The sequence below is a fragment of the Metopolophium dirhodum genome, chromosome 3, assembly GCF_019925205.1.
Source record: "Metopolophium dirhodum isolate CAU chromosome 3, ASM1992520v1, whole genome shotgun sequence".
NCBI lineage: Eukaryota > Metazoa > Arthropoda > Insecta > Hemiptera > Aphididae > Metopolophium > Metopolophium dirhodum.
The window spans coordinates 13,592,826-13,719,883 of NC_083562.1; the positions used below are offsets into that span (position 1 = coordinate 13,592,826).

A 127,058-nucleotide genomic window follows, 5' to 3' on the forward strand; every position below is an offset into this window, starting at 1 on the left:
TATGCAAAGGCAAACGACGACTAAATTGAGTATTGATACATAAAATCGAATGGCATTTATTTTGACATACAACACGTTTATAGCGATAACAAAAAAATAATATAATGATTTGTAAAGGTGCGTAGGTATACAATTAATACATAATACATTAATCAATAATAACAGGCATATTATATTCTATATGATTACGTTTCAGTACAGAATAAGACAAGTAGGTATAATTAGTGAAAGTAGGTATATTAATTGGCTAGAATGCTTTGGCGAACTAAACAAAATTAAATTAAGAAAGTTATGAATTGTTAATGATTGTAAACGCGATGGACATTATTTATATTGACAAAACAAGGTTGTAGGGACTAAGGGAATTTGGAGTGAATGGCACGTAAGTTTAAATCATTTTTATGAACTGAAATCGACAAATTTTACTTAAATTTTTTTCTTTTAATAAATAAAGAAGTAAAGTTTATAAAAAAAGCAAAAAATGCCAACGGCACGTAGTGTTCCCAAGCGGTCACCCATCCAAGTACTAACTACGCCCCCGACGTTGCTTAACTTCAGTGATCGGACGAGAACTGGTGTATTCAACGTGGTATGGTCGTTGGCGCATGCAAATTGAAAAATTAAAATATTTAAATAAACTATCTAACAAAATGTTATTCATGTTTTTATATTATATTACAATAATATAAGTTAATTATAAGTAAATAATGGATTATTAGGTTTAAAATATGATTCTAATATGTTCTAAAAAATCCAAAAATATTTTCATAGTGATCCTTAAACTATAGTAATATATAATATATTGCTTTACTGCTCTAGTTATATGCTTTTTTTCTTCAAATAGTATAAATATATATTATAATATCAATAACTGAATTACCAGTTATAACAGTGCCGCAACAACCGCGGGGGCAGCCGGGGCAATGCCCCTGTAGAGGGCTGCTAATCGTTGGCTCAAGGGGCCCTGACGGCGCACAGCATCTACTTTAAATTTTTAAATAATTGCATTGTAATCTAATGTTTAAATCAAATAAAATATATTAAATAAAAATATCTATTTTTATAATTTATCATGCTATCTAATTTGTTGTCGAAGAACAAGGGGCCCCTATTTATCCATAATAATACCTATATTTATCTTTAAAATTATATTTTTATAGTGTTTTATTGTTTTATTGTTATTGAGTTACTTTTATGTGTGGAAAGCTTTAATTAATATGTATAATAAAAAAAAGAACACTAAAAGTGTAGTTATATTTTAATAACAATACACTGGTCAGTAGGCCTTCACATACAATTTTTTAGGTTTTTAAAAAAAAAATCACCATCATTATTTATTTTTGTATGGGTAACCTATAAACAAATATTGTATACATATACCTCAGGGTCCAATACATTGACTTTGTCCGGGGCCCCAAGAATCCTAATTGTTTTACTGGCCGTAGACAGGGCCGTATATACTTAACCAAAACTCGTTTGTCAGAATTTAAATAAGAAGGGAGGTCAATTAAAAAAAAATAAAATTTGGAAGTGACTCTGCTGAACAGTAGGGTACAAGTGGGTGACTGTTATGGATAGTATTACATTTGAATTCAATGATATAATATCATTGTATACGAAAAACGATTCCAAGTGGAGACGATTTGACAGCCTAGGATATTGTATACTATACTTATATTGATATTATTAAATATTATTAATACCGTAGCCGGTTAAGTTGAGTTATTATTATTTGTTTATTATCATATTTGTATATAATAATACATTTTAGACGTTTCAATTACCCACGAATAATATTTTTAAAATAGGTACCTATATAAATTACAAGTTACAACGAATTATGAACGATATTTCAAAAATGAATTGCCGAAAATCATTAGTTTTTAACTGAAAACGACAGAGAAGTCTGAATTTGGCGGTCAGTCTTATTTTTAAGTTATATTATAGCTAATTAAGCTTTTTGGTATTTTCATATAATATATCCGGTGTAGTCACTCGCACACTGCGCTTGCTCGAACAATTAAAATCAAAAACATCCCTCGACTTGTTATGTAAATCCACCATGGGTAGGTGTCAGAATTATTTTTGCATCATCAATTTTAAAACGTTGATTTACCTAGATTAAAAAAAAAATTAATTTGTTATACTTAAGCTCGGTAAACTTTAAGCGTTGTACGGGTGCGTAAAACACCGAAAATCGTGAATTTCGTAAGGCTGTACCATAAATACCAATGGCTTCCCTGTAGTAGAGTTTTGGACAAGTTCCTACATAGGTAACTTATAATAATTCATATTGTAAATTAATTAGGTACCAAAAATATATAACTTCTCAAACACTGTGTCTATTGACACTGCCGGGAGAATGTATTAGAATGTCTATAAACTTACGGACCAGTTTGTATAGTTAAATTTGGCATGCGAACTATAATTGAAATAGAAAACCAGAATAGGTGCATTGCAGATGACAAAGATTTCTGTAAAAGAACATACGATTTATCAATATACCGTATAGGTACTGATAATACTGATAGTACTAGATAATACTATAATATATAAGTTCTATGGATTTATCATAATAAACAATATATTTTATAATATCTATGGCAATCGTCAACTGTCGAAATTCGTCGGCGACGGTTAACAATTCTAATAATTTCAGCAAATACTATTGTATTATAAATATAATATATTGTATATTTTGATTTCAGTGAACAAAAAAATAATAAGCCACTAATATAAACGGACAGTTCGTTAAACCGTACATATTATAATGTAAGTTTTAATACAAACTCCCAAATTTCATTATGATCAGGTTATTTTCATGAAGTATTTCGATACTTTCAAGTTTCAGTTCATGGGAGTGAGATGATTAGATGGAGATGGATGAAGATAGCTGTTTCTTCGGCGATGGCGGCACTCTAGCTACGTTTCACCGGAAGAGTCGATGCTTACGCGTAAGTTTGTTTTCATATTATTACCTACTACCTATTTTACATTTACTTTTTAGACTTAAATTAAATATTTATTGCCACGGACAATCTGTTAACTACGTGACGTAGAAGCATTTATAAGTTTAATCCCAATAGCGCAATGTATAAAATACGCGAGACCGTCTTCGTTTCACCACGCCAAGTTTAATACGCACCTTTTTGCATGTTATACTATACGCCGGGTATCACCTTAGGTTTGCGCAAAGTATTTGAAACAATATAATGTTATTAATCTTTATATTTTATATTTTTATATACATAAATACATTATACACCTCATATATTTTATTAGCATACTTACACTTTTTTTAGTGTAGTTTATACCCTAGATGGCTATAGATATAGGTATTAAATGTCTTGCAATTATATATTTTACTATAATTATTAATTTCTTTATGATATAATATAACAATACACTCTAAATTAAATAAGTTGTTATCAAGACAGACAGTCTTAAAACAAACTCTTTTCTGGACGTTTTCAAAACGTATTATGCTTAAAAAAAATTGCACAGTTCTCGTAGCAGTCAGTTGCTAGATCAACCCGTGTGACATCAAATAAGGAATTATTCTTGTTTTTTTAAATAGTTTTTTCGAAAAATATATGTAACATGTATAGCTCATACAATTATGAATTTATAGTTAACGGAAATGCGGATGTTTATACTTCATAGATATTTTTTTAGTTAATAATCGTGTAAATAATTTGATTAAACAATAAGGTACTTGTACCTACTCATCACTAGTATCAATTTTATTATATTACGTGTAAAATCACCAACACAAGGTGCAGACTGCACTTAAAAAATTAAAAACATAAAATAAAATACAAAATAATGTTGTAGTAGAAGCTGGAAGCTGGAAACTGTAGTTTATTTTAATTTATAATCCAATTAATGTAACCGAGAATGTAACTATTAAATTCATCATTGAATGATTATTCAGAGATCACTTTGGGATAAATGTAAATTAAATTAAAAATAATTAAAAAACATTTTGTGAAAGGAACAAGATTACTGTTAATATTTAAGTCTTAATAATTATTAACAAATAAATAAAAATAATAGATTTTTTAATAGCTTTTTACTATTAACATTCAGTGTAAATATAGTTTCTGATTGACTTACCAATATGTAATAAACCTATATGTAATAAACTAATTATTCATATCAAATAATCCTAACAATTTAATGCAAGGATTCACATAAATTGATCTTACAGCAGCCTTAAAACACTAAAAATACATTTGTACATCATTTACAAAATTTTAGTTCCCAATTATGGTGTAGGTATTAATACAAACAATAAATTGCAATTCGAAAACACAATTTCGTATACTTATTATTATTTACTAAATACCTACAATTAAATTAAACTTAAAATAAACATATGATTACATACTGAGTGCCTATAATATAATATTATATATGAAAATTGAATCTTTATTACGAATACTTATCGTTTACACAGACCACAAGAAAAAATAATTAAAAATATAAAAAAAAAAACACACATCATTGTAAAAATATAGTTGGTATTATAGTATTTGATGAATTTACTGTATACGTTTATGGCTTTGTGTTAACTCTAAAATCCAGTAATCACATTTTTATTTAATAATTCATAAAATACAATATGCTCTTATAAAAAAATTCTTGTGCTTCTGATATCTATTCACCACCTTAATCAATAATTAAATTGATAAACTAAAATAATAATTTAAATAATACCTATATCATATTATTATAATTCAAATTCAAAATTATAAACTATTTTGGTTTATTGTCTTATCAAATTTCAATGAACAAATTGGTCCTTAACACAGAACTCTTTGATATAAAAAGTTGCATTATATTATATCCGTGGATTCATCATATTGACGTACCTAGTAAAATATCTATCATTTATTTATTTAATCTATGGCAAATCTCAAAGTCGTTGCAGAAGACACAGTCGATTAAAAATTCTAAAATTTCAATAAGCAAAGAAGATATGAGCAAAAAACTTACTGCGTTTCGTATAATTTTATTTTTCATAAATCACAATATTCTAAGTTCTGGCTGTATTCTGGAGCGTTTCCTCTTGGGCGTCGCAGTTCACACACGTCACGGATTCCGCCGAAGGAGTCGATAATTAAAGTAAGTTTGTTTTTATATTCTTTTGGGGCTTAAATTTACTTTTAAGACTTAAAACAAATATTTAATGTCACGAACAATGTGCTATCCAAGTGTTGTAGGCGCATATTTTAGTTCCGGACTAGAAATGTATAAAATACGCGAGATATAAACGCCGTCGTCGTTTTTCCAGTCCCTGTTTGTAGAATAATTATAATTAATAGGTGCATACCTATACAGGGTATTTAATATAAATATATAAATATTTTGGTTTAATTTATAGAAATATATGTTATGACTTATAACTGATAATAGTCATAAGATACAATTTTAATTAATAACTGGTAATTTTTTTTCCAAATACAACGTTATAAGTTATAGGTAACTATTAATTTAGTGTCACATACTTAACTTCTATTGTTCACCTAATATCTATATTCTATATCATAGGGATTAGGGATATATAACCATGTACACATAAAAGTATATTCACGGAATGGTCAACTGCCTATCCTGACGTGTGCGCACTTATGAATAATATACCTACTAATATACTCGTATAGGTATATAAATATACCTATATAAATAGTGTAATACTACATACACGAATGTGTTACCTATTATGTCCCTAAAAGTTCAACAGTTATTATTATATTTATTTAATTTTTAAATATAGGTAGGTACATTACAAGACTAATTAAAATCACATTTTTTTTTTTTTTTTTTGAACACAATGTTTTAAAAATTATTAATTAATATATAATTTATTGGTATAGTACTAAATAAATTAATGAAATAAAACAAACACAACTACTATAATTATTAGTAAAAATAATATATCCACATATAAATTATTAAAATACAAGACGAACAAACGAAAAACGATTCTGAGCAAGGATATCGTTAACTAATAAATAATATTGAGATTAAAGTAATTTATTTTTTCGGTAGAAAATCGGTATAAATATGAATTATAAATATTTTTTTATTTTCATACCATGACGCGTGTGTGAAAAATTGTTTATATTAAGTGTTTAAGATGTTAGATTTCGGTTCGGCTGATTGTCCACCCCCTCACTCTTCCGCATCAATGCATCAGAAATGATTATTTATTATATTTAAATATAAACTGCATTTTCTGAATTTTCTAAAACATTGCTTTCCAAGCAAAGTATTCGTTTCATATATTATCAACGAATTGAAAAATGAAATTAGAACATTTATATGGGATAAAGTCAATTTTATAAAAACTTATTAGAAAAAAATTAAATACAATTAAATAAAGGTAATTATTTTTCTTATATTTCTATTTTTTTACGTACCCATTATGTTCGATACTATAACTTCAGTCTTCAGTTATAGAAAACAACACTTGCCAATATGGAATTACTGTCGAATTTTTTTATTTTAAAATTTTAAATAGCATCTGATCGACTGATGTGCTATAATGAAACTCAAAATATAACGAATACACTACCTATACACTGATCTAAATTCTATTTTATATTCGTTTAAATTGAACTTTTAATTTTTCTGGCCATTTTATTATGCTTTGTAATATAAGTGCATTAATTCGTATTTTTAAGGCATTTTTCTTATTTTTAATGCATTTAAATCCACGTCCTATTTATAATTTAACGTTATTTTGTATATACCAATCGATTAGTGTACACAATAAAAAATATAATATTATTGATGGGTTAATAGGTTGATAACTATTATGTAGGTAGGTACAGTTTTGTACGTTCAATGTATGGTTCTTAATTCATAAAGTAGCTAAATGAGTCAAATGATTTTGTCAAGGGGTGGGGGGGAGGATATGGGTGATTTTTTAACATGCACTATTTCAAGGCTCTTAACCTAAGGTGCGCACCACTCTAAGGAGGAGTGACACTATTTCGTAAGGGGGGGGGGGGGGGACGTGAAAATGTTTAAAAAAAAAACAAGAATTTATTTAGTTATTTTGTTATTTAGGTAATACATATTAATTAATAGGTATTTCTTAAATTTTTTTTATTATTTTATTTGAAACATTATTTTTAAATATTGGGATCAATAAAACTATTTTTATATAATAACTATCTTATTACTAAGTTTGTTTTTATATTATTTTGGTCTTACATTTACTTTTTAGACTTGAATTAAATATTTATTGTCGCGGTAAATCTGTTAACTAAGTAACGTAGAAGCATATACGTTTACTACTGCCTACCAAAGGCCCAATGTATAATAATAATAAATTATACGCCAGTCCGAACAATCCAAACGCTGTCTTACTCGTAGTCGAGTTCTAGTTGATAACTGACTTGTGAATAAATGTAATTTTTGTTAGGTATAAAAATAAAACTAATAAATCCTTAAATACAAACTCTGTGTAATAAAAATTAATATTAGGTATTTATTGGTAGGTTTATATAATATCTGTAGACTGTAACTAGGTCAATAGAATATTGTAGAACATTTTACTGCATAAGATGCGTGTTATTTCAGAAATGGTATTCGTCAGTGAACATTTTCAAACTGGGAATAATATGATATCATAAGCAGATTGAAATGTGTGAACGTTTCAGTGCTTCGAAGACTTAGTTTCGTAGCAGATTTTGATTCCGTCACAGGGTATGTGTTTTCTTATTTCTCAGTAGATTTTTTTTTTATTATTGTTAATTGATCAAAGGATGTATTGCCCGAAATTTTTCAATATTTGTATTGTAATTTTACTGGTATAACACTATTCCGGCTATCAATAAAGTCGTGTTAAAAATTAGAAAATTGGGAGGTATTTTTAAGTAATTCTTTCGAGTAGGGAATTCGCTCAATGATATTTAAATATTTTCACCGATAATCAAGTACGATGACTTGTAGGTAACTAGAGACTGAGTGAATAGGAATTAGGAAGTGTGTGATATGGCGAAGATAAGGAAATGGGTCAACAGGATTTCAGAATGTTTGGTATATGAAAGGGAAAGATGAAAATGAAATGTTAGGTTAGGGTAGGTAAGTGGTGTGAGAGTAGCAGATATGAGAATTATAAGTAAGGTGTTAAGGTACAAAAGAGGATAGAATAAGAAATTAATTAATTAAGGGTAGTGTAGGGTAGTGTACATATTGTAGTGAAAACAAGAGAGAATAGGTTTAGGTGGCTCGGTTTAGTGGCTATAGAAGTTAATTTAGGTGGGAAATGAGGGACGAGAAGACTGAAGAAGAGATGGATAGACAGAATACCGATCATATGGAGGTGTGGAATGAGAGTGGCTGAACCTGTATATAGCTGTGAGAGACGGGGGCAGAAAAAGTGTAAAGGTAGAATAGTTATGTTAACAATGCCGAATACGTAGGAAAAGATCTTGAATTGCAAAGGCCACTAGCTTCAACTAACTATAGGTTTACCTAACTGACCTTCTTATGACTCATTAGGACACTTTTCAGAATAAAAAGATCCTGAGTTGCTGCAGGTTGCCGAACTTAAGTGTTTGATTATCAAGTTGATCCTCTCATTGTTGACACCATGGATAGTCCACGCCTATGTTAAATACATTTGAGGCCGCGTTCCCGGAGGGGAAGGCAATTGAGGCTCCTTTATATTGATAGTCGATACTCGATATGAGTATACTTTATTTGGCCTCAATTGTTCCCCTCGAAGGACGAAGACCGCTGATATTATGTCCTATCCATATCTTTATTATCTATGATGGAGCCATACCCAGCTCACTCGTGTAAACTGGTTGCTGGTTGGGATGTCAGCGCACTATTTGTTTTCCATCTTTGACCCACGCGTAGCATACCAAATGTACGATTAAGAAAACACTAAAATGATTGTGCGTGGGTCGGAGAGAGAAATAAATGGTGCGCTAAAAATCTGACATCCTCTTAAGTGTTAAATATTTGCCTGCATGTATGCACTAAAAACAGGCAAATATATGCACTGAAATATTCAAAAAATATTAAAAATAATAAAATATTCAAAAAAATACTGAATGAAAACGTTTTTATTAAAATTTTTTTAAATAAATAAATAATAATTCAAATTGGTTTACGAAAAAAATTCTTTATTTACACACTTGGTAGGTAGGTATGTAGGTAGGTAACGGATGAACCGAAAATATAAAAACATTTTAAGAAAATAAGCATAAATACGAAGAAATCATGAAAACATGCAATTATATTAACTAACCAGAAAAAAACGCATATTGGTAACGGTGTTGTAATAATAGGGATCTCCCCCAAAAAATACGTACTAATAGTTCAAACAAATCATAAAAGCCAACTGTAATAAATATTAATTTATGAAAAAGTATATTAAAAAGCATTATTATTATAAATGAAACAAAACTATCAACTATGGACCGTGACATAATATAGGTATTTCTATATTTTTAGCTCCATAATTTCTGTTTAAATATTAGGAAAATGTATTAAGTACCGTAAAAGTGCTAAATTTGAATTATTACTTAAAATATTATATTCATAACAAATTATAATAGAAGGTTAGGTACTGTTATTCCACATACCTATATTATAGTTTAATTTAACTACAACATTCTAATAGAGTCTGATAAAATTTGGTTCCACGACTTTGATCATACAAACTTTAAATACTAAACTATGGGTCTGAAATTTAGTTTATATAGATTTAAATAATCCAAAACATATAATATTGCTTCAAAATATAAAAATAAAGTGTCTTGTATTGTAGTAGGTAGGTAACTATCAAAAAAAAAAACTAAAAAAAATCATACTTGAAATCTATGTATAATATACGTATATTGTAATAAACGTTCAAATGTTTACTATACTAGTACATTATAAAAAATTAACTTAAGTTCAATATAATACATTATAACAGGTGTTAAAATAAACATTTTATACCACAAATTTTGTTAATTCACACAGTCTCTCTTCAATTTTAAATTTTTCTTCAAATTATCTACAAAACATAAATGTTTAGTAAATTGGAAGACTTGATTAAGTATTTAATCATTTATATAAAAGAGATGTGCCGGGTCGCCACATTACTATATCGAGGGGCCATGGTGCAAGTGTCGTCCATAAATATCATAACATATATTATATTAGTTACAAACTCTTGAATTAAGAGTTATGTTTGAGAATTTAATTAATTTCCTAAAAGGAAATGCCTCAAGGTTGCCTTAGTAGATCGAGGGACCGTTGTTAAAGTGCCGTCCACCAATAAAGTACCGGGAAAAAAAAGGAATAATTCAAATATAGAAGGTACTTATATCATATACTTTTATCAAAGTATGATTGTGTTAGTCACAGTCTTGTAAATGATATTGTCTTATGTTTTCCCAATCTAATTATACAAAATAATTAAAATTAATGAAATCACAAATATTAGTACAATAGAGAGACTGTGCATTGATTTACAAATTTGTCTTAAATTTACTTTTTGCATAGAGAATATGAAGGTGGGCTGGGCTCTTAATATCAGAGTATGGGGGACAGGTCTGGGATTTCATATTATCATTAATAGAGACTCGTTAATCGCTTTTATGTGCTTCGAATTGTTTACACGAGTGAGCTGGGTATGGCTCCATCATAGATAATATAGATTTAACATAATGGATAGGACATAATAGTCTTACCAGCGGTCTTCGAAGGGAACTAAGGTGTCAACAATCAAAGGATCAACTTGATAATCAATCACTTATAAGTTCGGCAACCTGCAACTCAGGATCATTTTATTCAAAGTGTCCTAATACTATAAGAAGGCTAGTTTGGTAAACCTAAGATTAGTTGAAGCTATGGTGATGATAGACGACTACAATCACTAGTCGAGAGCTTTGCGATGATCTTTTCCTACTAACTATAAAGGTATTCGATATTGTAAACATAACAATGAAAGAAAATATTTAAATATTATTAATTTGGTTATGTTAGGTTAGGTTAGGATATGACAGTAAATTAGACGTTAACTAATTATTATAGTTTTTAACACGGTCTTAAAGACTGTCAGCTAGAGTTGTACCAGTATAGTTATTAAAAACTTAAATACAGTCAACATTAAATAACACAACAAATTATAAAATGTATTTTAAAATATAACAAAATATAATTTTTTTAGGATTTTATAAGGTTTTCAATACTTATGAGTTTGTTATTTAATATTGACTGTAGACCCAGCCAAACACAATATTATTTTAAATTAAACATTATTTTATGTCCTTCATAAATTACAATCACATAATAGAGTCCTTGCAGGACCTTTTTCTGATTTAATTTTTTTGCATCCTTTATAAATAAATTACATTCGATTTTATACATTTTCTAATACATATATTACGGTGGTACACCTCTGATCATAATAACTGTTCGTATTATTATAATGTAAACAATACCTAGTTATTGGATTGTAGTTAATATGTATTGCAGTATTTAGCTTCCAACGTATTCTTTTGTTTAGTGTTATTTCACACAGATTTCTCAAACAATTTTTTTTTCAATTCATTGAACTTTAGTAGATTTTTTTGTATAAATATTTTTCAAGATTAACCGGGTATACCTGGGAGTACGCTGAGTACCCATGTAATCCTAAAGCGCGTTCCTAAAGTAAAATTTTTTCCACATTTTAAGTTTCGGGAGATTTTAGTTTGAAGTTTGTAATGTGTATTCATACAGTTTTTTTCCAAATTTTTTTTGTGTTTTTTAAAAATCTATTTGCCTGCAGGCGCCATCACCCCCCTTCAATTTTTTTTTTTAGTACTGTAACTCTTGTTGAATATTTTGTATTGACTTGAAAATGGATAACTTGGAGCCCCATGAATAATCATTCTTTAATGAACTAAATATTTTGAATAGTTTATTCTAAATTTGTTTCCAAATTTTTTTTTGTTTTTTAAAATCGATTTTCCTGCGGGCGCCAACACCTCTTTTCAATTTTTATTTTTATGATTTTAACTCTAGCCAAATTTTTTAAACATTGACAATCTGGTGCCCCATGAAAAATCATTCTTTAATGAACTAAATATTTTAAAAAGTTTTTTCTGTTTAAGATTTGGTTAGGACATTTTAGTTTGAACTTCGTAATGTGTGTTTCTAATGTAAATTTTTTTCCAAATTTTTTTTTGTTTTTTAAAATCTATTTGCCTGCGGGCGCCAACCCCTCCCTTCAATTTTTTTTTTAGTACTGTAACTCTAGTTGAATATTTTGTATTGACTTGAAAATTGATAACTTGGTGCCCCATGAATAATAATTCTTTAATGAACTTAATATTTTGAAGTTTTTTTCTAAATTTTTTTCCAAATTTTTTTTTGTTTTCTAAAGTCAATTTGCCTGCGGGCGCCAACACCTCCCTTCAATTTTTTTTTTAGTACTGTCACTCTAGTTGAATATTTTGTATTGACTTGAAAATTGATAGCTTGGTGCCCCATGAATAATCATTCTTCAATGAACTAAATATTTTGAATAGTATTTTCTGTTTAAGATTTGGTTAGGACATTTTAGTTTGAACTTCGTAATGTGTGTTTCTAATGTAAATTTTTTTCCAAATTTTTTTTTGTTTTCTAAAATCTATTTGCCTGCGGGCGCCAACCCCTCCCTTCAATTTTTTTTTTTTAGTACTGTCACTACAGTTGAATATTTTGTATTGACTTTAAGGACATTTTAGTTTGAACTTCGTAATGTGTGTTTCTAATGTAAATTTTTTTCCAAATTTTTTTTTGTTTTTTAAAATCTATTTGCCTGCGGGCGCCAACCCCTCCCTTCAATTTTTTTTTTAGTACTGTAACTCTAGTTGAATATTTTGTATTGACTTGATAATTGTTAACTTGGTGCCCCATGAATAATCATTCTTTAATGAACTAAATATTTGAATAGTTTTTTCTTATTTTTTTTCCAAATTTAATTTTGTTTTCTAAAATCGATTTGCCTGCAGGCGCCAACACCTCCCTTCAATTTTTTTTTATAATTTAACTTTAGCCGAATATTTTAAACATTGATAACCTGGTGTCATACTATCCTTCTTTAATGAACTAAATATTTTAAATAGTTTTTTCTGTTTAAGTATCGGGACATTTTAGTTTGAACTTTGAAAAGCGTATTCATACATTCAAATTTTTTCCAAATTTTATTTTTGTTTTCTAAAATCTATTTGCCTGCGGGTACCAACACCTTCCTTCAATTTTTTTTTTTTAGTACTATAACTCTAGTTGAATATTTTGTATTGACTTGAAAATTGATAGCTTGGTGCCCCATGAATAATCATTCTTCAATGAACTAAATATTTTGAATAGTTTTTTCTGTTTAAGATTTGGTTAGGACATTTTAGTTTGAACTTCGTAATGTGTGTTTCTAATGTAAATTTTTTTCCAAATTTTTTTTTGTTTTCTAAAATCTATTTACCTGCGGGCGCCAACCCCTCCTACAATTTTTTTTTTTAGTACTGTAACTCTAGTTGAATATTTTGTATTGACTTGAAAATTGATAACTTGGTGCCCCATGAATAATAATTCTTTAATGAACTTAATATTTTGAAGTTTTTTCTAAATTTTTTTCCAATTTTTTTTTTTTGTTTTTTAAAATCGATTTGCCTTCGGGCGCCAACACTTCCTTTCAATTTTTTTTTTTAGTACTGTCACTCTAGTTGAATATTTTGTATTGACTTGAAAATTGATAGCTTGGTGCCCCATGAATAATCATTCTTCAATGAACTAAATATTTTGAATAGTATTTTCTGTTTAAGATTTGGTTAGGACATTTTAGTTTGAACTTCGTAATGTGTGTTTCTAATGTAAATTTTTTTCCAAATTTTTTTTTTGTTTTCTAAAATCTATTTACCTGCGGGTGCCAACCCCTCCCTTCAATTTTTTTTAGTACTGTAACTCTAGTTGAATATTTTGTATTGACTTGAAAATTGATAACTTGGTGCCCCATGAATAATAATTCTTTAGTGAACTTAATATTTTGAAGTTTTTTCTAAATTTTTTTCCAAATTTTTTTTTGTTTTCTAAAGTCAATTTGCCTGCGGGCGCCAACACCTCCCTTCAATTTTTTTTTTAGTACTGTCACTCTAGTTGAATATTTTGTATTGACTTGAAAATTGATAGCTTGGTGCCCCATGAATAATCATTCTTCAATGAACTAAATATTTTGAATAGTATTTTCTGTTTAAGATTTGGTTAGGACATTTTAGTTTGAACTTCGTAATGTGTGTTTCTAATGTAAATTTTTTTCCAAATTTTTTTTTGTTTTCTAAAATCTATTTGCCTGCGGGCGCCAACCCCTCCCTTCAATTTTTTTTTTAGTACTGTAACTCTAGTTGAATATTTTGTATTGACTTGATAATTGTTAACTTGGTGCCCCATGAATAATCATTCTTTAATGAACTAAATATTTGAATAGTTTTTTCTTATTTTTTTTCCAAATTTAATTTTGTTTTCTAAAATCGATTTGCCTGCGGGCGCCAACACCTCCCTTCAATTTTTTTTTATAATTTAACTTTAGCCGAATATTTTAAACATTGATAACCTGGTGTCATACTATCCTTCTTTAATGAACTAAATATTTTAAATAGTTTTTTCTGTTTAAGTATCGGGACATTTTAGTTTGAACTTTGAAAAGCGTATTCATACATTCAAATTTTTTCCAAATTTTATTTTTGTTTTCTAAAATCTATTTGCCTGCGGGTACCAACACCTTCCTTCAATTTTTTTTTTTTAGTACTATAACTCTAGTTGAATATTTTGTATTGACTTGAAAATTGATAGCTTGGTGCCCCATGAATAATCATTCTTCAATGAACTAAATATTTTGAATAGTTTTTTCTGTTTAAGATTTGGTTAGGACATTTTAGTTTGAACTTCGTAATGTGTGTTTCTAATGTAAATTTTTTTCCAAATTTTTTTTTGTTTTCTAAAATCTATTTACCTGCGGGCGCCAACCCCTCCTACAATTTTTTTTTTTAGTACTGTAACTCTAGTTGAATATTTTGTATTGACTTGAAAATTGATAACTTGGTGCCCCATGAATAATAATTCTTTAATGAACTTAATATTTTGAAGTTTTTTCTAAATTTTTTTCCAATTTTTTTTTTTTGTTTTTTAAAATCGATTTGCCTTCGGGCGCCAACACTTCCTTTCAATTTTTTTTTTTAGTACTGTCACTCTAGTTGAATATTTTGTATTGACTTGAAAATTGATAGCTTGGTGCCCCATGAATAATCATTCTTCAATGAACTAAATATTTTGAATAGTATTTTCTGTTTAAGATTTGGTTAGGACATTTTAGTTTGAACTTCGTAATGTGTGTTTCTAATGTAAATTTTTTTCCAAATTTTTTTTTGTTTTCTAAAATCTATTTACCTGCGGGTGCCAACCCCTCCCTTCAATTTTTTTTAGTACTGTAACTCTAGTTGAATATTTTGTATTGACTTGAAAATTGATAACTTGGTGCCCCATGAATAATAATTCTTTAGTGAACTTAATATTTTGAAGTTTTTTCTAAATTTTTTTCCAAATTTTTTTTTGTTTTCTAAAGTCAATTTGCCTGCGGGCGCCAACACCTCCCTTCAATTTTTTTTTTAGTACTGTCACTCTAGTTGAATATTTTGTATTGACTTGAAAATTGATAGCTTGGTGCCCCATGAATAATCATTCTTCAATGAACTAAATATTTTGAATAGTATTTTCTGTTTAAGATTTGGTTAGGACATTTTAGTTTGAACTTCGTAATGTGTGTTTCTAATGTAAATTTTTTTCCAAATTTTTTTTTGTTTTCTAAAATCTATTTGCCTGCGGGCGCCAACCCCTCCCTTCAATTTTTTTTTTTTTAGTACTGTCACTACAGTTGAATATTTTGTATTGACTTTAAGGACATTTTAGTTTGAACTTCGTAATGTGTGTTTCTAATGTAAATTTTTTTCCAAATTTTTTTTTGTTTTTTAAAATCTATTTGCCTGCGGGCGCCAACCCCTCCCTTCAATTTTTTTTTTAGTACTGTAACTCTAGTTGAATATTTTGTATTGACTTGATAATTGTTAACTTGGTGCCCCATGAATAATCATTCTTTAATAAACTAAATATTTTGAATAATTTTTTCTGTTTAAGATTTTGGAGATTTTAGTTTTATGTTTGTAATGTGTATTCCCACAATATAATTTATATAAATTTTTTTTGTATTCTAAAATGCATTTGCCGGCGGGCGCCAACACCTTCCTTCAATATTTTTTTATAATTTAACTTTAGCCGAATATTTTAAACATTGATAACCTGGTGCCTTACTATCCTTCTTTAATGAACTAAATATTTTAAATAGTTTTTTCTGTTTAAGTATCGGGACATTTTAGTTTGAACTTTGAAAAGTGTATTCATACAGTCAAATTTTTTCCAAATTTTATTTTTGTTTTCTAAAATCTATTTGCCTGCGGGTACCAACACCTCCCTTCAATTTTTTTTTTTTAGTACTATAACTCTAGTTGAATATTTTGTATTGACTTGAAAATTGATAGCTTGGTGCCCCATGAATAATCATTCTTCAATGAACTAAATATTTTGAATAGTTTTTTCTGTTTAAGATTTGGTTAGGACATTTTAGTTTGAACTTCGTAATGTGTGTTTCTAATGTAAATTTTTTTCCAAATTTTTTTTTCGTTTTCTAAAATCTATTTACCTGCGGGCGCCAACCCCTCCTTTCAATTTTTTTTTTTAGTACTGTAACTCTAGTTGAATATTTTGTATTGACTTGAAAATTGATAACTTGGTGCCCCATGAATAATAATTCTTTAATGAACTTAATATTTTGAAGTTTTTTCTAAATTTTTTTCCAATTTTTTTTTTTTGTTTTTTAAAATCGATTTGCCTTCGGGCGCCAACACCTCCCTTCAATTTTTTTTTTTAGTACTGTAACTCTAGTTGAATATTTTGTATTGACTTGAAAATTGATAACTTGGTGCCCCATGAATAATCCTTCTTTAATAAACTAAATATTTTGAATAATTTTTTCTGTTTAAGATTTTGGAGATTTTAGTTTTATGTTTGTGATGTGTATTCCCATAATATAATTTATATAAATTTTTTTTATTCTAAAACGCATTTGCCTGCGGGCGCCAACACCTCCCTTCAATTTCAACGACCTGTAACATGCACAAAAGATCCTTGTAGATTTAAAACCACTAAAGTGTGCATATATTGGGTATATTAAAATCTGAAAAGAAATTACCAAGCAGGAAAGTTGTCTAAGCAATTGTAACATTGAATGAATAACGGAGTAGAGTCTTTGGGAGCATAGTAATTTTTTTTCTGAAAAACAGAATTGAACAAACTCAACTTTTTATGGGACTTGTAAACACACAAATTACTACTTACTGTATCTATAGTCTCAAGTCTCATAAAAGCTCTAGATGCAATATTAAACGAGCCGTTTGCTATCGCTGCCAATGCTATGATCGAATATACTTGTTCTATGTTTAACATGTCTTCATAGTTGCGAAGTGTTAACAATGTCTGAAGGGCTAAATGGAAGTCCCCTAAAATCATAAAGTAGTTAAGTATTTTTCAGAATATAACAAATAAATGAATTGAAGTATTTATTACCGTTATACAATTGTTGTTGGGCAAGTATTAAAAAATGTATAGATTCGACTATACGCCAACTGTTTTCTATAATTTCAACACGAGATTTAAACGACTTAACTCCAAAATTGTCCATTGAAATTTCTTCGACTAAATATTGATTAAAACTTGTACATTAAAAATATGGTAATATTATAATTAAATGGAAATGAACTAATTACTATCTAACTCGGCGGATCAAATGTTCTTCTCTTTGTACTCTTCGATTAATAGCGCGCCGGCAGTAGCCAATTGTCTTATAATGTTTGGCTGTATATCAGATTTTATTTCTTGACAAACAGTCTGAAATTAAAAAAATTTGTGTAATAATATTGAGCATTGAGGTAACGGACTATTCTTAGTTATATCATTACAGCAAATACTTATTGGGCAGCTTCAGTGTATCGTTCTCCGTTTATGCACTTTGAAACCATTGTCAATACATCTTTGACATTGTCTAACCATTGATCACGATCGGTATCATTCATACATTTCATAAGTTCACTTAATTTGCTCGTATCAAATTCAACACTCGTCAATGCCCGTTTTGAAAACTAAAACAATCAAATTTATACTCATATCAAAGCCACATAATATTAATATTGAATAATCAACATTACATTTTGATCTATAGATTCATCTTCAGCCATCCCACTGTTGATAAAAAACACAGAAATTGTTTCCAATAATGGATGGTTTCCTGGCAGACTTTTAGCAAGGGATGCTAATTACTCATAATCCTTGAGTATTATGTAACATTCGACCAGCTTTTCTGGGTTATCGGCTTTTTTATAGTATTCAACAGCCAAGTCCCTAAAAATATTGAACACGTTAGTAAGCAATTATAATACTATTATATTGTACAGATATTTTTTTTCGATAGTACTGACCATTGCTTATTGTCTAGGTAATGATCGCCAATCCCTTGCCATGCTAAATTCATTGTGAGACCGGAAATACCCAGAAGCGAAGAACTTGATTTCAACAGCTCAACAACTTTAAACCAATTGCCTAGTTTCTGGTATAGAATCACAGCCAAATCTCTACACAGGAGGAACAAAATTGATGACTAGTTATTAAAAACTAACATAGAAATAATGGTCTAAGGCTGATAACAAAAATTATAAAATGCATACTTTCGATCAGCTTCAATATATAGTTGTTCAGCTTTCACATAATCTCCAAAATATACAGCTACTTCAGCTTTTTTTAAAAGGATATCATTTATGTTAGCTAATTGTTTTACTAATTTGATGCCATGATAGTCTTTACATTGAACAAATGCAGTTTCACTTGTTGAAAGGTCTAAAGTTTGCAATGACGCTTCAGCTAATAATCTCCTAAAAAAAACCGTGTAAATTATGAAAAATTATAAATAAAAATTATATTATATTTATACTTTTGTATCAAATTCTTAAAAATAACTCTTAACTAAGTATACATTTTAAAATATATTTTGTATTTTTTTTTATTTTAGAACTTAGAACAGACCCAAAGTTATCTTAACTTTTAATTTATATTAAAACACATACTGACAAATAAGTTATTACATCTTAGCATAGATTAAATTAAATATTTCTTGCAAGTATAACAATTTAAAATTAATACAATATTGAACTTAAAACCAATGCAGAAATCTAATAAGATGGTGTTGTTTTGTTGATTGTGATGAATGAAAGTGGAATAATTAATTAATAATTATAAGTACTTACGATAGTCTGGGATGTGGATTATCATTAATAAATTTAATTGCTTCTCCTATGCTGACTTTCTCCAAAAGTTGTCTTGTGTCTCGCAATGATTTTGTTTCCAATGTTTGGATAACATAATCGAGAGAAGGATTTTCTGGAGACTGAATAATTTCGTCTAACAGAACTGCTTGGATTTCTAAATTCTTAAAAAATATATATTCATAAAATAAAGTATAATATAGTTTACAGTTTTCAATAATTTCAAAACTTTACACAGGGGTGTTTTCCAACCAATAGAAAACTAATTTTACAGTTTAGATATATCAATTTAATTCTTAGATTTAATATTTTTAAACTGTATGTGATTAAAATTGTATTTATTCTTGTAATTATAAATAAATCAAAATAAATAACCATAAACTATACAAATAGGTATAAATCTCCCATAAGATTCTTGGAGTTTAGACTATTCAATTACTATTTTTAAGTAAAAATGTGATTTTTCATTTAACTTACTTCAAAAGAAGCAATATAAGCAGAAGTACTAATTGGTTCTTCAGGGTTAAACCCTCTAATGACATACATTCTAGTTTTCTCCATTATTGCTAAGAGCTCAGGATCGTCTGAAGCCCACTTCATAGTCCACACATCTCGTCTTTGGAATGAATTCGAAGCTTCGGAATCAGTTGATCCCTTCACAACATTATCTTCTGAGCCATCTACAAGTGTTAGCACTCCAGTTGAATCGATGACAGCCAATCTCCTAGATAAAAAAAAATATATGTTTTTAATAAATAAATATAGTTGATATATTTTAACAATATTCAGATAACAAATTTATAAAAAAATAAACATTACTTAGAATTTGAATTTAATGCCAATTTATAAGGTTTAGAGGACAACATTTTCCTTTCCACTAAAGCCACCTGTGGTAATGAGTATTTTTGTAAAGCACAACTCTCTCTACCAATCAACAAATATTGTTCACTTGCTGTAATACAAGTTATACGATCCTTGGTCTCCTAAATACCATATTTTAAACATTTAATATTTGATTTAAGCATCTTTACAAGTGATTTACTTTCTGAAATGATGAGCTTTTGAATTCCCTAGATTCTTGAGTGAGTTCATCAACTCCAGAAGGAGTATCATCAATGTGAAACATTTTCACTTTTTTGCGCTTAACTGTATCTATATAATAAATTAACAAGATTTACATAATAAACTAAGCAATACAATAAAATATGTTATTTATATACAATGGGTAGAAAATTAATTGATAATTTACTATTCGTTATGGATGAAGAATGTGATTTAGGAACAGAGTATTGCCAAGTCATGAAGCTTGTGTGTGAAGAAACAATTACAAGGGTCCCATTCATTGTAATCCATATTGGTTCAAAATTAATGTGTTTGACTACAAAATAAATAACACAAAATTGAATAGGTTTATTTTTCAAATAACAAGTTTCATAAAAATAAAAATCTTACTATCAACTGTAGTGTTTATATTATTGCAAATAATGAGGGTGTAAGGTTTGGATTCATCGTTATTATTTCGTACAGCAAGAACACAATGATCTTTGTAAGCATCCATACATAGCAATGAATCAAATTTTGTGTGGTAAAACTAAAATATTCAGGGAAAATAACTTGTGTTTGAACTAAATAATAATATTTTCTATTACATATTTGAATAAGTACCCACTTCATTTTTTTTTTATATTCCAAAATGTAATCTCTGTGACTTCTGTAAACTTCTGTAATCTTCATGATTTCTATATGCATAGATAATTGTGCTGGCAAAGTAACACCAAGGGTAATCATATCGTACATTTGCAAAGTAAACAAAACTGTCAATAGCTAAGGTGATGCGCAACGATGTGCTTTCCCAACAGCAGGATGACACCATGCAACCAGGAATTCTAAGGGTTCTCAAATGCTGAAAAAAATAAAATAATATTAAACTTCATGTCACCATTATTATAAAATATAAAACTTACTTCTCCAAAAGGTGAATAAAGTTGAAGGACATTGGATTCTTTAACATCTCCGTCAACTATTAATGTACCGACCAACGCCAGAACACTGCCATTATGATTCCATTAAATAGCCACAATCAACATATCGCATTCAAAAACTACTGGATCTATAGTACAAAACTGTTATAAGTCATGTGTAAAATAAATAATTGTTTTTAACAATATTACTCATATCATATTGGTCTCTCATCAGTTGCACGTGTCCCGTTTTATATGCAATAGCCAATTGTGGGCAGTCGTTTATATTTCTGTTGAGCCAATGACAGGCAGTAATTGGCACATTATTAAGAGATACAGGTAGACACACCATACCCAATTTGGACTGAAAAAAAACCAGTAATTATATTAGTCCATTATAAAAGAAATATACATACTATGAAGTTGCCATCACTGTCAAACAAATGAACTTCGCCGGTTTTTATGGTAAACAGAAGGAATTTTGAATTTGGGGACCACTGGACACCTGTCAACATGAGTTTTTTCAATTCTTTGCCCCAAATGCGACTACCTTCAACCGAACCGACAATAACAGCTCCTAAAATGAAATTGTACATAATATATAATTATGTATTAACTATACAAAATGAATGGTTAAATTGAGAAATATATATTTACCATCCTCATAGACAATACAAATTTTATCACCCTCTCCATTCCATGCCATACCTTTAACGACTGATTTGTTACGATTATTAATCATTTCTTCTTGCCACGTTCCCTGGGGGTTGGTCAAAACACATGTGTCAGTGTTATAACTATAGTCTATAAGTATATAACTAAAGATACTTGTACCATATTGTATTACTAATGTTTATAGACACCTTATACAAAGTCCAAACTATAATCAGCCCATTTTCATCACTTGAAGTCAGCTTGTTGTGTTTTTCGTTCCACACAATAGTCAAGACATTACCGGAATGACCTTCTAGAGTTTTGTTTATTGATAGATTGGCCTGGCCCGCCAATCCTCTTGGCTAACCATCCGCCGGCGTGCCGGAATCGATTTTCAACACTTTCAAACGACCATCGTCTCCACCAACTGCTATGCAATCCTGACTCGAATTCCATTCGAGACAGTTGATTTTCGTGTTGTTTGGTATAGCGATCTAAACATGACAATCGTATCATCATAATAATAACGGCCTTTTTACAATTAATATAACCCACCTTTTTGCTCAAGTATAGGAACATGGCGAAGAATTTTCTTACAACGAAAGGTCTAGTTTACCAAGTCCGAACTTGCATATCAATTGTCTCCCATAACTATAGTCCCGTAGACGTTTGCAATCCCCTTAATAGGCGGTCGGTCGGGTGACAGTTGGCGGACCTTATCTTCTATAATTTAGGTTGCATAAAAGATCTTTAAACGTTTAACGGACCGTTAGCTGTTTTAATGCCTAGCTAAACAACAAATTTCGTTGCATAAACGTTCTTTAAAATATATTTAAGAGTCCTTTAAATTTTAATTTAATAGTCCACTAATCAATCAGTAATCACCCGGACCCGATAGCATTGATTAAATATACATATTGTATTATTGTATATTATACATAATGTATATTTAATCAATGCTAAAACTATTCGCGGGCCGGGCTTTCTAAAAATATTACCGGGCCGGATAGGGCCGGGCTTCCTCGCCTATAAGACTATTCACAAACCGGGCAGGGCTTTCTAAAAATTTTACCGAGCTGGTTCAGGCCGGGCTTACTCAGTATTTTAACTACCTGTTTAATGTAGCCGCAATTTACAAGCGCCCAGTTAAAACATCATATTATAAATAATACGGGCTGGTTCAGGCCGGGCTTACTCACAACAAACTATTCCCGGGCCGGTAAGTCACAAAATATTACCGGGCTGTAAATTATCAGCCCGTGCAGACCTCTACAGAGTACATACGTACAGTAGGTACGTATAGATACCTATACACATTGACCATAGTGTATGAATATTTATTATATAAAATGTATTATTACAAGAGTTAGGTACCTACCGTATAGTTTTGATTAAGGTATCTGGTTTAGTTGTCAATTTCCTCATATGGCTGTTTTTGAAACCAACTATGTAAGTAACAAATTTGTAACAAAACTATGTAGTTATGTGTAGAGTTCAGATATTTTGAACTTAGAACATCGCATAAAACTTATCATTGATATCTAATTATAAAACCATTCGATATTGCACAGAGCAGTTATATTAAATTGTATTTTGCTTAAGTTTGTTGCACTGTTTTTCAATTTTTAGTTTTTTAACAAGTTGTTTATATATTTCTTGTAAATTGTAAACATTATAGGTAAATTTACTTAAACCAATGACGAATATGCAACGTGTAGTTTACTAGTTTCTATTAATAAGTTTGTTTCGAATGAATAATACAATTTCTTTTACGCATATTACTATGTAATAAATAGGTAGTTAATAGCCACAAGATAATTATTTGATTATTTTAAAATAAAGTCGTACTTTGATATTTTTAGGACATTTTGCAAAAATTGTTTATTATATTATCTACATTTGAAGGTCATAAACATCCTATCCGGCTATCTCTAATATAATCTTAGTTTACAACATTATTCAGTAACCCCTAACAGTTATACCGTCACCAATAACGATCACAACAATTATGAAGGTACATACAATAATTATTCATATTTTTTATTTATTTAAATGATAGGCTAATCTTCTTCCTGGAAAAAATTAATTTATCAAAAACTTTTAATTAACTTAAAATTAAATATTATTTCTGAATATTAAAAAACACATACACTCCCAATTCCCATATAATAATATATTTTAATATTTTACAAGAAATATTAAGTTATTTCTTTTAATGTGTACATAATAATATTGTAGTAAATTAAAAACTTTAATTTGTCTGTGGTAAACAATAACAAATGGTAAAGTTGGCTGCCTAATATAATATATTTACAACACATATAAAAAAATATAGTTAAAAATAATTTTTCTTATTAACATTTTGAACAATTTGTAATACATTTATGATAACTGTATAAAACTGAATGGTTTTAAAGACGTTCACACAGAATCCGGTACAGAAATAGAAATATTACTAAATAAATATACAAAGGAAAATTTGAGCAATAATATTAAAAGTAATTACAAAAAAAAATAAATAAAAAATATATATTTTCTTATTAGAGATATTCCGAGTACTCAGCAGTTACTCGATGGCCGACTTCCTAATATCATATTATTTATTATTAAATAATAATTTTAGTAACCGTCCAATACCTGGTTATCCAATGTATAACAAAAACATTTTTTCCCTATACTCAATACAGTTTTTAAACATTATTACTTGGACAATACTTAGTACACAATTATTAATAAATTATCTACTGGGAACATCTCTAAATTGCACTACTACTTTATTATCAAAAGTTAAAACATTGTATTGTAGTTTCATTCAGTCAATTATCAGTCATATACCCTGTTGGCTGTTGAATAAATAATACTATTAAAAAAATACCCTTTTTATAATCAACTCATGATATGTGATAATGAAAAATTATTTTTTGAAGTAGATGTTCGCATTATTTTGTCAGCTGGTGTTACACGATTTCTTGGACCTGGTTCAGGAGTATACGTAAAAGTCAATCCTGTAGCGTAGATAATGCCATCATTTCTTACTAATGACACTGGTACTTGTGTTAGCTGTTTCACCCATGACCAGTCTCTTCTAAATGAAGAGATATCTGGCACAACTGCAATCATACTCTCTTGGCAACGAAACATAGTTTCAGATTCAACATTTCCAAACCATACTTGTAGATGTGGTGTGAAATTTTCTCCACTCAGTTCTAACATGGCCACATCACCACCACCATTAGTGTTAAGACCGTGCACTACTGGTACAGGTGTTATAGGTGAATTTACAGGACCCATTCCTTCATAAAATTTGTATTCTGCTTTATCTGTACTGATGATAGTCCAACAAGCTCCATCATTGATCATTTCTTTATTTGGCCCTTTTGGACATGGTGTGGCATTAAAATTTGTTATACGTTCTTGAGATAAACATAAATACATGTGATTAGTGTCTTTCATGTAAAATGCACATTTGTGCAATTGTGACACCGGATCATCAGCTTCTAGCAATGCTGTTTGTTTATCAACTTTTCTGATGACTAGTCGGGGTAAAGCCATCCCAGTAACACTGCACACTAATTTCACCGTACTACCATAGTGAATGTAACCATCTCGAACATTGAACATGTCACTTTCGCTTTCATCATCATCCAATAAGTAAATGATAAAAGCTCCCCACTGTGTTGAACTGGCATGGAAGGTTTCGTCTTCAACGTGTAAATATCGAGTGCTCACTGTTTGTGATCTAAGCCTATTGAACAATGCCACTTTTGTACCACTAGCAATACATAAATCAGCGTTTTTTAAGGATTGTTTTTTTTTTGAAGGTTTAGATATTACTTTGATTCGTTTGCTGTGGAAAGTTCCAATGTCATAGCCATTGTTATAGAACATTCGTACCATAAGCATAAAGTGCTTGCGTTTGTCAGAATCAGATATAAATAATGTTTTAGCGGCACAATACTTTTTAATGTTATTGAGATCAAGTGGTTGCAAATCTTGATCCGCACTACCAATACCAATAAACGCACTCATTTGAGAATTAGTTTCAGTCACTCCTTCCCTAAGCAGCTGTTGTTGACGTAACTTCCAACCTTCGCCATGAAGATATACACATGGAGGTGGACAGAAAAAACGTTTTTCAGTGCCATAAGACTTTTGGGCAACTTTAGCATGAAGAATGACTAAAACCAAGTCATTGCGATCAAGTAAATATCTTTCCATAGCATCTTTTGTCAGCTTCTTTTCAGGCCGAATCTGCGTGGTTAGTTCTAAACCATAATGATGAGGCATTGTCGTAGAGAACAAATCCACTGTTGTAAATATAGTTCAAATTCTATTCATAAATCTGAAAAAAAATTGAATACAAATCTGTGAAACATAATTTTACAATTATTATCACTAAAACATATAAAAGAAATATAGTTAGTTACCTAATATTTTGACATAAATTAAATAAAATAAAAAATGTTTTATAATCAATAAAAAAAAATGGGCGCTAAAAAATTGTTCAATATTACTATTAATCAATCGTTTTCACACAATACCTAAATAGTATACATGAATTTTTAAAATTGAATCGGCCTAATAAATTAATCGCATTTAATAACTTAAATAGCTTAAAAACATGTTTTAGTTTCTGAAACATATTCCCCAGTGTTTGCTGTTTACAACTCACCAATTATTTATTTACTCAAATTTATATTTTATATTCGATAAGTATACAACAGCATTAAACTATTAAAACTAAAAATTGCACGACAAGTATATTTTTAAGCATAGGTATACATACCAATGAAATCAATTACTACAATCTTCATATCTCAATCGTTGACTCGAACATCAAAGTAAAAGTATTCCATTCATATTTCATAAGCATGTAGAATATTGGAATGAAACGTTTCGAACAGTTGATAGCTTAGTGTTGGATTTATTTGAATATTGTTCAGCAACCTAAAACGACACTGTCGATTAACTTTTAAAGCGAGTTTGATAGAAGTAAGAAAAGTATTAACAAATAACGAGTTCGTTAAATTCGTTGGAAAATATATACCTAAACGGTATAAATAACATATGCAGACATACAGTAATAGTGTAATAAGTAATAACTAACTAGTTACTAATAAGTAATAAGTAGTTACTGACGACTGAGTGAGGATTGATTGATCAACAATATTGTAATCAGGAAGATTGAAAACACAATCACAATATGATAACAACATAAACTAAAAAGAAATAATCGAATTCGCGGTTTTTTACCGACGCCGATAGATAATATTCTGAAGAATTCTTCAATATTCAATTCCTTTTTATGGGCCCAACTGGTAATTAAACTTTAAAGAGCCTTGATAAAAAAATAATCTGTAAAATTAAGAAATAAGTATTAACTATATAGGTTAGGTTAGGATAGTGTCAATTATGGAGATGTATCTCGATTGATCCATCTTACATGATGTGAAAAATTAGAATAGTTTGTAAAATGGCCAATCGAGTTAATCGTTGCGACTTATTGTTGGAAATAGAGTAATCTATACTCTATTTGACTGAAAAACAAACATTTTTAAATCATTATAGTAAATAATATGTATATTAATTGTATGTAAAATTATTATATTATTTCCTCCAAATAGTATTAAATCAGTTAATAGTCATCGTAGTTCTCGTCCCAGGAGCACCCGTTTTCTCGAGCGTAATTTAAGCAGTTCAAATGACCGTTCCTCGCGGCATTCGTGCACGTCTCCTTGTCCCATGGGCACCCATTTTCCCGTGCGTAGGCCAGGCACTCCAGGTGACCGTTCCTCGCGGCTTCGCTGCACGTCATCTCGTCCCAGGGGCAGCCGTTTTCCCGTGCGTAAACTAGGCAGTCTAGGTGACCGTTCATCGCGGCTTCGCTGCACGTCGTCGTATCCCAGGTGCACCCGTTCTCCGAGGCGTATCTTAGACACTCCAGATTGCCCGATTGCGCAGCTAAGTCGCACGCTGTATGTCGCCGTTTACCGACGTACCATAGTGGGATAATGTCCCAAGGGACGCCGACCTCATGAGCAAGTTTCAGACGATCCGTGTGCCCGTGCAACGCTGCTTTTTCACAAATGTTTTTAAACCTCTGGTCATTTATGGAAGATTGTGATCTGCTGAACATGGTCTGCCTATCGTAGCTCTCGTTTAGGTTTTTGTCGATTTTTAAAATTTCGAACAGCGGCTCTCAACAATTTTGGATATCGACGTCCGGTGATTCCAGCTAATCAAACTTGATACGCTTGATCATGTTACAAGCGTAGTACTCCGTTTTCAACAGACTAGGTAGTTCGTACATTTCTCCGTTAGGTCCGACGAGTACGAAATACGGAAATAACGGAATAACCATTTGAAAACGGTTAAGCAGTTTTCCTAAACAGCCGGAAATTACTGATTTGTATGTGTGAAAAAATTACTGAACTGCGTTATAACTTATAACTGCTCCAATTTTCGCACTAGACACTCAACATTTTCATGATATTAAAATATGGTACAACCCTTGACGTATACAAAATTACTTCATTTTTGGTTAGGTTTTCAGGTTTGGGATATTTCCTCGATAGGGAACTTGGGGGTGAAATTCGACGGGTCAACTTGGAAGGGACTAGGGAGTTGTAAGGGGGTATTATAAAGGCCCTTGTGGAGTTTCAGCCTATTCGGACTTTGTTTGCCCACACAACAGCCGCTATACCGCTATGGCCCCAGTTCAGTAAATTAGACCAACCCATAGGCCATAGTACAGTACTTTTGAGCATTTACACTAGACCATAATATAATTAGTAATTACTATTCATTGATTTGTATTTTGTTTGATACTATTGCTACTGAAAATTGTAATAACTATTTCAAATGTTTTTTTGAGATAAACGATAATAATATAAATAAAAAAAGTTAATTTGTACTAATCTGTATTTCTACTAATTAGATACTTATAGTATAGCATATTATATTGACCCTTAGATTGGCAAGTGCGTGTCACATCAACCATTTATCGGAAGGTAACACCTGTTACCCCACTACCAACAATAGTATAAAACCCCAAAAGTAAGGACCAGTGGGCAATTAAGTAAAGACCAAAGACATGGAATTATTACAATATATTATCAACATTTTTGACTTATTAGCCAAATCAAAATTTCCAGAAATGATGAAATATTAACATAAATAACATGATAGTTTTTTTTTGAGATTTAAGATGAATTATGGATAGAACTTTCTATTTAGCTACGTTTTCAGCAGCATCAAACAGTAGAATAGCACGGCACCATAAGCAACGTGTAGACGCAGACTATATCCAAACGAGTAATTGACGCTCGATGCTGCAGGGGAAACATACCTTTTACAACTTTGTAGATTAAATATAAGTACTGAAATATTTCAGTAGTTAATTGAACAATAAATGTATAAAATATCTAAGTATGTAGTAGGTTAATTCTCTAGTTTTTAATTTTATGTATACTTCAATATTTGGTTATTATATAGTAAATAGTTACTTTTTTAGATAGAAATTGTACGTACACTGATGTGTAGAGGTATGTAATTATAATTTTAAATATAAAATTTAAAACATACACAGTAAAGTATGAGAAAAAAATATACAAACAATTTATTACTTAAAAATGTAGTTTAACAAAAAAATTTAATGAATGTGTAAATTTTTAAATAGGTATAAACTTAATAGTATATTACTTTGAACTATTCAATATTATGTAAAAAAAAAACATTCAAATTTTGGGTAACTTAAAAATATAAATTATATTAGATCCGGATCATCATCAGTCTGTCATGATAACCGGTATGCCTCGGGCGACTAAAGCAGCATAGTTGAAAAAACTTCTTGTAGTTTTCCTGGCAATTGCTAATGAACGCAAGAGTTCTCGTTCCATGGGGTAATCCTGTTGATCTAAAAATTCTTTAGGCCATTTCTCTGAAACATTATCCATATTAACACATTTAAATATTTCTTCAAAAAATACAGGGACAAACACAGTTATTATTCATACATTATTATTATACTAACTTAATAATATTATAATTTATATACATTAATTTGAAAAATATCAAATAATTAATTATTGTATAATATTTTTAATTCACCTTGAAGGTTAATGGGATTTCCAGGAAGCCAAACATTAAGCATGGCTCTGGCTGAGTTGTCAGCATCTAAACTTGTTACATTCCACAACATACCAATGACACAGGGACTAAATAAAAAGATAGTTTTAAAAATTAAAAAGTATTAGTAGTTAAGAAATTAATTACCAGCCAGCTTTTAAATATCCATAAGAAGCACCCACAAAATTAGACCTTCCTCCTTTGTCAGTGTGTTTGGCACTTGAACAACCAAACAACATTGGTATACATTGTAGATCTAATTTGTCTAAATCTAAACTATGCAAGTATTGTGTTCCATTACCGTGGCCACAATACCTAAATAGGGTTAATAATGTTAGGTCAGCAAATCAAAAAAAAAATCATAATAATATGATCACTTACAATAGTATATCATTTTTTTTAAGTAACAAACTGAACTGTTCTGAAGTAGGCTCTTGACTTTGAATGCCGTCCCATTTCACATTTCTTTCTTTAAGGAAACTCGACATTCTTTTTTCTGCATTAGACAATGATTTATCAGGGTTTAAAATGTAGTATCCTTGATTTTTAATTTTCCTGAAATTAATTGCAGTTAGAATAATTAGAAAATAAATATTTTTTCATTATATTACATTAACCCGTTTTGAATAGAATCCTTGTGTTTGTGATATAATCTGTGCACAATATGTACAGATGACACACGGGAGACTGGATGTCTTCTCAAACATGGTATCGTTTCCCATGGCAAGCATTCTAAATGCTATTAAACAATAAAATTAGAAAATATAAATTTTTTTGTTATCACACTGTTACACTAATAACATACCTCATCTAATATGAGCAAAACAGAATGTCTCTTTTTTAACATTAAATGTGAACCATTTAATTTATATTTATTAATAGCAGATTCAAATTTATTCAATTCCTCTGTTGAACAGTCTACTTCTTTAAGAATGCTGTTTATTTCATCATTAGTCAATTGAACAACTGCATTTGTTATCTGATACAAAATCATTCTGCCTCGGTCACTTATAGTCATATTTTCTTCTCTGAAAATATTATATTATATAATATATAAATTAATTGTATAATATACACAAATTATAATTTTTCAATCGACAAGATACAATTACTAACTCTATGACATTATCAATGACACTATAAACTTCTGCTGAAAGTTTCTCATCAATATAATTGCCTAATAACATACAAATCCAATGTTTTATCCAACTAGTATGAATTTCCTGTGAAATGTTCTATTGGAAACAATAATTTTAATAACAATTCAATTATTAATAATTTATAAGTATATATTTATTTTAGAGACTCATTCGGAGATAATTCAATAGTTTTGTATTTACTTTAATTGACTGGGAAGCGGAATCCCTTAAATTCCGAATAGCAGATGGATCCTTATTTTGTCTGTCATTTGTGTCTTCTAAGCTTTTTTTCAGAACTTCAAAGATAGTCTTTTGTCCTAAACTGGTTTTGGGCTTATCCACTTTTACAGTCAAAGGTTTACTTAAAAGGTCATAAATAATTATTAATTATCAATAATAATAATAAATAGGTATCATAAAAATGTCAAATAAATTAAAAAATATATCATACATATTCTTGTGTTTTTGACCACACTGATATCTAGATATAAATAGTTCAGAAACATCTGTAGGTTTATCTGTAGGCCTAGGAGTTACTACATCTTTGGGATTATAGTTTTTAGTAATTTGTATTAATGTCCATTCAGATGGCATTTCTTTTAAACGTTCAACAAGACCATTGTATCTTTTGGTCACATATTCTGAGTTCAAGGATAAACAATCATTGAGTTCTTTTTTACTTGCAGTACTAGAATAAAAATAAATGTATGTACTTATTGGTGATAAACTCAATGAATAATTAAATAATTCATAAACAGGTTCATAATTATTAATTGAATCACATGAGAAAATATTTTAAAAGTTTTGAATAAAAATAAATTGAACAATGTCAATGATCTTACTCTGGATTCATTATCAATGATAGTTTTGAACGAATTCCGCCTCCATGAGCTTCAGAAAGGTAATAAGCAACAGAATCATACTCTTTTAAACGATAGCTGATGTAAGCGGCAGCTTTATTTGTATCTGTAAAAAATTTAAAAATTAATATACATTTCTAATTTACAATATACAATGTGAAGTTATAATTATATACAGTATAACTTAATTAATCCAGACATCCATTTAATAATACTTATTATTAATATTATCAGAAAAATCATCGGAATAACCAGTAATTTTATATTTTGTAAGTCCTAATATTGTGTTTAACCGTTCAGCCGCCAGTTGGGGGAAGGGGGTATTAATACATTAACCTCACAGCAGGGCCTAAAATTGTGTGCAGTAACACACACTATGTGCAGTAGCTAATATTAAATGTGCAGTAGCAAATTTAAAAGTGTGCAGTACTTTATACATTTTTATTTGATTAATATTCAATATTGATTATTGAAAATTACTAATTAGCATATTGTATTCGTTTAAAATCCTATTATTATAAAAATACATTAATGAACATTGTTCTGACTGTGACTTAAGTGTATTGTGTTCTAACGTCTTGCAAAGTTTTATTATTTATATTATCATTTTGGTCTTATTGTCTATACTTCAAATTATGTACCGTGGCTCATTTTATAGATTATTTTGTTTTATCCAGATTCCAAACTTTTATTAATTCGGACATTCTAGAACCACAATTAGTCTGGATTAATGAGGTTGTAGTGTGTTATAAAATTATATCGACAAATATTTTAAATTCTATAAGACACATAAATTATTTAATAATATAATTGAAAAATCATACACATATTTGTATTTAAACAAAAACATTATGGTATGTTTTCCCTACAGCAGACATTGGAATGGAAAACCTGTCATCACTATACATCTAGACGCCAACCATGTCTACGCTAGTAGTTTGATCTACTGCCTGGACCCTGCATGTAAAACGTACCTTTAGAATATCTAAAAAAGTAGAATTCTGTAGATCACTCCCCACTCACTGAAATAATGGTATAAAAAATTGCTTTTAATGTGACACCATTTTATAGGTGGATAAAATCAAATATTAATAGTGGATTATAGGTAGGTACAAATTTACAATGATTTTCTTTAGAACTTGCCTTTGACAATTCGATTCAAAATAAATAAGTATTTGAGTTTTTTTTTAAATAGATAATTTGTTTAAGAACCAGCAGGTGTATCTTTATAGGGAGCGAAAAACCGAGAAACGCTTAGCTAAATTTGATATTACCTATAATGTGCACACTTACTGGACAAGTACCGATTGATATACAGTGAAACTTCCATATTACGAAGTCTCACAGAGCATAAAAAAATTCGTATTATAGAGAATTTCGTTAATTAATAGAGTTGAATATATCTGGTTCTAATTTGGGTTGGTTCTCCAAAATATTTCGTTAAACAGAAATGTATGTTAAATGGAAGTTTCACTGTAGTAGATATTTACTACCTTGCCATACAAATAAATAATTATAAAGCTTACTACCTAACAGCTAACACCTAAAATAATACGCAATAGATACTGCGATTGATGCTCACTCTCGTAAACAGGAAATGGTGGCAAAGGCATTTGTTTAATTTGCGACAAACACTCTTCGATCTCATTGAGGACGGACCGGCACACTGCGTCCGGATCCATGGCGGTGAGGACGAATAATTATTGTTATCGACCCACTGACTAATGAGACGAATATTCTTCACATTTATTATTTCTTCCGGTGACTGACGTGCGATCTTCTTCCGGACAAACGACGTGAAAAATCGAAATCGACGACGTTCGACAGACACAAACCGAAACGACGAACAACGATACTCTAATGCCGTACCGAATACATTGAACAGTGCTTAATTTTATTGTTTTCACTTTTCAATTTTGTGTATTTATAGCCCGTAATCTGTATTTTTTAGTTATATTTTATTTTTATGCGTCTCCGGTATAAACTCAATTTACAGTGGCCGGTAATTGGTAGTCGGTTTAAAATTTAAAATATAAAATATTATAAACAATAATATAACCACATGCGCGATAGTGGCGATAGGCGATAGCATCACTACAGAAAGGTATAAACCATTGACCTTATATTTCGTATTTTTGTGGTTTAAAGACCACGATTATGGGTCACTTTTGTTCCAATGACCAATTGTTCCAAACTGTTTTTATGTCACTAACCAATTCTTCCAATAGGCAATATGTTTTTGTTTAAATCACGATTGTAGAATACCAATGCCTTGAAGGCAGGGCAGCATTCAAGGGAGGGGGGCACTGGCTACAACTGCCCCGGGCGCCAGTATTTTGGGGGCGCCAAAATTTTGTCGTCGGAAATTTGTTCCCTTGTAAATTATTAAAACTTTTAAACTTTAAATTATTTCAATAACAACATAATATTATATAATATTAATGTATTATGCTGTTTGAAATTAAAATATGCATTTATGATTTATAGCAATATAATCACCAGCGTTCCAGAATTATTATTATATCTGATGATAGTTCCTTAATAATTTTCCCAAATTTGTTGTGGTTCCAATATTCAATAGACATTTATTAAGTTATTTATAAATTATAATAATACGGCATATTTTGCTAACACATGCGGCGTCGTGCCTTCTACAAAAGTACCTACAATAAATTATTAGCCTATAAAAAAAAATACAAATTCAAGCCACAGCATTTGTGAAACCTGTGATCACTGATTAATAATTTTTCTTTCATAATTCGACGCTGTTGATTATTTATTATATTATATTTGTTTTGTTTTGTATTAGTTTAATTATGACTGGCAAAAAAGTTAAGGGGATATCAACATCGTAAACAAACTTTATTAAAAGACAAAAAAACACTTAATGTTATTACTTACTAACAAATGCAGAGAAATTAAAAATATGTTAGATGTTTCAAAAAATATAATATTAATTTGCATAGGTACTTTAGTTTTATTAAATTTATTTTTATTTTGTTCATATTAATAATATATTAATATGATCCATAAAGTAGATACCTAAATATGTAAAAAAAACTTATATTATGATGAATTACAAGCATCAGTATCTTTGCAGAGGGGGTGGAGTAGGAAGGATCATACAATTATTAAACAATTTTTTTTTTAAAAAAGCACACATTATTGTAAAACAAATATTCTTTTTTTTACTTATAATCTAATAAGTTCATGAGGATCTCTGTCATATTTAACGTGGTTAGGTTATTAGGGTGGTTGGATATTTTTTTTCAAACAAAATATTTGTTAAATTTAGCGTTATAAATCTAGGTTAGCGCCCAACTGAATTAAAAAATTTTCAGTGTACTTAACTACATAAGTTACAAAAAAAAGGGTACCTTGTAAAGTAGAAAAGTTCCAAAAACGTTGGTGCAAAAATGAATTGCCAGAAATCATTAGTTTTTATAGTATGGCCTTACAAAGTACACAATTTTCGGTGTTTTGTGCTAATAAATTTAAAGTTTTTAGATTCTGAGCGAAGCGATGAATGTTTGGATTTTACAATGATGTGTGTTTTTTTTTTATTTTTGTGTCTGTCATTACTTTTTAGAACAGTAAAAATTATTGGATTTTCTTCAACAGTAACTTTTCTGATAGGAAAGTGAATATAGTTGGTACTTTGGGGGGTCAAAAGTAAACATTTCTCAGTAATTTTCAAAAGCGACATGAAAAACAAAAGAAATATTAAGGTAAACCGGGAATTTTTACGCAAAATCTGTGTTTGAGAAAATCGAAAAAACTCTATATGCGTAACTCTAAAAAAAATGACCGTAGGTACATGACATTTTGACTGAACGTTAATGTTAGCATTCTCTATACACCATAACATTTTCCAAATATTTTGACTTATTTTGAGCTGTTTACGGACATTTTCAGTTTCCATTTTTTTTAGTTTTTTTTTCTATAAATAACAATAAAACTTTATCTGTTGGATACAAAAGCTTGAAAATTTAATAGAAGGCCCTAGGTTATTGTTTCATAGGAAGATGAAAAAAATTAAAAATCCTTAGTCACAGTTTTTATTTATACTCATTTAAAGTTCAAATCTTGACAAAATACGGAAAAATCACGAAAATTACTATAGTAAATTATTTTGAGTTGAAAATTCATAAAAATTTTTCTTTTTAAATCTAAGATTTGAAAATGTAATACAAGATTATCCATAAGTAAGTCTACAAGAAAGTCAAATTAAATTTTTATGAGCGTTTGAAATTCATATTTTAACAACGTTGGATATTCACTCGGTATTTGATGTAACGATTTTCTAATTTTGTTGTAATTAAAAAACATATGACTGTAGATACTTGAAAATTTCACTGAATGTTTGTATTAGCATTTTCTATACACGATAAAATTTTGACTCTTTTTGAGCTATTTACGGACATTGTCAATCAACACATTACAAGGTACAAACAAAAATGCCCAGAATCGTAAACAGAGGTTAGGTTATACAAAGTACAATCTATAATACCTAGAACACTAAACAGAAAAAACTATTTACAATATTTATTTCATTAAAAAAGGATTATTCAAAGGTACCAGATTGTAAATGTTTAAAAAATTTGGCTAGAGGATAAATCGTAAAAAAAAAAATTGAAGGAGGGTGTTGGCGCCCGCGGGCAAATGCATTTTAGGAAACCAAAAAAAAATTTAAAAAAAATTTAACTTTATGATAACACATTAAACAGTACAAACTAAAATGCCCAGAAAGTTAAACAGAAAAAACTATTCAAAATATTTAGTTCATTAAAGAATGATTATTCACAAGGCACCATGTTATCAATTTTTAAGTAAATACAAAAAATTCAACTAGAGTGACATCACAAAAAAAAAATTGAAGGAGGATGTTGGCGCCCGCAGGCAAATGCATTTTAGGTAACCAAAAAAAAAATTTTGAATAAATTTAACTGTATGATTACACATTACAAAGTACAATCTATAATACCTAGAACACTAAACAGAAAAAACTATTTAAAATATTTATTTCATTAAAAAAAGATTATTCAAAGGTACCAGATTGTCAATGTTTAAAAAATTTGGCTAGAGGATAAATCGTAAAAAAAAAAATTGAAGGAGGGTGTTGGCGCCCGCAGGCAAATGCATTTTAGGTAACCAAAAAAAAAATTTTTAATAAATTTAACTGTATGATTACACATTACAAAGTACAATCTATAATACCTAGAACACTAAACAGAAAAAACTATTTAAAATATTTATTTCATTAAACAAGGATTATTCAAAGGTACCAGATTGTCAATGTTTAAAAAATTTGGTTAGAGGTTAAATCATAAAAAAAAAAATTGAAGGAGGGTGTTGGCGCCCGCAGGCAAATGCATTTTAGGAAACCAAAAAAAAATTTTGAAAAAACTTAACTTTATGATAACACATTACACAGTACAAACTATAATGCCCAGAATCGTAAACAGAAAAAAATATTCAAAATATTTAGTTCATTAAAGAATGATTATTCATAGGGCACCATGTTATCAATTTTTAAGTAAATACAAAAAATTCAACTAGAGTGACATCACAAAAAAAAAAATTGAAGGAGGATGTTGGCACCCGCAGGCAAATGCATTTTAGGTAACCAAAAAAAAAATTTTGAATAAATTTAACTGTATGATTACACATTACAAAGTACAATCTATAATACCTAGAACACTAAACAGAAAAAACTATTTAAAATATTTATTTCATTAAACAAGGATTATTCAAAGGTACCAGATTGTCAATGTTTAAAAAATTTGGTTAGAGGTTAAATCATAAAAAAAAAAATTGAAGGAGGGTGTTGGCGCCCGCAGGCAAATGCATTTTAGGGAACCAAAAAAAAAATTTTGAAAAAACTTAACTTTATGATAACACATTACACAGTACAAACTAAAATGCCCAGAATCGTAAACAGAAAAAAATATTCAAAATATTTAGTTCATTAAAGAATGATTATTCACAGGGCACCAAGTTATTAATTTTCAAGTCAATACAAAATATTCAACCAGAGTTACATTACTAAAAAAAAAATTGAAGGAGGGTATTGGCGCCCGCGGGCAAATGCATTTTAGAAAACAAACAAAACAATTTGGAAAAAAATTGCTGTAGGAATACACATTACAAATTTCAGAATAAAATGCCCAGAATGTTAAACAGAAAAATCTATTTAAAATATTTAGTTCATTAAGAAGGATTATTCAAAGGTTCCAGATTGTCCATGTTAAAAAAATTAGGCTAGAGGTAAAATCATAAAAAAAAAATTGAAGGAGGGTGTTGGCGCCCGCGGGCAAATGCATTTTAGGAAACCAAAAAAAAATTTTGAAAAAACTTAACTTTATGATAACACATTAAACAGTACAAACTAAAATGCCCAGAATGTTAAACAGAAAAAACTATTCAAAATATTTAGTTCATTAAAGAATGATTATTCACAAGGCACCATGTTATCAATTTTTAAATAAATACAAAAAATTCAACTAGAGTGACATCACAAAAAAAAAATTGAAGGAGGATGTTGGCACCCGCAGGCAAATGCATTTTAGGTAACCAAAAAAAAAATTTTGAATAAATTTAACTGTATGATTACACATGACAAAGTACAATCTATAATACCTAGAACACTAAACAGAAAAAACTATTTAAAATATTTATTTCATTAAACAAGGATTATTCAAAGGTACCAGATTGTCAATGTTTAAAAAATTTGGTTAGAGGTTAAATCATAAAAAAAAAAATTGAAGGAGGGTGTTGGCGCCCGCAGGCAAATGCATTTTAGGGAACCAAAAAAAAAATTTTGAAAAAACTTAACTTTATGATAACACATTACACAGTACAAACTAAAATGCCCAGAATCGTAAACAGAAAAATCTATTTAAAATATTTAGTTCATTAAGAAGGATTATTCAAAGGTTCCAGATTGTCAATGTTAAAAAAATTAGGCTAGAGGTAAAATCATAAAAAAAAAATTGAAGGAGGGTGTTGGCGCCCGCGGGCAAATGCATTTTAGGAAACCAAAAAAAAATTTTGAAAAAACTTAACTTTAATGATAACACATTACACAGTACAAACTAAAATGCTCTGAATCTTAAACGGAAAAAACTATTCAAAATATTTAGTTCATTAAAGAATGATTATTCACAGGGCATATGTTATCAATTTTAAGTCAATACAAAAAATTCAACTAGAGTTACATCACAAAAAAAAAAATTAAAGGAAGGTGTTGGCGCCCGCAGAAAAATGCATTTTAGGAAACAAAAAACAATTTTGAATAAATTTAACTGTATGATTACACATTACAAAGTACAATCTATAATACCTAGAACACTAAACAGAAAAAACTATTTAAAATATTTATTTCATTAAAAAAAGATTATTCAAAGGTACCAGATTGTCAATGTTTAAAAAATTTGGCTAGAGGATAAATCTTAAAAAAAAAATTGAAGGAGGGTGTTGACGCCCGCAGGCAAATGCATTTTAGGTAACCAAAAAAAAAATTTTTAATAAATTTAACTGTATGATTACACATTACAAAGTACAATCTATAATACCTAGAACACTAAACAGAAAAAACTATTTAAAATATTTATTTCATTAAACAAGGATTATTCAAAGGTACCAGATTGTCAGTTTAAAAAATTTGGCTAGAGGTTAAATCATAAAAAAAAAATTGAAGGAGGGTGTTGGTGCCCACAGGCAAATGCATTTTAGGAAACCAAAAAAAAATTTTAAAAAAATTTAACTTTATGATAACACATTAAACAGTACAAACTAAAATGCCCAGAATGTTAAACAGAAAAAACTATTCAAAATATTTAGTTCATTAAAGAATGATTATTCACAAGGCACCATGTTATCAATTTTTAAGTAAATACAAAAAATTCAACTAGAGTGACATCATAAAAAAAAAAATTGAAGGAGGGTGTTGGCGCCCGCAGGCAAATGCATTTTAGGGAACCAAAAAAAAAAATTTTGAAAAAACTTAACTTTATGATAACACATTACACAGTACAAACTAAAATGCCCAGAATCGTAAACAGAAAAAAATATTCAAAATATTTAGCTCATTAAAGAATGATTATTCACAGGGCACCAAGTTATTAATTTTCAAGTCAATACAAAATATTCAACCAGAGTTACATTACTAAAAAAAGAATTGAAGGAGGGTATTGGCGCCCGCGGGCAAATGCATTTTAGAAAACAAACAAAACAATTTGGAAAAAAATTGCTGTAGGAATACACATTACAAATTTCAGAATAAAATGCCCAGAATGTTAAACAGAAAAATCTATTTAAAATATTTAGTTCATTAAGAAGGATTATTCAAAGGTTCCAGATTGTCAATGTTAAAAAAATTAGGCTAGAGGTAAAATCATAAAAAAAAAATTGAAGGAGGGTGTTAGCGCCCGCGGGCAAATGCATTTTAGGAAACCAAAAAAAAATTTTGAAAAAACTTAACTTTAATGATAACACATTACACAGTACAAACTAAAATGCTCTGAATCTTAAACGGAAAAAACTATTCAAAATATTTAGTTCATTAAAGAATGATTATTCACAGGGCATATGTTATCAATTTTAAGTCAATACAAAAAATTCAACTAGAGTTACATCACAAAAAAAAAAATTAAAGGAAGGTGTTGGCGCCCGCAGAAAAATGCATTTTAGGAAACAAAAAACAATTTTGAATAAATTTAACTGTATGATTACACATTACAAAGTACAATCTATAATACCTAGAACAATAAACAGAAAAAACTATTTAAAATATTTATTTCATTAAACAAGGATTATTCAAAGGTACCAGATTGTCAATGTTTAAAAAATTTGGTTAGAGGTTAAATCATAAAAAAAAAAATTGAAGGAGGGTGTTGGCGCCCGCAGGCAAATGCATTTTAGGGAACCAAAAAAAAAATTTTGAAAAAACTTAACTTTATGATAACACATTACACAGTACAAACTAAAATGCCCAGAATCGTAAACAGAAAAAAATATTCAAAATATTTAGTTCATTAAAGAATGATTATTCACAGGGCACCAAGTTATTAATTTTCAAGTCAATACAAAATATTCAACCAGAGTTACATTACTAAAAAAAAAATTGAAGGAGGGTATTGGCGCCCGCGGGCCAATGCATTTTAGAAAACAAACAAAACAATTTGGAAAAAAATTGCTGTAGGAATACACATTACAAATTTCAGAATAAAATGCCCAGAATGTTAAACAGAAAAATCTATTTAAAATATTTAGTTCATTAAGAAGGATTATTCAAAGGTTCCAGATTGTCCATGTTAAAAAAATTAGGCTAGAGGTAAAATCATAAAAAAAAAATTGAAGGAGGGTGTTGGCGCCCGCGGTTAAATGCATTTTAGGAAACCAAAAAAAAATTTTGAAAAAACTTAACTTTATGATAACACATTAAACAGTACAAACTAAAATGCCCAGAATGTTAAACAGAAAAAACTATTCAAAATATTTAGTTCATTAAAGAATGATTATTCACAAGGCACCATGTTATCAATTTTTAAATAAATACAAAAAATTCAACTAGAGTGACATCACAAAAAAAAAAATTGAAGGAGGATGTTGGCACCCGCAGGCAAATGCATTTTAGGTAACCAAAAAAAAAATTTTGAATAAATTTAACTGTATGATTACACATTACAAAGTACAATCTATAATACCTAGAACACTAAACAGAAAAAACTATTTAAAATATTTATTTCATTAAACAAGGATTATTCAAAGGTACCAGATTGTCAATGTTTAAAAAATTTGGTTAGAGGTTAAATCATAAAAAAAAAAATTGAAGGAGGGTGTTGGCGCCCGCAGGCAAATGCATTTTAGGGAACCAAAAAAAAAAATTTTGAAAAAACTTAACTTTATGATAACACATTACACAGTACAAACTAAAATGCCCAGAATCGTAAACAGAAAAAAATATTCAAAATATTTAGCTCATTAAAGAATGATTATTCACAGGGCACCAAGTTATTAATTTTCAAGTCAATACAAAATATTCAACCAGAGTTACATTACTAAAAAAAGAATTGAAGGAGGGTATTGGCGCCCGCGGGCAAATGCATTTTAGAAAACAAACAAAACAATTTGGAAAAAAAATTGCTGTAGGAATACACATTACAAATTTCAGAATAAAATGCCCAGAATGTTAAACAGAAAAATCTATTTAAAATATTTAGTTCATTAAGAAGGATTATTCAAAGGTTCCAGATTGTCAATGTTAAAAAAATTAGGCTAGAGGTAAAATCATAAAAAAAAAATTGAAGGAGGGTGTTAGCGCCCGCGGGCAAATGCATTTTAGGAAACCAAAAAAAAATTTTGAAAAAACTTAACTTTAATGATAACACATTACACAGTACAAACTAAAATGCTCTGAATCTTAAACGGAAAAAACTATTCAAAATATTTAGTTCATTAAAGAATGATTATTCACAGGGCATATGTTATCAATTTTAAGTCAATACAAAAAATTCAACTAGAGTTACATCACAAAAAAAAAAATTAAAGGAAGGTGTTGGCGCCCGCAGAAAAATGCATTTTAGGAAACAAAAAACAATTTTGAATAAATTTAACTGTATGATTACACATTACAAAGTACAATCTATAATACCTAGAACACTAAACAGAAAAAACTATTTAAAATATTTATTTCATTAAACAAGGATTATTCAAAGGTACCAGATTGTCAATGTTTAAAAAATTTGGTTAGAGGTTAAATCATAAAAAAAAAAATTGAAGGAGGGTGTTGGCGCCCTAGGCAAATGCATTTTAGGAAACCAAAAAAAAATTTTGAAAAAACTTAACTTTATGATAACACATTACACAGTACAAACTAAAATGCCCAGAATCGTAAACAGAAAAAAATATTCAAAATATTTAGTTCATTAAAGAATGATTATTCACAGGGCACCAAGTTATTAATTTTCAAGTCAATACAAAATATTCAACCAGAGTTACATTACTAAAAAAAAAATTGAAGGAGGGTATTGGCGCCCGCGGGCAAATGCATTTTAGAAAACAAACAAAACAATTTGGAAAAAAATTGCTGTAGGAATACACATTACAAATTTCAGAATAAAATGCCCAGAATGTTAAACAGAAAAATCTATTTAAAATATTTATTTCATTAAAAAAAGATTATTCAAAGGTACCAGATTGTCAATGTTTAAAAAATTTGGCTAGAGGAAAATCGTAAAAAAAAAAATTGAAGGAGGGTGTTGGCGCCCGCAGGCAAATGCATTTTAGGTAACCAAAAAAAAAATTTTTAATAAATTTAACTGTATGATTACACATTACAAAGTACAATCTATAATACCTAGAACACTAAACAGAAAAAACTATTTAAAATATTTATTTCATTAAACAAGGATTATTCAAAGGTACCAGATTGTCAATGTTTAAAAAATTTGGTTAGAGGTTAAATCATAAAAAAAAAAATTGAAGGAGGGTGTTGGCGCCCGCAGGCAAATGCATTTTAGGAAACCAAAAAAAAATTTTGAAAAAACTTAACTTTATGATAACACATTACACAGTACAAACTAAAATGCCCAGAATCGTAAACAGAAAAAAATATTCAAAATATTTAGTTCATTAAAGAATGATTATTCACAGGGCACCAAGTTATTAATTTTCAAGTCAATACAAAATATTCAACCAGAGTTACATTACTAAAAAAAAAATTGAAGGAGGGTATTGGCGCCCGCGGGCAAATGCATTTTAGAAAACAAACAAAACAATTTGGAAAAAAATTGCTGTAGGAATACACATTACAAATTTCAGAATAAAATGCCCAGAATGTTAAACAGAAAAATCTATTTAAAATATTTAGTTCATTAAGAAGGATTATTCAAAGGTTCCAGATTGTCCATGTTAAAAAAATTAGGCTAGAGGTAAAATCATAAAAAAAAAATTGAAGAAGGGTGTTGGCGCCCGCGGTTAAATGCATTTTAGGAAACCAAAAAAAAATTTTGAAAAAACTTAACTTTATGATAACACATTAAACAGTACAAACTAAAATGCCCAGAATGTTAAACAGAAAAAACTATTCAAAATATTTAGTTCATTAAAGAATGATTATTCACAAGGCACCATGTTATCAATTTTTAAATAAATACAAAAAATTCAACTAGAGTGACATCACAAAAAAAAAAATTGAAGGAGGATGTTGGCACCCGCAGGCAAATGCATTTTAGGTAACCAAAAAAAAAATTTTGAATAAATTTAACTGTATGATTACACATTACAAAGTACAATCTATAATACCTTGACGCGGTCCCGCGTAATAGCTGTTTGAATTCAAATAGCCTTTTACGCGGAAAGCCGCGCTACGCTTCTCAAACAAACCGCCAATCGACGACGGACGACGCCAGCGCGCGACACCCGCGCTGTGAACCGTCGGCCGGCCGTTGGGTGAACCGGATTATAAAGTCACCAGTTTTTACCGACGACCCGCACGAGACTGACACACACGTCCCCGGCCGATCGTCTCTGTTTCTTTTTTTTTTCCGTTTGATTTGTTTTTTTTGTTCAGTGCCCGACAGGGCCACAAACGGATTTCTTGTTTGTTCACCCGCGAAATAAATTTAACCCTCACATCGCAAAACTTGTGTTTTTCTTTATTTGTTTTGTCGTGTGAAACCTCTACCTCAACATCACCGCACCCACGCGGCCTTCACTAGGCCCGCATCAACTGGCTCCCCGTACAGGAATCACCGGTAAGTGAAAACTTATTAACTTACCCCTTACTACCACCATCATATACCCTTCCCGTTGCGCGACTTGGAAAAAAGTCCCCGACGCGATCCGACAAAAACGTGGTTAGCTGGCGAAAACGGAAAAACCGGCGTTACGTAATATATTACATAAGGACGTAACGACCAGCCGCGCCGCCCGATTTACGGACGCACCGACTACACCGCGCGCGACGCTCCAAAGTCCACACACACACGACGTAGGTAGGTAGGAACGCAAGAGCGCGAGAGGGTCACACCACCACCGCCCAGCACCACCACCGATAACGTCAACACGCGATTACCTGGGACAGAAATACCACATAATCGGACTGCCGTCGCCGCCGCCCAAAGCGACAGCCGCCGTCTTCCCTAATCGCAGTAGTGGGCCGGATAACGCACACACGCGCATCCGCGACAACACTCCGCGAAAACCGGTTACTGTGATCGCCCGGCAAGCGCAATAACAAAACAATAACAACCCACTGACCTACATTCCGTACGCAAATAAACACCGATAAACGGTCAACACAGCTGATCGAAGGAACGCGACGACCGTTCCACCGACAACAGCCACATTTTATATTTTCCCGTAAACAACACCGGAAAAACAACCGGACGTCATGTCGGGAAAATATATTAATGAGTTGACCGCCGCGGAGTTGCGCTACGAATGCAGGCAGCGCGAGTTGTCGGATACGGGCGCGAAGGATGATCTTGAAATCCGGTTGATACAACACTTCACGGACCTGAACCTACAGGCCAATGAAGTCCGGTTTCCGCCTATGGAACCCGCCGGGCATACCGGAAACAACCCGCCAACAGGTCAAATACTTGACGCCGGACAAAGGGAAAACCAACCGGTCGAATCATCACCCGCCCAGCCATCGAACATCACCACCAACATCCCACCCACACCCACACACCAACAGGCTATGGACATGATTCAAGCGAGTCGGTCCATAATTAAGGAGGTACGGCAAGCGGCGGAAAACTCGGCGCATGGGCACAGTTTGGAATCGCGACTGACCATGCTCGAGGACTGCATGGCCCGCTTTGGCGACGACCAACGCCGCATTGCAGAAACAATGCGACGCCTGGAAATGGGTATGGCACGCCAAGCACCGGAACACCAACCGGAAGGGACAGCACCGACCCGCCCCCACCACAACGTGTCATCGAACAACACGGAATACGGTACGAGGTACTCCGCGGCACGCGAACCGCCGTCCGCGGGTAACCAGCACGCCGAACGTTCGGTACGTTTCGATGACACGCCAAATTTATACCATGCCCCCTCCTCCACACACACCTATGCGTCACAACAATCGACGCTGATACCATACGACGACGTATGTGCAGCGAAACATTCGCTGCCGGAGTTCCTCGGAACAACGCCTGAGGACCCGGTACGATTTATACACAAAGCGGAATCGATATTGTACCAAACGCGTATAGATAGGTCGGCCTGGACTAATATTGTCACGCAGCAGCTGAAGGGTGCAGCCAGTACATGGTGGAACACCATCAGACTACTGGACCTCACCTGGGATGAGTTCCGCGCCGAATTTTTAGAAAAATTCGACAACGTGGAAATACAATCACGACTGCGGGCTGAGATAGTATCCGTCCGACAAACACAAACGCAATCGCTTACGGAGTTCGTGACACAAAAAAACCAACTCGCGCGCCGCGTCAATACCGGGCTATCTGAAACACAGCTAGTCGGTACGATAGCCGGTCTAACGCGCAACGAATACCGCACGCATATCCGATTGCAGAGACCAGCGACTTTCGGAGACCTCCGCCGGGTCGCTGGAATCCTGGAATACACACCAGACGAAACGCCCACACAACAACAGCAGAAACCGGCGTACAAATCATATTCACAAACCCGCCCGCCCCAACCGAAGCCGCAACCGCGTACACGGGACGGTACTGCAGGTAAAACGCAACCGCCCAACCCGTGCAGGTACTGTGGAGGTCCTCACTGGAACAGTGACTGCCCCGGGAACACGCCGCGTTCGGGAAACGGGAAATGAGTCGACGGACAATTGTCCACGCCGCCGCCTCAAACACACACACACATACAACCACGCCACCACACACAACGCTCGGCAATACAGACGGGGATATAACTATCAAACGCGCATCGATAAACTCGGCGTCATCAGATATATCACCCATCAAAAACATTAAAATTCCGTTAAGTAGCAGGTCATCATCACCACACACAACGACCCCTACTACGGAATTAACACGTACTCATACGGTACACACCCATAGCACAGAGGTAACCGAAACGGATGCTCTGGTAATGGCGGTGCAAACCGCTCCCCATGGTACCGATAACGCGGTTAAGAACCAGTTACCCAGCTATACATCACAACCACCGTCGAATAACGCTAAACGTGTATGCCCCGACAAAATTCCGACCCCCGCGGTCGAACTCGAATTTAGGTCAGGCCCCGTAACAGCTCTACTCGACTCACAAGCACAAAAATCGTATGTAAGCCCGAACATAGCACATAAATATGGCACACCCCCACACGGACAACCAACTCAGGTACGAATGGCGGACGGACATACCACAATGACAAGTGGTACCTCCACATTCGTAGCCAGAATCGGAGACCTCACGGTCACCTTCAACGCAGCCATTCTGGAAAATTTGTACTGCGATATGCTCCTAGGTCACGACTTTCTCGTACAAAACGAAGTCACCTGGGACTACACAACGAGCACTATCCATTTAGGTTCGGATAGGAGAACAACAGCGTGCTGGAAAGGGCGGACACCCACCCCAACCCCAGCACTAGATGTCGACAAATTAACAATAAACGGTGACCACCACACACGCGCGAAACTCGCCGAAGTAGTACGCAACTATCCGGACGTATTCAACGGTAGGGTAGGACGCACCAGGTTAATTGAACACGACATCCTCCTCAAAAACCAAACACCCATAGCACTCAAACCATATCCCTACCCACCGGTAAAACAGGCCACAATCGACACCATGATACGGGACATGGAAGAGCAGGGACTGGTAGAACAGAGCACATCCCCGTGGGCCGCACCCATCGTTCTAGCAAAAAAGAAAGACGGCTCACCCCGACTATGCATTGATTATAGGCGGCTCAATGATATCACTGAGTCTGACGCCTACCCAATGCCCGACCTCAATACGCTGATACGTCAGATGAGAGGCGCAAAAGTATTCAGCGTCCTGGACCTTAAGTCGGGTTACTGGCAGGTCCCACTTAACCAAAACGCGCGAAAATACACGGCATTCCGGACGCGTCGGGGCCTATACCAATTCCGAGTCCTCCCCTTCGGCCTCAAAAACAGCCCCATGACCTTCGTGCGATTAATGGACGAAGTCCTGAGGGGGTACCTGGACGAGTTCGTCCGCGTATACCTAGACGATATAGTAGTGTTTTCGAACACTGTGGACGAACACCAGTGCCACTTGGACAAAGTTCTAGAACGTCTACAGAGACACGGGCTCACATGCAACCCCGAAAAGTGCAAATTCGGAGCCACCGAAATTTCATTTCTCGGACACCTAGTCACCTCCGAAGGAATAGACAAACAACCGGAGAAACTAGAGGGCATCATAAACTACCCCCCACCAACCAAACTGAGGGACCTACGGAAGTTCCTGGGCGTTTGCAACTGGTACAGCCAGTTTGTCGACAACTACGCGGACACCATAGCACCCCTAACGAATAGACTCAAACAGGGGACCAAATGGTCGTGGACCGAAACCGAACAGGCCGCATTTACCAAAATAAAACGCGCCCTGTACGATTCGCCAAAACTGTCGACACCAGATTACGGAAAACCGTTTTGCCTACAAACCGATGCTAGCGAAATAGGAGCAGGTGCCGTCCTTTTCCAACGGGGTGACAGCCCGGACGAAAGGCGGATAATCGCCTACGCAAGCAAAAAGTTTAGTGATACGCAAACAAGGTACGCCGCGGTAGAACGCGAGTGCCTCGCGATAATCTGGGCAACCGACAAGTTTAGACCATACCTAGAGGCCCGCCGCTTTGACCTATTCACCGACAACTCGGCACTCACATGGCTCCACCGAGCCAAAAACACAAATTCCAAGTTAACCAGGTGGGCACTACAGCTGGCTAACCTGGACTACAAAACCACACATGTGCCCGGCGTACAGAACGAGGCGCCGGACATGCTATCCCGCAACCCAACCACCGGGCCACCGGTAGACGAGGAACACCTCGAGGAACGACTAGTAGGAGTACCCACCTCACCACTCACCACTGCTACTAGCTCACCGGCCGACAATCTGTTCGCCACGACGGACCCGGCTAACACCACTAGTGGTCCCAAAATCACACACGCTATGCTCGTGACATGGCAGGCCAATGACCCCAATACACGAGACACAGCGCGCAACATGACAACGGACGACCCAGCGCACAATACCGGAAGTACCACGGATAAAAAAAATAAATACATTTTTACCGACGGTCTTCTGCGGATAAATTTGGGCGAACACACACCCGTAGTCATCCCAAAGGACAAGACGCAGAACGTGATCTGGACATACCACGATCACGTACTCGCAAACCACCCGGGCTGGAAAGAAACGTACAGAGCGGTAAAACAACGGTTTTTTTTGGAAAGGACAAAAAAACGACATCCGACTGTACGTCAAGTCGTGTCACATATGCGCGTGTACCAAACCACTGAACACGCGCGCAGATGACCCCGCGACCACCAGAATACCCCGACACCCCTGGGAGGTGGTTAGCATAGACCTCATGGGCCCCTACCCGCGTACGAGTAGGGGAAAACAATACATACTGGTCGCCACGGATCTGTTTAGTAGATGGACCGAGGCATACCCCCTCGGAACAGCCACTACAAAAACAATAACCGAAACGCTTGAACGAGAATTCTTTTCACGTTTCGGATACCCCCGTGTGTGCTTAAGCGATAACGGCCCACAGTTCGTAGCAAACGATATGCGTAAAGCGATCGAACAGTGGGGGGCCGAGGGCTGGACAACTCCGGTATATCACCCGAGGGCCAACCCAGTCGAACGCCGTAACCAGGAATTAAAAAAAGGTCTACGCGCGCTACTCATCGACGGCAACCACAACACCTGGGACACCAAGCTAGCCCCCATTCTTTTTTCGATCAGGAACAGGCGTAACGACCGGACAGGATATCCACCATCGGTACTCGTCCTCGGGAGAGAGGGCAAAAGGCCGGGGGACTGGATACTGTCGCGGACAGCGGACAACCCGATCGAACAAATAAACATGGCTAGGGCGAGTCGCGAAAACAATGTACTGACCGCACCACCGGTAACAGGTGGGCCGACGGACACAAAGTACAAAACAGGTGACACAGTGTACTACAAGGCACACCACCTGTCAAACGCGCACAAAAAATTTCACGCCGGCTTCGCACCGAAATGGTGGGGACCGGTAAAGCTACACAAACGCGTAGGCAAAGGTGTGTTCACCACAGACCAACAGCCAACACGCAAGATCCACGTGTCCTGCCTAAAACGCGCAAACACCGCAGCGCCCAAAACACCCCCCACCCAACCCCCACCCCAACCATAAATCCACAATAGCATTTGGTGTACATAATTTCAGTCGGAATAGCACCAATGGAGCGTACACCATCAACGACACCCAGCACCCTCCAACAAGCGGCGGAACTGCTGGAACGCAGCCAGCAGCTGCTGAGGTCAGCCAGCTTGGAGGAGGGCACGAACACCACCACGGCGGCACGGGTCCGCCAGATGACCACGGCGCAGCTGCAGCGGGACCCGGTACTGTGGGCAGCCTACACGCGGGGGTGGGTCGACCGCACAGCCGTGTTCATGAAAGCGACAAGCGGGGAACCCACAACCATGGTGAGGCACAACAGGTCACGCAGCCCCAGACGGGCGACACGACCGGTAGCCACGGCACGACCCGCGGCCACAACTCGACCGGCGCCACCAACGTCGACAACTCGGGCACCCGTGAGGCTGCCACCCCGACCATTAATGGAGAGACCGACACCAGCGCCAAGGACGTCGACCATCCCGCCGCCAGGAACGCTCGTCAACCCGCTGCCAACACCAAACACCACCACCGAGACAACAACACCGGCCACGCTCAACGCCCGCCAGCGCCGGAACAAGCAGCGGATGCGGGACTACAAGGCCAAACAGACGTCCCAACAACACCGCCTGGAAAAACCGGGGTCAACAGCAACCCCCGCCCCGTCACAACCAGAGCCTGCGACACCAGACCTCACCGTGGCCACGGTGCCGGAGGTGACAAACACTTCCGGAACAACCGGAACCGCGGAAAACCTAACAGCCGCTCACCCTCAAACCGCGGATATGGAAATATCCCCGGAAGAGGAGGCGGACCTGTTAGGTGAGACGGACGCAGGCACGGCTGGAACTGAAGACATGGAGGTCAGCCTCATGTACTTCAGTCCCCCCACGTCCCCCCAACGTGCCTAGACACCACCAGGGCCACGCCCGCTGAACACAGCTGGAAAAGCGTACCCACGGACAGGTGTCTACCACAACCACCCTTCACACACACCCTTTGACGACACCGGCAACGGCCGGAACACCACCGCCGTTGGCGGTTTGGGGGGGGAGTATGACGCGGTCCCGCGTAATAGCTGTTTGAATTCAAATAGCCTTTTACGCGGAAAGCCGCGCTACGCTTCTCAAACAAACCGCCAATCGACGACGGACGACGCCAGCGCGCGACACCCGCGCTGTGAACCGTCGGCCGGCCGTTGGGTGAACCGGATTATAAAGTCACCAGTTTTTACCGACGACCCGCACGAGACTGACACACACGTCCCCGGCCGATCGTCTCTGTTTCTTTTTTTTTTTCCGTTTGATTTGTTTTTTTTGTTCAGTGCCCGACAGGGCCACAAACGGATTTCTTGTTTGTTCACCCGCGAAATAAATTTAACCCTCACATCGCAAAACTTGTGTTTTTCTTTATTTGTTTTGTCGTGTGAAACCTCTACCTCAACATCACCGCACCCACGCGGCCTTCACTAGGCCCGCATCAACCTAGAACACTAAACAGAAAAAACTATTTAAAATATTTATTTCATTAAACAAGGATTATTCAAAGGTACCAGATTGTCAATGTTTAAAAAATTTGGTTAGAGGTTAAATCATAAAAAAAAAAATTGAAGGAGGGTGTTGGCGCCCGCAGGCAAATGCATTTTAGGAAACCAAAAAAAAATTTTGAAAAAACTTAACTTTATGATAACACATTACACAGTACAAACTAAAATGCCCAGAATCGTAAACAGAAAAAAATATTCAAAATATTTAGTTCATTAAAGAATGATTATTCACAGGGCACCAAGTTATTAATTTTCAAGTCAATACAAAATATTCAACCAGAGTTACATTACTAAAAAAAAAATTGAAGGAGGGTATTGGCGCCCGCGGGCAAATGCATTTTAGAAAACAAACAAAACAATTTGGAAAAAAATTGCTGTAGGAATACACATTACAAATTTCAGAATAAAATGCCCAGAATGTTAAACAGAAAAATCTATTTAAAATATTTAGTTCATTAAGAAGGATTATTCAAAGGTTCCAGATTGTCAATGTTAAAAAAATTAGGCTAGAGGTAAAATCATAAAAAAAAAATTGAAGGAGGGTGTTAGCGCCCGCGGGCAAATGCATTTTAGGAAACCAAAAAAAAATTTTGAAAAAACTTAACTTTAATGATAACACATTACACAGTACAAACTAAAATGCTCTGAATCTTAAACGGAAAAAACTATTCAAAATATTTAGTTCATTAAAGAATGATTATTCACAGGGCATATGTTATCAATTTTAAGTCAATACAAAAAATTCAACTAGAGTTACATCACAAAAAAAAAAATTAAAGGAAGGTGTTGGCGCCCGCAGAAAAATGCATTTTAGGTAACCAAAAAAAAAATTTTTAATAAATTTAACTGTATGATTACACATTACAAAGTACAATCTATAATACCTAGAACACTAAACAGAAAAAACTATTTAAAATATTTATTTCATTAAACAAGGATTATTCAAAGGTACCAGATTGTCAATGTTTAAAAAATTTGGTTAGAGGTTAAATCATAAAAAAAAAAATTGAAGGAGGGTGTTGGCGCCCTAGGCAAATGCATTTTAGGAAACCAAAAAAAAATTTTGAAAAAACTTAACTTTATGATAACACATTACACAGTACAAACTAAAATGCCCAGAATCGTAAACAGAAAAAAATATTCAAAATATTTAGTTCATTAAAGAATGATTATTCACAGGGCACCAAGTTATTAATTTTCAAGTCAATACAAAATATTCAACCAGAGTTACATTACTAAAAAAAAAATTGAAGGAGGGTATTGGCGCCCGCGGGCAAATGCATTTTAGAAAACAAACAAAAAAATTTGGAAACAAAATTACTGTAGGAATACACATTACAAATTTCAGAATAAAATGCCCAGAATGTTAAACAGAAAAATCTATTTAAAATATTTATTTCATTAAAAAAAGATTATTCAAAGGTACCAGATTGTCAATGTTTAAAAAATTTGGCTAGAGGATAAATCGTAAAAAAAAAAATTGAAGGAGGGTGTTGGCGCCCGCAGGCAAATGCATTTTAGGTAACCAAAAAAAAAATTTTTAATAAATTTAACTGTATGATTACACATTACAAAGTACAATCTATAATACCTAGAACACTAAACAGAAAAAACTATTTAAAATATTTATTTCATTAAACAAGGATTATTCAAAGGTACCAGATTGTCAATGTTTAAAAAATTTGGTTAGAGGTTAAATCATAAAAAAAAAAATTGAAGGAGGGTGTTGGCGCCCGCAGGCAAATGCATTTTAGGAAACCAAAAAAAAATTTTGAAAAAACTTAACTTTATGATAACACATTACACAGTACAAACTAAAATGCCCAGAATCGTAAACAGAAAAAAATATTCAAAATATTTAGTTCATTAAAGAATGATTATTCACAGGGCACCAAGTTATTAATTTTCAAGTCAATACAAAATATTCAACCAGAGTTACATTACTAAAAAAAAAATTGAAGGAGGGTATTGGCGCCCGCGGGCAAATGCATTTTAGAAAACAAACAAAACAATTTGGAAAAAAATTGCTGTAGGAATACACATTACAAATTTCAGAATAAAATGCCCAGAATGTTAAACAGAAAAATCTATTTAAAATATTTAGTTCATTAAGAAGGATTATTCAAAGGTTCCAGATTGTCAATGTTAAAAAAATTAGGCTAGAGGTAAAATCATAAAAAAAAAATTGAAGGAGGGTGTTAGCGCCCGCGGGCAAATGCATTTTAGGAAACCAAAAAAAAATTTTGAAAAAACTTAACTTTAATGATAACACATTACACAGTACAAACTAAAATGCTCTGAATCTTAAACGGAAAAAACTATTCAAAATATTTAGTTCATTAAAGAATGATTATTCACAGGGCATATGTTATCAATTTTAAGTCAATACAAAAAATTCAACTAGAGTTACATCACAAAAAAAAAAATTAAAGGAAGGTGTTGGCGCCCGCAGAAAAATGCATTTTAGGAAACAAAAAACAATTTTGAATAAATTTAACTGTATGATTACACATTACAAAGTACAATCTATAATACCTAGAACACTAAACAGAAAAAACTATTTAAAATATTTATTTCATTAAACAAGGATTATTCAAAGGTACCAGATTGTCAATGTTTAAAAAATTTGGTTAGAGGTTAAATCATAAAAAAAAAAATTGAAGGAGGGTGTTGGCGCCCGCAGGCAAATGCATTTTAGGAAACCAAAAAAAAATTTTGAAAAAACTTAACTTTATGATAACACATTACACAGTACAAACTAAAATGCCCAGAATCGTAAACAGAAAAAAATATTCAAAATATTTAGTTCATTAAAGAATGATTATTCACAGGGCACCAAGTTATTAATTTTCAAGTCAATACAAAATATTCAACCAGAGTTACATTACTAAAAAAAAAATTGAAGGAGGGTATTGGCGCCCGCGGGCAAATGCATTTTAGAAAACAAACAAAACAATTTGGAAAAAAATTGCTGTAGGAATACACATTACAAATTTCAGAATAAAATGCCCAGAATGTTAAACAGAAAAATCTATTTAAAATATTTAGTTCATTAAGAAGGATTATTCAAAGGTTCCAGATTGTCAATGTTAAAAAAATTAGGCTAGAGGTAAAATCATAAAAAAAAAATTGAAGGAGGGTGTTAGCGCCCGCGGGCAAATGCATTTTAGGAAACCAAAAAAAAATTTTGAAAAAACTTAACTTTAATGATAACACATTACACAGTACAAACTAAAATGCTCTGAATCTTAAACGGAAAAAACTATTCAAAATATTTAGTTCATTAAAGAATGATTATTCACAGGGCATATGTTATCAATTTTAAGTCAATACAAAAAATTCAACTAGAGTTACATCACAAAAAAAAAAATTAAAGGAAGGTGTTGGCGCCCGCAGAAAAATGCATTTTAGGTAACCAAAAAAAAAATTTTTAATAAATTTAACTGTATGATTACACATTACAAAGTACAATCTATAATACCTAGAACACTAAACAGAAAAAACTATTTAAAATATTTATTTCATTAAACAAGGATTATTCAAAGGTACCAGATTGTCAATGTTTAAAAAATTTGGTTAGAGGTTAAATCATAAAAAAAAAAATTGAAGGAGGGTGTTGGCGCCCTAGGCAAATGCATTTTAGGAAACCAAAAAAAAATTTTGAAAAAACTTAACTTTATGATAACACATTACACAGTACAAACTAAAATGCCCAGAATCGTAAACAGAAAAAAATATTCAAAATATTTAGTTCATTAAAGAATGATTATTCACAGGGCACCAAGTTATTAATTTTCAAGTCAATACAAAATATTCAACCAGAGTTACATTACTAAAAAAAAAATTGAAGGAGGGTATTGGCGCCCGCGGGCAAATGCATTTTAGAAAACAAACAAAAAAATTTGGAAACAAAATTACTGTAGGAATACACATTACAAATTTCAGAATAAAATGCCCAGAATGTTAAACAGAAAAATCTATTTAAAATATTTATTTCATTAAAAAAAGATTATTCAAAGGTACCAGATTGTCAATGTTTAAAAAATTTGGCTAGAGGATAAATCGTAAAAAAAAAAATTGAAGGAGGGTGTTGGCGCCCGCAGGCAAATGCATTTTAGGTAACCAAAAAAAAAATTTTTAATAAATTTAACTGTATGATTACACATTACAAAGTACAATCTATAATACCTAGAACACTAAACAGAAAAAACTATTTAAAATATTTATTTCATTAAACAAGGATTATTCAAAGGTACCAGATTGTCAATGTTTAAAAAATTTGGTTAGAGGTTAAATCATAAAAAAAAAAATTGAAGGAGGGTGTTGGCGCCCGCAGGCAAATGCATTTTAGGAAACCAAAAAAAAATTTTGAAAAAACTTAACTTTATGATAACACATTACACAGTACAAACTAAAATGCCCAGAATCGTAAACAGAAAAAAATATTCAAAATATTTAGTTCATTAAAGAATGATTATTCACAGGGCACCAAGTTATTAATTTTCAAGTCAATACAAAATATTCAACCAGAGTTACATTACTAAAAAAAAAATTGAAGGAGGGTATTGGCGCCCGCGGGCAAATGCATTTTAGAAAACAAACAAAACAATTTGGAAAAAAATTGCTGTAGGAATACACATTACAAATTTCAGAATAAAATGCCCAGAATGTTAAACAGAAAAATCTATTTAAAATATTTAGTTCATTAAGAAGGATTATTCAAAGGTTCCAGATTGTCAATGTTAAAAAAATTAGGCTAGAGGTAAAATCATAAAAAAAAAATTGAAGGAGGGTGTTAGCGCCCGCGGGCAAATGCATTTTAGGAAACCAAAAAAAAATTTTGAAAAAACTTAACTTTAATGATAACACATTACACAGTACAAACTAAAATGCTCTGAATCTTAAACGGAAAAAACTATTCAAAATATTTAGTTCATTAAAGAATGATTATTCACAGGGCATATGTTATCAATTTTAAGTCAATACAAAAAAATTCAACTAGAGTTACATCACAAAAAAAAAAATTAAAGGAAGGTGTTGGCGCCCGCAGAAAAATGCATTTTAGGAAACAAAAAACAATTTTGAATAAATTTAACTGTATGATTACACATTACAAAGTACAATCTATAATACCTAGAACACTAAACAGAAAAAACTATTTAAAATATTTATTTCATTAAACAAGGATTATTCAAAGGTACCAGATTGTCAATGTTTAAAAAATTTGGTTAGAGGTTAAATCATAAAAAAAAAAATTGAAGGAGGGTGTTGGCGCCCTAGGCAAATGCATTTTAGGAAACCAAAAAAAAATTTTGAAAAAACTTAACTTTATGATAACACATTACACAGTACAAACTAAAATGCCCAGAATCGTAAACAGAAAAAAATATTCAAAATATTTAGTTCATTAAAGAATGATTATTCACAGGGCACCAAGTTATTAATTTTCAAGTCAATACAAAATATTCAACCAGAGTTACATTACTAAAAAAAAAATTGAAGGAGGGTATTGGCGCCCGCGGGCAAATGCATTTTAGAAAACAAACAAAAAAATTTGGAAACAAAATTACTGTAGGAATACACATTACAAATTTCAGAATAAAATGCCCAGAATGTTAAACAGAAAAATCTATTTAAAATATTTATTTCATTAAAAAAAGATTATTCAAAGGTACCAGATTGTCAATGTTTAAAAAATTTGGCTAGAGGATAAATCGTAAAAAAAAAAAATTGAAGGAGGGTGTTGGCGCCCGCAGGCAAATGCATTTTAGGTAACCAAAAAAAAAATTTTTAATAAATTTAACTGTATGATTACACATTACAAAGTACAATCTATAATACCTAGAACACTAAACAGAAAAAACTATTTAAAATATTTATTTCATTAAACAAGGATTATTCAAAGGTACCAGATTGTCAATGTTTAAAAAATTTGGTTAGAGGTTAAATCATAAAAAAAAAAATTGAAGGAGGGTGTTGGCGCCCGCAGGCAAATGCATTTTAGGAAACCAAAAAAAAATTTTGAAAAAACTTAACTTTATGATAACACATTACACAGTACAAACTAAAATGCCCAGAATCGTAAACAGAAAAAAATATTCAAAATATTTAGTTCATTAAAGAATGATTATTCATAGGGCACCATGTTATCAATTTTTAAGTAAATACAAAAAATTCAACTAGAGTGACATCACAAAAAAAAAAATTGAAGGAGGATGTTGGCACCCGCAGGCAAATGCATTTTAGGTAACCAAAAAAAAAATTTTGAATAAATTTAACTGTATGATTACACATTACAAAGTACAATCTATAATACCTAGAACACTAAACAGAAAAAACTATTTAAAATATTTATTTCATTAAACAAGGATTATTCAAAGGTACCAGATTGTCAATGTTTAAAAAATTTGGTTAGAGGTTAAATCATAAAAAAAAAAATTGAAGGAGGGTGTTGGCGCCCGCAGGCAAATGCATTTTAGGGAACCAAAAAAAAAATTTTGAAAAAACTTAACTTTATGATAACACATTACACAGTACAAACTAAAATGCCCAGAATCGTAAACAGAAAAAAATATTCAAAATATTTAGTTCATTAAAGAATGATTATTCACAGGGCACCAAGTTATTAATTTTCAAGTCAATACAAAATATTCAACCAGAGTTACATTACTAAAAAAAAAATTGAAGGAGGGTATTGGCGCCCGCGGGCAAATGCATTTTAGAAAACAAACAAAACAATTTGGAAAAAAATTGCTGTAGGAATACACATTACAAATTTCAGAATAAAATGCCCAGAATGTTAAACAGAAAAATCTATTTAAAATATTTAGTTCATTAAGAAGGATTATTCAAAGGTACCAGATTGTCAATGTTTAAAAAATTTGGCTAGAAGATAAATCGTAAAAAAAAAATTGAAGGAGGGTATTAGCGCCCGCGGGCAAATTCATTTTAGAAAACAAACAAAACAATTTGGAAAAAAATTGCTGTAGGAATACACATTACAAATTTCAGAATAAAATGCCCAGAATGTTAAACAGAAAAATCTATTTAAAATATTTAGTTCATTAAGAAGGATTATTCAAAGGTTCCAGATTGTCCATGTTAAAAAAATTAGGCTAGAGGTAAAATCATAAAAAAAAAATTGAAGGAGGGTGTTGGCGCCCGCGGGCAAATGCATTTTAGGAAACCAAAAACAATTTTGAATAAATTTAACTGTATGATTACACATTACAAAGTACAATCTATAATACCTAGAACACTAAACAGAATAAACTATTTAAAACATTTATTTCATTAAACAAGGATTATTCAAAGGGTACCAGATTGTCAATGTTTAAAAAATTTTGATAGAGGTTCAATCATAAAAAGATAAAAAAGATATATATAAAAGAATCAAAAAAAGATAAATATATAAAAAAATAAATTGAATGGGGAACGTGAGGGAACCTAGTCAGTCTCTTTTCAAATTATATATTATGTACACAGGTATTCACCGTACTCCCAGGTATAGTTAGTTAATATTGAAAAATATTTATACAAAAAAATCTACTAGAGTTCAATGAAGTGAAAAAAAAATTGTTTGAGAAATCTGGGAGAAATAACACTAATCAAAAGAATACGCTGGAAGCTAAATACTGCAATACATATTAACTACAATCCAAATACTAGGTGTTGTTTACATTATAATAATGCGAACAGTTATTATGATCAGAGGTGTATCACGGTAATATATTTATTAGATAATGTATAAAAATGTATGTAAATTATAAAGGATGCAAATAAATTAAATGAGAAAAGGTTCTGCACGGACTCTACTATGAGATTGTAATTTTTGAAGGAAATAAAATGTTTAATTTAAAATAATATTGTGTTTGGTGGGACTAGTCAATATTAAATTACAAACTATAAAGTCTAAATGCAAATAAAAACAAAGTCAGATATCTCTTTTAGTCTTTGTAAATATGTGCGGAAAAAAATTAGATTTAGTACAATGTAAAAAAATGTGGAAAGAAAACCCTGAGAATTCTTTGACAGTAGGATATTAAAACACAAAACTATATATTAAATTAAAACTATTGATTTTATACATTTTCTATTTATAAAAACTCATAAGTATTGAAAACCTTATAAAACCCTAATAAAATAATATTTTGTTATATTTTAAAATACATTTTATAATTTGTTGTGTTAAAAAAATCATTATTTAATGTAGGCTGTATTAAAGTTTTTAATAACTATACTGGTACAACTCTTGCTGACAGTCTTAAAAAAGTCCGTGTTAAAAACTATGATAATTAGTTAACATCTAATTTCCTGCCCTATTCTAACCTAACCAAACCTAACCAAATTAATAATATTTAAATATATTCTTTCATTGTTTTGTTTACAATATCGAATACCTTGATAGTTAGTAGGAAAGGATCATCGCAAAGCTCACGACCGGTGATGGTAGTCGTCTATCATAACCATAGCTTCAACTAACCGTAGGTTTACCTAACTAACCTTCTTATGACTTATTAGGACATTTTGAATAAAAAGATCCTGATTTGCAGGTTGCTGAACATAAGTGTTTGATTATGAAGTTGATCCTTAGATTGTTGACACCTTAATCCATGCTATGGATGAAGCCTATAGATAATAAAGATATGGATAGTCCACGCCTATGTTAAATACATTTGAGGCCGCGTTCCCGCGGAAGGCAATTGAGACTCTTTTATATTGATAGTCGATACTCGATTTGGTCTCAATTCACAATTGTTCCCCTCGAAGATCAGACCGCCGATAAGACTATTATGTCCTATCCATTATGTTATATCTTTATTATCTATGATGGAGCCATACCCAGCTCACTCGTGTAAACAATTTGAAGCACATAAAAGCGATCAACGCGTCTCTATTAATGATTTATCAGCATCATTAACGCACATACGGGGTTGACAGGGGGTGCTTAGCACCCCCATCTGCTATTGTGCAAAAAATATTATTTAAACTGTAATTTTGCGTTTATAAGAATGAGTTTCCAGTTTGTATTGGTATACACTAACGGGACGTAAATATTTTATACATAAATACAGTAATTGGGTAATTGGGTTAGTGAATTGTGATGTTGGTATGAGTGTATGACGGTATATTCCCTATTTTTAATGCATGTTATCTTATCGGCTGTTTTAACACAAGTTTATTTTTAGTATTATTTTATTACTGGAAATTGGAGTACTGTATAGGATTTCGTTTTGTATACCGGTGTTATGGTTTATTGATATGAATATAATATTATTAATTAATATTATATATACTAGCGGCTTTTAAATAATAATAAAAAAAAAAAAAATTAATATTATTTAGTTTGATAAATAATAATATTATAGACATTTTCAACCGTCTATTCTTAGTAGTAGTGTAGTAGGTTAGGTTATGTGATTTATATTTAATTTGCGTACGTATATAAAATTACTTACTTAAATATGTTTAGTATATTTGAATGTAATAAAACAAACAATAAAAACGAAAATAATGAAATTAGTGAAAATGTGGACGATCCTGACCTATTAATTAGTAAAAATTGTAGTTAATTGATTTAATATTTTGCTGGTATGTATTACTGTTTAGGGGGGTGTGGGGGGAAAACCCCCCACGTGTCACTTTGTGATAAACAATTTTAGCACTCCCAAGTTTAAGACTGAATGTGCGCCTATGCAATCAGCATCTAAGCCCAGCCCACCTTCATATTATTCTCTATTCAAAAAGTTAATTTAAGACAAATTTGTAAATCAATGCACAGTCTCTCTATTTTACTAATATTTGTGATTTCATTAATTTTCAGTATTTTGTATTATTAGATTGGGAAAACATAAGACAATATAATTGTGGCTAATACAATCATACTTTGATAAAAGTATATGATATAAGTACCATCTATATTTGAATTAATCGTTTTTTTTTTCGGGTACTTAATTAGTGGACAATCATAATATAATATGAGTATAGTACATTTCGTAATATTTTTTTATAATATTTACTGTTAGTGAAATATTAAGTTTGTATTTTTAATATAATATATGTTATGATATTTATGGATGACACTTGCACCATGGCCCCTCGATATAGTAATGTGGCGACCCGGCACATCTCTTTTAGATTAATGGCTAAATACTTAATCAAGTCTTCCAATTTACTAAACATTTATATTTTGTAGATAATTTGAAGAAAAATTTAAAATTGTAGAGAGACTGTGTGAATTAATAAAAATTTTGTTATGAAATGTTTATTTGAACACCTGTTATAATGTATTATATTGAACTAAGAAAATTTTTTATAATGTACTATAGTCAACATTTGAACATTTATTACAATATACGTATATTATAGGTACATAGATTTCAAGTATGATTTTTTTTAGTTTTTTTTTTGAAAGTTACCTACCTACAACAATACAAGACACTTTATTTTTATATTTTGAAGCAATATATGTTTTGGATTATTTAGATCTATATAAACTAAATTTCTGACCCATAGTTTAGTATTTAAAGTTTGTATGATCAAAGTCGTGGAACCAAATTTTATCAGACTCTACTATAATGTTGTAGTTAAATTAAACTATAATAAGTATGTGGAATGACAGTACCTAACCTTCTATGATAATTTGTTATGAAATAATATGAATATAATATTTTAAGTAATATTTCAAATTTAGCACTTTTACGGTACTTAATACAGTTTCCTAATATTTTAACAGAAATTATGGAGCTAAAAATATAGAAATACCTATGTTATGTCACGGTCCATAGTTCATAGTTTTGTTTCATTTATAATAATAATGCTTTTTAATATAGTTTTTCATAAATTAATATTTATTACAGTTGGCCTTTATGATTTGTTTGAACTATTAGTACGTATTTTTTTGGTGACACTCGAATTGCCTCCCAAATTTAGGTAGGTGACCTTTTTTTACTCGAATTGCCTCCGGGTGTTTTCGGAGGCAATTCGAGTACACCCAAAACGGTCTACTCGAATTGCCTCCCATAACATACCTGGAATATTAATTAATATATCGATAGTTGTACGTGTACTATCGATTATTATATTATTCCGTAATGGTCAAAAATAAAATGTTTAAGACAGTATTTCCCAGACAGATTAATTTTTCGAATGTAATAATCTTCTCCGCGATTAGTGATTATCAGTTAATGATTAGTCTATCATCACTAGTTCAACACAGTCAGTTTCGTTTTCGCAACCACGTCAACCACGATAAAACGTTATTATCCATAACACGTTATTATACAGTATACATATACGTACATATATTTTCATAAAAATGAACGTGATCAGCGAGATCAGTGAAAAGGGTAAGACCATTATAATATGTGATGGTTTTAAGTTTGGATATCAAAAAGAATTAGCTAATGACATTAAACGGTGGACATGTACGAAAAAAATATGTACAGCTTATTTGAAAACTGATCAACACAATAAAATCCAGTTCGAAAACAGTAAAATTAATCACGATTGTTGGAAAGACTCGGAGCAAAAAATCAATAGACAGATACTCAGCAACAAATTGAAACGGAAAGCTTTAGAACAGATCTCTGAACGTCCAGCAAAATTATTTCATGACGAGATGAAAAATTGTAATGTAAGTACATTAACAAGCTCGGACGTAACTTACATAAAAAATAACATGAATCATGCTAGGAATTTCTATTTATCCAAAATTGCCTCAAGACGTAAATGAAGTCCATAGAATTTTATCGTCCATTGAAGTTTAAACATTTACAGATGAGAACTTTATAATGGTAAATGACTCATTAAATGGTTTGGTGATGTTTTCATGTGACGAAAATATCAAGTTTCTAAGTACGCTAACAACAATATATGTGGATGGAACTTTTGACTATTGTGTACGATATTTTTGCCAATTGTTTACAATACATGGATTTCATAATAATTATTATATACCCTTAGCATTTTTTTTACTAAAGGATAAAAGTCAAGCATCATATAAACGAGCTTTCATAGAATTACGTAACCAATGTTTGAAGTCCGTGGAAACATTTGAACCAAAATTGTGTTTTGTTGATTTTGAAAAATCCATACATAATGCATTACGTGAAGTTTGGCCACAAATTGAAGTTAAGGGTTGTATATTTCATTTATGTCAATCTTGGTGGCGTAGAATACAACAAATTGGTTTAACTACTGAATATTCAAATGAGGGAGAAATTAGAAAATATCTTACATACATATTTGGCCTTCCATTTCTGCATCCAGAAGAAGTAAAATTTTAATTACTTTATTTTGAAATTATTGTAATTTTTATCAGACAATTATTTATTTTTAGGTAGGTGACGTTTTTGCCATAGATCTTGGTCAGATACAACCTAATAATATCAAAATAATTCAATTTTCCGATTATTTGGTTGAAAATTATATAGATGAAGATTCATCTTTCCCACCGAAAATGTGGGCTGAAATGACATCCAGTGCACAAAGGTCTACTAACGCTTGTGAATCATTCCACAGTAAATATAATTCTAATTTTTCATCAACTCATCCTCATATATATAAATTTTTGGATGTATTAAAAGCAATGCAGGTAGATACAGTAATATTAATAAGATCTTCCAAAATAGAAACCAAAAAAATTAGGACAACGACAAAAAATAAAATGTATTTTATAGACGACTTAATCGATAAATTAAACAGAAAGGAAGTTTCAAAATTGCAATATTTAAAAGTATTGGCAAATAAATTTAAACCACGGACATAAACTTAAATTATTTTTAAATGTTATGTTTTTTAATATTATTAACTATTTTATTAAAAACTATTTATTAAAACATCTATTTTAAGTTTTAACAGATTGATATTTCGTCATTATTATTTTTAATATTATTAATTATTACTGCTGTGTCAGTCTATTTATTACAACATTTATTTTATACAAACTTAAGTTTTTGACTGTATAATAGAATTATATTTCGTCATTATTATTTTTAATATTATTTATTATGACTGCTGTGTAAGTATATTTATGACAATATTTATTTTTTACAAACTTAAGTTTTTGACTGTACCTATAACATTTATTTTATACAAACTTAAGTTTTTGACTGTATAACAGAATATTTCATCTAAATTATGTTTGATATATTTTTTTATAAATCGATTAATTATAACTATCGCAGGCGATTCCAGTACAATAGTAGGTAGTGACCCTCTTAAGAGGCAATTCGAGTGAACAATGTTTTTGAAATCGGGAGGCAATTCGGGTAACCTTTTGAAAAAAAAAATTCACGGGAGGCAATTCGAAGGTCAGATGAGAGGCAATTCGTGAGCGCCCATTTTTTTGGGGGATGTCAGATTTTTAGCGCACCATTTATTTCCCTCTCTGACCCAATCATTTTAGTGTTTTCTTAATCGTTCATTTGGTATGCTACGCGTGGGTCAAAGATGGGAAACAAATAGTGCGCTGACATCCCAACCGGCAACAAGCTTACACGAGTAAGCTGGGTATGGCTCCATCATAGATAATAAAGGTATGGATAGGACATAATGGTCTTATCAGCGGTCTTCGAGGGGAACATCTTTATTATCTATGGGCTTCATCCATAGAATGGATTAAGGTGTCAACAATCAAAGGATCAACTTGATAATCAAACACTTAAGTTCGGCAACCTACAACTCTTGATCTTTTTATTAAAAGTGTCCTAATGAGTCATAAGAAGGTTAGTTAGGTAAACCTATGGTTAGTTGAAGCCAAAGAGTCAGTAGGGCCTTTGCAATTCAAGATCTTTTCCTACGTATTCGGCATTGTTAACATAACTATTCTACCTTTACACTTTTTCTTCCCCCGTCTCTCACAGCTTTATACAGGTTCAGCCACTCTCATTACACACCTCCATATGATCGGTATTCTGTCTATCCAGTCTATCCAGTCATCTTCAGTCTTCTCGCCCATCATTTCTTCGTTAAATAAACTTCTATAGCCACTCTCACTATCTCTTATCATACAGTGACCGAACCACCTAAACCTTTTTTCTCTTGTTTTCACTACGATATGTACACTACCCTACACTACCCTTAACTAATTAATTTCTTATTCTATCCTCTTTTGTACCTTAACACCTTACTTATTATTCTCATATCTGCTACTCTCACTCCACTTACCTACCCTAACCTTACATTTCTTTTTCATCTTTCCCTTTCATACACCAAACATTCTGAAATCCTGTTGACCCATTTCCTTATCTTCGCCATATCACACACTTCCTAATTTCTATTCATTCAGTCTCTAGTTACCTACAAGTCATCGTACTTGATTATCGGTGAAAATATTTAAATATCATTGAGCGAATTCCCTACTCGAAAGAATTGCTTAAAAAAATATCATACCTCACCAATTTTCTAATTTTGAACATGACTTAATTGATAGCCCGAATAGTGTTATACCAGTATAGTTACAATACAAATATTGAAAATTTTCGGGCAATACATCCCCTGATCAATTAACTATAAAAAAAAAAACCTACTGAGAAATAAGAAAATACATACCCCGTGACGGAATCAAAATCTGCTACGAAATTTAGTCTTCGAAACACTGAAACATTCACATATTTCAATCTGCTTATTCCCAGTTTGAAAATGTCCACTGACGAATACCATTTCTGAAATAACACGCATCTTATGCAGTAAAATGTTCTACAATATTCTAATGACCTATGCGTTACAGTCTACAGATATTATATAAACCTACCAATAAATACCTAATATTAATTTTTATTACACAGAGTTTGTATTTTTAAATGTTGTATTCAAGGATTTATTAGTTTTATTTTTATACCTAACAAAAATTACATTTATTCACAAATCAGTTATCAACTAGAACTCGACTACGAGTAAGACAGCGTTTGGATTGTTCGGACTGGCGTATAATTTATTATTATTATACATTGCGCCTTTGGTAGGCAATAGTAAAAGTATATGCTTCTACGTTACTTAGTTAACAGATTTTCCGCGACAATAAATATTTAATTCAAGTCTAAAAAGTAAATGTAAGACCATAATAATATAAAAACAAACTTACGCATAAACATCGATTCTTCCAGTGAAACCTAGCTGAACGAAATATGTGAGTACGTATTGGAATCGCTGTTCGTCTCAAACGATTGTCATTTGCCATAGATTATTTATAATTATAACCTAACCGTCCCAATCATAGAAAATATATATATGGTCCAAACCGATGGATGATGGATATTTTTATATTATCTTCAAAAAAACATTTATTTGTTTCTACTAGACGGAAATGCGGTAAATTGAATTCAAATTTATAATATAGATAACGGTTTTTTTACTTGGTAACCATTTATTTATTACTTGGTTTATAAACAAATTCTAATTGATATAAAATAGTAATTATATAAAAATAGTTTTCATTGATCCCAATATTTAAAAATAATGTTTCAAATAAAATAATAAAAAAAAATTAAGAAATACCTATAAATTAATATGTATTACCTAAATAAATTCGTAATTTTTTTTAAAAATTTTCACCTAACCTAACCTCCCCCTTACGAAATTGTGTCACTCCTAGAGTGGTGCGACCCTTAGGTTAAGAGCCCTTGAAATAGTGCATGTTAAAAAATCAGTCATATCCTCCCCCCCCCCATTGCCAAAATCATTTGACTCATTTAGCTACTTTTTGAATTAAGAACGATACATTGTACATACAAAACTGTACCTACCTACATAATAGTTATCAACCTATTAACCCATCAATAATATTATATTTTTTATTGTGTACACTAATCGATTGGTATATACAAAATAACGTTAAGTAATAAATAAGACGTGGATTTAAATGCATTAAAAATAAGAAAAATGCCTTAAAAATACGATTTAATGCACTTATATTACACAGCTTAATAAAATGGCCAGAAAAATTAAAAGTCCAATTTAAACGAATATAAAATAGAATTTAAATAAGTGTATAGGTAGTGTATTCGTTATATTTTGAGTTTCATTATAGCACATCAGTCAATCAGATGCTATTTAATATTTTGAAATAAAAAAATTCGACAAAAATTCCATATTGGCAAGTGTTGTTTTCTATAACTGAAGACTTAAGTTATAGTATCGAACATAATGGGTACGTAAAAAAATAGAAATATAAGAAAAAAAAGTTGGATAAATGGGCGTCGCTCTGCTGTACAGTAGGTTACAAGTGGTGTCAACATTTGAACTTTAAATACTTATAAAAAAAAATTGTGCTTATGTATTTTTAATATTTTCAACTGCTATTAGAACGATATATCAGGAGCCTTATATTAAATCACGCTTTACCCAAAAAAAAAATTTTTATTGATATTTATAGAAAAAAAAACTAAAAAAGTTGAAAACTGACTATGTCCGTAAACCGCTTAAAAAGAGTCAAAATATTTTCAAAATTGTATGGTGTATAGAAAATGTTAATATAAACATTCAGTGAAATTTTCAAATATCTACAGTCATTCGATTTTCAATTACAATAAAATAAAAATATTGTTACATGAGAAATCAAGTGAATATCAAATGTTGTAAAAATATAAATTTCAGACGCTCATAAAAATTTAATTTAATTTGTTTGTAGACATTTTGTTTTTGATAAAAGTAGACAAACTTATGAGTTATCTTATATTACATTTTAAAACCTTAGATTTAAAAAGAAAAATTTTTATGAATTCTCAACTCAAAATAATTTGCTAATTTTCGCGATTTTTCCGTATTTTGTCAAAATTTGAACTTTAAATGCCTATAAATAAAAACTGTGACTAAGGATTTTTAATTTTTTTCATCTGCCTTTGAAACAATAACCTAGGAGCCTTTGTTACTGTTGAAGAAAATCCAAGCACTTTTACTGTCTAAAAGGTGATGACAGACACAAAAACAAAAAAAGAAAAAAAAAGAAAAAGAATAATTAAAATAAAAAAAAAAAAAACACACATCATTGTAAAATAAATACATTCGTCGCTTCGCTCAGAATCTAAAATTACCTTTATTTAATTGTATTTAATTTTTTTCTAATAAGTTTTTATAAAATTGACTTTATCCCATATAAATGTTAGGTTAGGTTAGGTTAATTTCATTTTTCAATTCGTTGATAATATATGAAATGAATTCTTTGCTTGGAAAGCAATGTTTTAGAAAATTCAGAAAATACAGTTTATATTTAAATATTATAAATAATAATTTCTGATGCATTGATGCTGAAGAGTGAGGGGGTAGACAATCAGCTGAACCGAAATCTAACATCTTAAACACTTAATATAAACAATTTTTCACACACGCGTCATGGTATGAAAATAAAAAAATATTTATAATTCATATTTATACCGATTTTCTACCGAAAAAATAAATTACTTTAATCTCAATATTATTTATTAGTTAACGATATCTTTGCTCAGAATCGTTTTTCGTTTGTTCGTCTTGTATTTTAATAATTTATATGTGGATATATTATTTTTACTAATAATTATAGTAGTTGTGTTTGTTTTATTTCATTAATTTATTTAGTACTATACCAATAAATTATATATTAATTAATAATTTTTAAAACATTGTGTTCAAAAAAATAAAAAAAAAATGTGATTTTAATTAGTCTTGTAATGTACCTACCTATATTTAAAAATTAAATAAATATAATAATAACTGTTGAACTTTTAGGGACATAATAGGTAACACATTCGTGTATGTAGTATTACACTATTTATATAGGTATATTTATATACCTATACGAGTATATGAGTAGGTATATTATTCATAAGTGCGCACACGTCAGGATAGGCAGTTGACCATTCCGTGAATATACTTTTATGTGTACATGGTTATACATCCCTAATCCCTATGATATAGTATATAGATATTAGGTGAACAATAGAAGTTAAGTATGTGACACTAAATTAATAGTTACCTATAACTTATAACGTTGTATTTGGAAAAAAAATTACCAGTTATTAATTGAAATTATATCTTATGACTATTATCAGTTATAAGTCATAACATATATTTCTATAAATTAAACCAAAATATTTATATATTTATATTAAGTACCCTGTATAGGTATGCACCTATTAATTATAATTATTCTACAAACAGGGACTGGAAAAACGACGACGACGTTTATATCTCGCGTATTTTATACATTTCTAGTCCGGAACTAAAATATGCGCCTACAACACTTGGATAGCACATTTTTCGTGACATTAAATATTTGTTTTAAGTCATAAAAGTAAATTTCAGCCCCAAAAGAATATAAAAACAAACTTACTTTAATTATCGACTCCTTCGGCGGAATCCGTGACGTGTGTGAATTGCGACGCCCATGAGGAAACTCTCCAGAATACAGCCAGAACTTAGAATATTGTGAATTATGAAAAATAAAATTATACGAAACGCAGTAAGTTATTTGCTCATATCTTCTTTGCTTATTGAAATTTTAGAATTTGCAATCGACTGTGTCTTCTGCAACGACTTTGAGATTTGCCATAGATTAAATAAATAAATGATAGATATTATACTAGGTACGTCAATATGATGAATCCACGGATATAATATAATGCAACTTTTTATATCAAAGAGTTCTGTGTTAAGGACCAATTTGTTCGTTGAAATTTGATAAGACAATAAACCAAAATAGTTTATAATTTTGAATTTGAATTATAATAATATGATATAGGTATTATTTAAATTATTATTTTCGTTTATCAATTTAATTATTGATTAAGGTGGTGAATAGATATCAGAAGCACAAGAATATTTATATAAGAGCATATTGTATTTTATGAATTATTAAATAAAAATGTGATTACTGGATTTTAGAGTTAACACAAAGCCATAAACGTATACAGTAAATTCATCAAATGACAAATACTATAATACCAACTATATTTTTACAATGATGTGTGTGTTTTTTTTTAAATATTTTTAATTATTTTTTCTTGTGGTCTGTGTAAACGATAAGTATTCGTAATAAAGATTCAATTTTCATATATAATATTATATTATAGGCACTCAGTATGTAATCATATGTTTATTTTAAGTTTAATTTAATTGTAGGTATTTAGTAAATAATAATAGGTATACGAAATTGTGTTTTCGAATAGCAATTTATTGTTTGTATTAATACCTACACCATAATAGGGAACTAGAATTTTGTAAATGATGTACAAATGTATTTTTGGTGTTTTAAGGCTGCTGTAAGATCAATTTATGTGAATCCTTGCATTAAATTGTTAGGATTATTTGATATGAATAATTATTTTATTACATATAGGTTTATTACATATTGGTAAGTCGATCAGAAACTATATTTACACTGAATGTCAATAGTAAAAAGCTATTAAAAAATCTATTATTTTTATTTATTTGTTAATAATCATTAATACTTAAATATTAGCAGTAATCTTGTTCCTTTCACAAAATGTGTTTAAATTATTTTTAATTTAATTTACATTTATCCCAAAGTGATCTCTGAATAATCATTCAATGATGAATTTTATAGTTACATTCTCGGTTACATTAATTGTATTATAAATTAAAATAAACTACAGTTTCCAGCTTCTACTACAACATTATTTTGTATTTTATTTTATGTTTTTAATTTTTTAAATGCAGTCTGCACCTTGTGTTGGTGATTTTACACGTAATATAATAAAATTGATACTAGTGATGAGTAGGTACCTGATTGTTTAATCAAATTATTTACACGATTATTAATTAAAAAAATATCTATAAAGTATAAACATCCGCATTTTCATTAACTATAAATTCATAATTGTATGATCTATACATGTGTTATATGCCCACCACTATATATCATGTAGACTATAGTGACGCTTGTTTATCAGAGTATAATAACGCCTGTATGTAGGCGTTTTATCTGAGATATTTTGCTTTTGCACGACAAGACTATTGTATCGGTCCTGTCGGCAATTCAGTCTAGAACCCGACTCATTCGAGTTAAGTAGTGTGCTTCTAATATATATAAATTACATGGTTAAAATTAATAAAGTAAAGTATTCTTATTTAAATCAAATCGTGTATTCTTTTTAATAATAAACTATCAACATTTGATCATCACCCGCTACACAGAGAACGGTTTCAACAAATTGTCGTCTTTGGATACAACCAAGGACACAATATAAAATATAACAGAACATCACGGGCATATACGGTGGCGTTCATAACATTGGTGGCAGCGGTAGCCGTTTTTCTTTTCATTTCTTTTGAAAGAAATTCTGTCTAGTGAGTGATATATTCAAATAATTATTGTAAAAAAAAAAAAAGTGAACACGAGTGAGTTATTATTCACACGGAGGCGCTTTTACATAAATATTGGTGAGGAAACTATTCTATAGTTCCCGATATTTACGTCACACGCATCTACAAATACACCGTAAGAGGTGCTACTTGTTTTATACCACCTACGTAAAAAACGTGATCACCATAATATTTTATCGGTCATTATAAATACACAATCAACGCATATTGTCAATACCAATACGCATATTTATACGATAAGCTACACTACATCTCGTCTACATCGATTAATTAGTACACAGATATTAATTAATCGTTCAAATTAAACAAAACCCACCAGTGTGGTCTCCGCGCATACCGGTTTCGGAGCGTAGAACTTCAAACGAAATAACTTGAAAACTACGTGGGAACGACACCGTGAGACGCGACGAGTTCAACAAGGGATCCAGATAGTCTGTCAAAGAAGTCAATCATTATTCATCATGCAGTTCGGAGTAATAACAAAGACCGTCATACTGTGAGTGAAAAAAAAAAAAAAATATATAAAACAAATATTTTTATATAATAATAATATTACTATCACTAACTTGAATAATAGAATAAAATTACTGTATTTTATTTTGACCTACTAACATAATTTTAATTTTTTTTATTATTATTATTGTCGTTTTGTTTTGTTGTTATTATACATTATAATAACAAACTAACACTTTTAATGTATGTCTACTCAATCAAGTAGTAATAGTAGTAGCAGTGATAGGAGCCCAGATACATCTACAGTAAATAAAGATTATAATACTCCTATACCAAATAACTTTGACGATAATTTAAAATATACTGGCCCAAATACTAGGTCACGAACACACCAAAATAAAAGATACCATAGGAAATCTAGAAGTGTAGAATCATTATTCTCTAATACTTAGGGTAATATTTCAACTTCAGTACCTTCGGATCAAATAGGTGAATATAACACACCAAAACAATTAAATAAAAATACCGAACTACTCGGCTTAAAATTTTTGGGGGTGGATAATTCGTGTATCATTTCCAAAATGAACAATACAGTTCTTTCTTTAGAAACAGCCATTAAATTGGTTCCTTTTTTCAATGGTGAAGATTCAACTGATATCTATCCTTATCTTAGCGCATGTGATTTTGTAATGTCTAATGTCGATAACATCATAAAGCCAGTTTTGTTACAAGCTATTCGTACAAAATTAAGTAAAAAAGCTTTTGCGATAACTCAACATCGCGATGTAGAAGATTGGGCAGGACTTAAACATTTACTCGAATCAAATTTTTGTGCTAAACGTACACCAGGGTATCTACAACTTGAACTTACATCAACAAGACAGTCTCAAGGAGAGTCAGTTCATGACTACTCTACAAAGGTTGAAAATCTACTCAATGAATTATGTAATGTGAGCACAAAGGGAAAATCAACCACAGATGCCACAGCAATACGTACATATATAAAAGAAATTACTTTAACGACATACGTAGAAGGATTATTACCTCATTTAAGAACAGTGATTAAATCAAGAAACTTTGAAACACTAGAAGATGCGATGAAGGCAAGTCTTGAAGAGCAAAAAATTTATCAATCATCAAAAGAGACTCAACGAATACTTAAAGGAGGAAACCAAGGCAGAAATAACAATCAAAAATATTGCGAAGTTTGCAATCGTAATAATCATTTTACAAATCAATGTAGATATGGAAATCGCGGTCAAGATACTGGCCAACAAAATGTTCAATCAAAATTACATTCAAATCCATATAATAAAGATGTAAAAAAGATAACATGTACTTATTGTAATAAACCGGGACACTCCGAAGATGTATGTTACAAAAAGAAAAAAACAAATAAATCCAATGGACAGTTTTCGGGAAATGGACCAAGACCGAGTGGCTCGGGCAACCAATCGGTCAAAACATTAAAAACAATAGCCTTAAACCTGCAAGAACCTTGTCATTCAGAACCAAATTAATTGATAATCATGCTTTATATAAAATTCCACAATGTACAAAAAAGATCGTAAAGCTACTTGTAGACACAGGGGCTGATCTTAATTTAATAAAACTAGATGCGCTTCACGATGATGTTCAAGTATCAGACACAAAAATATTCATGTTACAGGGGATAAATGATCAAACAGTTAAGACCATGGGATTTACAATGTTGACAGTCATAAATGGAAATCAATCTTCCGAAAGTGAATTTCATGTAGTTCCGACAAATTTTCCAATTATAGGCGATGGTATTTTGGGGAAACCATTTTTAACGGAGAATCAAATTGTCATTGACGTAGGAAAAGGGGAAATTACATCAACATTAGATGACGTCACAACTATTCCAGCTAGATGTGAAACAATTATTCCAGTAGATGTGTCAGATCTACAAATTCAAGAACATCAGAGCATACTAGTTTACGCTCAAAATATAAATAGTGAAATAATATGTGGAAATATATTAAATCAAGTAAAAAATCATCAGATTCTCATAAGTATAATTAACCCAACAGAAACTCAAATTGTGGTACCTATACCAAAACTAACAGAGTTATCACACGAAATAATAAATGAAGAATCGATAAAACATTTTGTAAATACTAATAAAGTAACAAAAAATGAACAAAATAGGATTCAACTTCTAAAGAACTTTCTCAAAACAGATCATATGAATCTTGAAGAAAAAGTATCTATTGAAGAGTTATGCAGTGAATTTTCTGATATATTTTTTCTCGAAGGAGATAAAATTACATGTACAGACGCTGTATATCATGAAATAAGAACACCAGGAACAACACAACCCATCTATCAACGACCTTATCGACTTCCATATGCGCAGAAAGAAGAAATAGATAACCAAATTGAAAAATTGGAAAAAGATGGAATAATTGGGCCCAGTGATAGCCCATGGAATGCTCCATTGTTAGTAGTGCCAAAGAAGATCGATGACTCAGGTGAACAAAAATACAGGGTTGTAGTTGATTTCCGTAAATTAAACAACCTTACTGTGGGAGATGCTTTTCCAATGCCAGACGTCAATACAATCTTGGATCAATTGGGAAATGCAAAGTATTTCTCATGTTTGGACATGGCGAGTGGTTACCATCAAATTCCAATGCGATCGGAAGACAGACAAAAAACCGGTTTTAGCACCGAAAAGGGCCATTTTGAGTTCAACAGGATGTGTTTTGGACTAAAAGGAGCTCCGGCAACTTTTCAAAGACTTATGAATCAAGTACTTATTGGTCTCAACGGTGTGAAATCTTTTGTTTACCTGGATGATGTAATCGTTATTGGAACATCTATTAAAGATCACGAAAATAACTTACGAGATGTATTCAAAAGATTTCGTAAATATCATTTGCAACTTCAACCACTGAAATGCCAATTCTTAAGTAAAGAAGTATGTTATCTTGGTCACTTGATAACTGATGAAGGCATAAAACCAGATCCAAAAAAAATATCATGTGTAGCTAATTATTGCACTCCAACTAATGCTAAAGAGCTAAAATCATTTCTTGGATTAATAGGTTATTATCGAAAATTCATCAAAGATTTCAGTAAAATATCAAAACCATTAACATCTTTACTAAAGAAGGATCAACAATTTATATGGACGGATGCTTGTGAAGACGCATTTCAAACATTCAGAACCATATTGACCAAGGAACCAATACTTCAATTTCCTGACTTTTCTCGACCTTTTAATATTACAACAGATGCCAGTAATTGTGCAATAGGAGGAATATTATCGCAAGGAAACATTGGGTCAGACTTGCCAATTTCCTATGCATCACGCACATTAAATAAAGCTGAAATAAATTACAATACTACTGAAAAGGAACTGTTGGCAATAATTTGGTCGGTTAAACAATTTCGTCCTTACATCTACGGTCGAAAATTTAACATTATAACGGACCACAAACCTCTATCATGGATGTTTGGAGTTAAAGATCCTGGAGCTCGTCTTACGAGGTGGCGACTTCTGCTAGAAGAATACGACTATTCAATCATTTATAAACCAGGAGTCCAGAACACAAATGCTGACGCACTTAGCAGAATAGCAGTTTCTACTACTACGGCAATTACGCCTCAATCGACTAACGAATATCAGACATTTCTTGAAGAAATATCCCAACGTATCATTATAAACAATAATGTTACTGAAACAGCGGGTAATTTATTCGATGCTGCAGACGAATATGCATTAGGACATTGTGTTTCTCAAGATTTTTGTATGAAAAAAGGGATAGGTCTCGAATTCAGAAGAAAATATGGTCAAATTAAACAGCTAAAAAATCAAAATAAACAGGTAACAGAAATAGCTTCTTTACAAGTAAATGGGAGAACTATTATTTACCTAATTACAAAAGAAAAACATTGGCAGAAGCCTTCTAATAAAACAATGTTTTTAACTTTAAAAAATTTGCGAACTTTCTGCGATACAAATAAAATAAAAAAACTTGCATTACCAAAAATAGCTTGTGGAATAGATCAATTAGATTGGTCTGAAATACGCACAATGATTCGATTCCATTTTAAAGGCTCTGAAACCAAAGTACTAGTGTTCATTGATAACACATATACAGAAGAAGATAAATATAAGATTATCGAAGAATTTCACAATTCACCACTAGGAGGCCATCAAGGAATTTCCAGAACAATCAAAAGAATAAAACAACAACATACATGGAAAGGATTGAAAAAAGATGTACAAAATTTTATATCGTCATGTCAATCATGCCAGCGAAATAAAACTCTTAATAAAACCGTCAAACAACCTATGGTTATAACAACTACATCTTCCAAACCCTTTGAACGTATTTTCCTAGATATTGTTGGACCAATTACCACGTCTAAAAAAAGAAATAATTATATATTGACACTACAAGACGATTTGACGAAGTTTTCGGCTGCATATCCGTTAGTATCTCACGATGCAAATTCGGTATCGAAGGCGTTCGTTGAAGGTTTTGTATGCCAACATGGAATACCGGAGTCAATCTTAACAGATTGTATATATATTATATTTTACGACAATTTGTTGAAACCGTTCTCTGTGTAGCGGGTGATGATCAAATGTTGATAGTTTATTATTAAAAAGAATACACGATTTGATTTAAATAAGAATACTTTACTTTATTAATTTTAACCATGTAATTTATATATATTAGAAGCACACTACTTAACTCGAATGAGTCGGGTTCTAGACTGAATTGCCGACAGGACCGATACAATAGTCTTGTCGTGCAAAAGCAAAATATCTCAGATAAAACGCCTACATACAGGCGTTATTATACTCTGATAAACAAGCGTCACTATAGTCTACATGATATATAGTGGTGGGCATATAACACCCCCCGGGTTAGACGGAAGATCATTATCCTACTTCTAAACAATTATTTTGGGTAATGATTTTCCTTTTCTTATTTTAAGTTCTACTTGATTTTGTTCATTTTTTTCCGTCGAACTCGGTTGATTTACATTGATATTTTTAATTTTCTTAAAATTAAATATTTTTCTTATTATGATAATTGACAGTATAATTATTAGTAAGCAACATAGTGTTATTAAACCAATTACATAATAATTTATATAAATTGAAGATTGCTTATAATCTAAATTATCTTTTGGGATAGTGACTTCATTATCATCTTTATACTTTGAAAATACCATTTCAGGTGATACAAATTCTTTTATTGTGTTAGCATCGTGTATATATTTAGTTAAATTTATAGTTGGTATGAAGTCTGATTTTAATTCTGAATAAATTGTTCTAAACGGAATCATGCGATAACCTCCTGAAATTGCGGAACATTGTTCGCTCAGTGATAATATTCCTGATCCAGTTAATACTTCTGTAATTGAATCTTTATTGGAACACGTTACAACTAAATTTTGCTTTGTTACCGTGAAAATCCACGAATTTGATGACATAAGCTTATGAAAAATCCCATGTTTAAATGAAGTGTATTTTATTTTACAAAAATCTGCTAATTCTGTTATATCTGAATAAGAAATTAAATTTATTTCACATTCGTTTGATGTCACTACCCTTTTGGCTAAAAGGTTTTTACAAATTTTAAAACGGTTTGTATCAGTACACAAACTAACATCGTTTTCACTTAAGTTAATAAAATATTCCTGATCAATAGTTATGGCTATAAACTTAAACCTAGGTTGTATAAACATAAATCTCTTATCTTCTATATAATATACTGGGTTTGGTAGAACATTATATAGTTTATACATGTTACTTAATACTAAAGGAATCGTATTGATGAATATAATTAAATCATTACTTTTAACGATTGTAGTTTGTATTATTCTATACAGTTCAGACATACCAGATACATCTAATTTTACAGGAATGTTTAAGTCAGGTGGAAGATTTAATTTAATTAATTTCATTTCATCTAATAATTGATTTGATGATATTACTAAAGGGTGTAATTTCCCATACATAGCCGAATGTAAGATTTGAATAATTTTTCCTACTTCTAAAGCATATTGGTTATATATTAAATTTAAATTTATAATTTGATTTTCCAATATAATTTTGATATTTTCATCACTAAACTCTTCTCGTTCTGATAAAATAAAACGGCGAATTTGTCTTATGTTATTTTGTATTTCCGTCGTTGCGTCTATAGTTGGTTTATTGATCATTATTGCATTATTAGTATTCGCAGGAGTAATTATTAATTTACTTTCTGCCAAATTTTGAGATTTCTGTCCATTTTTTACCATTGTTCTGATATTTGAATATAATTTGTAAACATCTTCTATTTTTATAGACCCGAACAGAGTATATATAATTTCTTTTATACCGTTTGCTACATTGCGTTTATGTTTTGAATGATCCTGTTCTTCAATTATTTGGACTAGTTTGTTAGTCTCAAATTCAAATTCGTTCAAAACTTTTTCTGATGTAGTCTTAAACAATGAACAAATTTCAGATGTATAAAATTTCTTTTTTAAGCATAAGAAACTGCATTCATCTGAAAAACTTTCGGTCGCTTCATTGCAAAGTGCTAGAGTTTCTTTCTGAAAATTTTTGATTTCCAAATAATGTGCCTGATAAATGGACACATTTAAATATACTGCTATCTCCCAATTTGCAGCTGTTGTATGCATGTCGGAGATGTAGTCGAAGTAGATTCCTGGTGATTCTTTTGCATACGAGATGTTGTACAAGGGTTCTGTTTTAATAAGTGATTCCATCATACATATTATTCTGAAACACCATTGTGTATTATTTGACTACAAGTTCATATGTGAAATACATTATATTATTATTATTTTTATTTTTATTTTTTTTTTATTTTATGTTATCTATGTATCATTACCACTATTATAATAATCATTTATATATAAATATATTATCTTTTTTTTTTTACGGAAAACACGGCTTAAGTTCGTTTATGTGTATTTTCACTTCTTTTCGTTCTTTTTGTATTATGACATTTTCATTGTCTTCTAATTGAGTAACCGAATACGGTCCAAGCCATTTAGGACTTAATTTGCCTTTCGGTTGGTGATTTTTTATCCAAACTCGATCTCCTACATTGAAGTTAATTTCATGTCGATTTTGATCATATGTTTCTTTGGATTTTTCTTTACTTAATAATATGTTTTCTCGAGCTTGTTTGTGTGACTCTTGAAGTTTTTGTTTCAACTCGAAGACATAATCTTCGTAGTTGTATCTAGGTTGAGGAGTTCTACTTAATGTATGTGGTATTGAACAAGGGAATCCATATATTAGTTCGTATGGTTGGTGTTTGGTTGTTGTATGTACTGTGGTATTGTATACAAACATTGCATACGGAACATAGTCATCCCAGTCATCAAGATGTTTATCGACATAATGTCGAAGATAAGCAGCTAACGTCTGATGTGACCTTTCAAGTCCACCATTAGATTGAGGATGATATGATGTCGTGTGTAGTTTATCTATTTGCAATAGCTTACAACAGGCAGCAAATATTTTACCCATAAATTCTGTACCACAATCTGTTAAGATTGACTCCGGTATTCCATGTTGGCATACAAAACCTTCAACGAACGCCTTCGATACCGAATTTGCATCGTGAGATACTAACGGATATGCAGCCGAAAACTTCGTCAAATCGTCTTGTAGTGTCAATATATAATTATTTCTTTTTTTAGACGTGGTAATTGGTCCAACAATATCTAGGAAAATACGTTCAAAGGGTTTGGAAGATGTAGTTGTTATAACCATAGGTTGTTTGACGGTTTTATTAAGAGTTTTATTTCGCTGGCATGATTGACATGACGATATAAAATTTTGTACATCTTTTTTCAATCCTTTCCATGTATGTTGTTGTTTTATTCTTTTGATTGTTCTGGAAATTCCTTGATGGCCTCCTAGTGGTGAATTGTGAAATTCTTCGATAATCTTATATTTATCTTCTTCTGTATATGTGTTATCAATGAACACTAGTACTTTGGTTTCAGAGCCTTTAAAATGGAATCGAATCATTGTGCGTATTTCAGACCAATCTAATTGATCTATTCCACAAGCTATTTTTGGTAATGCAAGTTTTTTTATTTTATTTGTATCGCAGAAAGTTCGCAAATTTTTTAAAGTTAAAAACATTGTTTTATTAGAAGGCTTCTGCCAATGTTTTTCTTTTGTAATTAGGTAAATAATAGTTCTCCCATTTACTTGTAAAGAAGCTATTTCTGTTACCTGTTTATTTTGATTTTTTAGCTGTTTAATTTGACCATATTTTCTTCTGAATTCGAGACCTATCCCTTTTTTCATACAAAAATCTTGAGAAACACAATGTCCTAATGCATATTCGTCTGCAGCATCGAATAAATTACCCGCTGTTTCAGTAACATTATTGTTTATAATGATACGTTGGGATATTTCTTCAAGAAATGTCTGATATTCGTTAGTCGATTGAGGCGTAATTGCCGTAGTAGTAGAAACTGCTATTCTGCTAAGTGCGTCAGCATTTGTGTTCTGGACTCCTGGTTTATAAATGATTGAATAGTCGTATTCTTCTAGCAGAAGTCGCCACCTCGTAAGACGAGCTCCAGGATCTTTAACTCCAAACATCCATGATAGAGGTTTGTGGTCCGTTATAATGTTAAATTTTCGACCGTAGATGTAAGGACGAAATTGTTTAACCGACCAAATTATTGCCAACAGTTCCTTTTCAGTAGTATTGTAATTTATTTCAGCTTTATTTAATGTGCGTGATGCATAGGAAATTGGCAAGTCTGACCCAATGTTTCCTTGCGATAATATTCCTCCTATTGCACAATTACTGGCATCTGTTGTAATATTGAAAGGTCGAGAAAAGTCAGGAAATTGAAGTATTGGTTCCTTGGTCAATATGGTTCTGAATGTTTGAAATGCGTCTTCACAAGCATCCGTCCATATAAATTGTTGATCCTTCTTTAGTAAAGATGTTAATGGTTTTGATATTTTACTGAAATCTTTGATGAATTTTCGATAATAACCTATTAATCCAAGAAATGATTTTAGCTCTTTAGCATTAGTTGGAGTGCAATAATTAGCTACACATGATATTTTTTTTTGATCTGGTTTTATGCCTTCATCAGTTATCAAGTGACCAAGATAACATACTTCTTTACTTAAGAATTGGCATTTCAGTGGTTGAAGTTGCAAATGATATTTACGAAATCTTTTGAATACATCTCGTAAGTTATTTTCGTGATCTTTAATAGATGTTCCAATAACGATTACATCATCCAGGTAAACAAAAGATTTCACACCGTTGAGACCAATAAGTACTTGATTCATAAGTCTTTGAAAAGTTGCCGGAGCTCCTTTTAGTCCAAAACACATCCTGTTGAACTCAAAATGGCCCTTTTCGGTGCTAAAACCGGTTTTTTGTCTGTCTTCCGATCGCATTGGAATTTGATGGTAACCACTCGCCATGTCCAAACATGAGAAATACTTTGCATTTCCCAATTGATCCAAGATTGTATTGACGTCTGGCATTGGAAAAGCATCTCCCACAGTAAGGTTGTTTAATTTACGGAAATCAACTACAACCCTGTATTTTTGTTCACCTGAGTCATCGATCTTCTTTGGCACTACTAACAATGGAGCATTCCATGGGCTATCACTGGGCCCAATTATTCCATCTTTTTCCAATTTTTCAATTTGGTTATCTATTTCTTCTTTCTGCGCATATGGAAGTCGATAAGGTCGTTGATAGATGGGTTGTGTTGTTCCTGGTGTTCTTATTTCATGATATACAGCGTCTGTACATGTAATTTTATCTCCTTCGAGAAAAAATATATCAGAAAATTCACTGCATAACTCTTCAATAGATACTTTTTCTTCAAGATTCATATGATCTGTTTTGAGAAAGTTCTTTAGAAGTTGAATCCTATTTTGTTCATTTTTTGTTACTTTATTAGTATTTACAAAATGTTTTATCGATTCTTCATTTATTATTTCGTGTGATAACTCTGTTAGTTTTGGTATAGGTACCACAATTTGAGTTTCTGTTGGGTTAATTATACTTATGAGAATCTGATGATTTTTTACTTGATTTAATATATTTCCACATATTATTTCACTATTTATATTTTGAGCGTAAACTAGTATGCTCTGATGTTCTTGAATTTGTAGATCTGACACATCTACTGGAATAATTGTTTCACATCTAGCTGGAATAGTTGTGACGTCATCTAATGTTGATGTAATTTCCCCTTTTCCTACGTCAATGACAATTTGATTCTCCGTTAAAAATGGTTTCCCCAAAATACCATCGCCTATAATTGGAAAATTTGTCGGAACTACATGAAATTCACTTTCGGAAGATTGATTTCCATTTATGACTGTCAACATTGTAAATCCCATGGTCTTAACTGTTTGATCATTTATCCCCTGTAACATGAATATTTTTGTGTCTGATACTTGAACATCATCGTGAAGCGCATCTAGTTTTATTAAATTAAGATCAGCCCCTGTGTCTACAAGTAGCTTTACGATCTTTTTTGTACATTGTGGAATTTTATATAAAGCATGATTATCAATTAATTTGGTTCTGAATGACAAGGTTCTTGCAGGTTTAAGGCTATTGTTTTTAATGTTTTGACCGATTGGTTGCCCGAGCCACTCGGTCTTGGTCCATTTCCCGAAAACTGTCCATTGGATTTATTTGTTTTTTTCTTTTTGTAACATACATCTTCGGAGTGTCCCGGTTTATTACAATAAGTACATGTTATCTTTTTTACATCTTTATTATATGGATTTGAATGTAATTTTGATTGAACATTTTGTTGGCCAGTATCTTGACCGCGATTTCCATATCTACATTGATTTGTAAAATGATTATTACGATTGCAAACTTCGCAATATTTTTGATTGTTATTTCTGCCTTGGTTTCCTCCTTTAAGTATTCGTTGAGTCTCTTTTGATGATTGATAAATTTTTTGCTCTTCAAGACTTGCCTTCATCGCATCTTCTAGTGTTTCAAAGTTTCTTGATTTAATCACTGTTCTTAAATGAGGTAATAATCCTTCTACGTATGTCGTTAAAGTAATTTCTTTTATATATGTACGTATTGCTGTGGCATCTGTGGTTGATTTTCCCTTTGTGCTCACATTACATAATTCATTGAGTAGATTTTCAACCTTTGTAGAGTAGTCATGAACTGACTCTCCTTGAGACTGTCTTGTTGATGTAAGTTCAAGTTGTAGATACCCTGGTGTACGTTTAGCACAAAAATTTGATTCGAGTAAATGTTTAAGTCCTGCCCAATCTTCTACATCGCGATGTTGAGTTATCGCAAAAGCTTTTTTACTTAATTTTGTACGAATAGCTTGTAACAAAACTGGCTTTATGATGTTATCGACATTAGACATTACAAAATCACATGCGCTAAGATAAGGATAGATATCAGTTGAATCTTCACCATTGAAAAAAGGAACCAATTTAATGGCTGTTTCTAAAGAAAGAACTGTATTGTTCATTTTGGAAATGATACACGAATTATCCACCCCCAAAAATTTTAAGCCGAGTAGTTCGGTATTTTTATTTAATTGTTTTGGTGTGTTATATTCACCTATTTGATCCGAAGGTACTGAAGTTGAAATATTACCCTTAGTATTAGAGAATAATGATTCTACACTTCTAGATTTCCTATGGTATCTTTTATTTTGGTGTGTTCGTGACCTAGTATTTGGGCCAGTATATTTTAAATTATCGTCAAAGTTATTTGGTATAGGAGTATTATAATCTTTATTTACTGTAGATGTATCTGGTATGTCTGAACTGTATAGAATAATACAAACTACAATCGTTAAAAGTAATGATTTAATTATATTCATCAATACGATTCCTTTAGTATTAAGTAACATGTATAAACTATATAATGTTCTACCAAACCCAGTATATTATATTTTACATATATTTTTCGAAAAAACTATTTAAAAAAACAAGAATAATTCCTATTTGATGTCACACGGGTTGATCTAGCAACTGACTGCTACGAGAACTGTGCAATTTTTTTTAAGCATAATACGTTTTGAAAACGTCTAGCAAAGAGTTTGTTTTAAGACCGTCTGTCCTTGATAACAACTAATTTAATTTAGAGTGTATTGTTATATTATATTATAATGAAATTAATAATTATAGTAAAATATATAATTGCAAGACATTTAATACCTATATCTATAGCCATCTAGGGTATAAACTACACTAAAAAAGGTGTAAGTATGCTAAGAAAATATATGAGGTGTATAATGTATTTATGTATATAAAAATATAAAATATAAAGATTAATAACATTATATTGTTTTAAATACTTCGCGCAAACCTAAGGTGATACCCGGCGTAGGTATAATATAACATGCAAAAAGGTGCGTATTAAACTTGGCGTGGTGAAACGAAGACGGTCTCGCGTATTTTATACATTGCGCTATTGGGATTAAACTTATAAATGCTTCTACGTCACCTAGTTAACAGATTGTCCGTGGCAATAAATATTTAATTTAAGTCTAAAAAGTAAATGTAAAATAGTAGGTAATAATATGAAAACAAACTTACTCGTAAAAATCTACTCTTCCGGTGAAACGTAGGTAGAGTGCCGCCATCGCCGAAGAAACAGCTATATTCATCCATCTTCATCTAATCATCTCACTCCGATGAGCTGAAACTTGAAAGTATCGAAATATTTTATGAAAATAACCTGATCAAACGAAATTTGCGAGATTGTGTTACAACTTATCCGGTTTAACGAACTGTCCGTTTATATTAATAAATTGTGGCCTATTATTTTTTTTGTTCACTGAAATCAAAATATACAATATATTATATTTATAATACAATAGTATTGCTGAAATTATTAGAATTGTTAACCGTTGCCGACGAATTTCGACAATTGACGATTGCCATAGATATTATAAAATATATTATTTACTATGATAAATCCAAAGAACTTATATATTATTATATAAGTACTCAGTATACCTATACGGTATATTTATAAATCGTATGTTCTTTTACAGAAATCTTTGTGATCTGCAATGCACCTATTCTGGTTTTCTATTTCAATTATAGTTCGCATGCCAAATTTAACTATACAAACTGGTCAGCAAGTTTATAGACATTCTAATACATTCTCCCGCCAGTGCCAATAGGCACAGTGTTTGAGAAGTTATATTTTTTTGGTACCTAATTAATTTACAATATGAATTATTATAAGTTACCTATGTAGGTACTTGTCCAAAACTCGACTACCTGCAAATCATTGGTTTTTATGGTATAGCCTTACGAAGTTCACGATTTTCGGTGTTTTACGCACCCGTACAACGCTTAAAGTTTACCGAGCTTAAGTATTACAAATTAATTTTTTTTTTAATCTAGGTAAATCAACGTTTTAAAATTGATGATGCAAAAATAATTCTGACACCCACCCATGGTGGTTTTACATAACAAGTCGAGGGATGTTTTTGATTTTAATTGTTCGAGCAAGCGCAGGTGGTACACCGGGTACATATGAAAATACCAAAAATTTCAATTAGTTATAATACATATTATAACTTAAAAATAAGATTGACCGCCAAGTTCAGACTTCCCTGTCGTTTTCAGTTAAAAACTAATGATTTCCGGCAATTATTTTTTACAATACCGTTCTTAATTCGTCGTTATTTGTAATATATACATATACCTATTTTAAAAATATTATTCGTGGGTAATTGAAACGTCTAAAATATATTATCATATACAAATATGATAATAAACAAATAATAATAATTCAACTTAACCGGCTACGGTATTAATAATATATAATAATATCAATATAAATATAGTATACAATATCCTAGGCTGACAAATCGTCTCCACTTAAAATCGTTTTTCGTATACTATGATATTATATATTTATATCATTGAATTCAAATTTAACACTATCCATAACAGTCACCCACTTGTAACCTACTGTTCAGCAGTCACTTCCAATTTTTTTTTTAGATTCTGAGGGAAGCGATGAATGTATTGATTTTACAATGATGTGTGTTTTTATTTATTTTTTTTTTTTTGTGTCTGTCATCACCTTTTAGGACAGTAAAAGTGCTTGAATTTTCTTTAACAGTAACTTTTCTAATAGGAAAGTGAATCTAGTTGGTACTATGGGGGGGGGGGGGGGGGGGGGGGGGTGCAAAAGTAAAATTTTCTCAGTAGTTTTCAAAAGCGACGTGAAAAGCAAAGGAAAAACGGGAATTTTTTACCCAAAATCCGTTTTCGAGAAAATCGATTTTGGTTTTTGGTGCAACTCTAAAACAAATGACCGTAGGTACATTAAATTTTGACTGAATGCTTGTATTAGAATTTTCTATACACCATAACATTTTCCAAATATTTTGACTTATTTTGAGCTGTTTACGGACATAGTCAGTTTTCAATTATTTTAGTTTTTTTTTCTATAAATATCAAAAAAATTTTATTTGTTGGGTATAAAAGCGTGAAAATTTAATATAAGGCTGCTGATATATCGTTCTAATAGCAGTTAATAAATATTAAAAATACATAGGCTCAATTTTTATTTATAAGCATTTAAAGTTCAAATTTTGACAACATTTATCAAATTTATAATTTAATAACTATTTTGTAGTTAAAAATTTATAAAATGTTCAACTTTTATAGCTAAGGATTGAAAATTAAAAACAAGGCTCCACGTAAATAGGTTATATATAAATTACTTTATTCACAATAATATCATTAAATATACTTAGTATTATTATAGGCTGACTGACCGATTTCGCTCAGAATCGTTTTTCTTATACAATGATATTATATCATTGAATTCAAATTTAACACCATCCATTACAGTGACCCACTTGTAACCTTCTGTACAGCAGAGCGACATCCACTTACCCACCTTTTTTTAATTAACCTCCCTTTTTATTTAATTCCCGATAAACGAGTTTTGGATAAGTACCTACCTACATAATAGGTACCTGTCCTACCTATATTAATTAAAAACTATTTTTAACACGACGTATTTACTTATTATTTTTGTCTTTTAGTTTATCTAATTTTGTATGATTAAAATATGTTTCCTTTATACCCAAATAATTTTTAAGTACCTACAAATAATATAGAACTCAATTTTATTTTAACAATAAATAATTTTATTAATACAGTGTTGACTTTGTAGATGGGTAGTAATAAATTATCTGTACATTCAGGATTACATGCATTCAGGTGAATAATTATAAGATTGCAATGATAGGTGTAAGATGTAAGATGTATTGTTGATTCATCAATACGATGCTGGGTGGACTTGAGGACTTCCCATGTTCAGCGACCGGCGCGGCGTCGACCCGTTTTGTGGCACAGCGGAAACTTCGTACAGCTGAACTGTTCGACAAAGACACTGTAATATTATTTGAAAAATATTATTTCTACTTAATCGTAATAACTGGGTATAATGAGTTTAATATTATATTATATTATAATAAATATTAAGTACCTATATTATTAGCTTCTAATAATTGGGATGTCATTTTTGTAGATATTGATCCGGACAAAATGATGCTGGCCCAGCGCTATGCCACGATTTATGGCGTACCTATCCGATGAAATTGTTGGAGACTCTTTCAAACTGGGCAATCTGATAAACGGTGACGTGATCGTTACTTCGCGGCCATCATAGGGTAGACCAGAATACACAAAAACGTAGGTCATCGGGCTGTAGGCTGTATGTATGATAAAGTCCTGGAAGTGAGAATTACAATAGCCCCTAAAATGCTGTTACACCTCAAAATTAATAAAAACAAAGAATGATTAAAAAATGACGACGGAATTGACCTACAAATCTGAAAATAAGTTTATGGACAGATAACTTCTCAACGTAAATTATGACCGATCCAATAATAACTTTCCTTAGGTACATCAGACCGATGTGTGAAGGCTGCTCACCAACGTATCGTCATCCACCAGATAACTTTGGTAAGTCTTCAAACTATACCGCTCATTCTTGTGGAATGCTAAAGAAAATTAATTTATTAGATAAATATTATACTATAACGATTTTTAAATATAGACGTTTTCAACTCACAGTTATGCAGATGGATATCGACCGGTTTGGGAGCGACGTCTGATACGCCATTGTTCTAATGAATTCAAACATTAATATATTATTATAATATTTTTATATGTATATAGGTACGGTTAGGTATATTAAATTAATTAAGTAGGTACTATATTAATATAGTCTATTAATTATTATTTTACTATGCTTTTATTGTATTAAATACACAATGAACTATAACTTACATTATTGGACCGGACATACAGCAACGTCGATTTGAGGTACCTGTCCATAAACACATTTTCGATAACATCCATTTTGTTGTATTCTGGACCGCCCCATGGTGGCGATGTGACTATAACGTCACCCTTTATCTGATTTGCCAGTTTGAAAAAGTCTCCAACAACGAACTCAATCTTCTCAAGTACGCCATAAATCGCGGCATTTTGCTTGGCCATCACTATCTTGTCTACGTCAATATCTACAGCAATGACTATAACAAATAGAAAATATGACAATATTATTAGAAGCCACAGATAATAGGTACCTACTTAATATACTGTTATAAAATAATATAATATATAGGTAGGTACATTATAGACAATTATTACATTTCGGTAATTATAATGTACAATTAAGTAGAAATAATATGTTCACATTTTTTTTCCACGAAAACGGTTTTATTTATTTTTAATGCAAAAAATATTACAGTACCTTTTTCGAACAGTCGGGCAAGCTGGATTATATTTCCGCCGGCGCCGCAAAACGGGTCCACAGCCACTTTCACCCGGTCACACTTTTCTGCCATATATAGGCGCTGAGTGTCTCGGGACAGACCTAGTAAAAGCTCTCTATAAAACCAAACATACGATTATAATATATATCATTTTCATTTTTAACATGATATGATACATATATAATATATAAATGTTTTTTTTTACATACCCTAGTCCATCAGAATACCTTGGTCGAATTTCGAAAATAAGGCATGTCTCTTCTTCCAATATTTATATGTGCTTGGTCTATGCGGGCAATATAAAAAATCAGTCATGGGGCTAAAGTAGTCACGGCTTCCACGGAGGACGGTTTCTCGATGCCCGTTGCACTGCAGGACTCCTCACGATGTTGGCGATGAACGCAGTCATCGGGGAGTCGTGCGCACAACAGGCAGAGCAGCAGCGCTAAGACGGTCACAGCCAAAGTTCCGACCACGGTGACGACCAGCATTGAAGTTACGCTGATAGCAGTGAGATTGTCGTCCTGTAATAAAATAAACATTAAAGTTAATAATTATTCATAGTTAAATCGTCGACGAACGTGTGACACACACACGGAGGGCTTGCAGCATCGTTTTTCTATATAATATCAAATTATACGTATATTCTTCGGTGCACAATGCGGCTATCGTTATCTGTACCCACACGTACCGTTTCTTAAAGTTTTCTGGTGCATACGTCATGAATATAGAAAACTTTAAGTAAAAAAAAAACAAACAAGAAAAAACAGAAAAAACTAACTAATAATAATTAAACAACAGAAACAAATCTAATCTATCTTAAACTATAACACAAAAAAAAATGAATAATAACAAAAAAACAACAGAATACTTTGCACTAGAGAAAGAAAGCAATGGGGGTTTTCGAAGAGCAAGCTCGGCGTTATATGAGAGAGTCTAAGAAGAAAATGTCATATTTGCACGTGTGTTTACGCCTTTTATAGGAAAAATATTGGCCGCACACACCATTGGTAACAAACATAACTGTTTATATGGAGTCAGCAAGGAAATTTTTTACGAGAAAAAAATCATTATTATATATTAGCCAACAAATTTACTATAATCTTACGACGAAAAATACGCGAGTACAATATATGAAACCTATACCCTATATTATTGTGTCACTGCTCAGGCCAAGGCCTTATTTACAATTTTGCCACCCATGGGCAAAAACAATTTTGGGCCATTTTGGCACCCACGTTTTTGCTCATGATTAATTTGTCCCGTTTCAATATTTATTATCCACAAAAAATCAGAAACAACTGTCTTATTATTACTAAATATAATTAAAAATTATATAACATACCAAACTACTATATGGACGACTGTATTATTATATTATATTATATTATTATTCTCATAATAAATTGATGTGACAATGCTCTTTTGCAGAGGTGAATAATATTTAGATAGGTACCTGTTTTATTATAAAATAATAACGATAGAATTTCTATAGCATATACCATAATCTAACATTTGTTATTAGGTATACAAGATTTATTAAATGCTTCAACGAAATTCAGATAGTCACTCGGCATCTATAGCGATGGAATGATAAAAGTGGTTTTAAATTTAAAAGCTGCGGGGTTGTAAATAATATAATATTATTACTGTCGTTAATGCACGCAGATAAATCTTTGGAAATGTGTACCCATATATTATAATAAGCCACGACTTATTTTAGTTAGACAGGAGAAGAATAATAATTAATAACAGCTCGCACTTAAAAACAAGTGATGCTGATTTAAGCAAGTGTATGTTTCTATAATTATGCACTTCCGCAAATTCGGGTTTTTTTTTTATATTTTAATTAAAAAACTAATAAATGTGTAGTTATTATTACGTCTTGTTAAAAATAATAATAATAAAATCGTATCCACACAACGCTTGAAAACGCGTTAATATGTTTCAATGTTTGAAAAATAACAAACAAATCGTATTCTAATTTTTACGAATTATTTTTCTGTCGTATTTTAAATTTACTGAATAAATTCTTATCAATGTAGATTGTTGCAGTTTTGCGATTCACGTAATACATAATATTATTACCGCGTTCCGATTGTCGTGCTTATCAACTTATTGTAAGACCCACCCGCGCAGACTCACGTAATAGTTAAGCACGAACCGGACGTTAAAGTTCCAAGTAAAGTTCTAACTCGCGTATAAATGACATTGCGACCGACGGCTATAGACTGTCACTCACTCATCTGTGCCGTAGTAAGACCCACCCGGACAGTAAAAAACGAATAGGAACTCCCAAATACATGCAGCCACTTGGACGTACGCACCACGCGTATTTTAGTAGCATACATTTTTTTTTTTGTTAGGCCTTCTTGTTTGTTACGTCTAGTGGCGATTTAGGATATTTAGGATTATGCTGCCCTTGGTACACATTTTTTTAATGAAGTTGCATGAAATTTACTAATTTACTTATTAACTACTATTAGTTACTTTATATTCGTGTAGGTAAAGAAGTAAATTTGTTATCTAATATATAAAAATCTCGTGTCACAATATAGAAAATGTATGTCGCCAAACTCCTCCGAAACGGCTTGACCGATTTTCATGAAATTTCGTGTGTATATTCAGTAGGTCTGAGAGAGTGAAGTTAACTATTTTTCATACCCCTAAGTCCAACCCGGGGATGTGCTCAAACGAGAATTTTGAGATTTACGGTGGAAATTTTTGTTTATAAATGGTTGCTATGGGTTTTAAAGTTACAATAATAATAATAATCGTTTGCCATTGATTAATTGTTAGTTAAATTATTATTATTATTAATAATTATTAATGACGTATTAGTATTTTATTTGTATATTGGTTAATCAAGCATGCATCAAATCGGATTGTCGCATATTGCACTTTATAGCCGCTCATCGGCGGGTGGATTGTCTACTTGATATACCTTTGCAAATTGTCCGCGATCCGACGTGGTCGGATTGCCTACCAGAGGGTGGCTGAATTGCACTTACTGTTGCGAGTTACATACAAAAGGATTTGAACAATCACAATTTAAAGAGTTGTCATTTTTTAAGGGAAACGAAGTGCATGGGATCAGCTAGTTTAAATATAATACAAATTAGCTTATCTACCATATTATTTAGATAAAAGTTAAATTATCTTTATCTAATATAGATAAATGTAAAATGTATTTACCAAGGTGTATTGATAAGGTGTCGTCACTTGTTTGAAAACTTGATTGAAAATTTTACCACAGACAGTCGTCACCACCGGGAGCGCTGTATGTCCTAAAGAGGCCGAAAAACGAACGCTTTTGTACACCAAAGCCATAGAAAATTGAAAATATATTATGATTTAACGAATAAAATTAAAAATTTTTCATTGTATAATTACTTTTTTGATCTAAATTATTTGTATGCATGTATTTAAATAATTTCTTTTTATCAAATACAGTCATTAATATTATTAAATATTGTCATTTTTAAATTTCCTACCTATTCCAAAAAAATATATGAAAAATGTATGAGTTACCTATTGGTAATTCACTAAATTATCATACATAACTATTTCAGAGTGTTATAATTAACAAATAATAATTTATAATTACATGGACATGAAAAGGGAGGGCCGGAGGGGGCTTAGACCACTCTGAGCAATCTTAAGGCCTCTCTAAGATAATATGTACTTTAACAGAGATCCTGGGGATACCAAAATATATGCTAAATGCTTGATAGATTTATAAGGTCATCATATATCAGTGCTTCTCAAGCTGGAGGCATGGCTATTTTATTTAAACTATTTTCTTTAGGCTTTAAGAAAAAATTGATTTGATGCATTATTAGACCATACTTACACGGAACAAGACTTTTTAATAAACGATAGTATTGACATGTCAGCCCTAACATATTTCATTGGTTACATTGCAAGACAGGCTAAAAAATTTTCAACTGCCAAACATTGTGAAAACTGCTATTTATCATTGATTAATGATGTAGATATCAATGTGCAAAACTTGGATCCCGAGGATAATCTAATAAAATCAAGAAGCAAGGGATTTTTATTAATCCCTTCAAATAATTTGAAAGAAATTATATTTAAGTTAGAAGTAATAATAACAAAAATTATTGAAGAAAAATGTGTGAAACAACATATATTAATAGAAGGTATGTTTGTAATGTTGCATTTAAATTAAAAAACTTCACACACATTTTATACTCTTTATTTTTTAAACATATTTTGTAGTTATGGAAGAAATAAATAAACAAAACATTTTGACAAAGGTTGGTTGCCCAATACATAGCCAAATACTAACAAAATATATTATTACATATTATGTCAAAACAAGGATGATATTTGCTTGTAAAAGGAAAAATGAGCAAGTTGCTGAAAAAAAGAAAACACAAAAAAAACTTAAAAAAATTTCAAAATTAGTTTGAGTTACCTAGATATAATAAAATGTGAAAAAAATTATAATTTATATTATTAGAATTTTGTATGTGCACTAGAAAATAATAATACTCAACTCTACCAGACTACTTTTAAAATTAGGGCTAGAATTATATACATGAACATTAAAGTAGAAAAATTTGATAAGTATCTATTAGGAATAGTTACGTACCGACTCGTATCGAAGTCTGAGTCCGATATGGGTCCAGTATGTATTGCTTGTATCTTGCACATGTAACTTCTTGAATGCTCTTGAAAGTTGAACTCATTCTTTCTTCCTTGAAAATCTTTAATTTAAAGATTTCAATTAGGTTGCAAATATCCCAAGAAGTGACTAAATTATACATCATAATATTTTATAATTGATGTCTACTTGATAAAAAATATTTAAAACAAAAATACAAATGTAAATTAAAACTATTAGATGCTAACTCCAAAAAAAATAACATTTGAATCCATAGTTTTAAGGCATTTTGCATTTAACAGTATGAAAAATTAGGCCTTCATAGGACAGGAAGCGCGCTATAGGAACTGTGGTAAAAATTTCAATCAAGAGTTTATACGGATAGGGGTTCAGAGTGACGACACCTTATCAATACACCTTGGTATTTACCTATCTTTATCTGTATGTAGATAAATGTATATAAAATTATCTGTATTAGTAATATTATAGGCTAACAGACCGTTTTCGCTCAAAATAGTTTTACGTATACATCGAGTTTATATATCATTGAATTCAAATTTAACATCATCCATAACGGTGACCTACTTGTAACCTACTGTACAACAGAGCGACACCCACTTACCTGCTTTTTTGTTTAGAAATTACATTTTGTTAACTCAGTTTAAGAGAAAAAGTGATTTTACTAAAATTTGGGATGTAGGAACCATCGAAAATAATTTTCCAATCCCAAAAAACTACTTACTTAATTGAATTATGTTAGTCGGAGAACTTAACTGTGTAATTGCTGTAAGCTGTAGGACGGATCTTTGTTATCATTTATATTTCCTAGAATTTTTAACTCCGTGTACCCAAATCTACATTTTGACAATTTTTATTTTAAATTATATTGTTTAAATCTTTTCATAGTTGATTCTAAAGAATATAAGTGCATATCAAAAGTTTTTTCAAAACTGTGCAAACATCAATATAATTTAGATTAATTCTAAAATTGAAGTTTTTCATAATTTTATTTATAGCTTCCTGATATTTGCTTGGGCCATTGCTAATTTCGTTTAAATTGATATTTTCTTGTTGTGATGCAAAACGCTATTAGATTTTAAGCTTTTTTACTTAATTTAAAGGACCACGAAACAAAAAAATGATTTAGGTTTAATTAATAGTTAGTTAATTACTATACCTAACAGTGGTACTACAATTTGTATACGTCGATTCGTTGAGGTGCTAGAGCCCAAGAGAGATAACCGCGTGACGTCAAAAGATGCGCGGTGGCCTAATCTTTTATACAGGAATCACCGAGAAAGTCTAGATTATTAATTTATATTAAATTATATTATAAATAACTTTATAGTCACAACAATGAACAGACATATACAAATACTATATTTGTTAATTATGTTTTTATCCAAAATAAGACATAAATTCTGTTTATATGTCTTTGTAAACGGACGTATTTTTCAACTTTATATTTTCATAGTTGAAATTTTGTAGTAATGTATTATAAATTATAATCATTTTTATTTTATTTATTAATAATAATATTTTTAATTTTATTGATATTTACAGAAAAAAAACTAAGAAAATTGAAAACTGACAATGTCCTTAAACAGCTCAAAAAGAGTCAAATTACTTTCAAAATTGTATGGTGTATAAAAAGTTCTAATATAAACATTTAGTGAAATTTTCAAGTATCTACAGTCATTCGTTTTTTAATTACAATAAATTAAGAAAATCGTTACACGAGAAATCGAGTAAATATCAAATGTTGTAAAAATATGAATTTAAAACGCTCATAAAAATGTAATTTGATTTGTTTGTAGACATTTTGTTTTTGATAAAAGTAGACAAACTTATGAGGAATCTTGTATTAGATTTTCAAATTTTCAGATTTAAAAAGAAAAATTTTTATGAATTCTCAACTCAAAATAATTTGCTAATTTTTGCGATTTTTCAGGATTTTGTCAAAATTTGAACTTTAAATGCTTGTAAATAAAAACTATGACTAAGGATTTTTAATATTTTTCAAGTGTCATTGTAACAATATAGAAGGAGCCTTGTATTAAATTTTGAAGCTTTTTTACCCAACAAATAAAGTTTTATTGACATTCATAGAAAAAAAGACGAATAACATTGGAAACAGAAAATTATATAATAATATCATTTCATTGTAAAAATGTAAACGAAAAAGGATTCTGAGCGGAGACGATGTGTCAGCCTAGGATATTTTATATTATATTTATATTGTTATTAATTATTATTAATACAGTAGTTGGTTAGTTATTATTTGTTTATTATCATATTTGTATATAATAATAAACTTTAGAAATTCAAAGTACCTCGAATAATATAATTTAAATACAACACAAAACAAAAATCGTTATTCTTCGTTTAAATATATAATTTCGTCCAAATTAGAACATGAAATTTAAATCAAAATTTAAATACTTATAAAAATAATTGTTGCTATGTATTTTTTATATTTTTCCACTACTATTGTAACAATATATATTATAGGAGCCTTGTATTCAGTTTTCAAGCTTTTTCACCCAACCGATTGTATTTTATTGACATTTATAGAAAAACATTGGAAACTGAAAATGTCCGTAAATAGCTCATATATATACATAAATAAATATATCACATGATCTCCCAGCTATTATACCCACTTGTTATTAGCATTGACAAAGCCATTGAGGTAATTTCAATGAACAAATACAGAAAAAAAAACCATTGTAAAATCAATGAATAATTAATTTTTTATAAACAAAAATGTCCATCATAAATATCAAAATCCCTGTTTAAGTACCTCCCCGGGGTTGGACACATTAGATTATTGAGAGGGTAGTTTACTGTATTTAATTTGAAAGTGACTTATTATAAACGTATGGGTTTTCTAAGAAGCTGTTCATTTACGCACTGATTTGGGTTCGCTTATCCTAATATTAAATAAACATGATGTATCACAGATACATTAACCTATTAATTGTTATAATCATTATAACCTATAAAATTAACGTATTGTTTACCTAGGTTAATAATATATAATTTATAAACATAAAATTGATGGTATTTCAGTATTTAGCTATAATAGTTGAGATGTATACCTAACTCCCGTGTTGCTAACTCCCGGATGGGTGACCACCCGGATTTTTTTAGGTTTAAATCGTTGTCACACATACAAAACAGCATCAACATTGTTGTGTTTCAACAAACTGTTCCTTCCCCCCTTAAACCAAAAAAAAATTGCTAAATGCTGAGAGTAAATTGCAAATGCTATGCATTTGAAAGACAGGACAACAAATGAAGGCAGACAACCTCTGAATAATTAAAAAATTTATTTTTTAAACTTTAAAATTGGTATTGTGTTAATAAAGTGATTGAATTATATTTAAGAACAGTTAAAAATAAATATTCCGTATTATGTAGTCTAATAATTACATTTGTATGTTTCTTATATTATAATATGTAGTCAATGGACATTAAGAATATTTCTTGGCAACGCCCGATTTTCTTTTAGTTCAGTAAGACAATTATATTCAACTAGTCACCAAATGTGATTGTGATGCAGTGATAGGACCACCCAATGGTGCTGACTATTGTAAAAACGCACACCCAAGAAGAACTCTTAATGTAAATAGAGGATTATTACTTAATTTTTTTAAAAATTTTAATCTTTGACAGCATGCACAGTAATAGGAAGATATGCCTTGATTATTTTTCCTGTAATGGAGCATATTTCAACCATTTGTCTCTCACATATTTTATCTTTAACATGCATGGAGTATCTGTCATGCAAATGTTGTGGCAAAATATTGTACATAACATCTACTGCTTTAACGGCACCTAAAAAACAATAAAAATAAAAATTACTTTTGATTTGTAACAAAAATGTTTGAAAAGTTTAATACTTGGGTTATTTAGTAGTTTAATATTATGATAACAGATAAGGGCACCCTTTATATATTGTCAGTCTTAAGCTGTTAGTAAAGAATGATATATAACATGGGTCTCTGATCTTCATTTTACAACTTAACAAATCTTAAATATGTTTCAGCATCGCGAGCCAAAGTTGTTTAGACTGTTCGAGAAGGATAGAAAGGCAATGTAATTTAAGAAAGATAAGCGTCACTTGTAAATGCTGGTCATTAAAGTTACTTCTATAGTTATTTCCTCTTTAGTGGAAAGTTGGATTGGAAACCACTGGAATTTTGACAGAACATTAGCCATAATATGCTCATTATAAACTAAGTAATGATCAGGTAGAGAGTAAAATAAAAGCTATTTTATAATTTTTATAGAAAACTAATTTATTAAATACAAACTTGGGTAAAATACTTTTCAGAATATGTATTCGAATACTTTATGATAATAATATTCCTAACTTTTTGTGAAGTATTCCAAATATTTTTCGAATACTTCTTTTTAGTAGATTTATATTTCAATAGCAAAAATATTATTTTTTCAATTTTGTGTTTATAAATGAACAATATTATAATCTCAATAATACACACCTATCTAGCTATTTATTAGTTATAAATTATTTTCAAATTATTATATTTAATAAGTAATAATTAGTAATGTATAAGAGTATACCTATATAAGAAAAAAAGTATTCAAAATACCGTATTGAATACTTTAAAAAAAAAGTATTTAAAAAGTATTCGGAATTTAAATACCAATAACTTTTTACTTTAGATTCTGTGTCCAAAACCTAAAGAAAGTTCTGCCAAATAATAGTCATTAGGTTGAAATGTATGTCATAAACTCGCATGATATATTCTACACAATATTACACTAAATAATAAAGAAAAAAAATCTAAAAATGGTTTTATTAAAGAATTTGAAATAAGGTAACTACCTAGGTGAGTTTTTACTAGTAAAAGAATAACATATTACAATTTAATGGGTAAAAGGAAAGAGCAAACAAAGTTTAGGTAATAAATACAGAAGTACCATATCTGATAGAAATTAAAAGTTAAAATTGTGTCACAGACTAATTATTAAAAAATTAGACTGAACTGGTGAATTAAATACAAAAATGAAATTTAATTTTAATTAACTATAAAATATTTTAACTTGTATTAAAATTAAAATATTAAAAAAAAACCCAACGGGGTTGCAATAGATAATATTCTTACTTCTGAATTTGATAATAGGTCAATTCACTCAAATTTTTAAAAGGAGCCACATGTGTTCTGCTAAGTGTAAAATTTGCTATTTTAAAAATTTGTAAGACAGAGACAACACATGCGGGTGTGTCGTTTTCTTAAGCGTGAACAAATACAAATAACTGAAAACCATTGTTGTAGAAATTTTTTATCCAGAAAAAAAAATGTAATTATTAATTATTATAATTACTTAAAAGTGATGGGAAGTCTGGAAATGTATATTTTTTGATACTTGATTCTAAATTAATAATTCGAAATCCAGCCTTGGTGAAAATGTCTCTTATTTCACCTTGTGAATACACATTTTGTGACATCCGCTTTATATCCTATATATAATGTGTTGTAAGTTTATTATAACAAATAATGAAAATATAAAATAATTAGGTATGATAATGTAAAATTGCATTTTTAAAGGCATCATTTTAATCATCATATACAATACATTTAAAATGTAATAACAAAACAAAAACAGTTTGTTTTAAATTTTTATATAAATATTGTAAGTAGTAACTAATTTTAATAGAATCAAGTAACTTGATTTTTTTTTTTACTAGATACTAAATCTCCATATAAATATTTATCCTAATATGAATTTATAAAATGGAAAGTATTTTTATTGATAGAAATAAAACCTAAAAGAAAAAAATAACATAAATATACTTACTTTAATATATATTTGCCATTCTGTATCCATACATTTATACAATTCAACAAATGGATTAATTAACATGAAGTTAACCAGAATTTCTCCACCACTTTTCAACATTAAGTGCATATTCAGCAAGGAATCAACTTTATTATGAACCCAGTGAAAGCAGAAAAATGAAAATATTTTGTTAAATGTGTGCGAATAAAAAGAGCAGTCATGGGCATTTTCTATATCCAGAACTTTGAAATCCATCTTGGAGCATCCATAGGTTTTTCTTGCAAATTCTACCATTTCTATTGATTTATCAACACCAACCTAAAAAAATAATAATATATTTATATTATAAAATACATAATACTTGTAAAAAATAATATTTTGACCAACTTAAACTAACCAACTGATTGATTTTATTCTTTAAAAAAGGATAAAGAATATCTGAGGTAACATCACCTGGTCCACATCCTAAGTCTAAAACTATTTCATTAGATTTCCATACCATTTTTTCTATATATATATTTGAGATATCTCTGGCATCCCTCCGTTGCATACCATTATCTTTGATATACTGCCCCGGGCAATGCATTTCAACAAACTAAATATTTTCTCACAAAACATACTGTTTTATACTTGGTTAAGTGATAAGCACATTAGGGTTCAAGATAAAATACCTAACAGACCTTCTTAATCATGTAATTTCCAAAACCAACACATTATTGTAAAGCAATATGATTAAATTTATACATAAAAATCTTCCACCTATTTATATTTTTATAATCTTATTTAAATTTGTTTTAGAAAGCCTTTTCATAAATTATATGTTAGTTAATCTGATCAAAGTACAGACGTTGCCAGATAAATTGAGACGGCGGCGGAGGTGCGATAACGGAAAACCAGTGGTTCTCCGTATTTGAATATTATTACCGAAAATACATCAATAACCCAACAATTGTCACAAAAATTATTTTACGATATTAATTAAAAATTAAATATTCTGATAATTATCTTTTATTAAAGAACAAAAAGTAGAAATTTTAAAATAATAATAATAATAAATACAATTTTTTGCACTGAGTCGGGATCGAACTGGTGACTGCTCTTGTCGTAGCCAACTGTGTGACCTTTGCACCACACTGCCAGCAACTAGTTTAGGCTACACTTACTGAAAAGCGCCGCCGCCGTCTCAATTTATCTGACGACTGTAGATTCTTTAGTATGTAAATTACCTAATATTATTCATAGCTTTTATTAGGGTAATTCCGGGTTATCTCGGGTTACCCAAATATTTCCAAGACTCCCTGTTATAAAAACCCACGTTATCTTGACTACCTCATACAGGAAACCTGATAATATATATAGGTACTGTTGGTTAAATAAAATTGTGAATCTTTTTATAAATTTACATTCCCACATTATAATTTGTATCATTGTAGTTTAAAATTTAATTTTGTTTTCAATGTACAATTTACTATCTACGTATCTTATCATAAGATCATTAACTATTTATTTTGTCAGTTGAAAGTCGTTTGTTAGGTTACCTACCTATTGTTCATAGTAGTCGTCACTCGTCAGCAATATTATTTACTATACAGTATTACAGTTCTTGCGCCTAACTAACAAATATTTTTTTTAAATTTGTTATTACAAGAGAAGGAAGCTGTCTGACATCTTCAAGACCACAAAGTGTTGCAAAGTGTACGAATTTGTTCAAACAATCTCTTAGCAAAGTCATATTTCAGTAAAGAGATATTTGGAAATGTAATTTAAAATAAAAGGTAAATATTATCCGTAGTGGTAATTGGTTAGTGAAATTGCAAATATAATTTACGACTGCAGTGCGATTTATATATGGCTGGTCATGAAATGACAAATATAAAATGGTATGAACAACAATCCAATTTAAATGAAAATACAGTTATAGAATGGAACATTATGTGTAGTATCTGCAATAGTTATCGAAAATAAACCACAAGGAAAAATAGGTGAACCGGAGATAAACTGTAGATTAATGAAAGTTTATTTTTGAAAAGAATAAATCACATTTAGGGAGTACTTCCTAAATATTGGATATGGATGAATTGGTTGAGAGCCTAACACAAACTTTTCTAACGGCAATCAAGAATAAAATTTAGTAAGGTAGCACAATTTATATAGATTTTTGCGTGCTTTTAACACTGAATTATTAAGAGCATCAAAATATAATACAAATAAATACATTTTTATTTAAAAAATGCAGTAGTTGAAATAAGCCAGAGGAACCAATATATAAAATCTAACCTTATCAGTAGTGACAAAGAGTTTTTGATATTTTCATTATTTATTCATTGATAACTAAGAATCACCGTTATATGATACTGTCTAAAATAACAGACGAAATCCAAAGGTTTGCTCGCAAACACATAACAATGCTAGTTCATCATGTCAATTCATTGCCCATCAAATTATTAGATAGCTCCAAGGAAATCAACATCTGAAACCATACAACTTGACTTAGTTTAAGATTTTAGATTAAGACAAGAGCCACTTCATTAAAAGTGACTCCCATCAATGAGTAAAGTATATATAATTTATATCTAGTATGTAAAACATATACGATTGTTATTTATAAAGACTTTTGGGTCGTTTAAATAATAAAGCCCCCCCCAAAAAAAAAGATGATAATATACTCTATTCTAAATATGAAACACCATGGCGGCCACTGGCAAAACAGTATTTGTTAGGTAAAAGTGGGTGTTTCGTTTGGAATGGGGTATAATCATTAGTGATTTTAGTAATAATTAATTAAATATCTATTTAACAATATTGGGTTTTCTACATTAAGTTGATCAATGTAGGTACTACATATTATTTATTAAATCACCTCATCGGTAGTGACGAATTTTATTACATGTATTCATTACTTATTCATTGCTAACTTAGATTATAATCATTGGTGATTTAATAATATTAAATAAATTACTTTTTAAATAATATCTGTTTTTATAACATTAAGTTGAATAATGAAATACTTAAAATATATAAAATCACCTCATTGGTAGTGACGAATATTAATTCATATATTCATTACATGTTCATTGAAAACTAAGACTATAATCATTAGTGATTTTAATAATATTTGATTGACCGTATGAAATATTTTAACAATACCATGTTTTCTACATTAAGTTGGTGATTGTACTACTTATTATTTATTAAATCACCTCATCGGTAGTGACGAATACTATTCAATTTATTCATTAATTATTCATTAATAACTAAGATTATAATCATTAGCGATTTTAATAATATTTTTTAATACATTTTTTAATAACATCTATTTTTATAACATTAAGTTGAATAATGAAATACTTCAAATATATAAAATCACCTCATTGGTAGTGACGAATATTAATTCACATATTCATTACATGTTCATTGATAACTAAGATTATAATCATTAGTGATTTTAATAATATTTAATTGACCACATTAATGCCGAATTTCATGAACAATCAATTAATTTAATAATAATAATAATGTCTATTCAAATAATTAAATAATTGAATGAAACGGGCAGAGTTTCAGTGGTGCATTGTAATTAAAATTACACTATGACTAATACACAGTAAAATAATAATATTATATAAATATCTAATAAGAATAAACAAAAATAATAATAGAATAATATTATCATTCAGTTTAAGAATAACAACTTATTAATCATGCTGGGATAGCTAAATAGTTATTAGCTCTATACAAGAGTCCCCATAAGTTTGTCTACCTTTATTGAAAAAAAAAAAATGTCTACCGGTAAGTCAAATTAAATTTTTTGAGTGTTTTAAAATCAAATTTTTACAACATTGTATATTCTTTCGATTTCTCATGTAGCGATTTTATCATTTGGTTATAATTAATTAACGAATAACTGTAGATATTTGAAATTTACACCATATGTTTATTTTATCAATTCCTAAACTTGATAAAATTTTCAAAATATTTTCTCATCTTGAGACGGGACGCGGTCTACAAACATGTATGTAGACCGCATATCTGAGCAGCGATAAAAAAAAATATTAAAAGATAAAATTGACCCAAATATAATTTGCTGTAATATAATGTATACCTACGATATAGTTTTTTATTTATTTGTATCTATTCCGCCTATATTTATACTAAAATACAAAATGTGGTAGTGTGGTAGTGTATTTAATAAGTTTGTTAGTAACCGAACAGCCATCGATCAGTAACCTAACCGTGTATTAGTGCATATCATCATGCAATCAAAAGAGTTCTATTCGACCATCGCCTGTAGTGAAGAAAATACCACTGCATTTTTAAGGGATCATGGCTTATTAGACACTGCCAACGAAACGTTACCATGCCATAAGTGCGGTAGTGAAATGGTAAATAGTAGAAAACACTATCGCGGGGGTGAATTTTGTCCGGTTTTTCGATACAAAAAAAAAGGGTGCCAGACTTTGCGCAGTGTACGACAAAGCAATACATTTTTTCACTATGAGGACTTGAACAACAAGTCTAATAGTAAACTAAAATTGACGGAAATATTAGAATTGGTTTTTTTTTTTTATTGGACATACCTTTAAGAACAACAGCCACCCTAACAGGTAGATGCCAGGAGACAGTTACTGACTGGTTTAATATGTGTCGTGAAATATATTCAAGTATTGTTCAAAAACGACCAAAGATGCTGGGAACTGTCATAAATCCAATACAGATTGATGAGGCAAGATTTGCCGGAAAAGGGAAATATAATCGTGGAAGGTTACTTAATGGTGATCAACCCACTTCATCGGAAGACAGTGATGCTGAACTACACAACGGTAGAAACCATGGACGACGAGTCGATGGACCTTGGGTTTTTGGGCTTAAAAATGGTTCTGACTGCCGATATTTTTATGTTCTTCGAAGAGACAAAAACACTTTACTACCAATTATTCTACGAAAGTGTGAAGCTGGCTCTGTTATTCATTCAGACGAGTGGGCAGCCTATAAATGTTTCAAAGATAATGGATATATTCATAACACTGTTAACCACCAGCAAAACTACGTTGATTCTTTGACGAAAGCTCACACTCAGAGCATATAGAGACCATGGTTGGATGCAAAAACAAAAATCATGAAAACTTAAGAGGCACAACCATGCAATTTTTGCAATCGCATCTCGACCACTATTGTTGGAAAGTTGCTAAAAAAGAAGAACCTGATTTATTTATTGCATATTTGAGGGACATTAAAGCAGTTTATCGTAAAGGTTTTTATACCTTTAAAAAACTTTTATACTTTTAAAATTTGAATTTTGACAAAATGTATCAAATTTAAAATTGTAAAATGATTTTGTGGTTAAAAAAATATAATGTGTTCAACTTTTATGGCTAAGGATTAAAAACCTAACCAAAAAATCTAAAAAATTATATTATTATATGTTCAAATTTAGACAAAATTAGATATTTGAACAGAGGAGAACGATTTTAGTTTTGTATTTTATAATGTATAATAATAAATGAATTATACAGTAATTTCTAAACATGATTTCTCAGTCAGTTAAGAATGTATATCTGTATGAGTAGTGTATGTAAAGGTAAACCCTGAATAGGTACCAACATATTTTTTCGGTACACAAAATGTTATATTATGTGTTTATGAACATTTTATTAAAACAATTAAATTTATTAGTTATGTATTTTATACTTGAATTTAAAAATTCAAATTTATGAATGTGTAATTAATTTTTATTGTATTTTTTTTTATACTAAATGATTGATGACGTCCTAAAACAAAATTCTAAATTAGCATATAGATTTTAAATTATATATTATGGGTTAGGATGATAGACGGGTAGTGGGTGGGTCATTGTTCAAATACTTTGCTTAGCGTTTGAAATATGTGCTTTACTGGCTTGATGCACCTAATACTATTTTATTGCATAGGTACTTGGGTACCTAATAATATTTGAAAGGGTTTTCGTTATTAATCAATATATCTGATTAAACTTTAACATAGATATTTTGGTTCACTTACAAAAAATAAGAAGTATTTTCTGTTTTTGTGATATTATACAGAGCTACTTTATACCTTCTTGTTTTATCAACATAATATTTTTAGTGATATTTCAATTTACTATAATATTACTTATACTAATATCGATAACTAATACCTAAAAATAATTGTTGAAAACAAAATATACGTACCGAATAAGAAGTACCGAAACCACATGATGATGTAGTAACTTGGTAGCATTTCAATATAACTAAATATCAAAATTCGTTAACGTGTCATAAATAATAATTCTTAAATTGCAAGATAATATATCGTTCCAAAATGTAATACAATTGAATACGGTTTTATTTTTCTGATGTTGTTACTGATTACACTGTTTAATACTTATATATTATATATAATATAATATTCACTGTTTACACTTGATTATTTAACTGTAGCCTACAAAATACAAATGCTGAATATGGACCTGCAACCGCCATGCCCAGGCACTCGGACACGCAGTACTTAGTAAATCGTTCAGCATAACATCCATTTTCCTTATAGCGCAAGCCACAATATCGAAAGTTGAGACCAGAATCACAATCCACGTGTTTTAATGTTGGATGCTTATTGCTTATGAAATTATAAATTACGACTGCAGTAGTGCAGCCATAGATAATATAAAATATATGTTATATAATCTATGGCCGCACCAAGCCGACTTCCTCCCCTACCCTATTTGTTTATCGCCTTATCATCGTGATCGTGCGCACTTTGGTCGACGGAATTGTTTGTTATCGTTTGGTTTTTGTATTCGTGTTTCGTTCACTGATTGCTGTGGAGCGTCGACGGTCAACAGTCAACACTGAACACTTCTACAGTAACTGACTCGTAAGTCACAACATTCGACGCCCGGCACGACGGTGCCTACAGTAAACAATAATCGTGTCGTCACATTAATAAATTCGCGCGGTCGTCGTTGGAGGCGGTGATTGAAGAGGAATTAAAAAAATGTAAGCAGAACAAAAAAAAATTGTCTGAAAAAAAACTTGTCGACGGACGCAATTTTGATTCCGTTCTACAAATTCAATTGCGACGGGGTTTCGTTATTGCTCCGTCAGCGCATTTGCATGGGATATAATAAAGAAACGGAAAAAAATACTAGGTATACCCATAACCTGTAGATGTGTTGTACCTAGTTCGGTTTCCTTCAGACATGTCTTGCACTAAACATGGTTTGAGGTGTGCACCATAGCCCTCGATCACACTACACACACTACAAACCAATAGCGTCTAATTGTACTATAATCACCCTTGACAGCGAGGAAACAATGTTAACGCTGTTCAGCAATGCCCATAACTACACTACTTCAATTACGGGTATGTGTCTCAGAATTGAGGAGCATTTTTTATGTTTTTATAATATGTTTTTGATTTCTATTTGAATGTTACAGTCGGCTACATTGGGGTGGATGTTGATTGGTGGCTCTGGATGACATGGCTGCTTTGGCCACTCATTGTTACGTTCCTGTTGCCCCTCACCATCGTTCTGTTGTTCTACATAACTGGTGTTATACTCTATGTCTATAAACTTCACAGGTACACGGATTTTGAAATTATATTAATGAGTAGGGAACGGATTTGAATGCAAATTGCATTTTTTTCTGAATATTCTAAAACATTGCTTTCCAAGCACAAAGTTTATTTCATACATCAAGGAATTAAAAAATGTAACTTTAATTTTGCATTTTTTTGCATTTTTAAGACTATTACATTTTTAGAGCATATTTTGACATTTTTAGTGCATTTTTATGTTTTTAAGTCATTTTTATATATGAATGGATAAAATTCGATAAAAATGTAAGAACATTCATTCTAAAAAAATTAAAATAAATATTTATTATGTTACGAAATTACGAAAATTATTGTTGACACGTGTAGACACACGTATATACATACATACAATAGTCACAACTCACAACATATTATTACCGCAATAGGTAAAGATAATTTTTAGGGTAAAAAGATGGGCAGAAGATAATTGAGAAGACAAGAGAAGGTTTTATTGTATTTAAATATTTTTTATAAGATAAATTTTTCATAATAATATGTTTTTTATAAGTTTTAAATTCAAAATTGTGTTTTTAATGATTTTAAATAAATTTTTACAGTTTTTTAGGGTATTTTTTTAGTGCATTTTTTTAAGGCATTAACTAGTGTTTTTTTAGGACATTTTTCTTATTTTTTATGGCATTAAAGTCCGTTCCCTATTAATGAGTCAACAGTCAGTCAATATGTATCCAATTCATAGTTTATGAAAATTAGAATATATTTATTTTAAAGTTTTAACTTAATACATTGTCATTAATAGACAACCTTTGTATACATTATAGTAATGAAAGAAATGTAATAATTTTATTTGAAATGAATTGACTATAAATATCTATAGCAGTAGGTACCTAATCAGTTGTAAATAATATTTTAATATCAATTCACTTAGTCTAATTTGTACCCAGTGGCGCACACTCAAAAATAAATGGGGGTAGCATATTGAATCAGTTACCTCTATATTGGCTAATAGGCTAATGACTATAGCCTATAATATTATTATATAGTTTATTTTTAATATTTGTATACAAATCTGTACTCTTATAAAACAAGATTCTTGATTCATCATTATTCAATAAATAAAATCTTAACCTTTTTCAATTAAGTGCTTAATAATTAAATTATAACAGTAACAATACCTTATTTTAATTGAATTTGTTAAATGACTAAAAACATACATTTTGAATGTTTGTATGTCGCAAGTTTTCAAAAATATGCTAGTTACAGTTTTTTTTAATTGTTTGACAAGTACCTAAAATATTTTTTAAATGTATTTTTGGTTTGTTAATTGTGTAACTGTATTAATGAATAACTGTGAATAATATATTGTATAATTTGCATTTTTTATTTTTTTAAATTATTTTTAGGTACATAGATATATCTAAATATTAAGTGTGAAACACAACATATATTTCTTATTCTATGTATCTGATGGTAATCGATCAAAATATCCAAATTTTAAAATGTAGAAAAACATTATTATAAATCAACACAAACATTTAAAAATGTCATTATACTCAAAGAATATAAAATAAAATATAGGTTAAAATGTAAAATAATTTAATCACGCAAATTATAAGAACATTTTATTTTCTAATAAAATTAGCTCGTAAAATTAATTCAACCTAGGAATCCTATATTAATAATATAGTTATAGTCAAATAATATATTAAAATATATTGTTATTAGTTTATCATAGCTTTCAACACAAATTAAAAGTTTATCATAGGGGCGGAAAAGGGAGGATTTAAGCCCACTTACTAATTTACAAAATATTAAATTTTAGCCAAATTTATTACTATATACATTGATAAAAGCTTTGAAACAGCTTATGTTTACAATAGTTTACACATTGACAACCGTCGAAGTAAGTATCTATATAACACAATACAAGGGGATACTTTGAATTATTATTAATGTTACAATATTTTTATATTTAATTAGAAATCTTATACAATTAGAGTGTGCTTTTAGACTTGAGTATTATTTTAATAATTTCATCATTATCTATTTTGTATAAAAGATATATAAAAGATTTTTATATCGCAATGAGCTAAAAGCAGAAAGCTCCTAGTTCACTTTATGTACTACAAGAAAATTCAACTCAAAAAATCTGAGTATATCTATTTATTTTTTAAATATTTGATCTAATTTTATTAGAAAATATTTGAACTAATTTTTATTAAAAATTGAGTATTATCTACTAATCCGTCATCCACGTAGTTGTATTATTTTACATTTTATGTATAAAAATGTTTTTCTACATTTTTAAAATTGGATATTTTGGTTTGGATATTTTGACCTACATTCTTATCTGACACAAAGCAATAAGAAAAGTGGTGGTCCGAGTGTAGAAAATTGAAAATTCTCATAATTGGCTACTGCAACTTGGCTGACTTTCAGTTGCACCACACATCTTTAAATTACTATTCTTAGATCTTTTGTTTTTATAACATATTTACTTGTCTAATTATTAAGTTTTTTAAATATATTGTACCTACATCATTTAATTTATATTTCTATTATAGATTAGGTTAGGTTAGGTAAACTTAATACCTAATAAGATAAGAAGAGATTTATATGGTTAGTAAAATTTAAAATATTGCTTTATGTTGACTATAAGGTTAAAGCTCAAATAATATTCAGAGAATATAATAAAATTCTAGATATGCTGCGATTGTGTAATGATTCACCTGATTGGGTTGTATCTGTGAACCATAATTAAAATATTTAAATTATTGCTTGTTGGTTCTGGAAATCCATAATAATTACATGTTATGAGTTATATCATAGGTTATATCCAATTATTTACATTTATTATTACAATATATCCTTGAAAAAATCATAAAATTAAAAGTTTATAATTTTATAGGAAAACATACTATCTAGTATAGATTTAAAATGTAATATGTACTTAACCAATCATTACTTTTTTACTATGATATTATGATTTTAAATATCTATATACTTACTGGGCCTCTTGAGAAGTTATTTATTTTACGTTAGATTATGTAAAATATATCTTGTAATTTTAAACAATGGCATTTGTATAATATAGTAAATTACTGGTCAATAATTTAAATTCATCATATTATTGATTATGTAATGTTTATTGTGATATTGGTCATTATTTGCGTTCACGGTATTAGTTATTATTGTACCTAGTAGGTGTGCAGTGTCGTCGGTCTAGCCCCTCAAAAAATATACAGTATTTTGGTTGTATGGGATCGAAGCCCCCCCCCCTCCAATCACATTGATGTTAAAAATGTTAGCCCCTCAAAAACTTTTAATCGATTTGCACCTATGCAAATGGAAAAGAAATTTAAAAAAAAACCAAGTTAACTCACGATTCTCGCTAATTTTTTATATGACAATTATAACTATATATTAATAATATTATGACTAATAGCTTCCCTTTTACCATGGTCTGAAAAAAAAATAAAAAAAAATCGCCATTTTGTAAAGTTGTCTATTTATAATATGTTGAAAAAAATAATTTTGAAATCCATTGAATTTGGAATGAATGAAAAGCAACATATATTTTCAAAAGCTCAAATTGTTTGCTTCTCACACTTTGATATGTAATGCTAATTCAATGGATAATAAAGAAAAATTGGTACTTGTTGCAATCGTGTGTAGGTATTATTTTTGTATTTTTTTGTTTTATAATATTGTTCAATATGACAATATATATACACCATGCTATACACAAGTCAAATTTTATATTTTTATAGAGCCATGGTGGTATATGTAGCATGATCTTTGTAACAAAATTAGAGTTATAATTAAAAATGTGCGAGTTATTCCCAGCGGGCAGCCACACGTTAATTTTGCTACAAAAACCATGGTCCTATAAAATTGACTTGTGCATTTCATGGTGGATAAAATAAACAATATTATAAAAACAAATAAAAAATATTACATACCATTTCAAGGAATAGGTGGTAGTGTATTCTTTATTACTTATTGGATCATCATTAGTTATAAAAGTATGTGGAAACCATAAAATTTTACAATATTATACTGTATTTTTTGTATTCATTCAAAATTCAACCGATTTTAAAATTAGTCCTTAGTAGGTGACCTTAAGTGACTTAAAAATGTCACTTTTAAAATCATCAAATTTATTTATTTTCAGTTGATAATAATTGTTTAACCATAACTTATTGTATTATTGTAGGGAAAGACTTATAAATGCATATGAAAATAATTTTTGGGATGGTGCAATAAAAACTGTAGCTGCATTATGGGATGCTCATGGTTGGATTTGGCATGGTAATTCATTTTAAACTTTAAAAAAACATTTTTCATTATTTATTAAAATGTATAAATAATTTTTCTAGGATATGAATTAAATGGCCTTGAAAATGTACCTATTGACAGTCCAGCATTGTTAGTGTATTATCATGGTGCTATTCCTATTGATTTGTATTACATGATTTCTAGAATATATTTGATAAAGGCAAAATTAGTTCATACTGTAGCGGATCATTTTCTGTTTAAATTACCTGGTAATTATTATTTTTATTTTTGTTTTACTGATTAAATGATTCCCAGTAGAGGATTTATAAATTATAATTTAAAAACACTTAAAACTAGTTTTATTTTATCAATGTATTTTTAGGATGGTCAATAATATCTGAACCATTAAAAGTAATACCTGGTACTGTGCAGACTTGTTCAGACATACTAAAAGAAAACAATCTTTTAGCAATTTCGCCTGGTGGTGTTTATGAAGCTCAATTTGGTGACAGGTATTACAGACTTATGTGGAAAAAAGCGATTTGGTTTTGCTAAAGTAGCTATAGATGCTAAAGTAGTAAGTTTTTTGCAATTGTTGTAATAAATTAGTATACCTCTTATTTGATTTTAACTGTGTAATTTTGCTTCAGCCTATTATACCAGTATTCACACAAAATATTCGTGAAGCATTTCGTTGTATTGGTATTGGTCGTCGATTCTGGTTGCGAATATATTTATGGACCCGGTTGCCAATAGTACCAATATATGGATGGTTTTCCCGTCAAACTAAGAACTCATATTGGTAAACCAATTCCATATGATCCAGATATATCGGTCGAAGACTTACAAAAAAAGGTATTACTTATATAGTTAGCTTGTATTTAAAAAAAAACCATTTGTTCTATAATTATAAAAACATTAAATAATTGTAGATGGTGTTAAAATTGTATAGTTACATCTTAATCCTATACTTTTAAATTGTCTGATTGGAGATTATTAGGTATTATAATTTTTTTTTTTTGTTTTAGGTGGCAAGTGCAATTGAAGAATTAATATGTCAACACCAAAAAGTGCCTGGAAATATACTAAGAGCTCTCTGTGAACGTGTTTATAACCCTTTAAACTGTAGTAAGAAGAAAACATGACATTACGCTTTGCTTACTAGTGATGGGAAAGTTTAAACTGATTGTCATGGTATTTAGACTGTGTTGTGGTACATTGTAATTTTGTGACAAATTGTAACTGATTTCTCTATAGCATAATTTAATTAATGAGATCTTAACTTTTTTAAGTATTTATAAGTTATATATTATATACGAAAAAACTCAGTTTATAGTTAATTTATTACTATCTGTAAAAAAAAAAATTTTATTTTTATTTGGTTAAGTACTTATTTATTTCCAAATCAGTGGTTTTATCAATAACTGTTTAATTGAATTGTGTTATTTATTGACAGTTACATATAACATGCCACACCCAAACTTCAAAACTAAAATTTTCTAAAATGTTCATGAGAATAGATAGTATTGTTAATATTGGTATAGATAAATATATCTATATTATTTTCTACTATTTATCCAAAATCTACTTAAGTTTGTTTGGAGTAAAAAAGTAATAGTTCTAAAATGGTTTTTAAATGTAGCTGTGATTATATTATATTATACACTGAGACTTTTAATATAGTTATTGATTTGGTGTATGATAATTTATTATCTGAATTTTGTGTTCTATTATTAATATGTATGTGATATGAAATTGTTTACATATTATTTAAAAAAATCATTAATGGTTATGATAAATTTGATTCCCATTTATTGTAATTTGGCTGTCCAGTTTTTTATTTTTATTTACCAAAACGATGTGCTAATGAAGAAATTATTTTATAATTTAGTTAAAACTACTTTGTGATATATTTTTAAATATTTATTATTATGTATTTGACACTTTGTATTTAGATTGTTTAGAAATTCTGATATTTATTTTTATGTTATATTTAAACTTAATTGTATTTTAAAACATTATAAATTATGACTTATGTTATTGTTACCTATTTTAGAACACTGCAACATACTTTGACAAAAATTAATTTAATGAAATAATGACTATTTATGGGATTAAGTCATTAAGAATTGTATTACATTTATATGTTGTGCATTATTTTTAATTATTATATAGTTTTTCATATTACTTTAAGTTCATCTTTAAATTAATGATTTATATTACGATCAATTGACAAAAACTAAATATATTATGCTTCTTTCACGGTCCCTAATAATTAATTTAAGATGTTATGATACAGTTCTAGTTTGTTCAGGAGTGTGTTTCAATACCCATATTTTTTTCTACAACCGCCAACTCGGTACTATGTGTCTATGTGTGTCTACTGTCTATCCATAACAGGATGAGTCGTGACAACAAAATATCTAAAGGACAATTTATGATTTGGTTAGGTTAATATTTAATTATTATTAAAGTAGATAATATATTATATATTTATATTAAATATTATTATTGTTATTATTATTATTAACTTTTGAGACTTACTACAGTATAATCTGATTTTTAAAACCAAATATATATTAACAATATTATGTTTAATGACGAATAATTATTCAGAGCCCAGAGGTTATTCTGTGATAGCTGATAAAAATATAAAAATATAAATAAAAGAAGCTGGTAAGTGGATGTTGCTCTGTTGTACGCCTGTACACTAGGTTAGTGACAATTTGTCAGTCGAAATTATTTATATTGTTATTATTTATTATAGACTGTAAGTTGAATTAATATTATGATATTATTACTTTTTATTCTATGGTGATAAACCAAGTGTTAGAAATTAAAATCCCATTTTTAGCAGGTTTTCTTAATTCTTTCCTGTAGTATTAAATATATATTGAGAAAAATGACCTCTCTAAAGTAGGTACTATCTTGACCCAATTTGCTAAAATATAAGATACTATATGTTGAAATTAAAGCACTCCTTCGGGTAGAAATTTTAAATACAGGTTAATCAAATAAATAAATAAGCAACATTGTAAAACCACTAGCTTCCTCGCTCCGCTCAGAATATAAAAAGGAAGACAAGTGAATGTCGCTCTGCTGTACAGTAGATTACAAGTGGGTCACTGTAATAGATGGTGTTAAATTTGAATTCAATGATAGAAAACTGTATCGGAAAAACAATTTTGAGCAAAGACGGTCAATCAGCCTATGAATTATGATATTACTAAGTATATTTGATGATATTATTGTGAATAAAGTAATAATTAAATAACCTATTTACTTGGAACCTTGTTTTAAATTTTCAATCTTTTGCTATAAAAGTTGGACATTTTATAAAAATATAAAACTTAAATGGTTAAAAAAAAAATTGTGGCTCTACGTATATTAAATATTTTTCAACTGCATGTAACAATATATCAGGAGCCTTGTATTAAATTGTCACGCTTTTTGACCCAACAAATAACATTTTATTGACATTTATAGAAAGTAAAAACTAAACGAATTGGAAACTGAAGATGACCGTAAACAAGTCAAAATATTTTGAACATTTTATGTTGTATAGAAAATGCTAATATAAAGATTCAGTGAACATTTCATGTATCTACGACGTAATTTGTCTTACGGTCTTAGAGTTACAACAAAAACCAAAATCAAATAATAAAAAACGATTTTAGTTATTATGTTATAATTTATAATATTAATTTAACTTATAGGCTATAATAAATGATAACAATATAAAATATTCTGACAAACCGTCTCCGCTCAGAATCGTTTTTCGAATACAATAATATTATATCATTGAATTCAAATTTAATATAATCCATTATACAGTGACCATTGTGACCTACTTCAGCTACTTGTAAGTTGTAACCTACAGCAGAGCGACATCCACTTACCCGCTTTTTATTATTCAATTGTTTTCTCGTCACCATTTTTTATTCGTTTCTATAGTTATAAAAAAAGCGTTAGAAATTAAAATCGTGTTTTTAGCGGTTTTCCCGTTGCTTTAAATAACTATTGAGAAAATCGAAAAATTACAGTAAACAGCAGTTTTGGTAGTTTTGCACAATAATAACATAAAATGTATGCTTCGCCAGTTTCAAAAAAAAGTTAATGGGCTGCAGCCTGTAGGTACTATAATATATCATTAACTACCCTAATGAGTATAAGGTTCGGTTTAAAGGCAAAAGCCTTTTTTTTAATAATAATAATAATAGAGAAATAATTTTTTTATGAAAATGCGTGACATTTAATAATATAATAATGATTTTTTTCTCGTAATAAATTTCCTTGCTGGCTCCATATAAACAGTTATGTTTGTTACCAATGGTGTGTGCGGCCAATATTTTTCCTATAAAAGGCGTAAACACACGTGCAAATATGACATTTTCTTCTTAGACTCTCTCATATAACGCCGAGCTTGCTCTTCGAAAACCCCCATCGCTTTCTTTCTCTAGTGCAAAGTATTCTGTTGTTTTTTTGTTATAATTCATTATTTTTTATGTTATAGTTTAAGATAGATTAGATTTGTTTCTGTTGTTTAATTAGTATTAGTTAGTTTTTTTCTGTTTTTTCCTGTTTGTTTTTTTTTTACTTAAAGTTTTCTATAGTCATGACGTATGCACCAGAAAACTTTAAGAAACGGTACGTGTGGGTACAGAAAACGATAGCCGCATTGTGCACCGGAGAATATACGTATAATTTGATATTATATAGAAAAACGATGCTGCAAGCCCTCTGTGTGTGTGTCACACGTTCGTCGACGATTTAACTATGACGTAGAAGCATTTATAAGTTTAATCCCAATAGCGCGATGTATAAAATACGCGAGACCGTCTTCGTTTCACCACGCCAAGTTTAATACGCACCTTTTTGCATGTTATACTATACGCCGGGTATTAAATGTCTTGCAATTATTTTACTATAATTATTAATTTCATTATAATATAATATAACAATACACTCTAAATTAAATTAGTTGTTATCAAGACAGACAGTCTTAAAGCAAACTCTTTTCTGGACGTTTCCAAAACGTATTATGCTTAAAAAAAATTGCACAGTTGTCGTAGCAGTCAGTTGCTAGATCAACCCGTGTGACATCAAATAGGAATTATTCTTGTTTTTTTAAATAGTTTTTTCGAAAAATATATGTAACATGTATAGCTCATACAATTATGAATTTATAGTTAATGGAAATGCGGATGTTTATACTTCATAGATATTTTTTTAGTTAATAATCGTGTAAATAATTTGATTAAGCAATCAGGTACCTACTCATCACTAGTATCAATTTTATTATATTACGTGTAAAATCACCAACAAAAGGTGCAGACTGCATTAAAAAAATTAAAAACATAAAATAAAATACAAAATAATGTTGTAGTAGAAGCTGGAAACTGTAGTTTATTTTAATTTATAATCCAATTAATGTAACCGAGAATGTAACTATTAAATTCATCATTGAATGATTATTCAGAGATCACTTTGGGATAAATGTAAATTAAATTAAAAATAATTAAAATACATTTTGTGAAAGGAACAAGATTACTGCTAATATTTAAGTCTTAATTATTATTAACAAATAAATACAAATAATAGATATTTTAATAGCTTTTTACTATTAACATTCAGTGTAAATATAGTTTCTGATTGCATTATATTATATCCGTGGATTCATCATATTGACGTACCTAGTATAATATCTATCATTTATTTATTTAATCTATGGCAAATCTCAAAGTCGTTGCAGAAGACACAGTCGATTAAAAATTCTAAAATTTCAATAAGCAAAGAAGATATGAGCAAATAACTTACTGCGTTTCGTATAATTTTATTTTTCATAATTCACAATATTCTAAGTTCTGGCTGTATTCTGGAGAGTTTCCTCATGGGCGTCGCAATTCACACACGTCACGGATTCCGCCGAAGGAGTCGATAATTAAAGTAAGTTTGTTTTTATATTCTTTTGGGGCTTAAATTTACTTTTATGACTTAAAACAAATATTTAATGTCACGAAAAATGTGCTATCCAAGTGTTGTAGGCGCATATTTTAGTTCCGGACTAGAAATGTATAAAATACGTGAGATATAAACGTCGTCGTCGTTTTTCCAGTCCCTGTTTGTAGAATAATTATAATTAATAGGTGCATACCTATACAGGGTACTTAATATAAATATATAAATATTTTGGTTTAATTTATAGAAATATATGTTATGACTTATAACTGATAATAGTCATAAGATATAATTTCAATTAATAACTGGTAATTTTTTTTCCAAATACAACGTTATAAGTTATAGGTAACTATTAATTTAGTGTCACATACTTAACTTCTATTGTTCACCTAATATCTATATACTATATCATAGGGATTAGGGATGTATAACCATGTACACATAAAAGTATATTCACGGAATGGTCAACTGCCTATCCTGACGTGTGCGCACTTATGAATAATATACCTACTCATAAACTCATATAGGTATATAAATAGTGTAATACTACATACACGAATGTGTTACCTATTATGTCCCTAAAAGTTCAACAGTTATTATTATATTTATTTAATTTTTAAATATAGGTAGGTACATTACAAGACTAATTAAAATCACATTTTTTTTTTATTTTTTTGAACACAATGTTTTAAAAATTATTAATTAATATATAATTTATTGGTATAGTACTAAATAAATTAATGAAATAAAACAAACACAACTACTATAATTATTAGTAAAAATAATATATCCACATATAAATTATTAAAATACAAGACGAACAAACGAAAAACGATTCTGAGCAAAGATATCGTTAACTAATAAATAATATTGAGATTAAAGTAATTTATATTTTCTTATAGAAAATCGGTATAAATATGAATTATAAATATTTTTTTATTTTCATACCATGACGCGTGTGTGAAAAATTGTTTATATTAAGTGTTTAAGATGTTAGATTTCGGTTCAGCTGATTGTCTACCCCCTCACTCTTCAGCATCAATGCATCAGAAATTATTATTTATAATATTTAAATATAAACTGTATTTTCTGAATTTTCTAAAACATTGCTTTCCAAGCAAAGAATTCATTTCATATATTATCAACGAATTGAAAAATGAAATTAACCTAACCTAACCTAACATTTATATGGGATAAAGTCAATTTTATAAAAACTTATTAGAAAAAAATTAAATACAATTAAATAAAGGTAATTTTAGATTCTGAGCGAAGAGATGAATGTATTTATTTTACAATGATGTGTGTTTTTTTTTTTTTTTTTTTTTAATTTTTCTTTTTCTTTTTTTTTTCTTTTTTCATTTTTGTGTCTGTCATCACCTTTTAGACAGTAAAAGTGCTTGGATTTTCTTCAACAGTAACAAAGGCTCCTAGGTTATTGTTTCAAAGGCAGATGAAAAAAATTAAAAATCCTTAGTCACAGTTTTTATTTATAAGCATTTAAAGTTCAAATTTTGACAAAATACGGAAAAATCGCGAAAATTAGCAAATTATTTTGAGTTGAGAATTCATAAAAATTTTTCTTTTTAAATCTAAGGTTTTAAAATGTAATATAAGATAACTCATAAGTTTGTCTACTTTTATCAAAAACAAAATGTCTACAAACAAATTAAATTAAATTTTTATGAGCGTCTGAAATTTATATTTTTACAACATTTGATATTCACTTGATTTCTCATGTAACAATATTCTTATTTTATTGTAATTGAAAATCGAATGACTGTAGATATTTGAAAATTTCACTGAATGTTTATATTAACATTTTCTATACACCATACAATTTTGAAAATATTTTGACTCTTTTTAAGCGGTTTACGGACATAGTCAGTTTTCAACTTTTTTAGTTTTTTTTTCTATAAATATCAATAAAAATTTTTTTTTTGGGTAAAGCGTGATTTAATATAAGGCTCCTGATATATCGTTCTAATAGCAGTTGAAAATATTAAAAATACATAGGCACAATTTTTTTTTATAAGTATTTAAAGTTCAAATGTTGACACCACTTGTAACCTATACTGTACAGCAGAGCGACGCCCATTTATCCACCTTTTTTATCTTATATTTCTATTTTTTTACGTACCCATTATGTTCGATACTATAACTTAAGTCTTCAGTTATAGAAAACAACACTTGCCAATATGGAATTACTGTCGAATTTTTTTATTTCAAAATATTAATTAGCATCGGATTGACTGATGTGCTATAATGAAACTCAAAATATAACCAATACACTATCTATACACTTATTTAAATTCTATTTTATATTCGTTTAAATTGGACTTTTAATTTTTCTGGCCATTTTATTAAGCTGTGTAATATAAGTGCATTAAATCGTATTTTTAAGGCATTTTTCTTATTTTTAATGCATTTAAATCCACGTCTTATTTATAACTTAACGTTATTTTGTATATACCAATCGATTAGTGTACACAATAAAAATATAATATTATTGAAGGGTTAATAGGTTGATAACTATTATGTAGGTAGGTACAGTTTTGTATGTACAATGTATCGTTCTTAATTCAAAAAGTAGCTAAATGAGTCAAATGATTTTGGCAATGGGTGGGGGGAGGATATGACTGATTTTTTAACATGCACTATTTCAAGGGCTCTTAACCTAAGGGTCGCACCACTCTAGGAGTGACACAATTTCGTAAGGGGGAGGTTAGGTTAGGTGAAAATTTTTAAAAAAAATTACGAATTTATTTAGGTAATACATATTAATTTATAGGTATTTCTTAATTTTTTTTATTATTTTATTTGAAACATTATTTTTAAATATTGGGATCAATGAAAACTATTTTTATATAATTACTATTTTATATCAATTAGAATTTGTTTATAAACCAAGTAATAAATAAATGGTTACCAAGTAAAAAAAACCGTTATCTATATTATAAATTTGAATTCAATTTACCGCATTTGCGTCTAGTAGAAACAAATAAATGTTTTTTTGAAGATAATATAAAAATATCCATCATCCATCGGTTTGGACCATATATATATTTTTTATGATTGGGACGGTTAGGTTATAATTATAAATAATCTATGGCAAATGACAATCGTTTGAGACGAACAGCGATTCCAATATACGTACTCACATATTTCGTTCAGCAAGGTTTCACTGGAAGAATCGATGTTTATGCGTAAGTTTGTTTTTATATTATTATGGTCTTACATTTACTTTTTAGACTTGAATTAAATATTTATTGTCGCGGAAAATCTGTTAACTAAGTAACGTAGAAGCATATACTTTTACTATTGCCTACCAAAGGCGCAATGTATAATAATAATAAATTATACGCCAGTCCGAACAATCCAAACGCTGTCTTACTCGTAGTCGAGTTCTAGTTGATAACTGATTTGTGAATAAATGTAATTTTTGTTAGGTATAAAAATGAAACTAATAAATCCTTGAATACAACATTTAAAAATACAAACTCTGTGTAATAAAAATTAATATTAGGTATTTATTGGTAGGTTTATATAATATCTGTAGACTGTAACGCATAGGTCATTAGAATATTGTAGAACATTTTACTGCATAAGATGCGTGTTATTTCAGAAATGGTATTCGTCAGTGGACATTTTCAAACTGGGAATAAGCAGATTTAAATATGTGAATGTTTCAGTGTTTCGAAGACTAAATTTCGTAGCAGATTTTGATTCCGTCACGGGGTATGTATTTTCTTATTTCTCAGTAGGTTTTTTTTTATTACAGTTAATTGATCAGGGGATGTATTGCCCGAAAATTTTCAATATTTGTATTGTAACTATACTGGTATAACACTATTCGGGCTATCAATTAAGTCGTGTTCAAAATTAGAAAATTGGTGAGGTATGATATTTTTTTAAGCAATTCTTTCGAGTAGGGAATTCGCTCAATGATATTTAAATATTTTCACCGATAATCAAGTACGATGACTTGTAGGTAACTAGAAACTGAGTGAATAGGAATTAGGAAGTGTGTGATATGGCGAAGATAAGGAAATGGGTCAACAGGATTTCAGAATGTTTGGTGTATGAAAGGGAAAGATGAAAAAGAAATGTAAGGTTAGGGTAGGTAAGTGGAGTCAGGGTAACAGATATGAGAATAATAAGTAAGGTGTTATGGTACAAAAGAGGATAGAATAAGAAATTAATTAATTAAGGGTAGTGTATATATCGTAGTGAAAACAAGAGAAAAAAGGTTTAGGTGGTTCGGTCACTGTATGATAAGAGATAGTGAGATTGGCTATAGAAGTTTATTTAACGAAGAAATGATGGGCGAGAAGACTGAAGATGACTGGATAGACTGGATAGACAGAATACCGATCATATGGAGGTGTGTAATGAGAGTGGCTGAACCTGTATAAAGCTGTGAGAGACGGGGGAAGAAAAAGTGTAAAGGTAGAATAGTTATGTTAACAATGCCGAATACGTAGGAAAAGATCTTGAATTGCATAGGCCTTACTGACTCTTTGGCTTCAACTAACCATAGGTTTACCTAACTTACCTTCTTATGACTCATTAGGACACTTTGAATAAAAAGATCCTGAGTTGCAAGTTGCCGAACTTACGTGTTTGATTATCAAGTTGATCCTTTGATTGTTGACACCTTAATCCATTCTATGGATGAAGCCCATAGATAATAAAGATGTTCCCCTCGAAGACCGCTGATAAGACCATTATGTCCTATCCATACCTTTATTATCTATGATGGAGCCATACCCAGCTTACTCGTGTAAACTTGTTGCCGGTTGGGATGTCAGCGCACTATTTGTTTCCCATCTTTGACCCACGCGTAGCATACCAAATGAACGATTAAGAAAACACTAAAATGATTGGGTCAGAGAGGGAAATAAATGGTGCGCTAAAAATCTGACATCCCCCAAAAAAATGGGCGCTCACGAATTGCCTCCCATCTGACCTTCGAATTGCCTCCCGTGAATTTTTTTTTTCAAAAGGTTACCCGAATTGCCTCCCGATTTCAAAAACATTGTTCACTCGAATTGCCTCTTAAGAGGGTCACTACCTACTATTGTACTGGAATCGCCTGCGATAGTTATAATTAATCGATTTATAAAAAAAATATATCAAACATAATTTAGATGAAATATTCTGTTATACAGTCAAAAACTTAAGTTTGTATAAAATAAATGTTATAGGTACAGTCAAAAACTTAAGTTTGTAAAAAATAAATATTGTAATAAATATACTTACACAGCAGTCATAATTAATAATATTAAAAATAATAATGACGAAATATAATTCTATTATACAGTCAAAAACTTAAGTTTGTATAAAATAAATGTTGTAATAAATAGACTGACACAGCAGTAATAATTAATAATATTAAAAATAATAATGACGAAATATCAATCTGTTAAAACTTAAAATAGATGTTTTAATAAATAGTTTTTAATAAAATAGTTAATAATATTAAAAAACATAACATTTAAAAATAATTTAAGTTTATGTCCGTGGTTTAAATTTATTTGCCAATACTTTTAAATATTGCAATTTTGAAACTTCCTTTCTGTTTAATTTATCGATTAAGTCGTCTATAAAATACATTTTATTTTTTGTCGTTGTCCTAATTTTTTTGGTTTCTATTTTGGAAGATCTTATTAATATTACTGTATCTACCTGCATTGCTTTTAATACATCCAAAAATTTATATATATGAGGATGAGTTGATGAAAAATTAGAATTATATTTACTGTGAAATAATTCACAAGCGTTAGTAGACCTTTGTGCACTGGATGTCATTTCAGCCCACATTTTCGGTGGGAAAGATGAATCTTCATCTATATAATTTTCAACCAAATAATCGGAAAATTGAATTATTTTGATATTATTAGGTTGTATCTCACCAAGATCTATGGCAAAAACGTCACCTACCTAAAAATAAATAATTGTCTGATAAAAATTACAATAATTTCAAAATAAAGTAATTAAAATTTTACTTCTTCTGGATGCAGAAATGGAAGGCCAAATATGTATGTAAGATATTTTCTAATTTCTCCCTCATTTGAATATTCAGTAGCTAAACCAATTTGTTGTATTCTACGCCACTAAGATTGACATAAATGAAATATACAACCCTTAACTTCAATTTGTGGCCAAACTTCACGTAATGCATTATGTATGGATTTTTCAAAATCAACAAAACACAATTTTGGTTCAAATGTTTCCACGGACTTCAAACATTGGTTACGTAATTCTATGAAAGCTCGTTTATATGATGCTTGACTTTTATCCTTTAGCAAAAAAAATGCTAAGGGTATATAATAATTATTATGAAATCCATGTATTGTAAACAATTGGCAAAAATATCGTACACAATAGTCAAAAGTTCCATCCACATATATTGTTGTTAGCGTACTTAGAAACTTGATATTTTCGTCACATGAAAACATCACCAAACCATTTAATGAGTCATTTACCATTATAAAGTTCTCATCTGTAAATGTTTTAACTTCAATGGACGATAAAATTCTATGGACTTCATTTACGTCTTGAGGCAATTTTGGATAAATAGAAATTCCTAGCATGATTCATATTATTTTTTATGTAAGTTACGTCCGAGCTTGTTAATGTACTTACATTACAATTTTTCATCTCGTCATGAAATAATTTTGCTGGACGTTCAGAGATCTGTTCTAAAGCTTTCCGTTTTAATTTGTTGCTGAGTATCTGTCTATTGATTTTTTGCTCCGAGTCTTTCGCACAATCGTGATTAATTTTACTGTTTTCGAACTGGATTTTATTGTGTTGATCAGTTTTCAAATAAGCTGTACATATTTTTTTCGTACATGTCCACCGTTTAATGTCATTAGCTAATTCTTTTTGATATCCAAACTTCAAACCATCACATATTATAATGGTTTTACCCTTTTCACTGATCTCGCTGATCACGTTCATTTTTATGAAAATATATGTACGTATATGTATACTGTATAATAACGTGTTATGGATAATAACGTTTTATCGTGGTTGACGTGGTTGCGAAAACGAAACTGACTGTGTTGAACTAGTGATGATAGACTAATCATTAACTGATAATCACTAATCGCGGAGAAGATTATTACATTCGAAAAATTAATCTGTCTGGGAAATACTGTCTTAAACATTTTATTTTTGACCATTACGGAATAATATAATAATCGATAGTACACGTACAACTATCGATATATTAATTAATATTCCAGGTATGTTATGGGAGGCAATTCGAGTAGACCGTTTTGGGTGTACTCGAATTGCCTCCGAAAACACCCGGAGGCAATTCGAGTAAAAAAAGGTCACCTACCTAAATTTGGGAGGCAATTCGAGTGTCACCAAAAAAATACGTACAAATAGTTCAAACAAATCATAAAGGCCAACTGTAATAAATATTAATTTATGAAAAAGTATATTAAAAAGCATTATTATTATAAATGAAACAAAACTATGAACTATGGACCGTGACATAACGTAGGTATTTCTATATTTTTAGCTCCATAATTTCTGTTAAAATATTAGGAAACTGTATTAAGTACCGTAAAAGTGCTAAATTTGAGCTATTACTTAAAATATTATATTCATAACAAATTATCATAGAAGGTTAGGTACTGTCATTCCACATACTTATTATAGTTTAATTTAACTACAACATTATAGTAGAGTCTGATAAAATTTGGTTCCACGACTTTGATCATACAAACTTTAAATACTAAACTATGGGTCAGAAATTTAGTTTATATAGATCTAAATAATCCAAAACATATATTGCTTCAAAATATAAAAATAAAGTGTCTTGTATTGTTGTAGGTAGGTAACTTTCAAAAAAAAAACTAAAAAAAATCATACTTGAAATCTATGTATAATATACGTATATTGTAATAAATGTTCAAATGTTGACTATAGTACATTATAAAAAATTTTCTTAGTTCAATATAATACATTATAACAGGTGTTCAAATAAACATTTCATAACAAAATTTTTATTAATTCACACAGTCTCTCTACAATTTTAAATTTTTCTTCAAATTATCTACAAAATATAAATGTTTAGTAAATTGGAAGACTTGATTAAGTATTTAGCCATTTATCTAAAAGAGATGTGCCGGGTCGCCACATTACTATATCGAGGGGCCATGGTGCAAGTGTCATCCATAAATATCATAACATATATTATATTAAAAATACAAACTTAATATTTCACTAACAGTAAATATTATAAAAAAATATTACGAAATGTACTATACTCATATTATATTATGATTGTCCACTAATTAAGTACCCGAAAAAAAAAAACGATTAATTCAAATATAGATGGTACTTATATCATATACTTTTATCAAAGTATGATTGTATTAGCCACAATTATATTGTCTTATGTTTTCCCAATCTAATAATACAAAATACTGAAAATTAATGAAATCACAAATATTAGTAAAATAGAGAGACTGTGCATTGATTTACAAATTTGTCTTAAATTAACTTTTTGAATAGAGAATAATATGAAGGTGGGCTGGGCTTAGATGCTGATTGCATAGGCGCACATTCAGTCTTAAACTTGGGAGTGCTAAAATTGTTTAGCACAAAGTGACACGTGGGGGGTTTTCCCCCCACACCCCCCTAAACAGTAATACATACCAGCAAAATATTAAATCAATTAACTACAATTTTTACTAATTAATAGGTCAGGATCGTCCACATTTTCACTAATTTCATTATTTTCGTTTTTATTGTTTGTTTTATTACATTCAAATATACTAAACATATTTAAGTAAGTAATTTTATATACGTACGCAAATTAAATATAAATCACATAACCTAACCTACTACACTACTACTAAGAATAGACGGTTGAAAATGTCTATAATATTATTATTTATCAAACTAAATAATATTAATTTTTTTTTTTTTTTTTTATTATTTAAAAGCCGCTAGTATATATAATATTAATTAATAATATTATATTCATATCAATAAACCATAACACCGGTATACAAAACGAAATCCTATACAGTACTCCAATTTCCAGTAATAAAATAATACTAAAAATAAACTTGTGTTAAAACAGCCGATAAGATAACATGCATTAAAAATAGGGAATATACCGTCATACACTCATACCAACATCACAATTCACTAACC

At 30.4% G+C, this 127,058-nt stretch overlaps 6 protein-coding genes, 1 long non-coding RNA gene, 1 other non-coding gene and 2 pseudogenes across 20 annotated transcripts; 3 read left to right on the forward strand and 7 right to left on the reverse strand.

The window, feature by feature from the left end:
• Nucleotides 1-482: 482 nt before the first annotated feature.
• Nucleotides 483-603, reverse strand: LOC132942222 (5S ribosomal RNA). The gene has a single exon (XR_009664240.1). It is a non-coding gene; the product is annotated as a 5S ribosomal RNA (ribosomal RNA).
• Nucleotides 604-14,372: 13,769 nt separating this feature from the next.
• On the reverse strand, nucleotides 14,373-22,894 carry LOC132941642 (WD repeat-containing protein 35-like; annotated as a pseudogene).
• A 971-nt stretch (nucleotides 22,895-23,865) lies between these two features.
• LOC132941704 (suppressor of hairless protein-like) lies at nucleotides 23,866-27,181 on the reverse strand. Its single transcript, XM_061009855.1, has 2 exons — nucleotides 26,799-27,181; nucleotides 23,866-26,354 (listed from the first exon to the last, which is right to left on the reverse strand). The coding sequence occupies exon 2, from the start codon at nucleotides 26,297-26,299 to the stop codon at nucleotides 24,899-24,901; it is 1,401 nt and encodes a 466-aa protein (XP_060865838.1). The 5' UTR covers nucleotides 26,300-26,354; nucleotides 26,799-27,181; the 3' UTR covers nucleotides 23,866-24,898.
• A 122-nt stretch (nucleotides 27,182-27,303) lies between these two features.
• Nucleotides 27,304-28,322, reverse strand: LOC132941705 (uncharacterized; annotated as a pseudogene).
• Nucleotides 28,323-29,549: 1,227 nt separating this feature from the next.
• On the reverse strand, nucleotides 29,550-85,610 carry LOC132941918 (uncharacterized). Of its 4 annotated transcripts, XM_061010162.1 has the most exons (12): nucleotides 85,428-85,610; nucleotides 70,362-70,445; nucleotides 32,121-32,244; nucleotides 31,730-31,966; nucleotides 31,480-31,639; nucleotides 31,256-31,374; nucleotides 30,945-31,167; nucleotides 30,751-30,878; nucleotides 30,521-30,694; nucleotides 30,287-30,454; nucleotides 30,122-30,228; nucleotides 29,550-29,951 (listed from the first exon to the last, which is right to left on the reverse strand). In XM_061010162.1, the coding sequence occupies exons 3-12, from the start codon at nucleotides 32,129-32,131 to the stop codon at nucleotides 29,800-29,802; spliced, it is 1,479 nt and encodes a 492-aa protein (XP_060866145.1). In that variant the 5' UTR covers nucleotides 32,132-32,244; nucleotides 70,362-70,445; nucleotides 85,428-85,610; the 3' UTR covers nucleotides 29,550-29,799. The 4 variants fall into 4 exon arrangements, with proteins under 4 accessions (XP_060866145.1, XP_060866146.1, XP_060866147.1 ...); XM_061010163.1 differs by lacking the exon at nucleotides 70,362-70,445; XM_061010164.1 differs by lacking the exons at nucleotides 70,362-70,445; nucleotides 85,428-85,610 and adding an exon at nucleotides 66,608-66,700.
• LOC132941236 (probable serine/threonine-protein kinase DDB_G0281745) lies at nucleotides 43,476-51,879 on the forward strand. Its single transcript, XM_061009188.1, has 2 exons — nucleotides 43,476-44,896; nucleotides 50,554-51,879. Exon 2 carries the CDS (start codon nucleotides 50,568-50,570, stop codon nucleotides 51,417-51,419), a length of 852 nt encoding a protein of 283 aa, XP_060865171.1. The 5' UTR covers nucleotides 43,476-44,896; nucleotides 50,554-50,567; the 3' UTR covers nucleotides 51,420-51,879.
• On the forward strand, nucleotides 49,708-50,520 carry LOC132940191 (uncharacterized protein K02A2.6-like). Its single transcript, XM_061007645.1, has one exon. The coding sequence runs from the start codon at nucleotides 49,708-49,710 to the stop codon at nucleotides 50,518-50,520; it is 813 nt and encodes a 270-aa protein (XP_060863628.1).
• A 2,379-nt stretch (nucleotides 85,611-87,989) lies between the features above and the next one.
• Nucleotides 87,990-89,300, reverse strand: LOC132942070 (uncharacterized). 2 transcript variants are annotated; one of them, XR_009664224.1, is made up of 5 exons: nucleotides 89,160-89,300; nucleotides 88,942-88,996; nucleotides 88,696-88,870; nucleotides 88,354-88,631; nucleotides 87,990-88,257 (listed from the first exon to the last, which is right to left on the reverse strand). It is a non-coding gene; the product is annotated as an uncharacterized LOC132942070 (long non-coding RNA). The 2 variants fall into 2 exon arrangements; XR_009664223.1 differs by having other exon boundaries at nucleotides 88,354-88,870.
• Nucleotides 89,301-89,628: 328 nt separating this feature from the next.
• On the reverse strand, nucleotides 89,629-102,357 carry LOC132942069 (juvenile hormone acid O-methyltransferase-like). 9 transcript variants are annotated; one of them, XR_009664217.1, is made up of 8 exons: nucleotides 100,489-102,351; nucleotides 100,110-100,409; nucleotides 99,636-99,771; nucleotides 97,927-98,120; nucleotides 94,269-94,383; nucleotides 92,846-92,937; nucleotides 89,860-90,174; nucleotides 89,629-89,751 (listed from the first exon to the last, which is right to left on the reverse strand). XR_009664217.1 is itself a non-coding variant. In XM_061010370.1 (5 exons), the coding sequence occupies exons 1-4, from the start codon at nucleotides 100,675-100,677 to the stop codon at nucleotides 97,945-97,947; spliced, it is 801 nt and encodes a 266-aa protein (XP_060866353.1). In that variant the 5' UTR covers nucleotides 100,678-102,351; the 3' UTR covers nucleotides 94,409-94,430; nucleotides 97,927-97,944. The 9 variants fall into 9 exon arrangements, 2 of the variants coding, with proteins under 2 accessions (XP_060866353.1, XP_060866352.1); XR_009664216.1 differs by having other exon boundaries at nucleotides 89,629-89,765; XR_009664218.1 differs by having other exon boundaries at nucleotides 92,846-92,960.
• Nucleotides 102,358-106,285: 3,928 nt separating this feature from the next.
• On the forward strand, nucleotides 106,286-114,425 carry LOC132942068 (monoacylglycerol/Diacylglycerol O-acyltransferase). Its single transcript, XM_061010367.1, is given in 9 exon segments — nucleotides 106,286-107,450; nucleotides 107,525-107,669; nucleotides 111,859-111,953; nucleotides 112,022-112,189; nucleotides 112,303-112,451; nucleotides 112,453-112,497; nucleotides 112,571-112,690; nucleotides 112,692-112,775; nucleotides 112,949-114,425. Coding segments are annotated over 9 exon segments (972 nt in total). The 5' UTR covers nucleotides 106,286-107,401; the 3' UTR covers nucleotides 113,066-114,425.
• Nucleotides 114,426-127,058: the final 12,633 nt, after the last annotated feature.

What these genes read in the sequence shown, in the direction of transcription:
- LOC132941704 (XM_061009855.1), bottom strand. Translation starts at nt 26,299, where the DNA reads ATGCCTCATCATTATGGTTTAGAACTAACCACGCAGATTCGGCCTGAA.
- LOC132941918 (XM_061010161.1), bottom strand. Translation starts at nt 33,820, where the DNA reads ATGGATCCGGACGCAGTGTGCCGGTCCGTCCTCAATGAGATCGAAGAG. An exon ending in TCATTGATAATGAATCCAGA is followed by an intron (nt 31,967 to 32,120) that starts GTAAGATCATTG and finishes TTTTTATTCTAG; the next exon opens with TACTGCAAGTAAAAAAGAAC. An exon ending in TTTTGCTCATATTAGATGAG is followed by an intron (nt 30,879 to 30,944) that starts GTATGTTATTAG and finishes ATTGTTTAATAG; the next exon opens with CATTTAGAATGCTTGCCATG.
- LOC132940191 (XM_061007645.1), top strand. Translation starts at nt 49,708, where the DNA reads ATGGGCCCCTACCCGCGTACGAGTAGGGGAAAACAATACATACTGGTC.
- LOC132941236 (XM_061009188.1), top strand. Translation starts at nt 50,568, where the DNA reads ATGGAGCGTACACCATCAACGACACCCAGCACCCTCCAACAAGCGGCG.
- LOC132942069 (XM_061010370.1), bottom strand. Translation starts at nt 100,677, where the DNA reads ATGCATTGCCCGGGGCAGTATATCAAAGATAATGGTATGCAACGGAGG. An exon ending in AGAATAAAATCAATCAGTTG is followed by an intron (nt 100,410 to 100,488) that starts GTTAGTTTAAGT and finishes TTATTTTTTTAG; the next exon opens with GTTGGTGTTGATAAATCAAT. An exon ending in AATGGCAAATATATATTAAA is followed by an intron (nt 99,772 to 100,109) that starts GTAAGTATATTT and finishes CATTATATATAG; the next exon opens with GATATAAAGCGGATGTCACA.